This window comes from Podarcis erhardii, assembly GCF_964252035.2.
Source record: "Podarcis erhardii genome assembly, chromosome: 9".
In the NCBI taxonomy this organism is placed as follows: domain Eukaryota; kingdom Metazoa; phylum Chordata; class Lepidosauria; order Squamata; family Lacertidae; genus Podarcis; species Podarcis erhardii.
This window is the reverse complement of record NC_138512.1, coordinates 21,329,683-21,458,278: the sequence shown is the minus strand read 5'-3', so window position 1 is coordinate 21,458,278 and position 128,596 is coordinate 21,329,683. Positions and strand designations below refer to the sequence as shown.

The 128,596-nt window shown below is 43.2% G+C and overlaps 3 protein-coding genes and 1 long non-coding RNA gene across 9 annotated transcripts; 1 reads left to right on the top strand and 3 right to left on the bottom strand.

The window, feature by feature from the left end:
- Window positions 1-29,463: 29,463 nt before the first annotated feature.
- YIPF7 (Yip1 domain family member 7) lies at window positions 29,464-55,057 on the bottom strand. Of its 2 annotated transcripts, none has more exons than XM_081876006.1 (6): window positions 54,958-55,057; window positions 52,911-53,027; window positions 50,797-50,963; window positions 44,792-44,937; window positions 37,292-37,473; window positions 29,464-32,384 (listed from the first exon to the last, which is right to left on the bottom strand). In XM_081876006.1, exons 2-6 carry the CDS (start codon window positions 53,024-53,026, stop codon window positions 32,222-32,224), a joined length of 774 nt encoding a protein of 257 aa, XP_081732132.1. In that variant the 5' UTR covers window position 53,027; window positions 54,958-55,057; the 3' UTR covers window positions 29,464-32,221. The 2 variants fall into 2 exon arrangements, with proteins under 2 accessions (XP_081732132.1, XP_081732131.1); XM_081876005.1 differs by having other exon boundaries at window positions 54,912-55,048.
- Window positions 55,058-66,476: 11,419 nt separating this feature from the next.
- Window positions 66,477-89,991, top strand: GUF1 (GTP binding elongation factor GUF1). 5 transcript variants are annotated; one of them, XR_014160042.1, is made up of 18 exons: window positions 66,477-66,541; window positions 70,062-70,477; window positions 72,421-72,532; window positions 74,443-74,591; window positions 75,877-75,957; window positions 77,268-77,345; window positions 79,150-79,233; window positions 79,567-79,631; window positions 80,994-81,197; window positions 82,230-82,369; window positions 82,998-83,121; window positions 83,298-83,430; window positions 83,504-83,647; window positions 85,996-86,129; window positions 87,125-87,226; window positions 88,184-88,303; window positions 89,329-89,418; window positions 89,828-89,880. XR_014160042.1 is itself a non-coding variant. In XM_081875774.1 (18 exons), the coding sequence occupies exons 2-18, from the start codon at window positions 70,253-70,255 to the stop codon at window positions 89,963-89,965; spliced, it is 2,070 nt and encodes a 689-aa protein (XP_081731900.1). In that variant the 5' UTR covers window positions 66,477-66,541; window positions 70,062-70,252; the 3' UTR covers window positions 89,966-89,991. The 5 variants fall into 5 exon arrangements, 4 of the variants coding, with proteins under 4 accessions (XP_081731900.1, XP_081731903.1, XP_081731902.1 ...); XM_081875774.1 differs by having other exon boundaries at window positions 89,382-89,418; window positions 89,828-89,991; XM_081875776.1 differs by having other exon boundaries at window positions 66,498-66,545; window positions 70,073-70,477; window positions 89,382-89,418; window positions 89,828-89,991.
- Window positions 89,992-90,599: 608 nt separating this feature from the next.
- On the bottom strand, window positions 90,600-97,838 carry GNPDA2 (glucosamine-6-phosphate deaminase 2). Its single transcript, XM_081875998.1, has 6 exons — window positions 97,596-97,838; window positions 94,424-94,525; window positions 94,096-94,278; window positions 93,422-93,606; window positions 91,929-92,103; window positions 90,600-91,489 (listed from the first exon to the last, which is right to left on the bottom strand). The coding sequence occupies exons 1-6, from the start codon at window positions 97,717-97,719 to the stop codon at window positions 91,428-91,430; spliced, it is 831 nt and encodes a 276-aa protein (XP_081732124.1). The 5' UTR covers window positions 97,720-97,838; the 3' UTR covers window positions 90,600-91,427.
- Window positions 97,839-116,871: 19,033 nt separating this feature from the next.
- Window positions 116,872-119,473, bottom strand: LOC309349785. Its single transcript, XR_014160188.1, has 3 exons — window positions 119,156-119,473; window positions 118,623-119,052; window positions 116,872-116,943 (listed from the first exon to the last, which is right to left on the bottom strand). It is a non-coding gene; the product is annotated as an uncharacterized lncRNA (long non-coding RNA).
- Between the last annotated feature and the right edge of the window lie 9,123 nt (window positions 119,474-128,596).

Here is a 128,596-nt window from a genome sequence, read left to right as displayed (position 1 = left end):
CATCTTAAGTTGGAAGGAATCGTTGGCATCCGTCTTTCTCAAGAGACTATGGAGTGTGGCTCTGGAGGTGCAGTCAAACCGCTGCACATTAAAGCGTCACACCAAATATAACTGGTTTATAGAAAGGACTTTATGATCTGAAAATAGAGGCGATATATGTACTTTTGTAACCCATGAAAATTGTTAGTAAAAGCAATTAATTAGCAGCACCAAAGTGACCTCCACTGGAATGCAAGCCTGGTCAGCGTGTATGGACGTCATGGGCTGGGAACTGGCATTTAAAGCACATGTCTTCCCCAGGGCCGGATTTAGGTTTGATGAAGCCCTAAGTTACTGAAGATAATGGGGCCCTTTATATGTCCAGCTGTCCTTTGTCAACAACAAATTGTCACTGGTTTTTGTGTTGAATATATGCTATATGGTAATTTATGGACCGGGGACGTGAGTGGCGCTGTGGGTTAAACCACAGAGCCTAGGACTTGCCGATCAGAAGGTTTGTGGTTCGAACCCCTGCGACGGGGTGAGCTCCCGTTGCTCGGTCCCTGCTCCTGCCAACCTAGCAGTTCGAAAGCACGTCAAAGTGCAAGTAGATAAATAGGTACCTCTCTGGCGGGAAGGTAGACAGCGTTTCCGTGCGCTGCTCTGGTTCACCAAGAGGCCAAGAAAGTAGGGCCCTAAGCTATAGCTTGTTTAGCTTTTACTGGTCTTGCCCCAAGGAATCATGAGAACTGATTTCCAAAGGATTTTTTTAAAAAAAAAAGTAGTGGGAAACCATTCATAGGTGAGGATAAAATATGCGAGAAACGCTTCTAATCACCCAACAATGCTCTCTCGCTCTGTGTTCTGAATGACTTCTTTGATTCTTGCCAACCTTTCAAAGTTTGGCATGTTTAGTGGGGGGAAATGTATTTTTAGAACCCACATCAATCAATGAGCGGCTCAGCGTTTTTCCTGCACTATGAGATCACTTCATTTTTAGAAAGCTAACTCGTTCCATGATAAATAAGGCTGTTTACCTATGTATTGGCATAGTAGGACTCCCCCCCCCCCCACCAAGGATCCTCAAATCTTTATGGAGTGGCATCTCTATAAATAGATACATAAAAATAATGGAAATGTAAAAGAGCTTGTGAAGGAGACATTAAAAGGAAATGCAATCTTAAAAGTGAAAACGTGCCGTATAATTGATTCATATGGGGTTTATAAACATTAATATCCAAGATTCCAAGCTCTGTAACAGAACACTGTTAAAATGCTACATAAAAAAATGAAAAGAAGTTGCAGCTGATTTGTAATGAAAAGAAAAGTAGTATGGTTATACTTAAAACATGCTAGAAGATTACATAAATTTGGCTATTAAATGATAAAGGGTCTGTGCAAGATCAGATTACATCCAGAAAGAGATTGTAGATGAGTTTACTCATTAGATACTGGGAGTGGCTGTATATACTGTAGAATAAGAAATCCCATTTGTTTGGATTGAGTGGACTAGACTAGTCGTGATATCAACCACATCATTTCATTTACTGGAATTATTATTATCAACGTTATCAACACTTTAGAGTGTGCAAAGCGAAGCAAATAACACATACACATTACCTCAGCAATGATGCTTTGGAAGCGGAAAATAATGTTATGAGTGAGGTGGATGTGAAATAGCGTTCTGAATGAAGTCAGAATAGCACAAGACCAAGTCGTGTTGGCGAAAGCTATAAGTCACAGTCCTAATGAAATAAGACAAGTGGCAAAAGGTCAGTTGACAATATGTCTCAAGGAAAAGCGGGATAAATTTAGTAAACTAAAAAAAGCAGGGCGGGGGCGAAGGGTTGGACAAATTAGATGAATAATTAAAATGCTAATGGTATAGTGGGGGGGGGATATTTAGAGAATCCTAGCTCAGTGAAAGGATCAGATCAACTGTTTGATGGATAAAGCAATCAGGCAATGTACCATCTTGGTCATACATGCCCCTAAGGGCGATAACTTCTCTTGTTGGGTTGGGCACAGTTGGATAACCTCTCTGTGGCTCCTGTTGCTAGTGGCACCTAAGGTTCTTTGCTGCCTCCTATGCAGTCCTTTTCCTGGATAACCACATCCCTCAGTGAGGAGAAGAGCCATCCTCCTTTCCTGAACCATGAATGATATTTAACTAAGTTTTACTCAGAACAGACCCATTGAAATACAAGGCTAGGCACTGAACAATTCTAAGTTAGGTCCATTAATTTCAATAGGTCTACTCTGAATAAGACTTCATTAAATCCCACCCAGTCTCTCTGCCCATTCTTTAGTCCTTGTGAGCCAACTATGGAAAATCAACAATGAATTTCCCTAACAAAGCCTAACAAATAATAACAACAACAACAATTTATTATTTATATCCCACCCATCTGGCTGGGCCTCCCCAGCCACTCTGGGCAGCTTCCAATAGGATATTAAAAACACAATAAAAGATCAAACATTAAAAACTTCCCTAAACAGGGCTGCCTTCAGATGTCTTCTAAAAGTCAGATAGTTGTTGATTTCCTTGACTTCTGGTGAGAGGGTGTTCCACAGGGTGGATGCCACTGCCCAGAAGGCCCTCTGCTTGGTTCCCTGTAACCTCACATCTTGCAGTGAGGGAACTGCAAGAAGGCCCTCGGAGCTGGACCTCAGTGTCCAGGCTGAACGATGTGGGTAGAGACGCTCCTTCATGTATACTGGACTGAGGCTGTTTAGGGCTTTAAAGGTCAGCACCAACACTTTGAATTGTGCTTGGAAACATAGTAGGAGCCAATGTAGGTCCAGTGTTACAGTGGTGCCCCACAAGACGAATGCCTCACAAGACGAAAAACTTGCTAGACGAAAGAGTTTTCCGTTTTTTGAGTCGTTCCGCAAGACAAATTTCCCTATGGGCTTGCTTCGCAAGACGAAACGTCTTACGAGTTCTTGCAAGTTTTTTTCCTTTTTTATAAAGCCGCTAAGCCGCTAGTAGCCGCTAAGCCGCTAATAGCCGCTAAGCCGCTAATAGCCGTGCTTCGCAAGACGAAAAAACTGCTAGACGAAGAGACTCGCGGAACGGATTAATTTTGTCGTGCGAGGCACCACTGTATATGGCCTTGGCGTCCACTCCCAGTCACCAGTTATTAAGAACACCAGTGCTCTGATCAGGTATCCCTCAGGAACCTACACTGATAGAGGACTCATTCACAGAAATCTTAAAGTCAGTGATGGGAAGGATTCAAGGAGGTCATCCAGAGCAACCAACTTCAAACTCACAACACTCTATAGATTGATATTTGGTGAAAATGCACTGTGGTAGCACATTTTCAAGCTTTTAACGCCTGACGGTCAATCAGGATTTCTCTGGATGTGTTGAAACCACAACTATCTGACTTTTAGAAGACATCTGAAAGCAGCCCTGTTTGGGGAAGTTTTTAATGTTTGATGTTTTATCGTGTTTTTAATATTCTGTTGGGAGCCACCCAGGGTGCTGGGGAAACCCAGCCAGATGAGCTGGGTATAAATAATAAAATTATTATTATTACGTGTGGGATCCACCCAACCAACCATGCATATTCAGGGGCATCCATAGCATTGCACAGCTCTGCAATGTCACAAACAGTCCACTGCTGAATATGGTGGCATTTGAGCACCAGGTTTGACTATATCTTGGACCTTAATCACGTTGAGTGAGCATCAGCTTCCTTGCTCTTTGCTAAGGAAGACAGTGGAGAAAGTGATAATTGCTGATTCGGTAATGGGCCGGATTTGAAAGGGACTTCGTGGCATGAGGGCATTTTGTATCCCGCTTTCTTCAAAGGGAGCAGCTGAACTGTGAAATGAGTGCATAAATGAGAAAGGCATATGAAAAGGTCGGAGGTGTCACAGCAGTAAATGGGAGCATTTCTTCACCTGGTGATGGATGTGCTAGTATTAACTGGCAAGAATGAAGCTGGCTCCGTGTGGCTGCACACAGATATGGCACGGAGCTGCATTTCGGCTTAGGTTTCATCCTAATCTGAGCAAGAGTAATTGTCGAGCGAGCGACAAACCCCCTACAAACAAAACATGCATGGAGGGCAGAATGCAGAGATTACTTCGGTCTAAGGTTTCAGACGGGAGAAATAAATTAAGATGGAAGAGCCACAATTAAAAGGCAACCTGATGCAGCCACCCCAGTCAAATGGGACCATCAAATGGGAGGATGGATATCATGGAGGGTGAAATCCAGTTGAAGATGATAAGCCGGTAAATGGCTGTAAATAAAGGATGCCCCAAACGACATGTTACACTGTCCTGATCTTGCTGTTCCCTCAATGGATTTACAATGCTAGCTATTGGCCTTGACAAAACTTTGGGCTACATGCAAATACGCTGACGAGCTGCAGAATGAGAGACCATCTTGACCGATAAAAGCCACTGCCAAGGACTGGGATCAGCAGCAGAGGGGGGCAGATGGGAGGGAGGGCCCCACAATTTCCCAGCCTGTTATTTACCCACTCCAAATTGCTGCACATGCATGCACCCATAATATTTTAAATCTGACTGCATATTGCATTTTGAACTCTGTGATTGTGGGGGGCGGGGATGCAAAGTAAGGAAAGTGTTGTGGCCTCTTCCCACAATTCCTGCATTTCAAATTTCATGCTCTGGCAACAGTTTTTCCATTCAAAAGACCCTACCAGCTCCACCATCACATACATTTGCATGTACCATACAGGGGCGTAGGAAGGGGGGGGGCGGTCCGCCCCAGGTTCCATCATGGAGGGGAGTGACAAATTATCAAGGGACAATTACTGCCCTACTAGAGCAGTTCATAAAAAAACTTTTTTGGGGGGAAATGCCTGCTCCAAAGGTCTTATCTTCCTACACTAGGGATTATATAGCTATACATGAAATTTCATGCATATCAGTTAATATCTTGACCCTCCTCCACGAAAATAGCTGTTTACTTGGTCGTTTTCCTATGTCGTGAAGGCTGAAATTTCAATTCAGTGGAGCATTTACTGTTCCCAACCCTAACCCTGCAGAAAGCCATCTAATTAGACTTTAATTTGATTTTGACATGTTTTAGGAGGAAATTTAATTATTGTTTTATTTTATACCAGTGTTATGCATTTGATGTTAGGCACCCTGAGCCTGACTTCGGCTGGGGAGGATGGGATATAAATAAAAGTTTTATTATTATTATTACTTATTATTATTCCTCTGTAAGAAAATAACATAAAACCAATTTTGCAGGCAAAAAAAATTTAAATCAATGTGGGAGGGGGGTGACAAGAAATTTTCCGCACTGGGTACCACCTGACCTTCCCATGCCTCTGATACCATATCACTGTTGTTGTTTAGTCGTGTCCGACTCTTCGTGACCCCATGGACCAGAGCACGCCAGGCACTCCTGTCTTCCACTGCCTCCCTCCCGCAGTTTGGTCAAACTCATGCTGGTAGCTTCAAGAACACTATCCAACCATCTTGTCCTCCGTCGTCTCCTTCTCCTTGTGCCCTCCATCTTTCCCAACATCAGGGTCTTTTCTAGGGGGTCTTCTCTTCTCATGAGGTGGCCAAAGTATTGGAGTCTCAGCTTCATGATCTGTCCTTCCAGTGAGCACTCAGGGCTGATTTCCTTCAGAATGGGTAGGTTTGATCTTCTTGCAGTCCATGGGACTCTCAAGAGTCTCCTCCAGCACCATAATTCAAAAGCATCAATTCTTCGGCGATCAGCCTTCTTTATGGTCCAGCTCTCTTCCATACATCACTACTGGGAAAACCATAGTTTTAACTATACAGACCTTAACTATACTGGTACCATATAGTTTGGACCTAAGATGAGCTCCTTATTCCTTCCACCCCATAGAGCAAACAGTACTGAGAACACTTAAAGCCATGCATGACCTACATGGCATGTTCCTTGGACCTCAGTGTGGGTGTTTTTTAATCTTAATGACAATCATTACAATAGAGGCTTCAAACACGTTTGTGTGAATAAAGATTTGTGCCTCTCCATGTTAGTTTTCATTTTAGCTCAGAAACATGAGACGTAAACAGATTACCATGAAGAGAGAAAGACAAAGATAGGATAAGCTTGTGTTTCACTGCTTCCAGTGACCTGCATCAGAATTCTTGTATAGCCAAGGCCACATAGGACTTTAAATGGGCTCTTGAGCAGAAAATGTATCTGAACCCATATATAAAAGGTGCTGCAGAAGCACAAAAGATGAAGATATTGAGAGGAAGAGGGAAAGAGAAAACAGCCTTTCAGAGTCTCCTGATTACTTGCTGCCACGTATTGACTGAAATACAAAAGGAATACTCAGAAATGAAAGTGGAATGCATTCACAAGAGAGAAACAAATGAAAATCTCACCTGCAAAACATCCCAGCTTTGTAGAAATCAACTCAGCTGGAAGAGTTTGAAATAATCAGTCCCACATATCTGCCTTGACAAAACAGGGATTGTTGACTGATCTCGCGAGTGAAATGCATTCCCCCGTGAAAAGTGGGAACAAGGTGTAGGGTTTAAGCTACTCTTAAGACCACAAATACTACAATATTATTGTGAAAGGTACAAAACCACATGACTTAGTCATAAGTCTAGAGTACAAACTACTATTAATGTCAAGATTTCGTCAGAGTTCAACATTTCTGCATCACTCACAAGTACATTAGAAAAGCAAGTCCAACACTTAAAAGGAGTCAGATGCAGTTAAAGTGTGCTTCAGACTGCAGCCCTTACAACCTGTGTTTCCTCAGAAATAAGTCAAATTGACTTCAGTGGAACCTATTCACTTATTTCCTCCCACTTTGTATGCTATGAACGATAAAAGCCTTAAAAAACAACAACCCAAAAACCAACAAACCCCATAAAAACAATCAACAAAAGCTCAAAAAACAAAACAAAAACAACCCAGAATAAAACCAACCACAGTACAAAACTAAATAAATAAAGCCAATAAAAGCTCTGAAAATATTTAGTCTTAAAACTTCAGGGGGAAGGTTCTTCACCTGATGCTGAAAATATCACAATATAAACTTCCAAGTAGGTGTCTGTGGTATTGCACATTTACCCCCCCCCCAATAGAACTCCAGAATTACTCAGGTCCAGCTGTGAACCTGAGTTTCTCGCAGGGAGTGCTACCCCATCTGAGAAAGGTTGAACCTTTGTTGAAACCAATGGGGCTCAAAGTTACCAAATGATGCACATTAGTAATGGTTTGCTCCTCTGTATTTGTTTTCTTTTATAGAGTGTAACATATTCCCCTCATAGTTCAGTGAACACCCCGCTGTTGACTATCATCTGTGTTTCTGAAATAATGGCATTGTTTCTATGGTCTGTTGCAAATATGTTCTCACACGGAAGTGATTTGTCGAAGATGGGCTTCATTTGAATTCAAATGAGCAAGTTATGATTCACTTTTAAGAGATCCTTTGGTAGCACTGAATAGTCTGATTAGAGATGTATCATTATGCTATATTATGGCATCCGTGGTCTTTTATGATCCAGAGTTCAGACAGCCACCAGCATTCGTCTTTTGTGACGTCTGGAAGCCAATTTTGGTGCCAACCTTGGTCATCATGCAAAGCTTCGGAAGTCAAGGCATCATTTTCATTTGTTATAAACAACCCAGCTGGGAGTGCAGCTGCTTAATAAGGGGAAAACGATCAAGCTTCCTTCTACCTGGAAGGCTCTCATTATTCAGCCACCTAGATAGTCTCTCAAAAGAGCAAATAAACAAGCTTGAGCTGAACAAAGAAATAGCCCTGAACCCTGGAAGCTATGGCATCTGAAACAGCTTCCAACGGGGGATACTTTATACACTGATATCAACCCAAAGATCTGCTAAATGAAACTGAAGTAATGAGTTTCCAGGGATATGTAATCTGAGAGTCCTAATTGGCCCACTTTGCCTGAGCTCTTCAGCCAGAGCTGCCTTAAAAAGCCATCCTTTCGCATGAATGTCATGGCATCTGCACAAAACAAAAGAGGGGCCATCTTCATACAATTACCCAGAACTTGCTACATTGAGCGCAGACCCAGGAGAACAGGTAACAAAGGACACTCTGGCTACACAGTAAAATCCTACCCTTAGCAAGTTTAAATGAGGTGATAAATTAATGAAGCACTTTTAAAATAGAAGGAAAATGGGCTTTTCAATATATTCACCTATATAGTTATGGCAACTGGCAATTGGCTGTGAAAACTTTGTTATAATTTGAACTTGCCTAAGATTAAGGTGAGTTGATGTTACAGTAAAAGTGTTCTTGTCCATAGCAAATATAATTATCATTATTATTATTAATTAAATTTATATACCATCCTGCATCACAAGATCTCAGGACAGTCCACAGAATAAAATGCAAGATAAAAACACAAGTAAATAATTAAAACAATAACAGACACATTTAAAAAGCTCTAGAATATTAATCAGCCAAAGGCCTGGTTGAAATGGATTTCATAATATATTTTTCATAATATATTTTTAAGCCCCAGGCAAACCTCCCTAGGGAGAGCATTCCACAAATGAGGAGCCACTACACTACAGAAAAAGCCTGTCCTTGTTTGCTGACCTTTGCATTCCTTCCGCTCCCCCCAAAAAACTACTGGTAAATAGGAAAGTTTGTTTTCTTTTGTTTGACACAACTGCTTGATCCACGAATTCACAGTCTGAAAAACCAGTCACTTCACACATTAGGTTAAACATAAATTTTATTAGAAGGCAATGTGTCATGTTTGCAGCAATCTTCATTCTCACCATTAAAAGGTTGCATTAGTCATCCCAGTCTGCACATCTCTCTGTTTGCACACATCCTTTTCAAGTCCAAGGAGTTTGGAGAAATGTGCGGAGGGCAGCATACGGACCTTTTGTCCATGACAAAGGCAGATTTAGGTCCATATGCATTTCACATGTACAACCATGCCAGGACCCTCAAGGTAGCTATATGGGTCAAAAGGTAAAGGACCCCTGGATGGTTAAGTCCAGTCAAAGTTGACTATGGAGTTGTGACACTCATCTTGCTTCAGGCAGAGGCAGGCGGCGTTCATCAACAGACAGCTTCCTGGGTCATGTGGCCAGCATGACTAAACCGCTTCTGGCACAACAGAATACTGTGAAGGAAACCAGAGCACGCAGAAACTCCATTTACCTTCCCAGCACAGCAGTACCTATTTATCTACTTGCACTGGTGTACTTTCAAACTGCTAGGTTGGCAGGAGCTGGGACAGAGCAACAAGAGCTCACCCCGTTGCGGGGATTCGAACTGCCAACCTTCCGATCAGCAAGCCCAAGAGACACAGTGGTTTAGACCACAGTGCCACCCGCTATATATAAGGCACCTGTTGTTAGGAAATAGGATCAAGCAAGCACTTTCAAGAGTCAGCCAGAAGTTCAGAATTGCAGATAAGACATCAGGACCATGGATAGCACACTGAGAAGCTGCATGAAGGGTTGAGGATTGCAATCAGGCTGCCTTTTAAACTCCCAGTCAGGAGTTACTGAGATCTAGAATACTGCTGTTGACATTTCATGGACAGTTCAGACTCTGGAACCACATACTTGGGTGACCCAACCTGGTGGCCTCCTTAGACATCTCCTTCAAGAGCAGTTTCCCAAGACCATACAGTGGTACCTTGGGTTACAGACGCTTCAGGTTACAGACGCTTCAGGTTACAGACTCCACTAACCCAGAAATAGTACCTCGGGTTAAGAACTTTGCTTCAGGATGAGAACAGAAATTGCGTGGTGGTGGCGTGGCAGCAGCGGGAGGCCCCATTAGCTAATGTGGTACCTCAGGTTAAGAACTATTTCAGGTTAAGAACGGACCTCCAGAACGAATTAAGTTCTTAACCCAAGGTACCACTGTATTGTGAACCCCATGAGTCACCCTATTTTTATATTATTATTTTATGCATGCCCTTTTCTGTCTAGCCATTTATTTTCATTATTTTCTTTGTAACTGTGAAAAGGGTTTCTTTTTAACAAAAGAAGTTCAATGCATGGAGCAACAATTTTAAAACTACAAAATGGCAGAGGGTGATATTCGGCCTGGTCTCTACTCTGTAATTTGCTTAGCACAGTAGTGGCCAAAACTAGCTAACAGAGGTGTGTTGCAGATTGAGTGGATCTTCACCACTCTCCCATGGCCTGCTATTTCATTGCTTCCAAGATTTAAGTGCTGCGCATCTGAATGCTAAAGAGAGAACCGGTGCTGTATATAATATAGAGTAATAGGGAACTGCACAAGAACAGTTGCCAGAAAGTCTTGAAGCTGACAGCTTCTCAGTAAAAAACAACAACGAAAAACCTTCATGTAACATTTGCAATCAATGATTCAATAACTCGCATAATATTTTCTGAAAGGAAACATGTTGCCTGCCAGCATTTTGCCCGAGGTTGAAAGGATTTCTTCCAGTCTTTTCAGTTCGGGAAAGCAAAATGATTGACCTAATTCATAGTGATTGGAAAACTGGGAAAAGACCGAAGGAGATCAAAAGAGCTATGTTCAGAGGCACAGCTGCGACTCTGTTGATACAATATAGTTGCAGGGTAGGTTGTTTCATAACCGTGCTAGAAATGTTAATACTGGGAAACAATGTTTGTCATAGAAGTAGGAAGGCGTGGTGATTCTGCTTAGTGTGTGAACTCAGTAAGAATTGAGCTTATTAAGTTTAAACTTAATATTGCAACACCTGGGAGCTCATGGCCAGGACATTGTGACCAGGACTTCTAAACAGGGGTGTTTGTGAGGGCGACAGCGAGGGAGCTGCTGCAGTGACCAGCAACACCTGTGCCATGCTTGACTTCCTGCCCGAAATTGCGTGAAGCTGCACCTATAGCTTCATATTTGACTTTGGCCGATATTTACTCTAGAGCAGGCATCCCCAAACTTGGCCCTCCAGATGCTTGGGGACTACAACTCCCATTATCCCTAGCTAACAGGACCAGTGGTCAGGGATGATGGGAATTATATTGGCAAAACCTATTTGGTGTTTTGCAACTTTCCGACTAGTTGCAGGACCTTAGCCAGACCTAGCAGAGTCAACGCAGAATCCACGGAAGCAATTGGCGACTTAGCTGCAGACAGGATAGACGAAGCAGGAACCAGGAACTTGTAGTTAGGTGTTTATTATATACAGTGGACTATTTACAGGAACAGAACATGGATCTTTAGCTTGCTCTCTCATACACGACTCACAACTCCTACACTGACACACTGAACCAACTGTTAGTAGGCCATTAATTATCACTCCCTTGAGAGAGCTTGACCAATCATGGAGCTGTCTCCATGCCTCTGTATCACCAGGCAGGCTTACTCCTTCACATGACCTTTTGGCTGTCTGCCAAACCTTAATTGACTCTGTGTGAGTAGCTGCACGTACACAGTTTCCCAACAAATTGTAGTCCCAAAACATCTGGAGGGCCGGAGATGCCTGTTCTAGAGCTCCTCCAGCCTGTTCTCTGAAGGCCAGGCTAGATGGGACATCATTGGCATGAATGGAACTCATGTTTATGTTTCTCTTAGGTCAATAGAAGCCACAGCACGTGAACAACAGCAAGATGCTTCCAGTAGAGGCTTTCATCCAACAGCAGAAAGTTTACTAAAATGAAGCCACCCTCCTGACATTGGCATCACTGCAACTTACCTGGATAAGGCTTGTGCATCCACACAACCCCAATCTCAGCACCGCCTTGTTCCCCAACCCCCCAAGTCCCATCTAGGTGAGCTGCAGCAATGCTGGTGTCAGGAAAGTAGTTCTGTGGCTCTTCCCTACCACAGTGTTGCTTCCTTGCCAGTGCTAATAGCAACTTGGGGAGGGGTGGTTTTCATCAGGACCATGGAAGGAGTAGCAGGATCATGGGTCCCCCTTGGCTGCTACTTACCTCATGAAAAATGCACAGGAGTTCATTGCATCCGTACAATTAACATCGCATCCAGTTTTGTTGAGAGAATGAGCTATTTGCCCAAGGCTATTGAGGCTGCAGTCCAATACTGTAGGGTTGAGGAGGGGTCCATTTTCAACCGAAGGGTTGCATTCTCTCTTGGTCAGCCTTCTGAGAGATGCATGCCAGAGGTGGATGGGGCCAGAGGCAAAAGTAGGTGGAGCCAGATATGTCTACACTCCCTACCTCTCCATCCTTCATCCAGGCATGCAAGAGGCATTGTCTTGGGTCCATAGATGTCAACTTTTCCCTTTTCTTGCGAGGAATCCTATTCGGAATAAGGGAATTAAAAAAAAAGGAAACGTTGACAGCTATGCTTGGGTAACGAACACATTCCAGCCACATTCCATGCAACAGAGCCCAAGGAGAACATGTGGGAGAGCGAGTAGCCTGGGGAGAAACCCAAGGGCCACATAGAGAGGTATGGAGGGCCTGAAGTTTCCATGCCTTACTTGGGAATAAGCAAAACAAAATAAAAAAATTCCTTCCAGTAGCACCTTAAAGACCAACTAAGTTAGTTCTAGGTATGAGCTTTCGTATGACAGACCAACACGGCTACCTATCTGTAATTGGGAATAATCTGTAATTGTAATTACAGATTGGGAATTAATCTGTAATTACAGATTGGGAATAATTGGGAATAATCTGTAATTGGGAATAAGCCTAATTGAAATAATGGGACTTCTGAGGGGACATGTGTAGGATTGTGTTTTTACTGAGATGTATGGCTGAGGGAGGATTTCAGTCCAGTTCAAGCAGTTCTGTTAAGGAACATCTTCATTGCAGAGGATTTGAAGGTGTGTTCTGACTTCCCTGGGGATGATGGCCAGGTCTACTGAAACTCAGCTTTGCTTTATTATGTGAACTGAGAAAGAACTCAACACTCACCTGTCACTACACATAACAAGGAAAGATTGATTGCTAACTGTAGGTTTGGTTGTCTTCAAGGGAAACCTATATGTCATCACTAATTTATCTATTTACTTTAAAAATGTATGCCCTGCCATTCAGGATCTGGGCCCCAAAGATGGCAGATCACTAATATTCCCACTGAAGAATCACCAGTGAACTTCCATAGAAAAAGTAGGGTTCCTTGGGGGACAAATACTCCAGCTCTATTTTACAAACTGAGGGCACCCAAATACCGATTATTAAAGACCTCTGCAATACAAGATACTGTTTCAAGGACATTATAAAGTGGGAAACAAAGTTATGTTTCCCTTTTCCCGACATTTAAAAACAAAGCATTTCTGTTTATTGTAGGAATAACTCACAATTGTCAGTGCGGTAAGCTAAAAGCATATACCCTGACTTCGGAAGCATGATACTAGATATTAAGAGCACTGTTGTGGGTGGTACATATAATTTTATGAATTTATAGAAAAAGCTTTGTGGGGGTTTTCCTTAGCTGTATCTGTTTTGATTGAATATAACCCTGTTGTGACATAAATTGATGCCCTGCATGATTAATCTGCTTAACTGACCCCCTTTGCCTGTATGAACTGTGATTAAAAAACACAAAAATACATATTGTTAAAAGTCACATAAGGCTGAGAATGTAGCAAAAGTGGGGGGGAGACTAAACACAAAACATACTTAAGTTCAAGCTAAATTTTGCATGCAACAAATTTTGCAGTTTATTTAAATACACAATTTCCTTTCTTGGAGTTTATCCAGCTTAAGATAGTGTCTTCCCATGCTAGCATGTCACGTGTTTGCCTATAATTACTGCAATCATTTTTTTTGCAAAACAACTGTCTAGCCCATTTAAAATGAAAAAAGCTAACATCAATCTAATTATCCCCTGTGAGCCTACTTTCCATCAATTTCCATTACAAAGGTAAGTGAATTGGCCATTATTTTCCACTTCTAGCTGCAGCTTCCAAAAGATCCCCACACACCCTGTGTGGCAGATTTCTTTAAAACCCATAGCTTTCATTTCAGAGTGTGCATCAGGACTATTGACGACTAATAAGAATTGCATCTCAGATGTACTTCTGCACACACTTTCAGTTTTTGTATCAGTTAATTTGCTTTCGCCTCAGTCATGGACATTTGGAGGTGGAAAAGAGCCAGGGGTTTGTTTTGCTCCTCATACATCTTATGAACTCCGTAGAGGCATCTGATTGGCTGCTGTTGGAAACCAGATACTATTTGGTGGATGCTGGGTCTGATCTAGCAAAGCAATTATTATGATGCACAGGCCTTACAGCAGCGACTCCCAACAAATGGGTCAGGAAGCCTGTGCAATTGGACCGCGTGGGCTTTAGAAGAAAACCAAAAATAAGAAGAACTTTTAATCCTCGATGGGCCTGATAAATACCTCTTACAGCTTTTTTGTTTTGTTGGCATATTATAATGCTTGCTAGGAGAACCCAGTTCCCTCACAGAACTACAATTCCCAGAGTTACCTAGGAAGAAGGATTGTTAAAGCACTCTGGGAACCGTAGCTTCATGACAGGAATAGCACTCTCCTAGTAAAAGCTATGGTTTTCCCAGTAGTGATGTATGGAAGTGAGAGGTGGACCATAAAGAAGGCTGATTGCCAAAGAATTGATGCTTTTGAATTATGGTGCTGGAGGACACTCTTGAGAGTCCCATGGACTACAAGAAGATCAAACCTACCCATTCTTAAGGAAACCAGCCCTGAGTGCTCACTGGAAGGACAGATCCTGAAGCTGAGGCTCCAATACTTTGGCCACCTCATGAGAAGTGAAGACTCCCTGGAAAAGACCCTGATGTTGAGAAAGATGGAGGGCACAAGGAGAAGGGGATGACAGAGGACGGGATGGTTGGACAGTGTTCTCGAAGCTACGAACATGAGTTTGACCAAACTGCGGGAGGCAGTGGAAGACAGGAGTGCCTGGCGTGCTCTGGTCCAGGGGGTCACGAAGAGTTGGACACGACTAAACGACAACAACAACAAATCACAGCACCCTATAAACTGCACAACAAACTGCACTCTTGTGTAATCATTCATTTTTAGAATATATATATATATATTTGTAGCTTATGAAGCAATATCCTCCAATCTGATGGTTGGTGTTCTTATAGTCCCTTAAGCAAAACCATGAATAACTTTGTGAGTACAATAAATATTTCAACAAATTCCACATTAAATTATTTTAAGTTAAGCTGGGTTTCTTTTGCATGGATAGCTCAAGTTGAGTGAACTTAGAGGTGAAGGCTGCCAAAGACATATGGTCCAAAATTCCTGTGACAATTAATCTATGGGCCACCGTACCAAGTAAATTTGGACATGTCTGTCATGGTACCCAAAAAGCTGGGAACCACTGCTTTACAGTATAGTGGATTCTGACTTAATTCTTTCTCTCTGGGAGAGCAGCAGCAAATGAATCATTTGGCAATGGCACAGAAGATGCATTATATTACAGTCACTATAAGGTACCACTAAATATAATCACTGTGGTGAAGCGATCCCTGTTTTGTCTGTAATGTCTGCTCCAGCACAGGGATTATGTTCTAATGTTCCCTGCATTGCCTTTTTGCATTCTTCCCCTGAGAGAAACAAAAGAAAATGTGTTCCACCTTGATTTCAGCGGGATAGTCGCTTAATTTGTGCTCTTCAGGGTTACATCTGCTAAGAAAAAAAAGATAAGACTGGCATCCCGACCCGATAGAACGGTGGCTCAATAATCCATCACACTTTTGATGAATTGGGTTGGCTGGGTGGAAGGAGCCTTTAATGGCTGCACACACAGGAAATCACCAGGGAAAGCTTTTAGTTACCAGTAAATACAGTTTTGGGAAAGCTTCACCTGCTGAACTTCATGTTTGTTGTTTAGTCATTTAGTCGTGTCTGACTCTCCGTGACCCCATGGACCAGAGCACGCCAGGCACTCCTGTCTTCCACTGCCTCCCACAGTTTGGTCAAACTCATGCTGGTAGCTTTGAGAACACTGTCCAACCATCTCGTCCTCTGTCATCCCCTTCTCTTTGTGCCCTCCATCTTTCCCAACATCAGGGTCTTTTCCAGGGAGTCTTCTCTTCTCATGAGGTGGCCAAAGTATTGGAGCCTCAGCTTCAGGATATGTCCTTCCAGTGAGCACTTAGGGCTGGTTTCCTTAAGAATGGGTAGGTTTGATCTTCTTGCAGTCCATGGGACTCTCAGGAGTCTCCTCCAGCACCGTAATTCAAAAGTATCAATTCTTCAGCGATCAGCCTTCTTTATGGTCCAGCTCTCACTTCCATATATAACTACTGGGAAAAACATTGCTTTAACTATACGGACCTTTGTTGGCAAGGTGATGTCTCTGCTTTTTAAGATGCTGTCTAGGTTTGTCATTGCTTTTCTCCCAAGAAGCAGGCGTCTTTAAATTTCATGTTCAGTTGTTGAAGACATGGAAGATTTGCAAGACTGACTCAAGTCACCTACACAGCAGGCTGGTTAACTCTCCTGTGCCAAGCCATTTTCATGTTCATGAATGAAACCCAGATCTGTGAGAGCCAAGCCATCTGCGTTCTCATAGTGCTTTAACCTCCCCATGCCATATCTGCCTCCCTCTGAGTAAAACACCCGTGCACAAAAACGACTGTTTATGTAGCCGAAACGACAACAAAATGCTACAGGATTCAGCTAACTGTGAATGAACTCGTATCATCAGGGGCATTTTAGATGAAGCACGCACGTTGAAATATTAAAGGAGCAGCTGCACAAAGAGAAGCAACTGTATGTAATCAACAACACACATAGCAGATGTGTTTTCTGCAGAAATCTGTAGCTACAGGTCCGGAGATGGAACTGAAAGTGGAATTCCAACTATAGGTTCCGTGTAGGTTGTAGGAGATGCATGTCTTTCCTGTCCTCTGACTGTATACACATTACTATAGCATTCGTAATCTATAAAACATTAATAACAGGGGTTTTGTGTTGTTGTTTTAGAAGGAACTCGGGGGAACTGAGTTCCCTTACCTTTTTAAAACTGAAATAATCATTATTTTTTGTCCGGGGGGGGGGGGTGTTAGAACACCTAATGTCTGAGCCAACATCCAGTGATATCTGTAATTAATAAAGTTGTGGTCATTTCTAATTCAGATCATTGTCTGTTTGAGTTCATTAATCATATCTTACATTTAGCCACAGCCCAGGTGTTGTTGTTGTTGCAGCACTGCAACTGGGCCTGCAATAAACAAACAAGCAAGCAAACTTTGTGGTGAGTTCCCCCACATTTCCCCCCAGAAAAAAAGGACTGATTAACAACATTAACAAAATAGCAACCCAAAACAAACTAACTAAGTCCTGTTGAATTCATACACAGTCTCTTCACCCCTATAACTCATAACCTTCCACTCTGTTCAGTTCGTTAAAAGACACCTACACACAATGCCCATGGCCACAACTCCATTCTGAAGGCTCCTGGGGCTGGAGGGTGGGGCAAGACAGGTGGAAAGCACCTGTGGTGGTCCCGTGGGTTACCCGAGAGGTGAGGTCCAAGTCTAGTCTGAGGTCAAAGGTGCAACGTGGAGGCAGTCCGTAGTAGCTGAAGCTGGGTGCAGGGCAGGGAGCCAGGTGAAGTCAGGAACAGGCTTGCAAGCAGGGAGCCAGGGCGGGTCAGGAGCTCAGGCAGGAAAGCAGAACAGGGTTCAGGCAGGTACTAGCAACCAACAACGTTGCTCCTGCAACTTGGGACTGGAGCTGGCCGGCTTTTATCTGCCCCGAGGCATAGGGCAGCCCCGATCCTCTGGTGACTTGCCTCTCCTGGCCTGGAGGCGAGCACTCCTCCTGCAGAAACTTAGTTCCCTCCGCTTCTCTGCCCTAAGCCTCTGCAGCTCAGGAGAGGCTGGAGGGTTACCGGACCCAGAGGCAACCTCAGCTTCCTCTGACGGGGCTGAGAGTGGAGCACCTGCAGGCAATGGGTCCTCCCTCACCTCAGGAGCCAGAGCAGACTCAGCTGATGCCTGCACCTGAGGACCCTTCAGGCTCATGCCCCAGCCCCAGCTCAGCTGGTTCTGGAGGCAGGGAATCCTGTGCAGGCTGGGAACTCTCAGGTTCAGCATCCGAGTCCAAATCCCAGGCCATCACAGCACCATTGCACAAAGCCTCTTTCCCCTCACCTTGGAATGGGTTCTTGAACTCAGATACTTCTTGCTTGCCTACATATAGGATGGAGAGGAATCCATAAGTGTGAAGAAACAAGCCTGTAGCCCCCAAAAGGTTGCCCAGAAGAGAACCTCAGGTTGGAAAAAGGTTCCCCCACCTCTGATGTATAACAATATGACCAATGTCCATTCCAGAGAGTGGATCCCACTTCTTTTTATCAAAGATGGGGGGTGGAGTGGGGTGGGGATGTCCTGCAATCAGTGCCATTCCCTCATTACAAAATATACATCCCCCACCCCAACAAATAAATGTAGCTTTGCAAATCGACCCTTATCTGTGCAACTGAAGAAAAAGAGGATATAGGAAGTTATTTCATAGGGTGTGAATTGCAGAACCTATTGTGTGTCTTTGAAGAGGGCTGATAGTTCTGTCGTGTTCCTAGGCTATTTGACTAGACGCATGTGTCAGGAAAAAAGGAGGTTGGAAATGGTTAAACATCTATCTTCAGAAATTTATTTTGGCTTGATGCTTTCAGTCTGCAAATACAGCTGCAGCAAGAGCTATGCATCTTGTATACACAATCACACACATAAAATTTGCGTATTGTATACTGAATTCTACTCCTCAAGCCATAAGCTCTTGCTTTCCCCTATAAATTGCTGATAAAAATTGCTTGCACTGTACTGAGCAATCAGATTTGAAGACAGACTGATTGTTCTTACAAAACTGACCTCGTTTTCCAGATGCAAAGAATTAGGATTTTTAAAAAATATTTGTAAAAAACGAGCAACCCAGAAACAACCTTCTATGAAATAGAAACAAGCAATTTGCTTTGTATTTTTCTGCCAATCATTGATGTTATGAAGGCCGAAATTAAGGCCTCCAGGTGGAATCTAAAAGAAAACGTTGCAATATTTTAACCAGATGGAGGTTGTGAAAAACACATCTGATGTTGTCTGTAGCCTGGTTTATCAGCTGCATCAATGGATCCTGGAATAATCTATATAGGAAAAACATCATGGGCATATCCACACTACAGACTTAAACTAGTTTAACAGTCATTCTCTCATCCTAGGGAGGCTTGGGAATTGTTGTTTGGGGTTGGTGGGTAGAAAACTAAGGGGGGGGGTACCCATCAACACCCTAACTACAATCTGCAGAAATCATTGGGAGAAGTCATTCTTTGGGGATGTTCAGAAAGAGGAATGCTTTGCATGTACAGTGGTACCTCGGGTTAAGTACTTAATTTGTTCCGGAGGTCCGTTCTTAACCTGAAACTGTTCTTAACCTGAAGCACCACTTTAGCTAATGGGGCCTCCTGCTGCCGCCGTGCTGCCAGAGCACAATTTCTGTTCTCATCCTGAAGCAAAGCACTATTTCTGGGTTAGTGCAGTCTGTAACCTGAAGCGTATGTAACTTGAAGCGTATGTAACCTGAGGTACCACTGTATAAAAATTCAATCATCAACCTCTCTAGTTAAAGGATCTCAGGTAACAGGTGCTGAGAAAGCCATGGACTGACTTCCCAGTGAGCCTGTGGCTGTCAGGGTAGACAATACCAGGCGATGTGTCTCAGTATAAGACAATTTCATATGTTCATGTGGTAGAAGTGACATAGGCTAGGAGTGTAGGAGATATTGGTACAGGGAAATTGAACCTGCATCAATGTTGGAAATTCAGATCACATATTCAGATCACAAGGCCTGGTGGCCGCCGTCATTTAGCTTCGTGCACAATTGGCTTCAAATCAGCTCAGCTCAGCTCAGCTGCATTTAGTCTACCCTCTCCAGATGCAGCCGAATAAGGCATGAGGAATCAACAGTCTTTATGGCAAGGGGTTGACACTTCTGATGGAGTCAAAGCAGCCATCTCCTTTAAGCTGACATAGCACAGCATAGCTTGCGTCAATCACAGCACAATCTAACTCTCATAGCCCCACCGTGGTTACTCACCTACACAAAAGGCTGTGTTTTGTAATGTGACATGGGCAGCAATTCAAGGGGGGCAGCTGGAGGAAGGACCTCACTGAAGACCTCCAAGAGGAGTTGCAGCCTCACAGCAGATGACTTTGACCTTCCTCTGGATGGCTCTGGAAGTGAGAAACCACCCAGGTTCACTGAGAATCAGCATCTGAAGTGGTAATGGGGTCACAGCCCCAAGGACAGAATGAGCAAGTTGATAGTCAGGTAGGGTCAAAGGCAAGGAGGTATGGTCAAGATTATGAGATGGCAGCTGGTTTGAAGATGGGTTGGAGGCAAGCAGGATATTCTTTTCAGACACTTGGGGTCCTGAACGTTGAAGGAAGAGTAGCAAAAACACAGCTAAGAAGTTTGTATTTATGGCTGACACCCTTCTTTGGAAATTAAACCAATGTCCAGACTTTAACATTCAAAAACTTTACTTGCAGAAACTTACAGATGAATTAAAACATAACATTTACAGTCACATGCCTGTCCAAGCATGGACTTACAGTCTCTCCTAACTTCCAAACAACAGTATCTTCCTCTCTTTCCAGAGCTCAGCACTCAACTTTCTGTATCTCAGGCCATGCCTTGCAGCTCTTATGAGAGATTTCCATTTTACTGTCTTCTTCCGTTTTGCTCTCTTTCTTTCAAGCAGAGAAGCACTTGAACACTCAATTCAACTTAGCAGGGTTCACAGTGGATTCTGAAACACAGTCATCTTGCTTCACACAAAATGGAGTCTCTCCTTCACCAGACACCTCCCACATGATCAACGTTAGCCAGTGACATTCAATTACCAACCAATCAAATTCAATTACCAACCAATCAAATTCAAACACATGGTAATGCATCCAAGCATTTACAATTTCAGTAAATTAAATTACTGTACTTAACACTGAATCAGCAACTACCAGGAAGAAGAATGGCTAGCACAACTTAAGGCTGGCAGGGTCGTATCACTAGAAGACTCCTTGTGTAGAATAAAGGTAATAGTCTAGGGTCAAGTGGTGCTGTATTGGCTCCTGGCTCACCTGGTGGTTGTGCCTCCGGTAGCCTAATTTGACCTGCAACTTGTCAGTATTGCAGGAGATAAGAGAACTGAAGGATACTGAAATATACTCGAGAGTCGAGAGTGGATTTCATGCTCTTTATTCAGCTCATAGTGGTGAGGAGGAATGGAAGTTCCCCCAGAATGTTTGCTTTATATACATTATTACACAATGGGCCCCACGTGATTGGCTAATTCTGGGATTCTCCTGTAGGCCAATCAGGTTGCGGATTCACTTCCACCTGGAGCTGGATTGGGTGGCTCCTGTGGACCAATCAGACTGCTGCATTCTGGATCCTATTGTTCTAGGACCAGTCAGACTGCTGCATTTTGGATCCTATTCAACTCAGTACATAACAGATGTCAACCAGTAGTCCCTCTTATCTTATATCATTTCAGCCTTGCATAAGACTCTGAGGGGAAATGAATGGGATTGTGGGGTGTTACCAAAATGATATGGGAGGAGGCAGCAGCAGGGCTGGGATGGTCCTAAGGCCCAGGGAGAGGGTTTGGTTCATCCTGGTTGCCATTTGGCTATGCTTCTGAGAGGTAACTGGCAATGGATCCCCTGCTATCAAGGCCGCTGTGTGGCACTTGCGCCATGTAAATAAACAAATATAGACACCACTTCCTTGTCAAGGGACGGCAAAACCTGATCCATGCTCAGAATAGCACCAAGGAGCAGGGCAAATGAGGAATAAGCAAAGCGCTGACTATGTGTATTAAAGGGAATCTAAGCAGAGCTTGTAGATGAATGCTCGTATCTAATTCTTGCTGATCATGCATAGTGGGAGCGATAACATTCTACTCTGAAAAATGGTCTATAGCGAACCACAAGGAAGAGATTCATCAGGAAACTTTACCAAGCAAAGGCACTAATACACCGTGTGCCATTCATAGCAATACCCTTTGATTAGAGAGTGGCATGGGGAAAGCGTTTGGTAATAATTTGAGACTTTCCAATGATTCCAGGGTCAACGCTGATAGGGCTGCAATGCATCAGGGCTTTGTAGCTACAGAAGGGATTATGAGAAAGATTCTTGGATGGTCCCAGGAATACAAGGCCACTGACACACACATGCTGCCATGATTTGCAGGATCTCAAAAACAGAGGAGCCATATTATATTTTTTGCATTTCCTTGGGGGTCAGATGTTGGTGGCCATATGCCAGTTTTGGTTGGGGTCCTTTGGTTCAGAACCAAATGGGATCAGTTGCCCCCTGTGTCTCTCTTCCTGCCACCTTCTTTTTTCTTACTTTCAGTCATGGTGTCATGTTCTCTGGCCTCAGTACCCTCCAGCTTAGATGAAGAAAGACATGCCTGGGGAGTGACCAGTGACCCTGATCCACATCTGAAAGATGTGACTTTACCTGATTCGTCAAACTCAGAGGTGTACCCGCCTCTGACCCTACATGGCATTCCTCACTGTCCCTACACAGGAAGGAGCTGACAGCTGCAGAACCAAGCAATGATCTTTAGAGCAGGCATCTCCGGCACTCCAGATGTTTCGGGACTACAATTCCCATCACCCCTGACCACTGGTCCTGTTAGCTAGGGATGATGGGAGTTGTAGTCCCAAAACATCTGGAGGGCTGAGTTTGCCTATGCCTGCTTTAACACCTGGGAGCAGACGACTACAGAACTATGGCAAGAGAAACTGATGGACTATGTAGAATTGACAAAGTTGACACATAAACTACGGGACAAGGATAACTGTGATTTTAAAGATGAAATGAAACCTTTTACAAAGTATTCAAAGATGAAACAAAGTGAACTGGACTCCTTGGCAGGCTTTGAATAAACACTCACAAACTTTTTTTAATAATAACCAGTCAGATAAATTAAGGAGTTATACAATTTTGTAACATGCAGTGATTAGCATTTATTGAAAAACCAGAGATTGGAACTGAGGGGAGTCGGGGGGAGGGGAGAGTGAGTTGTTTTATGGGGGGAATGGGGGGAATTAAGGATGATATGTTTTAAGATAATATGTTTTGTTTAAATTCCTAACAAAAAATATTTTTTAAAAAACAAAACACTTGGGAACAGAGAGTTTCAGCCAACCCCTTTCATGGTGATCTGTCCAGGGTCCTGACAGATTAGCCTTGTTATTATCTACATAGTACTGTATACCTTCACTCTGCTGCTATGAGCGCGACATCCCTTTCTCCCATTCTCACTCCCTCTCTAGGGCTTTTAACGCAAAGGGGCAGGACTTCATTAATTTCAATGGCTCTACTCTGAGTAGGGCTTGGTTGGCTTCCTCCCCTACAATATAAAACAGTGACCCTATTGATGGGTGAAAGGATAACAAAAGGAACAGTGGAAAGGGTAAGAATTCATACAGGTGAATGAAATGGATACAATACATAGCTGCTGTTTTAACCTCCCATTGTCAGGTACACAGTTAACCCTAATCTCTCTCCCCATCCCCACCCCGGTAACAGCTATTTAACATTGTGTTAAGTTTTGCTTTAAGGTTCACTTGGAATTGTGCCACTGATTCCAGCACCCTTCCACCCTAACGTGCAGTAAAAATATATTAGGCACTAATGCTGCAATGGACATTGCTCTTTAATGTGCCATCGGTCCTCTTGCTCCGCTGCTGCTTTGCTGACTTGCACTTTTGAAAGACAACCGCTTGCCTGATCGATAATCTTCTTGGGAAGGGGAAAATGCAGGATGGTTCTCATAAATTGATTTCTAACCCTGCATCTTCAGCAAGAAAAAAACAAACTGTCACTAAGGAAAGGAGGGAAATGTTCTCACCTGGCCAGGTTGCAAGTGGCTGGCCTGATCTTGGAAATGAGAGAAGTGTTTCTGTGTCCTGACCAAAAAGACTAGATAAAAACATTTGATAATGATTCATAAATCTTCCTTCCCTATATAAAAAAATGATACTTCAATTTGGACTGATGTTCCTTGCATTAACATTCACTCATATTCCTGGGTGCTTGACAGAGGGGGGACCACAACAACAACAACAACAACAACAACAACAACTTATTATTTAAACCCTGCCCATCTGTCTGGGTTTCCACATCCACTCTGGGCAGCTTCCAACAAAAGATTAAAATACGATAATCAAAGCATCAAAATATAAAGACCAAAAAATACCATATTTTAAGACGCACCTAGTTTTAGAGGAGAAGAACAAGGGAAAAAAAATATTCTCTCCCTCTCTGCACAGCGCCTCTCCAGCAAAGTGGGAGGAGAAATGGAAGGGGCTCAGTTTCTCCTCCCGCTTCGCTGAAGGGGCGCTGCGCAGCTCTCCCTCTCTGCGCAGCACCTCTCCAGTGAAGCGAAGTCAGGACAGCAAGAGGGATCGCTGCGCAGCGAAAGCAACGATCCCTCTTGCTGTTCTGGCTTCTGGGATAGTTGTGCAGCCTGCATTCACTCCATAAGACGCACACACATCTCCCCTTACTTTTTAGGAGGGAAAAAGTGTGTCTTATAGAGCGAAAAATACAGTAATAAACATAGCCACAAAACCAGGGATAGGACTATAGCTGAGTGATGGGAATATCTGCTTGGATGCAGCAGGGCCCAGGGTCAATGCTAAGAAATTCCAGTTTGTGCTGGGAAGGCCCTCTGAAACCCTGGTCAGTGTCGACAATACTGAGATAGCAGCAAGGCCATTTCCTAGGTTCCATAACATAAAAGCTGTACAAAACAGGAAGTAGGATTAAAACTGTATCTAAAAAGCTCGGTGGACGGAGGCAGTACTTGTTGCTAAAAGAACAGAAAGGTAGGTGCCTGGCAAATGTCTCTGGAGAGAGTCTGCCACATCTGGGGCACCACCCCCAAAAAGGTCCTCTCTCTGCTCACCTTCTTGGTAGTGGCGCCCACCCTGTGGAATGCCCTCCCAACAGATGCCAAGGAGATGAGTAAATATATAACGTTTAGAAGACATCTGAGGGCAACCTTGTATAGGGAAGCTTTTTAATGTTTTATTATGAAATCCAGCCAGATGGGTGGGGTAGAAATAATACATGATGATGATGTTTATATATATATTGGAAGCTGCCCAGAGTGGCTGGGGCAACCCAGTTAGATGGGCAGGGTACAAATAATAAAAATGTTATTATTATTAGGAAATGGTGTATTCACTTCTCCCTCTTTGGGCTCTTCTGATTTCTGTGTACCAGTAAACACATGGTCTAACTTTTGCAGCATATGTAATTGGCAAATATGCCATGGCTGTAATTCTCTTCCCTTCTGCAAACTGCTGGAATTTCTTGCATATTATTCAGGGCCTCTTTTGTATGTGTGCCAAAACCATATCAGTTGAGGCCTTCAAGGAACTGCAACCGTGGATATGGAAAGCATTTTAATTTCCCTCCCTTAGCTATTTTAAGCAAGCAGGTCCCCATCATCACACCTCTGGCCTCTGATTTCCATAACAAGGAGATCCTAACTAACTGTTACTAATATCAAGGATGGGTCTGCATACATTTCCTTGCCTTTCAAATCCACTGGAAAGGGCGCAAAACATTGGAGAGCAGCTATCTCCTGCGGAATACAGAATAGATCTGCAAATTCCCTTTTGTGTATTATACATACACATCTGGAAGCTGCCCTCCCGAATAACACAGAATAAGTAGAAAGGCTCAGAGGATGCTGGGAAAGATCCAAGGGGGGAGGGACTAATCTGAACCAGAGTGTAGAAGAAGAGGAGGAGGAGGAGGAGGAGTTGGAGGAGTTTGGATTTGATATCCCACTTTATCATTACCCAAAGGAGTCTCAAAGCGGCTAACATTCTCCTTTCCCTTCCTCCCCCACAACAAACACTCTGTGATGTGAGTGGGGTGAGAGACTTCAGAGAAGTGTGACTAGCCCAAGGTCACCCAGTAGGTGCATGTGGCAGAGCGGGGAAACGAACCCAGTTCACCAGATTACGAGACTAGCGCTCTTAACCACTACACCACACTGGCTCTCAGAGGGTAACAGTCAGCAGGATATGGCAGCAAGAAGCAAGGCATGGATTTCAGTGTGAATCCATCCTATAATGCAGAAGAAGAAGAAGAAGAAGAAGAAGAAGAAGAAGAAGAAGAAGAAGAAGAAGAAGCAGCTTTAGAAGGTTACCTGGCAGGTATATTTATGTTTATGGAAGCTGAACGATTGCTATTGCTCAATGACTGCCGCCCTCGCCGCTGTGTTAAGGTGAAGAAAGGCACTTGGGTAAGCAAGTAACAGTGGATACTATTTTTGTTTAGGAGAAGAGGTTGCCGATTGAGCCTGTCCGCAGCTTCCGTTGAAACATCTGGAGCGCTTGGCTTCCTGCCCTGGTACATTATTGCCATCTGGGTCTTTTTAGATACTGCGGACTCCATTCACTAATTGTGAAGCTGCTGATAAATCGACTGGCCCTCATAAGAAGATTTTATTGAAAACTGCAGTTGCCAGTACATTTCAGATGCTGGCTTTTTTCAGGAGGCATTCTCCTCCTCTTCTATCCCATCCATTGTGATCCTTCACTCAAAACATCAAGCCTTGGCATGGGTGAGTCATCTCCAAACTTGCACAGATGCAGGTGGGATTTGATCCAGGAACCTACTAGTTCACAGTCACTATGCAGCACAAACTCATGTCTGGGTTCAGCAGAAGGCTCCGTAAATCTCCACAACAAAGAGCTTCCATAATTTGCGCTACAAACATTAATCTATGGAAGCTTCCTCTGTTTTGAATAGTTCTGATGTAGACATAAAATACTCTGAAAGAGCAAGTGCTTCCAGTCCGTAAATTAATTTGTTACATTGAGGGGGAAAAGTGAATATTTAAAATCTCGCAGAAGCCCCACAACGAATGGTTTGGCTTTAATCTTTAATTAAAGAATGCAGGGGAGTTAAACGGGCATGAAACAATTTTGTTACTCACTGTATGGGGAATGGATGTTGATGCTGGCTAATTTTGGGCCATGCTTCATGCAAAGTAATGTGAAGTGATGTGCTGTAATTTGTGATGCAACGGCCTGCAAATCTGCATGCCAGGAAATTGACTGGGCTGTTATTTCCCTGTGGATTCAAACATGATCACCACTACAGAGAGAGATGGAGAGAGTTTGCAGAAACAGCTCTCTTTTTTCCCCCCTAGCGCTGTCAGGTGATTAAAAGGCTGTGTTAATTGATCAGTTGATTGATTTTTAAATTTGTAACACAAAATAACCCCAAGAGAATCCTCCCACTACCCCCTTCCTTATGTTTTCTGTTTCTGGTGGTCATCTAGTCCTCTTCTTCTGACAGCCTGGTTCTGTGGACCTGCTTTGTTCAGGGTGTGCCTGCACGTCTTCAAAGAAATCTAGTTTTGAAGTCTGTGCAGCAGTCATGGCACCACCAAGTGAAGTGCTGTAGAAATGCAGATCTGTAAAGGTTTATAAATCCCTAATTAATATTTTCTGATGTGGCCACAGTGCCTCTGGCAAGCGCTTGGTAGACAAGACAAGTAACAGGAAAATACTTGGAAAAACTTCACCTGCAACATCCAAAGGCATCCACCAAAGGCATCTCCACTTTCCCCCAGGAACAGATAGGTAGCCGTGTTGGTCTGCCATAGTCAAAACAAAACAAATTCCTTCCAGTAGCACCTTAAAGACCAACTAAGTCAGTTCTTGGTATGAGCTTTCGTGTGCATGCACACTTGTGTATCTGAAGAAGTGTGCATGCACTTTGTGTATCTGAAGAAGTGTGCATGTACCTGTGTATCTGAAGAAGTGTGCATGCACACGAAAGCTCATACCAAGAACTGACTTAGTTGGTCTTTAAGGTGCTACTGGAAGGAATTTGTTTTCCCCCAGGAAGATGCAGGTAGTCTGGCTGGTCCCTCCTACTCAGCTAGATCTTTTCATTACTTCTCCTTCTTCCTGCTATGGGCAGCCCAACCCAAACCATGCCAATCCAGGACTATCTCCGGTGCTATTTTTCTAGAAAACTCACCATGAACTTCTCCCTTGTTCTCTGATAGTGGCAATGGCGCCCACCTGAGAGGTGCCAGGGCTGAGCTCTGGTGAGCTCAGGCTGAAAAAAAGCCCTGACTATCTCCATCCCATTTGGATGAAGCCCATATTTCCTCAAATCAGCCAATTTGGCTGAATCCAGTGCACAGCCCAGCCCATATAAACCAGATACTATTGTCCTTTCTTAGGTGATGTAGGACAAAGACAGAAAACTCTGGTTTTATAATGTTAAAATCACCCTTCTAAATTCTTCCCTCTCAGTATACTGGCTCCCCGTTTTTCTGTTTTGTATTCTTCAAGTGATTGGTTTGCTGCAGATGTATTGTTTGTTGACGATTCCTTCCCCATAGACTGGCTGAGTGAGCTTTGTACATTACATGCTCAGATTCAATTCTGGCTTCCAGGAGACATATTTAGGAATTACCTTGGCTCTGCAAAGGGTTGTTTCTGCTGTGACAGCAGGTGGTAGTTTAGTGGCAATTTTGGAATCAAACATTGCTGTACATTATGTACAGTACAATGGAGCTTACAGAACCATTTGTCTTGAAAAAGAGAAACAGCAACCCAATGGGCTGAAATTCAGTTAGCTCATGTGGCGCTCTAATAACATGTTCCTGTTGTCCTGTCCCATAATGTAATCCTTCAGCATCATAATAATTCCATTTAAAAAACAAACACATTTCTCATGTTTGAATAAACTCTTTGTACAAGGTGCCAAGACAAACTTGTGTTTGGATAATTTGAAACTGAAGGCTTGGAGAAAAAGATTCAGTTTCTAATCAGTATGTGAAATTCAGCGGCTATGTGGAATTGCAGTTGCTCATGTCCAGCCCTGCTTAGCTTTGCCTTTTTCCTTTCCATGTTTTCTTCTTCTTCTTCTGAAGACATTTGCTTTTCCATTCTTGACGCCAGCGTCAAACTTAGATGGCAAAAGGAGATTGCAAACTCCATGTTATGCCCATGTAATTTGGCTTAGCAGAAGATGGGATGGGGTGGCAGCAATTAACTGACCTCCCAGCTGTTGCTGCCTTCTGGGAGGAGAGCTTGCGGGGAGGTCAGTGCTATGCAAACAAACCAGTGGAGCCAAAATGTCCTCTAGTCCTGGCCCGGGACATCTTATTACACTATCCAGACATGAATTACTACCTCCATCTACTGCCCTCACCCCTGCCATGGTCCCATCTAAATTTGGCCTCATTCTGCTGCACAGCAGCCAGGCCTCAGTCCTGGGTGCACACAAGAAAATTGCATTGGAAACCCCAAGATATGTGGACAGGTCCCTAGAACTGCAGGATTCATACATGTGCCTTTCCCATCGCCTATAAAACACATTTTATTTTATTTTTCCTGGGGGTTTTTTAAAGCAAAGTTTTCCAGTGCCTTAAAAAAAAAGGCGTTTCAGCAAAAATGCTTTTAAAAGCAAACATTTACAGCTTAATGCTTTCCCTGTGTAATTATTAACATCCCCTTCCTGGTTTTATTTCATTTTCATCCATTAAACAAATAAAATGTAAATCATATAATCTAATTTCGGTAATGGGATTTAATGCATGCTAGGTAGGGGGAGAGCAGAAAACATTTAGATGTGAATACAGAAGTAGATAGCTCCAAAAATTAATGCATAATTTTCCTGTATGCAGAATCTTTTTCATTGCCCATTCCCTCTTCGCTCTCTCATACACTGTCTTATTCACGTACACACACTTACCCCGTGTACTGATTTACAGAAAATGCTCACAGGGTATACTATTCACATACTACTCTCAAACCCAGACAATATTCACAACACAAGCTGTGTACACCTTACTAGCTTAAAATGCAGCTAGGTTGTCCTTTTTTCTCAATTCAACTCGAAGCTGGTTTTGGGGTGAAATGCATTAAAATATAGTACACTCATACCTTGGCGGTCAAACGCCTTGCGAGTCGAACATTTTGGCTCCCGAACGCTGCAAACCTGGAAGTGAGTGTTCTGGTTTGCAAATGTTCTTTGGAACCCGAACGTCCAACGCAGGTTCCACAGGTTCCAATCGGAAGCCGTGCCTTGGTTTCTGAATGTTTGGGAAGTTGAACGGACTTCCAGAATGGATTCCATTTGACTTCTGAGGTACGACTGTAATTCTTAAGAAATGACAGGCTAGATATAGACTGTGGCTAACATCACAGATATGGATGAAAAGATATGGATTGTGGCTAATGCCAGCTGTGGGAACGCACTGGATGGCTGAGTAAAATAGGAATATGTGCACAGCCAGGCATGGTATAGTAGCTGATGTAAGTGTTACTCTTATTGCAACATCCCTTTCCATTAACTTCATAGACCAATATGTCCCTAGACACTGTCTGCTGGCAGTTCCCTCTCCCCACTTAATTCTGAGCATTTGGAATGGTCACAAACATTCCGTAACACTCAAGCAGTTCAGCCAATGGCTTGAGAGGGCTCATGTTCATCATAATATTAGCCAATCACTACAGAGGTTTCAAAGAATACAGTCTTTGCTTAACCATTTTTTAATTTAAAAAATGATTACATAATGAAGAGGGCTTAACGTGACACAATTCTTTCTCTCCACCCCTCACCCCAAACTCTATACATTCTGTTCCTCAGATCGATATTATGATCATGAAGAGCTGAATGAGCGAGATAGCCAGTGAGTGAATGCTCAACTCAATTCTGAATTGGCCTGGTAATTAGTAAGTTTTTTTGGGGGGGGGGGACTGTTGTCTGCTTTCTGAGAATTCTCTCCCACTGGGAAATGATGGTGTGGTGACAGTGCTATGTGTAAGTGGATGATCACATAGTCTCCTGGAAAATGTAATTCCCAGCGTCAGCCATGGCTGAAAACCAGCTAGAAATTCAAAACCCTCCCCACCTCAAAACAAACAAATCCAGGAGCAGGTTCTAGATCTAGAAGTGGGAGTGGGAATATATAAAAAGGTTTGCAAGAAACAAATGAAGATAATTGGCCCGAACAGAGCAATTATTCACCCAGTAAAAGAGAGAAGGGTTAAGTGTTCGGGCACATACTTCATTGCAACCAACAGACATTTCACTGGGAGTTAAGAGGTTAACGTAAAAGACCTTGATGTACGTTTTCCTTCAAAGCAACCTTGTCAGAATAACGTATTATATTCTGAGCCAAGGGCAAACTTCTGGAGAAAACAAGGCTGAATTCACAATACAGCAGAGGGGCCAGTTTGTGAGGGTGATTGGGGGCGGGCATTGTTGCATGCGTGACATCAGAACGCTGGGAGGAGCTGGGGGCGGAGCCAAATGCAGCGGCCATGCTGTTTCAATGGCCGGCAGCGCTGCCACTGGGGGGAGACTGCTTTGATGCTCCTTCCCCTCTGTGGGAAGGAAACAATCAAATTGTTTCTCAATTTGACCCTTTTACATGGTTTTGTATGTATTGTGGTATTTTATGCATTGTGACTTGCAGTTGTTTTTATTTATCATAGTTTAGTCATTATTTATTGTAACTGTCAAGAGTGAATTTCTGCTTAATTATTATTTGCTGATGTTTTGAGACTTAAATTTCATTGTTTCCTATTATATTCTGTTAGGGTTTTTTTGAAAATTACTTTATTTGATATAAGTTGTTCCATTTTAAAGTTTCGTTTTTATTATGACTTTTTGTATTGGATCAGATTATGATAAGGTGTGTGTTCTTTGCTGTATATTTTGTTGTCATAAACCACCTTGTATATAGAAATATAGAAGGGTGGTACAGTGGTACCTCTGGTTACATACTTAATTCGTTCCGGAGGTCTGTTCTTAACCTGAAACTGTTCTTAACCTGAAGTATTACTTTAGCAAATGGGGCTTCCTGCTGCTGCCACGCCGCTGCCACGCAATTTCTGTTCTCATCCTGAAGCAAAGTTCTTAACCCGAGGTACTATTTCTGGGTTAGTGGAGTCTGTAACCTGAAGCATATGTAACCTGAAACGTATGTAAACCGAGGTTCCACTGTATACAAATTAAAAGTAAAATGAAAATGAAATGATGGAAGAAAAGGAGCTGGCCACTAGAGCCATACCGCACTCAGCTTCACGGTTTGCCTTTGTACTTTTTAGACATTGGGGGGCTGGCCCTCACCCCCAAAATATTGGGGGGCCAAAAAGGCTCAGTCCCCAGGAGCTGGTGCCCCTCAATACAGCAAGCTTTCCAGGCTGAATTCGAGCCCTAAACCATGAGCCTCTAAATCATTCAAAAAGATCTGTAGATGGTTCTGATTTTGCAGTCCAACGTAGAGATAAGATAGCACAGTCTGCCTGGACACCAAAGCTCAGAAGATAGCCATGAGTGCAAAGAGACCATAGAGCAAAGCACAGGGGTAGGCAACCAGAAACTGCTGGCCTTCCATCGACAAGGCGGAAGTGAATATTTTGGAGGCTGAGAGGCTGCACCATCCAATAATAAGGAGAGCTAGCAGAGTTCCGAGAAACCCCCTGCAAGAACATAAAAAAACAAAATCCTACTGGTTAATAAGAGCAGAATAAAAACACTTCAAGAGCCTTCCTAATCAGGGATGCATTGATAGCCAAGGGCCAGTGGCAAAGACAATATAACATCAAGCCAAACAAACAGAAGATGAGGGGAGCAGGCAGGAGGGCATTTTTCATTTCGGATGAAAAACAGCTTCATAATTTGCAGCTTTAAAAGACTAAGCAGTAAGTAGTAAATTAGTCAGCTGCTATCTCGTTCGTTAGGACGGTAAGACAAACAACTGCAGCATTTTCATCCCGCAGCGAACCAGAAGCTGGCAGCAGATAAAGAGAAATGTGTGCATGATGTAATATTTGCCCTGTGCAATCTAGGGCAACGGGCACATCTGCCCTGCAAACTGATGCCGGCTTTGTATCAATTTGACTGACTTGTGGAGGGAGCTGGAAGTGGCAGCTTAGCGAAGGGTCTGTGAATTCGCTCGTGCCACTGCTGCCCCCCACCCTCCGCAGAGAAACAGTTGGCGCTTTTCACCCGGACAGAGGGAATGATGAATGAAGTGGCCGAATCCTGTCATAATGATATGCCTACTATGTTAGCTTGTTACAGGAACAAGCTATTTGTTTGTTCTTATATTTACAGTGGTACCTCAGGTTACATACACTTCAGGTTACATATGCTTCAAGTTAAAGACTTCGCTAACCCAGAAATAGTGCTTCAGGTTAAGAACTTTGCTTCAGAATAAGAACAGAAATCGGGCTCCAGCGGCGCGGCAGCAGCAGGAGGCCGCATTAGCTAAAGTGGTGCTTCAGGTTAAGAACAGTTTCAGGTTAAGTACGGACCTCCGAAATGAATTAAGTACTTAACCTGAGGTACCACTGTACGTCGTATCCCCTTTTCCTCAGTGCAGCTTACAGCAATTTCATCAGTATCTAATTGGCAGCTTGAGAAAACAAAGGAAGGGAAAACGAAAATGATAAAGAATTCATTTCCAGTCACTAACCATTTTTTTTGGTCCTCCATTACTGTTCTTCTCTGTCTCCAAAATATAGCTCTCTTGAGATACACAACCTGTTTGGCTTCCCTTGGTCTCTCTCTTCCCTACCAGTCGCCCCTCACCCCTGTCCCTGCCCTTACCGCCCATCCCGGAAAACAAATCACACTTTTAAGGAAAAGTCTATTCGGGCCCTTAAATATTTTGCAGTGAGGGACACAGGTGATGTGTCAGCTGACAGAGAAGCCACCATAGATAGGAATGGTGCCAATGCCAGTTTCTCTTCATTGCTTTTTCTTCCCCTCTTGCTCACAGGAGAGTTGAGCCTAAAGATGCAAGGTGCTATTTCATTGCCTATCTTACTTTATATATCTATACCTATATATCTATGAGGGACGCGGGTGGCGCTGTGGGTTAAACCACAGAGCCTAGGACTTGCCGATCAGAAGGTCGGCGGTTCGAATCCCCACAACGGGGTGAGCTCCAGTTGCTCGGTCCCTGCTCCTGCCAACCTAGCAGTTCGAAAGCACGTCAAAGTGCAAGTAGATAAATAGGTACCGCTCCGGCAGGAAGGTAAATGGCGTTTCCGTGCGCTGCTCTGGTTCACCAGAAGTGGCTTAGTCATGCTGGCCACATGACCCAGAAGCTGTACGCTGGGTCCCTCGGCCAAAAAAGCGAGATGAGCACTGCAACCCCAGAGTCGGTCATGACTGGACCTAATGGTCAGGGGTCCCTTTACCTTTATATATCTATGTACATCAGAGGGGCGGAACTTCTGTTCTGTGAGCCCAATTAGAACCACCAGATCTCCCAGTTTGTCCTGTGAGACCATTTCAACTAAGCCACGCCCACCTGCTCTACACCCAAACTCTTGATTCTTAATCTGCACAGGCAAAAATGGGTCATCTGACATTGTGACATCAGGTGATTGACAGGAGAGTGGTCCCACCCACTTGTCAAACTTGGTCCATTCAGGCTGGGGGAGAAAAGCTAGCGGGCTAGATCCAGTTTCCTAATTCTGATGTTCATGGAACATGACATACAAGGAGGGGGGGAGCCATAGGGATTTTATAGTTTAAATTGTGATGGGTTCACTGGACATTTTATCTGGCCATTTTCTAAAATGGCAACAGGTCTCTTATGAAGTCTGGCAATTCTCCAGAGTAAGCCCATTTTGCTGTTGGTGTTTTTAAAAATACACACGCAGTGCTTTATACATAACAATGATTACATATACAGATAGGTAGCCGTGTTGGTCTGCCATAGTCAAGACAAAATAAAAAAATTCCTTCCAGTAGCACCTTAAAGACCAACTAAGTTAGTTCTAGGTATGAGCTTTCGTGTGCATGCACACTTCTTCAGATACACTGAAGTGTGCATGCACACGAAAGCTCATACCTAGAACTAACTTAGTTGGTCTTTAAGGTGCTACTGGAAGGAATTTTTTTTATTTTGTAATGATTACATAGTTAACCAATTAACCCTGCCTATTGCTGTAGAGACTGCTAGGGTTGCCATGTTTTGAAGAGCAAAAAAGAGAACACATTTGTCGGCTTCTCCTTTTAACTATGAATCGCTATGATGACTCTACCCATGAAAAAGAGGACGTGTCCTGGAAAAAGAGGACATATGGCAACCCAATGACAAGACAGAATTAATGGTGAAACCACTGTTTGCCACAATAAGGGAAGAAGAATGCTTTAGTATATGGATTGTTGCCAGGACAGACTTTAGCTGCTCAGTGGAGTAAGGCGGAAACTCAGTACGATAAAGAAGCAACAACAACCAAGTCCAGCAGCAGCAAAATGTATTTAGATGCAACTGCTGCTTTGTAAAATGAATCAACAGGATTTTTTTCTGTTCCATTTCCTGGCTGCAGTTGATCCAGAGCTGCTTTTGCAGCTCCCACTGTTCCATCATTGATTAGGGTTGGAGGAAAGCAGGTGGTTACTAGCAAAACATTCCCCATAATACTATCCTAACCTGGGCCAGCGCCCTGAACAGGTGATACAAGCCAGATATAATTACCTGGCTCATCTGTTGGTTGTGTAAGCAAAATTAAACTTTCCTTTAACAGAGGCAGTGTACCACATTGTGTGCTGGGAAGAGGCAACAGAGGGTACTAGGGCTGGGCGATATATCAATATATTGTCCAAAACCGGTTTGAAATCCATATTGTTATATTGGTTTCATAATTTTTGATCTGGCATATACAGTGGCACCTTGGTTCTCAAACTTAATCCGTTCCGGGCGTCCCTTTGACTCCCGAAACCATTCGAAAACTGAGGCATGGCTTCTGACTGGCTGCAGAAGCTTCATGCACTCAATTGGAAGCTGCGTTGGACATTCAGCTGCCAAAAAATGTCCACAAACCGGAACACTCCTGCATTTGCAGTGTTCGGGAGCCGATTTGTTCGGGAGCCAAGATGTTTTACAACCAAGGCACCAGTGTATCACAAAGCCTGTTGTGTGTGTGTGTGTGTGTGTGTGTGTGTGTTGTGCAAAAATCACAATGCAGGAAAAACTGTGAAGCCAGCCAATGCCTCTACATAGCTCCATCCTTATTTCAGACACCATGATATATCCTTATATTGCGATATTTAGCTGGTGATATATCATGATGTAGAAAATCAATGCAGTAGTACCTCGGGTTAAGAACTTAATTCGTTCTGGAGGTCCGTTCTTAACCTGAAACTGTTCTTAACCTGAGGTACCACTTTAGCCAATGGGGCCTCCCGCTGCTGCCGTGCCACCGCCGCACAATTTCTGTTCTCATCCTGAAGCAAAGTTCTTAACCCGAGGTACAATTTCTGTCAGCATCACCCTTGAGCCAGTGTACCAACTGGACTCATGCACTACAACCCCGACTGGGCTAGGCGAGCTGGGTAGCACTGCCAGCGACCACCTTTCTCACAGGGACAGGTCACCGTGCTGTGGACTCACAGCTTAGAGCTGAGAGCACCGGATTCACTTGCACAATAATACAGTCGTTGCGCAGCAGAGTCTTGCAGAGTCTTGCAGAGTATAAACCACTCGGAGAGCAGCTCTGTAGAATATCTTCCTTTTATTCTATAGCTACAACTATGATACAAAACTATATACAGAGCTAAAATATCTAAGCATAAATCAATGCTACACTGAGAGTCTGCAGCTGCTCTTAGCAACCTTATCTCTAGACACGATCTCTAACACTCTCTCTCTCTCCGATACACTCACTGACTGACTCACTGATTCACTCACTGACTAATTAAGTAGAAAGCAGAACATTGCTCCTCCTCTCTGTAGAATCAGCAGGCTCCTCAGGAGATTCTTGGATATGGGAGGGGTGAAATCTCCTCAATTTCTGGGTTAGCGGAGTCTGTAACCTGAAGCTTCTGTAACCTGAAGCGTCTGTAACCCGAGGTAGAAGAAGAAGAAGAGTTTGGATTTGATGTCCTGCTTTCTCACTACCCTAAGGAGTCTCAAAGCAGCTAACAATCTCCTTTCCCCTCCTCCCCCACAACAAACATTCTGTGAGGTGAGTGGGGCTGAGAGGCTTCAGAGAAGTGTGACTAGCCCAAGGTCACCCAGCAGCTGCATGTGGAGGAGCGGGGAAGTGAACCCAGTTCACCAGATTACAAGACCACCGCTCTTAACCACTACACCGCACTGGCTCTCTGTATTGCCAGGCCCTAGAGGGTACCTGTCACTACCATGATCTGAGTATCTAGAATAAATTTGGCTGTCCGCAATTGGAAAAAAGCATGTTAGCCTAAACAGATCCAGCAAAGCAACTCCCATAACTCTCTGTTTCCCCCATTGCTTCTCCTATCCTTTCTTGTTATTTCCTGGTGTCCTCTGTCTCAATGAAGCTCACATTACCCCTTCCTTATCATTCAAAGCAACCTGCCAGCATTTGAGATGAAACTTCCTACTTACTGTAAGGAGAAAAAGACTGCATAGGTTGATAGGATCACCATGGGCAGCAGGCAGTAGCCTAGCACACTCGCCACACAGCCATAGGAAACACTTGTGAGGCTCATCAGGCTGAGCAAAGCATGAATTGCTGTGCAACCAATAGCACTCATGCCGTAAACGTAGCCAAAGTGGACTTTTCCGGCCTGTAGAAATGAAGAAAGAGAGGAGGGGATCACCATACAAATGGTAGATCAGCCGGAAAAGAAGTGGAGGGCCTTCCTTTCTGCCAAGCCATGGAGGCAATGGGGGTAGAATTTGCTGTTATGTGATTGAATCCCGCCTTAAAAAAGGGACAGATGAGATGCATCCTTAAGGATGCAGAGATGCATTGATTATGAGGGAAATGTGCTGGAAAATGTGGGGCAACGTTTCATTTGACACAACATCATTAAGAATAATAATCATTGTTATTATTATTAGCTAAGCTTCCCAGCGGGTGGCGCTGTGGGTTAAACCACAGAGCCTAGGACTTGCCGATCAGAAGGTCGGCGGTTCAAATCCCCGCGACGGGGTGAGCTCCCATTGCTCAGTCCCTGCTCCTGCCAACCTAGCAGTTCAAGAGCACCTCAAAGTGCAAGTAGATAAATAGGTACCACTCTGGTGGGAAGGTAAACAGCATTTTCGTGTGCTGCTCTGGTTCGCCAGAAGCGGCTTAGTCATGCTGGCCACATGACCTGGAAGCTGTACGCTGGCTCCCTCGGCCGATAAAGCAAGATGAGCGCCGCAACCCCAGAGTCGGTCACGACTGGAGCTAATGGTCAGGGGTCCCTTTACCTTTAAGCTTCCCACAAATAAATCAGAATGAGTGCTCAATAAATAGCAGATGTAATCTAAACTCCCTGCATTTTTGTGTGCAAACAGATCAGGAGAAGGGGGCAGATGGGGGAATCAGCGAGGGGGCTCCATGACTCCTCGCCGGAGACCAAAGGGGAGAGCACGGGTCCTCCGCTGCCCACACCCTCCCTGCGCAGAAGACTTCCACGCAGAGAGAGTAGGAGGAGACTAGGCATCAAAGAACTTCTTTGCTGGAAGAAGTTCAAGAAACACCCACTGACGGATTCTGCCAGCGATTGAGACAGCGTGGCTGTCCGGACAGAAAGGGTTCACCCAGGTAACCCAGCCAGGTGTGGCAACGACTTATGCACGAGCAACCTCTAGAACCATTACAGATACCTTTTATGAATCTCCAAGCCGATGGCACCAATAGTACAATTGTGATTTCTTCCCTTAATATTGCAGCCAAAAAGCAGTTGCTGCTGCATTAACCTATCAGTGACCGTTGACCTTTTCGTGGCACTTTTCTTCTTCCTTTGCTTCACCCAGTTATCATCCCCCCCCTCCTTTTAGGGTGCAATCCTACACATCCTTAAAAAATAAAGGTAAAGGGACCCCTGACCATTAGGTCCAGATGTGACCGACTCTGGGGTTGCGGCGCTCATCTCGCTTTATTGGCCAAGCGAGCCAGCGTACAGCTTCCAGGTCATGTGGCCAGCATGACTAAGCCACTTCTGGCGAACCAGAGCAGCACACAGAACCGCCGTTTACCTTCCCGCCGGAGCGGTACCTATTTATCTACTTGCACTTTGAGGTGCTTTCGAACTGCTAGGTTGGCAAGAGCAGGGACCGAGCAACGGGAGCTCACCCCGTCACAGGGATTCGAACCGCCAACCTTCTGATCGGCAAGTCCCAGGCTCTGTGGTTTAATCCACAGCGCCACCCGCCTTACCTGGGATTAATTCCCATAGAACTCAATGGGACTGACACATGAGGAGACCCACATGGGACAGCGTGTTAATAGCTATCGACTCTGTAACAAGGACTGTCGTGGCAATTTGAGAAGACACTTTTATCTCTGAAAGAGAATTAACGGGCCACTGGCTTTTCCAACACTCATATTTCCAGCACTCCCCCGACTGCTGCTGACATACTATGGGTATATAATGCCATTAGTGTAACAGATTACTATCAACAACCTCGATTGTCATTAAAGGTTTTCAATAGGTTTAGCATTTTCAATTTGGGCAGGGAGGTTTGATCTGCAATATTTCCTGCAGATGCCGCGCATAAACACAATGCCAGCAATAATCAGCTAATATTTTAACTTGTTTGTTCCAGAGCGTTTGATTAATTGACACAGCCATACTTAGCAGCTTAATCTAAGATTAACAAATTGCTTGCGCCAGAGGCAGAAGACAGCAAGATAGCAGCTAAATGAAAACTCTCTTTGATATACTGCTTGGCGGAGGAGGGAGGTATTGGTGCAATAAGAAAGGGAAGGGGGTAGTTGGGGAGGACAGGAGGGAAATGAAGCTGGAACAGATCAAGTCAAATTATCTTCCCGTTTCCCATGTCCCACACGCGTTTCTATCTCCTTGACTTTCATTAGAGGCTTGTTTGTGGGGTGGGGGAATTAACTGCTTTGGAACTTAATAGTTCTGATGAGGTTTATGTAAACAGAACACACATTATTTTCTCAGATCTAACCTTTTATGACTTAGCCCACAGATGGCAACTTTGGCCCAGAAATACTTGCCATCCCCCAAACTGCCTGAAATACAGACCAAGAAGGAATATGTTCAAGGCTCTCTGAGAGAGATTTTGCCAGAAATTGACACAGAAACCAGCAACCTGGAAATCTGAATGTCATTCAGTCCCACCGCACCAACTGCTCAAGGCTGCTCATTGTCTTTTAGGTCTCTGTTTCAGGTGGTAGAACAAGTGTGGGGAACCTTTGGTCTGCCAGAAGTTGCTGAACTACAACTCCCATCAACCCCTGCAGGTATGGCCAATGGCCAGGGACGATGGAAGTTGTAGCTCCCAATATACAGTAGCTCCCAATGCATTTTGCCATTGATGATTGATCACTGCTCCACAGCGCCTTCTGGTGTCACATTTTTATAACACATTTTTAACGTTATAATGGACCAGTCCAGCTGAGTCCCTGCAGGGGTAGATACAACCTAAGCCGCAGCCTTTCTCAACCTGTGGGTCCCCAGATGTTGTTGAACTACAACTCCCATCACCCCTAGCTAGCAAGGCCAGAGCTCAGGGATGATGGGAGTTGTAGTCCAACAACATCTGGGGACCCACAGGTTGAGAACTGCTAAGGCCATTCTTAAGGAAATCAGCCCTGAGTGCTCACTGGAAGGACAGATCGTGAAGCTGAGACTCCAATACTTTGGCCACCTCATGAGAAGTGAAGACTCCCTGGAAAAGACCCTGAAGTTGGGAAAGATGGAGGGCACAAGGAGAAGGGGACGAGATGGTTGGACAGTGTTCTCGAAGCTACCAGCATGAGTTTGACCAAACTGCGGGAGGCAGTGGAAGACAGGACGGCCTGGCATGCTCTGGTCCATGGGGTCACGAAGTGTCGGGCACGACTAAAGGACTAAACAAGGCCATTCTTAATGGTGTGACGGTACAAGGCTCTTTGTCTTTGTCCCTTTATCTGTGTTCACCAGTATTCACAATTCTGGAACAAAGGAAGCTGTTTGATCTAGCTTAGTATTGTCTACATTGATTGGTAGTGGCTCTCCACAGTTTCACAAAGAGGGATCTCCCAGACCTACCCAGATATTTGGGACCTTCTGCATTGAAAGCAAGTGCTCTACTATTGAGCTATAGCCCTTTCCCCTACGGTACATGTGACTGTCCTCCTTAGGGTGGTTTGTTTCTTCTTGTACTGCTACTAATTCCCTTCTTGCTGGCTTTGCAATATATACCATAGACGATAGCTTCTTCAGCAGCAGTAGCAGCAGTATTCCTGGGAGGAGTGGCAATGCTGTAGATGGCAGGTTTTCTTCGAGCTGATTTACCCCAGTCTTTTTGCATATGATAAACCTAGACAGCATCTGAAAAAGCAAAGACATCACCTTGCCAACAAAGGTCCGTATAGTTAAAGCTATGGTTTTCCCAGTAGTGATGTACGGAAGTGAGAGCTGGACCATAAAGAAGGCTGATCGCTGAAGAATTCATGCTTTTGAATTCTGGTGCTGGAGGAGACTCTTGAGAGTCCCATGGACTGCAAGAAGATCAAACCTCTCCATTCTGACAGAAATCAGCCCTGAGTGCTCACTGGAAGGACAGATCGTGAAGCTGAGGCTCCAATATTTTGGCCACCTCATGAAAAGAGAAGACTCCCTGGAAAAGACCCTGATGTTGGGAAAGATGGAGGGCACAAGGAGAAGGGGGCGACAGAGGACGAGATGGTTGGACAGTGTTCTCGAAGCTACCAGCATGAGTTTGACCAAACTGTGGGAGGCAGTGGAAGACAGGAGTGCCTGGCGTGCTGTGGTCCATGGGGTCATGAAGAGTTGGACACGACTAAACGACTAAACAACAACAACACCAGTAATTCCTAGCCAGCCTATGCCAATTTATATAACCAAACCACCACATGAATGCCAGCACCATACAACGGTAGGTGTCATGGAAGGCTTAAAGGACATACCAGTCAGAAAGGTAGCCAACTATGCTTTTGTTTTGTAAACGGAGGACAGGAAACTCCACACAGCTACATCTAAGTCCAGTGCCACCTAGTGACTAGACTGCATAATGACACTACCCTCCCGGTAAATTTCTGAATGTTCTCAGCCACATGTAAAAAAAAAAAAAAGGTAAATGTGGACTCATTTCTAGGAGTGCCATAATCATTCATGCAACCAGTTCTCTACATGGGGCGCTCAGGTGGAATTTGGCAAGGCTGACCAAAACAGACAAAAGAAAACTGCAGCGGAAATGGGCCTTCTGGCTGCGAGAAGCAAAGTTACAGGGAACCAGGCAGAGGGCCTTCTTGGTAGTGGCGCCCGCCCTGTGGAATGCCCTCTCATAAGATGTCAAGGAAATAAACAACTATCTGACTTTTAGAAGACATCTGAAAGCAGCCCTGTTTAGGGAAGTTTTAAATGACTGATATTTTAATGTATTTTTAATATTTTGTTGGAAGCTGCCTAGAGTGGCTAGGGAAACCCAGCCAGATGGGCGGGGTATAAATAAATTATTATTATTATTATTGTTATTATTATTATTATTATTATTATTATTATTATTATTGCATCTAAATGAAAACAGGCCCTCACCCGTGTGCTATAAACTCAACCTGCTGGTAAGGTGTGCCAATTGGTGGGGTGAAAAATGCCACATTGTAGTTCTGTTCCTTCAACAAGGTTACAACCATCATGTCACATGGGTTTGTGAAATGACTCCAGTTTGTGCATGGCAAGGATACAGAGTTCAAAAGTGCACTTTCAGTACCAAAAAGACTTGAAGGTCCTACAGGTGTATCAACTTTCTTTGGTTTATTTTCTATATGGTGGATGCAACAAGTAATAGCCATTACTTGGAGACGATGCATACATTTTTCAATGGGTGCAACCACTATGTCTTCGACTCCAGGGGTAGCAAATGCCCTACCTTCCAGAGATGGTTTGGCTACAGCTCCCATCATCCCTGACCACTGGTCCACACTGTCTGGGGCCAAAAAGAGTTGGAGGTCCAATGACAACTGGAAAGAACTAAGTTGGCTCCTCTCATTCTACTCCATCCCTTCGCCGGGAGCTTTGCTTAATGAGGAGGAAAAAATGCAGCCTGGTCTCTGGGCTTTAACAACAGCTTGATCTCCAGAACTCAGCACATCGAAGGTTTTCATCACATGGGAATGAACATTATAACCTGCTAATTGGTGCTGATCCAGCAGCTGTTTAAAAGAGTTGCCAACTTTTTGTTTCAAATGTTCTGGCACCTTAGCAGGGTCAGGCCCCAAGTGAATCAGAAAGCAGAAGTCATCAGATGCTGGTAAGCCAGAGGCAGAATCATGGACAAAAGTCTTCCTCTTTGGCAGGCGCAGAGAGTCAACATGCGCCAATGAGTTCTAAAACAAGACAGGCCAGGCTACATTTCTGCCTCCTTTTCTCTCCCATCTTAAGCCCCCGTGGAGGGCAGCTATGGCAGAATCACACACATATAGAGTGGTACCTTGGGTTATGTACTTAATTCGTTCCAGAGGTCCGTTCTTAACCTGAAACTGTTCTTAACCTGAAGCACCACTTTAGCTAATGGGGCTCCCCCTTGCCACCACACCGCTGGAGCACAATTTTTGTTCTCATCCTGAAGCAAAGTTCTTAACCCGAGGTACTATTTCTGGGTTAGCGGAGTCTGTAACCTGAAGCGTATGTAACCCGAGGTACCACTGTACACAGCAGTCTCACATGCAGCCTTGTGTGAAATTGGCTGAACCTAATGATCTGGCATCCTAACATGCAAAAAAAGGAAAGGTAAACCCCTGGACGGTTAAGTCCAGTCAAAGGCGACTATGGGGTTGCGGCGCTCACTTCGCTTTCAGGCCGAGGGAGCAGGCGTTTGTCCACACACAGTTTTCCAGGTCATGTTGCCAGCATGACTAAACCGCTTCTGGCGCAACGGGACACCATGACGGAAACCAGATTGCACAGAAACACTGTTTACCTTCCTGCCAAAGTGGTACCTTTTTATCTACTTGCACTGGCATGTTTTCGAACTGCTAGGCTGGCAGGAGCTGGGACAGAGCAATAAGAACTCACCCCATCACGTGGATTCAAATCGCCAACCTTCTGATTGGCAAGCCCAAGAGGCTCAGTGGTTTAGACCACAGCACCACCCGCATGCACTTTTGGGGTACATACTGTTTAGGGAAGTTTTCAAAGTTTGATGTTTTATCGTGTTTTCATTATTTTGCTGGGAGCCGCCCAGAGTGGCTGGGGAAACCCAGCCAGATGGGCAGGTTACTATTATTGTTATTAATCACATAATTAGCACAACATGTAGTGTTCTAAGCAAAAGCGCTGCTGACAACTTTTAAAGGAAAATGTCTCAATAAGGTCGTTTCAGGTAACTACTTAATTTTTATTTTTTTAAAAATGGGTTGGGTTGTTGTTTTTCTCCTGTTGGTACCTAATTCATATATTGACAGCCCTATTTGCTGATGCTCTTAGCCACTTTCCTCTCCCAGTTGCAAGAAGCCCTTTTTGAACAGGTCAGGAAGCACAGCAGCTGCATCACGTCTGAGTGGCTCGGAAGATTTCAAGTTCAATGTGTTGCGCTTTATATAATGGAAGGTGCCTGGGGAGGGCACAACCACACAAGGCAGCTGAGAAAGCTTTCAGTTCATCAATTAAGTTGGTTAGATAGCTGTAGGTGGTGCGTTCAGGTGTGCTTTCCCACTATCCCAGCGATAGGAAGCCTGTGGCTCTCCTGATACTGTGCGCTTGACCTCCTATCATCCCTGACCATTGATCAGAAGCAGCTCACTCAAGCAGGGTGCAGCCACAAGGCTAGCTTCCTAGCAGATGAGTCGCTGTTGCTTTTGACATTCCTTAGCACGCGGGGCTTTTAATCGGGCTCCTTCTCCCTACAAAGCCCAAAGTCGTTTGCCTTTCAACTGAGGATATTGCTATGAGAACAGCGGCAGTTTGCACTATACCGTACCAGTAGCAGCATCGCTCCAAGCGCCAGGCAGAAAACCATAGGCCCTGTCAGGTCCGTCTCATTCATGATGCTGCCATCTGCTGGCTTCATTGGGTTGAGGACGGTTAATGTTTTTTGCCAGATGTGATCGAAGTTGATCCCCAGCTCTGCAACAGAGGAGGGGGGAAGAAGTTTCAAAATGGTTAATCATCCTAAATGAAAAACCTCAGTGCAATAGCTCGCTTTAGAATAACAAAACAGTCGGTTGGCTGTAGGCAAATTATTCTAATGATGCATGCGTTGTAGCCAAGACTTAATTTGGAAGTATTGATTACTCAGTTAGGCAAAGGAAAACTATGTGAACCAGATCACTGACAGGAATAGCCCTGTTGAATCAGGCCAATGACCCATGTAGTTCAGCATTTTGTTCCTGCAGCAGCCAACAGAGACTTCTGGAAAGTTCACAAGCAGGACCTGGGTGCAACAGCCTTCACTGCATGCTCTGTTTCTCTTGCACCCGATACAATACATGGATGAAATCGGACATCTTTCAATGCGAATGTTGATGGATATGCTCTTTATATCCATGCTAGGTAAAGGTAAAGGGACCCCTGACCATTAGGTGCAGTCGTGCCCGACTCTGGGGTTGCAGCGCTCATCTCACTCTACTGGCCGAGGGAGCCAGTGTACAACCTCCGGGTCACATGGCCAGCATGAACCAGAGCAGCGCACGGAAATGCCGCTTACCTTCCCGCTGGAGCGGTACCTATTTATCTACTTGCACTTTGATGTGCTTTCGAACTGCTAGGTTGGCAAGAGCAGGGACCAAGCAATGGGAGCTCACCCCGTCGTGGGGATTCGAACCGCCAACCTTCTGATCAGCAAGTCCTAGGCTCAGTGGTTTAACCCACAGCGCCACCTGGATCCCATATCCATGCTACTTTTATTTATTTGATTAATGAGCTGCCCGTGCAATCCCATTGTACAAGAAGATATTGCATTGTTTTCATAAGGCAATCATTAATTTTGGCAGACAAGAAAGTGGCTGTAGAGGACACTTCGCTTCGGAGTAGGTGGCTTTCAGGATTCAGTAACATAAGCTTTGTCAGAGTCATTGCAAACGGAATCCCTTATCCAGACCTTGTTCAGAGCAGAAATGAATTTGCTCTCCGCCATAATAATGAGTTCCATAGCTTTACCGCAGAACAGTCTTGAAACAGTTACAAATGTACAGTACAAAATACAAAATAACACATTGCTCGTAAATAAGCAAGGAATGCGGTCTGATCTTCTTTTCAGTCATTAATACAGTTCAATAACTTTCCTCTCCCTCTAATGAGATCCTATGGAACCATCTTGCTTGTTCACTATCTCTGATACTACTGCTGGCTCCCGCAATTGACCAAGACGCTGAGTTCTCAGGTTTTATCTTTTTGCTGTGAGAGATCTCTGCTTGGGTTTCTGGGATGAGCCATCAATTAGCCTTAAACACTCTCCTTGCCGCATTTGCTAAAGACAAACACTTCATGCCTAATGCAAACCTCTCTGCATAGTATTTTAAATACAACACAGTCAAACGTAGCATTGTATGAATATTAAGCTTATACTATTAAAAGGCCTGTTCTACTAGTGATCCAACAAGCCGAATGCAGCCTGTCAGCTGCAAACCTCTCAGCATTTTTTTGCGGGGGGGGGGGGAGGCTTGGATGAAGTCTAAGCTGAATCAGGCAAATTTGGAGAGATTCTGGGCTCTTTCGAGTTGAAAAAGGTATTCTGCAAGGCGTCCTATGCCAAATCGGGCTGCTCTCAAAGCCACAGGGCTGCCTTAAAGCATCAGAAACCCCAGAAAGCACAAAAAGGTTGAAACACTCTAGCTCTGTCTAAGCATTCTGTCTTTGTGTTAAGCAAAATGTGGGGGTTTTTTGGGGTGGGGGTGATGGTGAGAGAAGCAGGCAGATCCAGTCATCCTTCACAGTAGGCTTAGATTCAGTGGCTGGCTAGATTGGGCAGTGAACAAGGGTTCCTGGGCTCTGAAAGGCCCCCACCAGACCCTCACAAAACGTCATCGCCCTCCATCTTCTTGTCCAACACCTGGCCTCTGAGAAAGAGGCAAGTGGGTCCTTTTTTGCAGTCATTTTGGTGAGATGGCCAGGAAAATGCCTGTGCGTTTGTAACACAGAGACATGTTTTCTGTGGCACCTAGGAAAGCCATATTTAACAACAACAACAACAACCTGAAGTTACAAATGTATTTCTAATTGCTATCCAACTCCAGTGGTGGATCAGAAATTCTCCTAGCCAGCTTGCTTGGAAAAATGTGTAGCAACAGGGGCGGCAGAAGTGTGTGAAATTACCCAGGCTCCCAGCAAAAATAGCATTTTGCTTCTGATATTTTCACAGTCAAGGTGGTTCCCAGTCAGTGGTTCCCAAATCGTGGTCTGTGGGATCACCCATGGTCAGCGAGCTTCATTCTGATGGCCTGTAGCATGTGCACACTAAATATTCACAGTGACTTTCAACTGTCCTTTATTGCTTATTTTATTTTTTTATATTTTAACATTGTATTTTATTGCTTTACAATTTGAATCCGGCGGGCTGCAAATTGTAATACAATAAAATACAATTTAAGAAATAAAAGAAAGCGATAAAAATGCAATTAAAAATCGTAAAGCATCTAGCACAGCACACGGCAATTTCTACAACAGGCAGAGGAATTGTTCAGTAGAGTGTCGGCAATTGTCCAACGGTCTGTGGAGGGGGTGGAGTTTGGGTGCCAAAGGTACGGTGGGGGGGAGAGGGGCATGGTCCAGTGAGAACTGAGGAACCCGCAAACTCATGAACCATCTATGAACAAGCCACTGTCTCTCTTCCTAATAAGATTGCAAGGATAGAATTTGGAGATCGTTTAAGCCACTTGCGTTCCTCCCTGGAAGTTCTTCTTAGGCAGCTTCCCAGGCTTGGGTCCCTGGGTGTGGACTACAACTCCTATGCTCCTAGGCCAATGGCCATATTGGCTGGGGGTGATGGGACTTTCTGTCAGGTTTCGGAGAATCTGATCCCTCCCATGGTGGCACCCAATAAGCAGAGAAACAATAAAAGTTCTTACCAAGCAATTTATTCAATAATTCACAGAGAGCAACGAAGGAAGGCAGTCTCCCTAAGATAATGGCGTTGCTCCAAGTAAAGTCCCAGCCCCTCTGTCTCTCCTATTCTATATCACCCCTGTGTTGGCTAATCTGAGCTTTCTTCCTCTGAGCTCTCTGTTCTAATACCCTCAATGCACGCCTGGTCCTGGGTGAGGGGGTGGTCAGGAATGCTTTCCAGAGACACTGAGTCTGTCAGATGTCTCTCCCCTGATGCTTCTTCTTCTTCCTGCTGTTCCTCTCCTGATATTTCCCAGCTTCTCCCCTCTGCAGCCTCTGAACCGTGCCCTTCTGCAAACCACTGTTCTAAATCTATACTGTCCTCCTGTTCTTGGGAAGGTTCAAAGGAACAGGGAGCAGTCCCCACAATTCCTCCTCAGTCCAGCCTCTGACATCTGTCAGGAGTGCCAACTTGGCCCCGTGACTGTGGGTGCCAGGGGCTGTGGGCGCCATGCGGCTTGGTGTGCTCTGGCACCCAGGGACCCAGGGAGTTAGCATCTACTGAACTTGTAGTCAAATGGCATCTGGGGACTCTTGTGTTGCGGGAGACTGCTCAAAGGAGTAGGTTTCAAATGTGATAAGATTAGGGATGGGTAATCTGTGTCTCTCCAGATGCTGTCACACTTCAACTCCCATCAGCCCCGGCCGGCATAGCCAGAAAGCTGGAATGATGGGAGTTGTAGTTCAGTAACACAGAGAGAGCCATAGGTTCCCCACCCCTGAGACAGGTAGATAGACTTGGGGGTCACTTTTGTCCTCTTAGGGATCAAATGGAGATAAAAACTGTGCATTATTTAAACGTATAGGAAAAGGCTAGACTCTAACAGGGGAGTCCTATGGAGTGCAAATACACAATCAGAGCACATTCAAAACACATCCCGCTCTCTCCCCCCCAAAAGAATACTGAGAACTGCAGTTTAAGGGTGCTGGGAATTATAGCTCGGGGGGGGGGGATTACAGTTCCCGGTACATCGGAATGAGATGCAAATATTCCACTAGGTATTTCATGTACAGATTTTTTAACCTTTCTCATTATTTAAATCTAACACAGTTGATGTTGTTATGGTAATCTATAGTATGTTATAGTTATAGGAAATTTATCAAGTTTTGCCTTGGAATATGCTGCCTTTATTTTTTTTTTAAAAAGCCGGCAAATTTATTACTAGATATGTAAACAAGATTATAACAAGTGTTTATTAATTATAGGTACCTTAACATGATATCTGATTATGCAATATAAATATAGAGGGAAAGGCAATGCTATGAAATCTGAATACGAAATTTATTGTGATGCTGTCATCTAGAGGCAGTAAAGTACATGATGTATGTGCCATAAAAATGAGTTATCACCTTTATTTTCCATGCAAATTGTAGTGCTGCCCTTTCAAATATAAACATGTGTCTGTGTTACAAATGCAAGACAACAAATTAAACAAAGCTCTCCCCCCCCCAAGCTTCTGATTTGATAGCCTAAGATTGAATATTGCTTTTAAACATACTTTTTACCTAGGATTTTGACTGTGCTGTGATCAGTTAAATTACTATTCTGGGCGCAGAGCAATTGAAAACGTGTGTGTGTGTGAGAGAGTGGTAAGTTAACACATACCAAACTTCAATAAACTTTTCTCTTGCTTACATTTATTCATTTATGAGAAAGGGAGTTTTAATTGCAATTTATAGTTTGATATTTCGGACATTATGAAATGTCTATTAAGAACATGTGATCTGCTGCTTAATTTTAACAATGAAGGAAGTTGCCAAAATGGAGTCAAGGAATGGAGTAAAATCTGGCTTCTGGCCTACAAATGGTGTAGGCCCAATTGCCTTCCAAATCCGGCCCGCAGATGGTCTGAGAATCTGTTAAGTTGTGGGTGAACATATCAGACGACACAGCCCTTGTTTATTCACAGGCCAGAAACAGCTCTTCAAACAGCTCTTGTTTATTCACAGGCCAGAACAGAACTGAACTGAAGGGTTCAGTCAGCCTGCTTATATAAAGCTCCAGTACAACGTAACTGTAACAATTTTCTAAAACTATCCAGTCACTGAACATCACTTTCGATCCCTTATTTGCATAACTATCTACAGTATCCCCCTGCTGGCCCAGGGTGAGAACTTCAGTACATAACAGAATCAGCATGTTTTTACATTAGAATGTGTGCTTTTGTTTAAAATGCATCTCTGGGTTATTTGTGGGGCACAGGAATTCGTTCATTCCTGCCCCCCCCCCAAAAAATTATAGTCTGGCCCTCCACAAGGTCTGAGGGACAGTGGACCAGCCCCCTGCTGAAAAAGTTTGCTGACCCCTGGTGCAGAGGGTCAGAGCAGGCCAAAAACATTTTCGACTGCTGGAGGTGAAAGACAAGATTCTCCCTTGCCATCAATCCACAAGCACAAATCAAAGGAACTGCCATTTGAACTGTGCTTTAACATTGCTAACAGGATAGCATCTTCCATCACATCTGAGGGCAGCCAAATAGGTTAAGGGATGCAGGGCAAGTCAAGTGGCAGGTCACACAACACTGCCATCTAACACTACCTGGGCACAACTCCCAGCCCTTGAGCATCTGCTGCCTGAGGCCACGCTTTGCCCAATGACAGGGCCGGCTCTAGGAAGGATCACTGTGCGTTTTGTGTGGAGAAATGTCAGCTTCTCTTGTTGGGAAGCCAGAAAAAGGGTAATATTCCAGGCAGGTCGTTTCCCCAGCCTCAGACGAGTCCTACCCCTCATTTAGACAAGTTCTTGTTAGTAATATTATAAGGAAGGAAAATAAATCACTTCCTTGACACCGCAGAAATTTGTGATGAGTATTAAGGGATTCTGCTCCACGTATAAGCCGCCAGAATATGGGGAAAGTGTAATTAAGCGTTTTAATTCCGTACCTTCTAGCAAAGGCGGTTCTTCATCAAAGCTGTCAGGGTAATTGTTGTTAGGCAGGAACTCTGAGGTAAACGCCGGTTGAAAAATCTGGCCTGTGTACTGCTGAGAAGACGAAGCCCTTTCTGGAGAAGCAAATGCATCTGGCGGTGGCGAGGCAACTGCCCAACCTCTACAAGGAAGACAACATGGGGAACGGGAGTCAAAAGCACTGCTACTGGAGTGAAAGGGCATCTTCCTCAAAATAGTGAAGTATGAATTGGGTCTAACCAGGGGTCGGCAAGGCTTCCCGGGCATGGGCCGGATCACTCCCACGGAGATCCTCTGTGGGTTGGGCCGGAGCACCAGAAATCGCATCTGCGCATGCCCAGATGCCGAAAATCACGCCTGCGCAGAAGCTATTTTCAGCATCTAGGCATGTGCAGAAGCGATTAATTTATTTATACCCCACCCATCTGGCTGGGTTTCCCAGCCACTCTGGGTGGCTTCCAGCAAAATATTAAAATACAATAATTCATCAAATATTAAAAGCTTCCCTAAAGAGAGCTGCCTTCAGATGTCTTCTAAAAGTCAGAAGATTATGGGATAATGCACACAGTGACTTGCAATCTCGATCACACGCAGTCTGTATTCTGCTGGCAGTAGGAGTACAATATGGGCATGTCTTTAAGTTAACATCTTACATTAAAACCTGACAGTACCAAACTATTGAAGGCTTTTCACCAAAGCCAGACTAAACATCTTTCCTTCTGCTGTGTTGGATGGCAGGTTGAGAGGAGTTCCCTACCAGGACAGACTTTGCTTGTGTGCTGAAGACAGCGATTCCATAAAACATATTTTGTTGCACTGTGCAAAATATGAGCAAGCCAGGGCTGAACTGATATTACCCTTGCTGGTACCTTTCCCGGGAAAAACAGAGGCTCACTGTGTCAGGTTCCTATTGGAAGACCGAACAAATGCTAGAACATTATCAGTGGCAAAGTTTTTATCTGTGGTTGCAAGAACCAATGATCCCTATATTCTGAACAAAATGCTTGTTTAACCTGGAGGTAGGCTGTATGAATTGTGTATTGCTTTGTAACAATTTGTTGGTCTCTGGACCGTAATAAAGATTGATGATGATAGTTGTTTATTTCCTCAATATCTGATGGGAGGGCGTTCCACAGGGCGGGCGCCACTACTGAGAAGGCCCTCTGCCTGATTCCCTGTAACTTCACTTCTCGCAGTGAGGGAACCACCAGAAGGCCCTCAGTAAAACCTGTGTGCGCTTCCCTCCTCACTGTGCCCTGCCAGTTCCTCCTGCTCCTCATCATGGCTGCCAGGTACCCAGTGCTCTGGTCTGCTGGGCGCTCTCGGACTCTTGCTCCTCCACTGCTGTGGCTGTGCCATGTGCTGCAGCCACGGTCCCTTGCCGTGACCCACACTGTGGCCCAGCACCAGCAGAGTGTCGAGGACCCTGGCTGCAGCAGTGGAGGAGCAAGAGGAGGCAGCAAGCACCCAGCAGCGGGGATTCTCTGTGAGCCTGCTGCCCTGAGACAACCACCTCACCACGGCTCATAGGCGAGCCAGCCCATGAAAAAGATGAGCTTTCTGTAGCATTTGGAAATTGGAGAATGTGTCTTGTTGGCCTCAGAATGCATGAAATGGGAGGCAGCATGTTTCCAAAAAGAAAGAAAGAAAGAAAGAAAGAGAGAGAGAGAGAGAGAGAGAGAGAGAGAGAGAGAGAGAGAGAGAGAAAGAGAGAAGGAAGGAAGGAAGGAAGGAAGGAAGGAAGGAAGGAAGGAAGGAAGGAAGGAAGGAAGGAAAGTAAAAAATTGCTACAACTGTGTTCAAGAAACATGGGGATTAATATGGAAAAACTATTGGGGGGATCTTGTTCTAAATCTGTGTTATTACTTCTTCTTTTTTTAGGTAAAGGGACTGTAAAGTACCCTAAGCATACATTTCAATGTTTTGTGTTTTATTATAAGTGCAGCCAACTGATACGCCTCATAAAATTCTCAAGGCTGGAACATGTTTTTAACAAAAGGGGAAAAAACAATTAAATTGTGTTATTAATTGTAATTGAAATGCGATGTTAAAATTAAATCAGTAAATTTGTTCTATTTCAAGCACTTACTGTTTGCCTCCATACTCATTTCCAGGGGGTTCAGGTCCGCTATAACCTTGCTCTTGGTTTTCAGCGATGTAATCTGACTGGTAAAAATCTATATCAAATTGCTCAAAGTTTGACATACTGAAGAGAAGGAAAACAGGTTACTTTAGCAACAATGTAATCTGAAATTCGGCAAATGTTTGATATGTGTGCCTTTTGGAACAGAAGCTGGAAATCCAGGTTTACTGATATACTGGGCGTTTTCTCTGGAATTAAAAGCATTTCTTTCGTTAATTTTACAGTGAATCCAAATGATGCTGCCGCTAAACTATTGCATTCTATAGCAAGTCTATAAAATCATGGGCACAGCAGAGAGGTATTTTTCTCTGTAGGAATGCTAGTGAAACTGGCATTCAATTTACTATATGTAGACTCCGTAAAGTATATATTGACTTTTTCATAGTTAACTTAGCACTACAATTTATGGCGATGGCCCCTGGCCCTAGCTGCTAGCTTAGAGCTTCCCCCCACTCTTTAAAAAAATATTAAACAAGTTAATGGAAAATAGAATTTACCTATTTTGCAGGTAGGAGAAAGAAGCCAACAATAAAGACTTGTCATCAGTGCCATCTGGCTAGAATCAAGCCCTTCCCTTGTGAAAGGAGACTATTGAGGTCCACCAGATAAGATATACAATCATACCTTGGTTTTCGAATCCCTTGGTACTCATATGTTTTGGCTCCCGAATGCCGCAAACCCAGAAGTGGGTGTTCTGGTTTGCGCACTTTTTTTGGAAGCCGAACGTCCGACGCAGCTTCTGATTGGCTGCAGGAAGGTGCTGCAGCCAATCAGAAGCCACGCCTTGGTTTTCGGAAGTCGAATGGACTTCAGGAAAGGATTACGTTCAAGAACCAAGGTACGACTGTAAGGTTGTCAAGGAGAGGGGAGGTGGAAGGACTTATAGAGTCCGCTTGTTTTCCGTTTAGCTGTGGCTCTCTAGTCAGAAGTGCCACTGAGTGAATTAGGGCTTACCCTCCAGGAAGTGGGTACGGGATTGCATCTTAACGAAACCAAACAAAAAATAAGAACTGCCATCCTGAATAGGGGCAAATGTCCATGTCATCCTGTTTTCTTGCTGATATGGTACCAGCAGGTTTAGGGTGTGTGTGTGTTTGTGTGTGCAATGGGGCAATAGGGAGGTGGGGAAGAGTTGTGAGTGATCTGTTCAACTGGAGGGCTAGAGAATGTCCAACTAGGCCTCTAAATCAGGCGTAGGGAACATGTAGTTCCTCCAGATGTTGTTGGACTCCAAATCCCATCAGCCATAGCCAGGAGCCATAGCCATCAGCCAATTGCAATGGATGATGGGAATTGTAGTCCAGCGACTTCTCATCCTCACTCTATCAACGAATAAAGCCAAAGAAAATGTAAACCCATGCAGGAACAACTTTCTAAGAAAAACTTTAACATGTGATCAGTATTTCATTGGGAGTTCTTGGAACCCCCCCCCCCAAAAGAAAACACCACAGAACGCATTTTGTATTTACAAGTGCTGATTGATATCCTATAATCAAATCAATCTGCTTGAGCCTGATGGCTTCATTTATCAAAAATACTTAGCACACAACAATTATGCCATATAGCAACTCTCTTTCCTGCTAGTTAACAAATCATTCATGTTTCCAAATTTAGAAGAAAATCTGATTTATTTTTAATAAGTCTAGTAAATTAGGGGTTTTTTATTAGAAATGTGACATTTTCTATAAATTATGTGCACATAAAATTATGGAAGTACATAATAATTCTTAAAGCAACCCTGGAATATATTTTCTAATTTAATTGTCGCTACAGTTTTAATGCTTTAAAATGCCTTTAATATTTCTCAGACGTACCCCTCCCCCCCAAAAAACCCCCACCCCAAACAAAAGCCAAGCTGTTGCTATCAATTACTTGAGTGTGTCTAAAAGGTGCACAGCTGGGACTTAGAACTACTCCTTCTAAACATTTAAAACTGAAGGCCCATACCTCTTCCTACCGTCGATGAAAATTCCCTACCATAGATTCAGCTTACATGCAGAGAGACGAGCCAAGCCTTCTGGTGTCTTCAGCAGGGTGATCTTGAGCTATTTATAAAGTCCTAAATTTGGCTTTCCAACAGATGCATGACAGAAAGACTTTCAGTGCCATGGACATTATTTCCAACATGATTTGTCTGGTAACAGTGCTAATAAATTTACCAGAAAGTAGACAAGGCTCTTTACTTAAAACAGTATCTTTGGTCTTTGAACAGCAATTTTAAAAACCCGCCTTGCCTAGCGGGTCCCAGAGAAGGACATTGCACAAAAAAGGGTTCTTTGGTGTTGCGGCTTGTCCTTCGCAGGGGACGGGACACTTTTTCTAAACTTCTGCCTTCTGCTCAAGTGGCTGACAACACAATCCTATAGATGTCCACCCAGAGAATTTCCTAGCAGATGACCACAGTGCCTGGAGACAGACAGTCAGGTTCTGCATCCATAGCAGTGGCCAGAGGAGGAATGGCTGCTGGGAGGGAGCGATCAAAGGCATTAAGGCACAGGTGCAGATGTGAGTGGTTTGGCGGCGAGCGTTGCTCAGTTGGCGGCTGGGCGTCGGGGCAATCCTTTGTCTTGGATGGAGGGGAGGTTGTAGTCTCCACCTGCCCCTCCAAACGCTGGGGTATCCCGTTAAAGGGATCCGGGGGGAGTGGCCATGTCCGCGTGGCCAGGCAGGTCCCAGGGCCAAAGGCACTCCCCCAAGAAGCAGTCCCTGCGGGGGTCACTCTATTTGATGTATGTCTTAGGAATCTCTGCCTGGATTGACCACACATATTTGGATTGCCCCACGCCTAAGCCAAACCTCTTTCATCTGTATTCAATCAAGTTGTGGCCTGTATTGACCCCAAACCAGTCTTATTGCTCTCTTTATTTATATGGGTTGGGGTATGGGGACATGGGTGGCGCTGTGGTCTAAACCATTAGGTCCAGTCGCGGATGACTCTGGCGCTGAGGCGCTCATCTAACTTTATTGACCGAGAGAGCCGGCATACAGCTTCCGGGTCACGTGGCCAGCATGACTAAGCCGCTTCTAGTGAACCAGAGGAGTGCACGGAAACACCGTTTACCTTCCCGCCAGAGTGGTACCTATTTATCTACTTGCACTTTGACGTGCTTTTGAACTGCTAGGTTGGCGGGAGCAGGGACTGAGCAACGGGAGCTCACCCTGCCATGGGGATTTGAACCGCTGACCTTCTGATCGGCAAGTCCTAGGCTCTGTGGTTTAACCCACAGCGCCACCCGCGTCCCATAATAAATGGTAGGATTTTGATTAAATGGGATATGGATGAAAGTACAAGCTTCAGAACTGTGCCAGATAAGGAATCCCTGGGCTGCCTTATGCAAAGCAGCCTGGCTGGCTTAGCAAAGAGCAAATCTGTTAACATGACAAAAGGGGTTGATCGGGCCATTGGAGAGGAATCCTTTGGCCTGGGGAGATATATGTTGCCAAGATGTGTGCTTGAAGTGACAGGAAAAGAGAGTTTTAGTTCTGGGAAGCAGGAAGGAGAAGGAAAGACTAGGATCCATCTTGGGCTGGCTGGCTGAAGGCTGGCTGAGAGAGCTGCACTGCTGTGGGGCACAAGCCCCTCTTGAAATGATCATGCAGTCAGATCTGGACTCCCTCCACGCAGACTGAAGGTGTAAAAAGGTGAACAAACCATATTTTGTAAACCTATGACAGTCTCTGCCGTGTCTCTAGTCTCCAAAGGAACACAGACCTGATGTGAGTGCCTGGAACCCTATGGGATGTTGCTACCGCTCGCCAGAGGGTTGGGGTGGCACCCAACCTTTGTAAGAGTATATTGGGTGAGGATCTGTCAGAGCGAAAGGCCTGTAGCTCAGATGTAGAGAGCTCGCTTTGCGGGCAGGAAGTTCAGGTTGAATCCCTGGCATTTCCGGGTAGGACTGCAAATGTCCCCTGCCTAATACAGTGGTACCTTGGTTCTCAAACGCCTTGGTTCTCAAATGCCTTGGTTCCCCAAAACCAAAAACCCGGAAGTAAGTGCTCTGGTTTTTGAACGTTTTTCGGAAGCCGAATGTCTGATGCGGCTGTTGACTATTGTTTCTGGGGCGCCTGCACCAATTAGAAGCTGTGCTTTGGTTTTTGAACATTTTGGAAGTCAAACGGACTTCTGGAACGGATTAAGTTTGGCACTTTTGTTTTAGCTATTTATTTTGCGTTTTTGAGGCTTTTTCGGTTAGTTTGTTTTTGTGACTGTGTGGAACTCGGTTCAGCTACTGATTGATTGATTGATTGATTGTATGGCTGCGGAAATGGATAAAAGCCCCCAATCCAGACCATGACTATCATATGTGCAGGTAAGAAAAAATAATAATTTAAATTTTTATCATCTACAATACTGTCTTACTTATTTTATAGTACAGTACATTGATTATTGCTTTCATTTTAAGGATCAATGGTCATTAGATAGTAAAATTCATGTTAAATTGCTGTTTTAGGGGTTGTTTTTAAAAGTCTGGAACGGATTAATCCGTTTTGCGTTACTTTCTATGAGAAAGTGTGCCTTGGTTTTGGAACACTTTGGTTTTGGAACGGACTTCCAGAACGGATTAAGTTTGAGAACCAAGGTACCATTGTACCTTGCAGAAATGATACTAGTCAGTGTGGATCATGCTGGATGGATGGACAACTTCGTATATTCTGCAGCACAGCTGGGGAATTGTGCTTTTTCCTCAAATCGTGCAGGTGCTCAAACTCTAGATTCAAGTCAGGGTGTGTGTGTGTGAGTGTGACTAATCTTAAGGCAATTTAATCCTTTGTGCTTTCATCCAAACTACTGATTTATCTCTGTGCCATTTTGCAACACATCGTATGCAAACTGTCTCGAAGATTCAGAACCTTCTTGAAAAATTAATGCCATCATGCGAGAAGGAAAACACACTTTCAAATGTCACATTACCATGTGGGAGAGGAAATGTGAGGGGAGATTCATTAGCAGTAAAACTCTCCTCATCAATAATATTTAGGTTTTTTCTTTTTTCTAAAAAAAATCGCTTTCAATGTGAAACGTCTTTAAGATGATGCTACCTGTCATATCAAATAAATTGCCTCGGCTTTTCTTGTGATTTAGCCTGGTGTACCAAATTGTCAGGTGGAATATCATTGTGCGAGACAATGGTGAGGAGACTCCAGCCTAGTTTGGCCCACGCGGCTGCTTCCCAAAAAACATGTGCACCTGCCTTGCACCTGATGTCATAAGGGACATCAGGTGTAGGGCAGGTACAGATGGAGCTACAAAAGGAAAACTGGCAACTGAAAGCAAGCTGCCAATTGTTAGGACTGACAGGGAGCCCCTGTGAAATGGCTCACAAACATCAATAGACCATTGCGGGGGATGCATTCTTAATTGCCTGGCGGAGCAGAAAAGTTTCCAGTAGGAGTTAACGCCCGTCACACAAATTTTAAAGTGTGTTTTGCATCACTAAACATTATGGGAATAGTTGACATCGAGTGATTGAGGCATATAATTGTCAGCATCGCCCTTGAGCCAGTGTACCAACTGGACTCATGCACTACAGCCCCGACTGGGCTAGGCGAGCTGGGTAGCACTGCCAGAGACCTCCTTTCCCACAGGAACAGGTCACAGTGCTGTGGACTCACAGCTTGGAGCTGAGAGCACCGGATTCACTGTCTCAATTATACAGTCGTTGCGCAGCAGCGTTTTGCAGAGTCTTGCAGAGTATAAACCACTCGGAGAGCAGCTCTGTAGAATATCTTCCTTTTATTCTATTGCTACAGCTATAATACAAAACTATATACAGAGCTACAAATTCTAAGCATAAATCAATGCTATACTCTGAGTGCCTGCAGCTGCTCTTAGCAGCAATCTTATCTATAAACACGATCTCTTGCACTCTCTCTCCGACACACTGACTGACTCTCTCTCTCACACACACAGAGACTGACTCACTCACTTGACTAATTAAGTAGAGAGCAGTACATTGCTCCTCCTCTCTGTAGAGTCAGCAGAGACCTCAGGAGATTCTCAGGAGATTCTTGGGTATGGGAGGGGTGAAATCTCCTCATCAATGACATCATCCGTGCAATACTCTTCTTTAATTCAGCAAATGAATCAGAACCTATGGGGAAGGGGGCCATTTTGCAAGTTTGTTGTGGTGCCTAAATTTCATTTTCAAACTTCATTTGGAAGAAACTGAATTTCACTGTTGAGTCCGAGCCAGCTACTTAAAGAAGGAAATGTTGAGCCATTTCTTTCGGTGACCTGTTCATTAGCTTACACGCTGACACAAGGACTTGTGATGCCATCCTGAGATTCTGCAAACAAGGTCCTACGCCAACTTGATTGACGGAAACCTTTTGATTCTGCCCTTGGGAGCCTATTCCTGCAGATGATTATGTTCAGGCACTATTCTGCCTTCAGCCTTAATCACACCTGCTTGACCAGATGCTGAGGAGAGGCTTGAAGCACATTCATAGGCGACAGAACGTGCTTGCTAATAACATTTTGAGCTTTCTCTTGAAGGGTAGAATTATATTCATATTGTGCACATTACAATGCCCTTTCATTTTATCATATACTCAGTCAGGTGGCTGGTTGGGCTAGGGAATGTTTTGTGGGAAATGAACACCAATGACTTAATTTCAAATGCTTTTTTGACTGGTGCCCATTCAATCTGAGTAGGAAGAAAAAACATTTCAGCCTTTCTGTGTCTCTGTGTGTGTGTCTGTGTGTAAATTATAACAGCATATTAGTTAGCAGAGACACTGGCTCCTATGTGGTCCACCTTCAGTTCTATGCAGTGCTTTTCCCCCTAAACAAATGCTTAGGGGTACTCTCATTTTCCTACTCAGATTGAAATACTGCCCCTCAATCAGGCCAAACTTAGATTCACAAAATGTTTAGGGGTATGCGTACCTGTGTATGTCCCCAGAAAAGAAGCACTGGTTCTATGAATACAGTGGTACCTTGGGTTAAGTATTTAATTCGTTCCGGAGGTCCTTTCTTAACCTGAAACTGTTCTTAACCTGAGATACCACTTTAGCTAATGGGGCCTCCCGCTGCCGCTGCGCCACCAGAGCACAATTTCTGTTCTCATCCTGAAGCAAAATTCTTAACCCGAGGTAGTATTTCTGGGTTAGCAGAGTCTAACCTGAAGTGTCTGTAACCTGAAGCCTCTGTAACCTGAGGTACCACTGTACTTGTTCCATGTCATCTGGTTTTACCTTGTGCACAGTTGACAAAATGCAGAGCAGAGTTTTCCCTCACCTCATTTGTGTTGAGTCCAAGTAAGTACAGAGTGGGATGTATTAACTGTTAGGTAGCAGACAAAGTAGTGTCCCAGTAGTGATGTATGGAAGTGAGAGCTGGACCATAAAGAAGGCTGATCGCCGAAGAATTGATGCTTTTGAATTATAGTGTTGGAGGAGACTCTTGAGAGTCCCATGGACTGCAAGAAGATCAAACCTCTCCATTCTTAAGGAAATCAGCCCTGAGTGCTCACTGGAAGGACAGATCCTGAAGCTGAGGCTCCAATACTTTGGCCACCTCATGAGAAGAGAAGACTCCCTGGAAAAGACCCTGATGTTGGGAAAGATGGAGGGCACAAGGAGAAGGGGACGACAGAGGACGAGATGGTTGGACAGTGTTCTCAAAGCTACCCGCATGAGTTTGACCAAACTGCGGGAGACAGTGGAATACAGGAGTGCCTGGTGTGCTCTGGTCCATGGGGTCACGAAGAGTCGGACACAACTAAACGACTAAACAACAACAACAAAGCAGATACATATGTTTTATCACAACGTCATCAAAATGATGAACAGCCCCAAATTTCAGCCAGGTCGTATTCTGTACACAGTTGATCCTCATATTCTTTACAAGGCTTTGCTATCGCAGAGCCACCTTCTCCACAATGTTTTCTGGAATGGTGTTAGCCCTACATATTGTGGACTCTGCATTAGTACCAAAGTGAGCATCTTTCTCTCCCCTCTCTGTGAAGGCTAACAGCAGCCCGGAGAGTGGAAGTGGGTGGGTTATTTTGTCAGGACTTTGGTGGAGAAGAAAAGGGTTAAACCCTCCACATACACTGTGGTCTGGATGAAAATCGCCCCCTCCCCACTTTCACTATTAATTAAGAAAAATAATCAGTGATTTGCCTCTATGTGAGCAAGGTTACTTGGCACCAATTCTCTGCTACTAATGAACTTAGGGAAAAGAATTATTTTCTGCCCCACATCACTAGGGTTAAGCACTGTGCCCCTGTTGTTTTTATTCTGCTTCCATATACAGATAGGATGTGTCATGTGTGTAATATAGAGTTATAGCAATGCAAAAAGGTGATTATTGACAACCTCTCCATATTACTTTATCATACGTTTAGAGTCTGGCTCCAGGAGAATGGTGCATAATGCAATTATGCCTCATTCAAGGTTCCTCATCACTGGCATATAATGGATGTTTTGAAAACTGTAGGCAGACTATATTGTTTCTTTGAAATCTCTGGACATTCTCCTGTGTAGACATTTTTATAGGGCCAGGTGTTAGTAGAAGCAGGTGCAATAGCACAGAGCTAGTGATTTGTATAATGTTTGCTATAATATTGAATCACATTCTTCAGCTTTATATTTTGCTATGCCAGGCAAGATATTATTCCTCGCCTTGCATTTCTACATTCAAAGCACCTTGTCATTTACCTCATGCTCAGGTACATAAAGTCTCTGGCATATACGCATGAATTAATAAATCATCACTTGAACTACCTTTTGGTTCTTCAGGGAATTTTATCTAACAAAATAGCGTTAGCTGTGGGAATCTTGATTTGAAATCAGGATTTGAGTAAGAGTGATGGGCAAATCATGCTTAGCAGCCTAGTCTACCTCTCTGTAGTGCAGGATAAAGTAAGTTAAAATATGTGTCACATCCTCAGCAATTTGGAGAAAAGGCAGGATCTAAATATCACAATGGACAAACCATCGTTCTGTTAAAAACAACAGCCCGCTTACAGTTATTTACAGCTGTGACTCCAAGCACAATTTAAGTCTTGTGCTGGCTAAGCTAAAAATTGTTTACCTATGCATTGTTTTAATGACCCGGTTCATTTCTCAATCATGCCCTTGGCCATTCTGTCAGAAGCATTAGCAGGCCATTACTGTGCACACCAAGGCCACAAGTTTATATTGGGAACCATAAAACCAACCGGCACGAGCGTAAATTCAATTTCTGCTCTATAGTCTTTTCTTCATTTACAACAGTCACACGACACAGGTCTGCGACTCTCAGGCAGCAAAATAAAACAGACCCTTCACGTTCCCCGATTTTCCAGGAACAGTCCCAGATTTACAGATTTACATCCCGGTTTCTGATTTGATCCAGAAATGTCTTGCTTTTCCATAGGATACGCCTACTTTGGAGAAATGTTAGAGGGTATGGAGTTATATGACCCACGAGCCAAGGAGATAAGGAACTATACAACCTATAGAAGACATCTGAAAGCAGCCCTGTATACGGATTTTTTTAAAAAAATGTTTTATGTTGTTTTTATTTTTATTTTTTTAATAATATTTATTAAGAGTTTAAAGATTACAAAAAGAAAGAAAAAGAATTAAACATGACAATATAATAAAATACAAAAACAAAAACAAAAACACTACATGAAACATTGAATTAACAAAACAAAACAAAAACAATTAAAAACACTTCCAATATTTTCAATCTTAACTTTCATTCACTTGTTTCATTGACTTCCTCATGCCTCCCTTTTTGTATTCCACTTCAGTTAACTGTTTCAGCAATTCCTTTCCATCTTCCTCTGTTTTCTGTCCTGTAATTAATCTTAACATATTCTAACCTTATTTTTTCCCTTTAATACATTAACAATCTATCTGTACCTAGTTCCTTATAACATTTCTGCCAAAGCCATGTAACTTCATTCCACCATTTTTCTATAGTTCATTAATTTTACAATATTTCTGTAAATAATCTTTAAATTTTTTCCAATCTTCTTCCACCAACTCTTCTCCCTGGTCTCGGATTCTGCCAGTCATTTCCGCCAATTCCATATAGTCCATCAACTTCATCTGCCATTCTTCCCAGGTGGGTAAATCTTGTGTCTTCCAATACTTCACGGTGAGTATTCTTGCTGCTGTTGTTGCATACATAAAGAAAGTTCTGTCCTTCTTTGGCACCAATTGGCCGACCATGCCCAGGAGAAAGGCCTCTGGTTTCTTCAGAAAGGTATATTTAAATACCTTTTTCAATTCATTATAAATCATCTCCCAGAATGTCTTAATCCTTGGGCATGTCCACCAAAGGTGAAAGAATGTACCTTCAGTCTCATTACATTTCCAACATTTATTTCCGGGCAAATGGTAAATTTTTGCAAGCTTGACTGGTGTCATGTACCACCTGTAAATCATTTTCATTAAATTCTCTCTTAGGGCATTACATGACGTAAATTTCATACCTGTGGTCCATAACTGTTCCCAGTCAGCCATCATTATGTTATGTCCAACATCTTGTGCCCATTTAATCATAGCAGATTTCACTGTTTCATGTTTTATGTTGTTTTTATATGTGCTGGAAGCTACCCAGAGTGGCTGGGGCAACACAGAGTACAAATAATAAAACTGTTGTTGTTATTGAATAGGGCGTCCCTATTTTCATCAGAGAAATGTTGGAGGGCATGAATAAAATGCCAGAATAGACTATATCACTTCAGGATGCATGGGGTTTTTTTTGGGGGGGGGGTTGCTACCCTAGGGTTGCCATATTTCAAAAAGTGAAAATGCAGACAGAAAAGTTGTTGAGGGCAAAATAATGGGATTCTTGTGGGAAATTGGCAAAAATGAGACTGCCAGCATCCCAGACATTTAGCTGAATTCCGCCCAGACTCTGCTTTCAACTGCAGTATTCTGGATATGTCTGGGAAATTCTGGACGTATGGCAACCGTATCAACCATATCATTACATGCCCCTGAAGAACCCCTAACACATAGTCAGCAGTTGTTCATAAGGGGTGGCTGGCTAGAGGTAATGTCATCATTGTAGCAATAGTTGAGCTACTAGCTACTAGGAGGCAGCCATGCTTCTGAATCTCGGTTGTTGGCGTCTAGTTGGCCCCTGTGAGAACAGGATGCCGAACTACAGTGGTGTGATCCATCTGAAGGCTCCTCTTATGTTCTTATGCTAGGCTTATCAGGATATTGGGGCAAGGCGAGGCAATGAGGATACAGCAGGGGTAGGCAACCTAAAGCCCAATCACCTTCTCAATCTGGCCCACGGACAGTCTGGGAATCAGCGTGTTTTTACAGGAGTAGAATGTGTGCTTTTATTTAAAATGCATCTCTGGCTTATTTGTGGGGCATAGGAATTTGTTCATATTTTTTTTTCTTTTCAAAATATAGTCCGGCCCCCCACAAGGTCTGAGGGACGGTGGACCGGCCCACAGCAGAAAAATGTTGCTGACCCCTGGGATACAGCAATGGAGGATCTGGATGGCTCAGTTGGCTAGCGCTGATTTACACCATGGTTGCAGGTTCAGTCCCCTTATGGGACAGGTGCATATTCCTGCATTGCAGAGGGTTGGACTAGATGATCCTCAGGGTCCCCTTCCAACTGTACAATTCTATGGTCTTCCCGCCCTATCTGCATCCAGAGGATGGGGAGGGGAGCCACTACACTTCCTCCACAACCCATTTCATGCTGACATTGGTTCTAGCCAGTGGCGTAGCGTGGGGGGTGCAGGGGGGGGGCCCGGCTGCACCGGGCGCAACATGTGGGGGTTAGGGTTAGGGGGCGCAAATCCACGGGTTAGGGGGTGCAAATCCACGGGTTAGGGGCACAAATTACTTGCCTTGCCCCGGGTGCTGACAACCCACGCTACGCCACTGGTTCTAGCCAAGAGAGTTCCTTGATGAGCTAGGGCTTTTGAGTTTTGTTTATTTATTTATTTCAACAGATTTATATGCAGCTTGATTGTAAGGGGGGGGGGGGAAGCCTCAAGGTGGCTTGTTAACAAAACAAAACAAAAAAGAGAAAACAATAAATTTATCACTAAAAACATAGAACCATAATTAAAAACATAGAGACCTTTGAGGGTTTTGGGTTGCCTTTTTTAAAATAATAATAATAATAATCAAGCAGTGTATCGATTTTATGAAATAATAAATAAAATTAAAAGCAGAATAGAATGCACCAAAACAAATTAAAGCTTCAGTGACAATTAAAGCAAATGTTTTATTAATCTGTTCAAATATGGGATTCTTTACTTAGCACTCCCCACTCTTAACATTTCTGCATTAGACTCTACGGTTTTTCGCGTGGATTAAAAATAAAATAAAATCGTGCATCACTTGCAGTTTTGAAGGACAGGTCACACTCCCCGCCCCCCGCCCCCCGCCAAATAAGGTAATACCCAACACATGGCCCCGCGCATGCGCCCCTCTTTTTAAAACGAACTGCCGCAAGAGCCTCTCCTCTCCGCAGGACTATCCCTGCCCGTGAGCTTGGCCAATCAGAGGTTTCCCAGTGCCTACAACGCACGCGCAGTACGTCCCTCTCCCTCGGAGCAGCGTGTTTTAGTGCGCAGAGCGGTCGGTTCCTTCCTTTTCTCCCCTCCCCTCCCCGCGTATAAGCCTGTAGACTTTTAAAGGTATAGACTGCCAGTTTCATAGCCTGGAAGCGCACTTCCGGGTTAGTTTTGATACCCTTCCTCTTCGCCTCTCTCCATCTCTCTCTCTCTTTCTCTCTCTTGCCTGCAGGGATTAAAAGTGACAACTCCATGTGCGGCCTTCGCTTCTATAAGCCCTTTGTCAACAACGAAATGTCGCTGTTTTTTGTGTTGAATACATGCTATATGGTAATTTATGGACCTATTAGGTATATAAAGTATTTGCACATATTTGCACATAACAAAGTATGTACTTTATCCAAATAATTGTTGAACTGAAATACAATTAAGAAGGATATCAATAGTGAAATAATTATTAAGTTCCAACTTAAAATGATTTTTTTTTTCATAACAAACTTAATAATGCAAACACGTTGGCATTTGGCAATAACAAAAGTTCCTTTAGAAACACAATTTACAAAGACTCATAATCTAGTCTCTAGAAACTTGCTATAGCATAAAATAATAATAGCAAACCAGTGATAATTTAGGGAGCAGGCTAGCAGGCGGGGCCCATGACTTACATCACAGGAGCCTACACAACACACAACACTATTGCTGAATGTAGGTATTATTTTATTTGTTTTCTATTTTGTATTTTTGAAATGTACATCCAGGTTTGTTTTTTCTTTAATTTTTTTGGGGGGGTTCCCAAGAGAGTGGGGCCCTAAGCTATAGCTTGTTTAGTTTATACATAAATCCGGCACTGGTCTTATTCCAGACTGTGTTAAGTGGACAAACAGCTGTCTCAAAACAGCAAAACTCTAAACCGTGCGCTATATGGATGTACGACTCTCTATTTCTATCTCTATTCGCCCCGAAAATCCCATAGAGATAAGAAATAAAGAGTTATTCTTTCCACCTCTCACTTCCGGTACACATCGATTAGTTCCGTGTCACGGGTCTCGGAAGTCTGTGATGTCCGAGTTAGTAATGGTGGGTGATCCCTTTTTTCTTTTTCCTTCCTCACCTCGTTGCCTTCATAAGAGGATCTTACCCGGGGTGCTAAATGAGGCGGCGGCAAGGGGTTAATCTGGGGTCTGTGATAAGTGGTGCAAGGTTTTTATTTTATTTCTAATCCACGCGAAAGACCGTGGAGTAAAGTTGGGGCTAGTGCAGAAGTGTTAAGAGTGGGCAGTGCTAAGTGAAGAAACCCATATTTGCATAGATTAATAAAACATTGGCTTGAATTGCCACTGAAGTTTTCATTTGTTTTGGTGCATTCTGTCTTGCTTTTATCCGCCTACTTCCATGTCAAGTGCAGATGAGATTGTAAACATCGAAAGGGTGGCGAGAAGAACCACGTGCAGCCATGAAACTGCCAGCACATTTCGCAAAGCTAAGCAGGATCCGGTATGGTTTCACATCGGTTGGATGGGGAACCAACACATGTTGTGATTCCTGCATATTGCAATGGGCGTTGGGCTAGAGGACCCTGGGGGGGGGGCTCCCTCCCAAATTTAAAAAGGTAAAGGGACCCCAACCATCAGGTCCAGTCGTGGCCGACTCTGGGGTTGCGGCGCTCATCTTGCTTTATTGGCCGAGGGAGCCGGCATACAGCTTCTGGGTCATGTGGCCAGCATGACTTAAGCCGCTTCTGGCGAACCAGAGCAGCGCACGGAAACGCCGTTTACCTTCCTGCCGGAGCGGTACCTACTTATCTACTTGCACTTTGACCTGCTTTCGAACTGCTAGGTGGGCAGGAGCTTCCAAATTTACGATTCCATTATTTCTATAAAAGCTCCTCTGACTGCCCTTGTCCCTGCAGAAGGCCCGCTCGCAACTCTTTGCAAAGGCTGTGCGTGACTTTTCATCCACTTACAGTGGTACCTCAGGTTAAGAACCTAATTCGTTCTTAACCTGAAACTGTTCTTTAACCTGAGGTACCACTTTAGCTAATGAGGCCTCCCGTTGCAGCCGCCATGCGATTTCTGTTCTCATCCTGAAGCAAAATTCTTAATCCAGGGTACTATTTCTGGGTTAGCAGAGTCTGTAACCTGAAGCATCTGTAACCTGAAGTACCACTGTATTATATACACTGCCTCTCCCCTTGGTGTGTGTGTGTTTATCTCATCCTCCCCTTTGTGTCCTTACAGCAACCCTGTAAGGTGTGTGAGAAGAAGAGACGTAGTGACCTACCAGCCCAAACTCACCCAGAGAGCTTCGTGATTTGAACCCGGATCTTTCATAAGATTTATTCACAGCACTTGATTGTAAAAAAAAAGACTAAAAAGGCTTCAAAGCGGTTTACAAAAAAATGAAGCAGTAAAATCAAGAAAAAATTACAACCCTACTTTAAAACACACAAAAAGATAAAATACTAAAATAAGACTAAAATTACACACCTACTTTCTAAGCATCTTGGTAAGCTTGCCTAAACAAATGGTTTAGGCAGGCGCCTGCTTGATCTCAATAGAGAAGGAAGTTCCAGAGTGAAGGTGCTGCCATACTTAAGGGTTGAGTTCTAACAAATGCAGAATGGGTATTATGTGGCACCTGTAACAGTGTTAATTCAGCTGACTGAAGTGTAGTGTAAGGCGATCTCATAGGTAAATTGTTCCCAAGCAGCTAAGGGCTGAATAGACTAATAGTAACACCTTAAACTTGGCTTAGTAGCAAATAGGCAACCAGTGCAGATCTCTGAGTGCAGGTGTTAAATACTGACAAGCCTCCCCTGTCAGCAATTGTGCAGCAGCAATCTGCACTAATTGCAGCTTCCAGATCAAGCCCCACATACAGCTAATCCAGTCTTGAAGTAACCTACCCAACCTTAGCCCCCCACACTGTCCCATTATGACTGACCAGATTTGGTGCTTAGAGAGTTCTGATATAACTTGTCTGTGGCCTTTTGTAATGAAAGAAGGCAAGTCGGAGACATGTCTCTGAATTTGCGTAGCTTTGCTTCTTTGGAAATTTTACGTGTTGCAGATTTCCTACAAGGATGATGTGTACAAGCTGTTTCATATGTTTACTACAGCTGCCTAAACCCTGTGTGTTGTTTTCATAAATGTGATATATGTGAGCAGTGTAACATAGTGGGAACATGGAAAAAATCATCATCCAATCAGGCTTGGACGTTGCAAATGTATATTTTATTATCATAGAAGTTGCTGATGCAATCTTCTGTGTGCTCCCACTTTGCTGCTGCCTTGCCCGTGTTGATGCAAACAAAACCATAAACATTATGTCTACACCAGCTGTGAAACAATTCTATGCATTATGCAGAATGTGGTATAAATGTACTACTTCAGACTGCAGAGAGAGAAAAAGAGAGTTCCATTTTAAATGCCTGCCCCTAAACTAGCATATGCAGGAAAACACACACAGAGACTTCCTGTTTTATGTGGAGACGCTTTAAAAAATATTGTCCACCACTAGAATTCTACTGCTTAGCTCTACCGCTATAATTTCCCGTTTCCAATATTAAAATGCTTATGCACCCAAAAGGACACCACCTACATACAAGAGGGAGATAACAGCAGGTTTAGATTTGCAGAAATTCATATTTTAAAACCTTAATGGGGAAGATTCCCCTCAAAAGCCCAGTGAAGGTTGAGTGTGTTCATTGTCTATAGATGATGACAGATTGCTGAGAAATAAAAGAGTCAATGGGATGTGAGCAGTAATGGAGTATTGTGTTGGAGGTCATAGCTGACTGCCTGGAACAATGTTTTGTTTCAGGTCCCTTGTGTTCTGCATAATGTGTAGATTGATTCCTACACAGAAGTCTATTAAATAGTTAATAGGCCATGCATTTAGACTTGTGGAACAAATTCCTGATCAGTGGACTATGAAACTCAAGTCGCATAAAATTATGTTTAGTCCAGCCACGGGAGAGTATTCTGAAATAATGCTCATTTCTGCTGTTGTAAACAGGCAGCCTGCATCTCTTGACTCTGCCAGAATTTAAAATAATGTGCATTTAAAAATAATGGCCATGGAGCACGAGGGTCAGGATGATAGAAGGCATGAGGAAAATAACAAAAGCTTAGCAATTTTTTCTAGTCTAGCATTCTGTTTGCAGCAGTGCCTAACCAAAGCGTAGGAAGGGTTACAAATATCAAAGCAACTGCCCTCTCTTCTTTATCCCATCATTTGGTAGTTGAAGGAATATTGGCTGTGACTTGGGAGTTTCTACCTAGCTACCCTGGCAATTAACTGTTGATCGGCTTATCCTTCAGGGACACATCTAATACTCTGGCTGGTGGGCAGAAGTGAAAGAAAGAGCACTGATGAGTTTGAGTTGCAATAAACCTAACTGTTAGGACAAAAATTAAGTCCTTTGCAATGAAGGATGTAAGTTGATACAGGCAAGGTCTGTCACTTCAAGACTGCTTCGTAAATTGGTTCTCTCAAATATTAGTGGTTTGGTTGCAGCTGGGAAAAGAGCACACTTTGAGAACAAGTTCAGTGTAATGATTAAAAAACTAAGTTCAACCTTTCTCTCTCTTCACAGGTGTAGCCCAGTGTCTTGGTGCAGAATGGGAATAAACAATGTAAACCTTGGATCTTTCTGCCCTGTACAGAGAACACATGCACAGCTTCATAAAACCAAGTTTCTCCAACTTTTGGAAATGTATTTTTGTTAAGGATTCCTTTGACTGATTATAGGAGCAAGAAAACTATGCTCAGCCAGTGGCTGCGTTTATGCCCTGTTCTGAGCACTTTGCTTATCACACCACACTCTGGACGGTGACTGCTTTTAGTTCTCCTAAAAGCATGTCTGCGCTTATGAAAAGGGCATTATGGCTTGCTGTCAGCCTCAAGAGGTCATATCACGCTGGCATTTTTTCGTCTCTTTCTCTGGGTTTGGAAAAGTCTCCCGGGCATCGCGTCACATTCCTCAGGCGATATTCCTCCGAGACTGGCAAGGTGACAGTTGTCTTGTTTACTTATAAAATACTTGTTATTAGGTTGAGTTCAGCACGATTAAGTTCACCTTGTAAATATTGTAGCTGGGAAGTAAGTGGGTGGTCAAAAAATTCCATAGCAAGTTGCAATCCAAGTCTTTTGATTGGGTTCTGAAGTAGATGACAACAGGTAGCTAATTCCTGCTGCTACTACTACTAAATATTATTATTATTATTATTATTATTATTATTATTATTATTATTATTATTATTTTGTTATTTATACCCTGCCCATCTGGCTGGGTTTCCCCAGCCACTCTGGGCGGCTTCCAACAGAATATTAAAATACAATGGTCTATTAAACATTAAAAGCTTCCCTAAACAGGGCTGCCTTCAGAAGTCTTCTAAAAGTCTGGTAGTTGCTTTTCTCTTTGACATCTGGTGGGAGGGCATTCCACAGGGCGGGTGCCACTACCGAGAAGGCCCTCTGCCTGGTTCCCTGTAACTTGGCTTCTCGTAATGAGGGAACCGCCAGAAGGCCCTCAGAGCTAGACCTCATGTCCGGGCTGAACGATGGGGGTGGAGACGCTCCTTCAGATATACTGGACTGAGGCCATTTAGGGCTTTAAAGGTCAGCACCAACACTTTGAATTGTGCTCGGAAACGTACCTTGCAAACATAATTATGCTCCTTGGCCACCTGATGTTTTCCTCCCCTCTTACCACCTTTTTTTTGTTAAATGAGTATCAGGGAGGTCAAAGGTTTATCAAAAATCCCAGTCTTAAAAACATATCATTGGAAGTAAGTCTCATTCATTTCAGTGAAGCATATCTCCCAAGTAGGTACGTTTTGAGTTTATTTATTTATTTATGTTTTGAGTTGGTCTATTTATTTAGTAGGGACGTGGGTGGCGCTGTGGGTTAAACCACAGAGTCAAGGGCTTGCCAATCAGAAGGTCAGCGGTTCGAATCCCTGCAACGGGGTGAGCTCCCGTTGCTCGGTCCCTGCTCCTGCCAACCTAGCAGTTCGAAAGCACGTCAAAGTGCAAGTAGATAAATAGGTACCACTCCGGCAGGAAGGTAAATGGCGTTTCCGTGCACTGCTCTGGTTCACCAGAAGCAGCTTAGTCATGCTGGCCACATGACCTGGAAGCTGCATGCCGGCTCCCTTGGCCAATAAAGCGAGATGAGTACCGCAACCCCAGAGTCGTCTGCGACTGGACCTAACGGTCAAGGGTCCCTTTACCTTTAGTTATTTAGTAAATTTGTATGCAACATATGAGTTCACAACAGTAGAATGGTTCACAGCATGTAGTTGCCACCTGAAACATCTTGGTTAAGAGTAACTATCAATTGACTGCGTAGCTACTGTATGTGTATGCGGTGACAAATAGTAACTCTTAACTGAGATTTTACAAGCTGCAACTTAAAACACATTGTGTGTGTGTAACATATTTCAGTGTTCCCTAGGCTAGTGTTCTCCAGGTGTTTTAACTTGGCTACTGTCGAGTTGCCTAATGTGAGTAGCACAACTTTGGAAAGAACAGCACAGTTTAAGTTACTCTTGTTGAGCTATAAAGCCCTAAGTTTCATCTTGGGACCAACCATAGGGGCAGTCTTTTCTGTTACGTTGCCCAGTTTGTGAAATCACCCCCATCCCTTGCAATAAGACAGCCACTGATTTTATTACTATTATTTAAATTTAACAACCTTTCTGTTTGCCCATGCATTTGTTGCTTATTGATGCAGATGGAAATCAAAAGCTGTAAGGGTACCAAAGGGATTTTCCATCAGAATCACAAACTTTCATTGGCCTGGACCTCCTCCCAGTTTTGTATCTTGGAGCAAAAAATGCAAAATGGTATTTTTTAGATTTTTAACGAGAATATAAATACATTGGCAAATACACTGGTCCACCACCCCAGACTATTCATGATTTGTGACCCTTTTCCTTTATGTGCTTTAGGATACAGTGGACATGTCATTGTTTCCTGTTGAAAACATTAGAAATTTCAGCATAATAGCTCATGTGGACCATGGGAAAAGTACTCTAGCAGATAGGCTGCTGGAGATAACAGGTGAGATAATTTTACATTATGCTTTATTTCTTTGGGTACTGCCTGTGGGATGTAATCCATTGGAACAGTCAAATACAACATTCCTTATTTCCCCAGAGTGGGCACAACAGGTAACTTCCTGTTCCACTGGTCTGGAGTGTCTTCCCCCTGCATGTGATCTGGGAGATGGGCATGGCCATGGTTTCCTCCATAAAAGAGCCGAGTCACGCAGCCATTTCCTTTCTCTTGATCTCTCTCTTGCTTGCTGCCATGCTGCTCTCCTGCAGCCATTTTGTTCTCTTAATGTAATTTTGCTGTCTGCTGGCTCCCAGCTAGCAGCACATGAGTTCAGTCTCCATGTGAGATGTACTCACAGATTGTTATGTAACTACTAAGTCAAGCCTGCCTTTCAGGGATCAAATCGTGAACTGAAACGTGAGTAAACTTCTTGTTACTTTTAAGGAAAGACTCTTGTGTCTTTATTCTGTTAAGAGGGATAAAAGGGGACACCAGGAATAATGGGCAAGCCAGATTGGATTACTAAACTAAAGAGATTCAAATGAATCTGCAAACTAGCTTCCTGCTATATTGAAGGGAATCTGTTTTGAAGGAAGGATAATATTTATTCAATATATCCTTTCCTGCTATCCTTGACATTCCCACACTTCATTTAAAATAAATACCTAGGCAGAACATGTAAAACAGAGACATAAGACAAAATAGAATAATAAAAGCCATATGGATAAAACGTCATAATCAGTTATGATAGTGAGGTCCTATTAATAGTCAGGAAAAGCTTGGGTGAAGCAGTCTGATTTCTCTTGCTTTTGGAAGCAAGCAACATTTAGCAGCTTCCTGATCTACACAAGGAGAAAGCCCTTCTTTCCACTGTGAGGTGGTGACCTGTAGGAATGGCTACCAGGACCTGCTTCACAGATTGTGGTAATAGTCTTCATCTTTGTTATATATGCACAGCAATTACGATTCCAATACCAGTTTCATTTTCTATGCTGACCATTGTTTATAGATTCAGTAGAATACTTCTAATGTTTACCGTTTCCATACGTAAAATAGAACGCTTTATGGTAATAGCTGGTAAATTTTAAGTTTTCTTTCACTACCTGAGTGTGCATTTTTGTCACAGAAGTGGGACGCTAAAGTTTCCATTCTATTTTATTGTATTTAATTTGGGGGACATCTGTTCTGTGAAACGGCAGTCAGTTTGCATTAAAAAAACGTGTTAACCTTACTACCAAAAGAGGTTTACACATTTCTCCTTCCAGCTAAACTTTCTCAGATTTTCAAAGCCACAGAGGCAACATATGATATGCACACATATGACTTGTGTAACATGCCTTGTTTGCCGAATCTGCCTTTGTCCATTGAAAGTGTGCAGCTCTTATTTTCCATAGGGATCTTCAATACAGACTAACATCTGTACAGATGACAATGTAGCCAGCTCCCTTCCTACCATTTTCACGCGTAGCACCTATTTTAGGTCTCTGATTATAGAGAAGTCCTGATAAGTCAGGGCTACATGTACTTTGGAGTTTAAGACAGGACTGGGAAAGGCACGGACACAGGTATTGAGACTTCACTTCAACATTTGGGCATTTGGGCTGTGCCACTAGAACTCTGAAACTCAGGGTGTCAAAATTAACAATATATTGCATCAATTTTGAGAGCAGCCCTTTCACCAGTCAGTTGCTCGAATATGTTTTAGATGAGTTTCCCTGAGTATTGTCTGCTTGCTCCGCTAAACTTTGGAACCCTAGCTTTCTTGATAGGAATAGACTGAGAAAGATAACACATAAAAATTGATCATGGTTTTTTAAAAAATAGCCATAGGTCTATGAGAATTAAATATGGCTATGCAAAAATGGACACTTACCACAATGTACATTAATTATGGAGTATTTTTGACCCTCTAGGAACCATTGCCAAAACTGACCATAACAAACAGGTGCTGGATAAATTGCAAGTGGAACAAGAAAGAGGAATCACCGTTAAAGCCCAGACTGCCTCTCTGATTTATAATCACAAAGGAATAAATTACCTCTTAAATCTCATTGATACACCTGTAAGTTAATCATCAACGTTGCTGAAATAATACAAAATTGAACTATTGTTGTCGTTTTTGAAAGAGAAAATATTGAATGCTTCTAGATTATTGTTTTTTTGCATTATTGTTACTTCTTGTTGCTGGTTTTTTATTTTGGCTTTATTCTGCTGGTGGTTTTATTTTGTTTAGCTTTTAAGTGTATGCTTTATTTGTTTACTTCAAGACTTGTCTGCTTTGCTCAGAGGGGAGACCCATTGAAATGAATGAACCGAAGTTAGTCATGCCCATACATTTCAGTGGGTCTGTTCTGCGAAGAGTGAACAGTTGGAAAAACCCCCTCTGATTTTCACTTTTTACAGCAAACTGCCCAGATAATTGGGTGGCGTGTAAATATTGTACAATAAATATATAAATAACCGTGGACTGGAGCAAATCCATGGCTGTGATCTAGTAACACCAAATTGGTTGTGTAGCTCAGTCCATGTAGGGATACCATGTTCTGGTATATTAGCGGTGAAGAATCCTAATGTCTGCTTTAGGGGTTGGATAAAGCTCCGCTGTTATCAGGCAGGAACGAAGCAGAGCTGCAATTAATCACTGGACACACTGCAGTTGTTAGACTAATGCAACTAATTTATTAAATAGGAGAAGCTGAGTTAATGAGGGGGTTTAGAAAGATTGAAGCAAATGAATTGGATGAGTCATCCAGAAATCAGTACAGGGAGGAATTTGTTGACTCTCACGGTGTCTTCAAAAGAAAGTACAAATACAAGGTGTCACAGGCCTAAGACCCTATGCAGGTGCATCCCAGATAACTCGGACTACAATTCCCATCCACCCTAGCTATCTTGGCCCAATGGTCATGTCAGGGATGATGGGAGTTGTAGTCATCATGGAGAACACCAGGTTGTAGGTACTTAGTCCCTCCTATACTTAGTTCCCTCCTCCCCACAAAATAAAAGTTCTGTCATTTCTTCAAGAACTACAGTTAACTAATTACAGGTCAAGAAGCTTTCATAACTAGTTTCCTAAAGAGGGTAGGTTGCCGTTTTGATGTTACGAGCCGTTCCTCCCAGATAAGTGAGTCTCTGGCATAGGTGAGTTGTCCGTGGACCCCTAATTAGGAACCACTGGTTTTGACAGTATTAACAAAATAGCAGAAACTAGATTCGATGCTTTCTGGTAAGTTGTCAGACAGTGGGTTCCACCATGACTTCATGGTGTTCTTTTGATGGTCTTTTTAACCGGACCTTGAGATGCCAAGTTCTTGAAATGTTTGCATCGCTTGTTTCCCCCCCTACAGGGCCATGTAGATTTTAGCTATGAAGTCTCACGGTCGTTGTCTGCTTGTCAAGGCGTCTTGCTTGTAGTGGATGCAAATGAGGTAGGGTTTGTAACTGACAACAGTAACTTCGGCCTCGTCTTTGTTCTTCGTGGAGTAATGAAGAGTTTGCCTCTCCCAAATGGTTTGAGGGAAGATTCGTCTATCGTTGTAGATAACTTTTAAGAAATATGGAAAAGACCAGATAGATTTCCACCACAGGCAGTTCCTGATGAGCCAGTTATGGGATTGTTGGCTCTGAGAGTTGGATCCTGTGTGTCGTCCGATATTATGAGTCTCTAGGTCCTACGAGCACTAAGGATCTTAGCCTACAATCCTAAACACACTTACAATCCAATCCAATAGACGTCTCCTCAGGGACAGGCCCCATTGAGTGCTGTGGGACTTAATAATAATAATAATAATAATAATTTATTATTTATACCCTGCCCATCTGGCTGGGTTTCCCCAGCTACTCTGGGCGGCTTCCGACAGAATATTAAAATACAATGGTCTATTAAACATTAAAAGCTTCCCTAAACAGGGCTGCCTTCAGATATCTTCTAAAAGTCTGGTAGTTGTTTTTCTCTTTGACATCTGGTGGGAGGGTGTTCCACAGGGCGGGTGCCACAACCAAGAAGGCCCTCTGCCTGGTTCCTTGTAACTTGGCTTCTCGCAGTGAGGGAACTGCCAGAAGGCCCTCGGCACTGGACCTCAGTGTCCGGGCAGAACGATGGGGGTGGAGACGCTCCTTCAGGTATACTGGGCCGAGGCCGTTTAGGGCTTTAAAGGTCAGCACCAACAGTTTGAATTGTTCTCGGTAACGGGAGCCAGTGTAGGTTTTTCAAGACTTACTCCCAAATAAGTGAGTACTGGATTGCAGCCCACGAAAGACCAAGCTCTACTAGACATAATGAGTCTTCTGAATGAACACTTCGAGTTTCTGCAGATATTACCTTCGCTTGATAACTGGGGTGGTAGATTAGGTGACCTGTTATGCTGCAATAGCTCAGCCCATAGAGCTTGAGGCTCTTAATCTTAGGGTTATGAGTTTGAACCCCATGTTGGGCGAAATATTCCTGCATTGCAGGGGGTTGGACTAGATGCCCCTGGTGGTTCCTTCCAGCACTACAATTCTGTGATTCTAACATCTACTGCTACATAAACAATTTTCCATGACCGGTTGATTTCATGGGCAGGGGTCTCTCCTAACCTACCTGAAGATTGAAACCTGGGACCTTTTATGTGTAAAATATCCGCTCTGCCTCTGCACTATGGCCATGTCTTTTTCCCCCCATTGGGACAATTTGGGGTGGGGTGGAGAGACTACATTCACAAACTTTCAAATGTTTAATAATGATGTTTTTTTCTAGGGTATTCAAGCTCAAACGGTTGCGAATTTTTATCTTGCATTTGAAGCACAGCTGTCAATAATTCCTGTTATAAATAAGGTAACACTTGCCACACACAGTATTAAAAATTCTTAGACAACTTTCGACTGTAGAATAGCAACTTGCACTCAGCACCTCTGAATGCAGTTATGACAGAGGTCAGCCTCGGAAGGCCAAGAGGCCATTCTGGTTGTGTATCATCTCTATAGTTGTCTCTTCCCTGATTTACATCATTCCGTCAACATATACTTAACTTTTAAGGTCCTTTATGAGCTTCCTATTTCTTTCCCATGGTTTGTTCATTTGTTTTATTTTTCAGAAATCTCTGTACCTGCCGGAGTTAAGGAATAATAATCATATCACGGCAGTGGACAGCATGAAATCCACAATGAAATTACATTAGTGAAACAAGTACATCACAAATCTGTAGGTCGGATTGATGCATCCACATAAACACCAATCCAGCAGGGAAAGCCTGGGTGAACAAATGAGTTATAACCAGGTGCCCAAATGCCAATATTGAAATTGCCAGCCTAGTGTTCTTTCAGGACACATGCCAAGGGTAGGAGCTGACACACAAGAGGCCCTCCCATCAGATGTCAAGGAAATAAACAGCTTTCTGACTTTGAGAAGACATCTGAAGTCAGCCTTGTTTAGGGAAGTTTTTAATGTTTGATCTTTTATCGTGTTTTTAGTGTTCTGTTGGGAGCCGCCCAGAGTGGCTGGGGAAACCCAGCCAGATGGGTGGGGTATAATAAATAATAATAATAATAATTTATTAGTTATACCCTGCTCATCTGACTGGATTTCCCCAGCCATTCCAGACAGCTTCCAACAAAATATTAAAATACAGTAGTCCGTCAAACATTCCCTAAACAGGGCTGTCTTCAGATGTCTTCTAAAAGTCTTGTAGTTGTTCTCTTTGACATCTGGTGGGAGGGTGTTCCACAGGGCGGGTGCCACTACCAAGAAGGCCCTCTGCCTGGTTCCCTGTAACGTGGCTTCTTGCAGTGAGGGAACCGCCAGAAGGCCCTCGGCGCTGGACTTCAGTGTCCGGGTTGAACTATGGGGGTGGAGATGCTCCTTCAGGTATACAGGACCGAGGCCGTTTAGGGCTTTAAAAGTCAGCACCAACACTTTGAATTGTGCTTGGAAACGTATTATTATTATTATTATTATTATTAGCATATAGCACTACTAATTGGTCCCTGTTATTCTTTATATTGTGCTCAATTTAATCTTCTGGGTAGGCCTGCTACTTCCTCAGTGCTGCCTTATGCTTGAGCTCAGAAGTTGCAATTCTGTGTATTGACTTGGGAGTAAGCCCTGCTGAAAACAGTGGCACTTATTTCCGAGTAAAAATGCACACGGTTATGCTTCACATCTGTCTCCTGATGTCGAAAGAAAAACAGCATTTTGAACCTGCTTATTCTCCCCTGCGTTTTCTTTTACAAATACTTCAGCTGGTTATTGGTTCTGGATGTACATTTTCTGTGGTTTCCCCCTTTATGCATCCCCTCCCTTGCCCTTCCCTTTGCGTTAGGCAGAGGGTTTGTCTTTTTAAAAATGGTTTGTCCCGTGCCTGGTAATTTTATGTGCTTTATAAATAAAATACGGTGACAGCGAACCCAAGGTTTCCAATATTGAATAAACTGCTCTCATCAAACTCCATCTTCTTGACTGCAGGTCCCAGGTCTTGTTCTTAAGTCACAAAAACTTCCCAGGTTGCTAGAAAAGATAAGGAAAGTGCAAGTGTAAATGCAGTGCACATTTTTAAAGCTTCTCTCATTTTTGCTCTAACAGAATTTACTTCTGACTTCTGTTACATTGGGTGCATTGTTCCGACAATAACTTTGTTTTGCAGATTGATCTAAAGAATGCAGACCCTGAGCGGGTGGAAAATCAAATTGAAACGGTGTTTGATATCCCCAAAGACGACTGTATTAGGGTAAGACACCTTTTCTGGTGTATAAATATGTGGGTGGTAGCTGTTGATAAAACTCTCCTACTTGGAAACCTTACCAGGTTATTTTTATTAAATGATTATATTCTCACAGTGCACAGTGTTTACTTAGAATTAAGCTCCATTGAGATAAATGAAACTCAGCACTTCCCACAGAATTAAGTGCCTTGCTTCCTTCTCCTGTAATCAATTTGCTTACTATTCAGCGTAAAGCATTTTCAAATATAACTGCATGAAGCATAATGTATTGAGGTGACAACAGCTTACTATTTAGTGTGCGCTGACTTACACTCTCTTTCACTTTTTAATTTGCTTTAGATTTCTGCTAAGCTGGGAACAAATGTCGAAAGAATACTTCAGGAAGTTATTGAACGAATCCCTCCGTAAGTTTATTTTTCTGGCATCTTATATACAGTGGTGTCTCTACTTGCATTCATCTCCGGTTACGTATCCATCGGGATACGTATGCGACAAACCTGGAAGTATTTTTCCAGGTTTCGCTGCATGTGCAGAAGCGGTTCCTCCGGTTGTGTAAACCTTGGGATACGACCGGAGCTCTAGAACGGATCCCGTCTGTAGGACTAAGAAATGGACTGTCTTGCAGTTACGCTGAGCCATCTGCTTTAGCCAGTTACATGTTTGCATCTCTTTAATAATCTCCTTAATTTAGTGAGTTAACATCTCTCTCTCGCTCTCAAATTTTCAGTTTTACAATTTAAAATCCTCATTTTACATCCTTAAGATATCAATAACTTCCCTTCTTCTCTTTCCATGGTTCATTTTCCATATCATAAATCCCTGCATATTTTACAAAAACTGTACCATTCAGTATTCCATTATTGCATCCATCAAAACTTATTTACACTGTTGAGTTTATGTTAATGCTGCCCACGTTTTCAAGTGTACACAATCTCCCCCCATATATTCAACAAACATTTTCCAGTCTTCTCTAAACGTATGTTCTTTTTGTTCTCTTATTCTATATGTTAAGTCTGCAAGTTGTGCGTATTCTGTCAACCTAAGTTGCCATTCTTCTTTGTTGGGACCTCACTCGCTCTCCATTTTGGGGCTAACAAAACACGGGCCACAGTAGTGACATACATAAAGGTAAAAGGTAAAGGGACCCCTGACCATTAGGTCCAGTCGTGACCGACTCTGGGGTTGCGGTGCTCATCTCGCTTTACTGGCCGAGGGAGCTGGCGTCCAGCTTCCGGGTCATGTGGCCAGCATGACTAAGCCGCTTCTGGTGAACCACAGCAGCGCACGGAAACGGCGTTTACCTTCCCACCAGAGCGGTACCTATTTATCTACTTGCACTTTGACATGCTTTCGAACTGCTAGGTTGGCAGGAGCAGGGACCGAACAACGGGAGCTCACCCTGTCGCGGGGATTCGAACCGCTGATCTTTTGATTGGCAAGTCCTAGGCTCTGTGGTTTAACCCACAGTGCCACCCGCGTCCCTTAAAGTGGCATACATAAATAACGCTTTTGGAAACCTGGGAATTTCAGTCTGAATTGAATTCTTGATTGAATTCAGATCAGTAGATTTCTCTGATAAATATAACGTGATGATAAAGCAGAAACAAAGGCATTTCAATTTTCTGCGTGCAGTGTATGTTGCTATTTGCTACAGTAACTGGAACTATATTTATGCGAGCACTTGGAAAACAGACATTTGGTACTGAAAAATAACTCTCAGTATGTATTACACAGTAACCGTGATATATATGTCTTTCTTATAACAGGCCCAGCGCCAGCACACAGGATCCATTGAAGGCTTTGGTGTTCGACTCCACCTTTGATCATTACAGGGGTGTGATTGCCAATATTGCACTGTTGGGTGGGGAGGTTCGCAAAGGCCAAAGGATAGCATCAGCTCATACGAAAAAGGTTTATGAAGTTAATGAAGTGGGAATTCTGAAACCCGACGAGCAGCCAACGCACAAATTGTAAGTTGCAAGCGTTTGAAATAAATCAGAAACTCTTATTTGTTTGGCCTTTCTCAATATCCGTATCAGGGTTTCCCAAACTTGGGTCTCCAGCTGTTTTGGGGACTGCAATTCCCAACATCCCTGACCGCCGGTCCTACCAGCTAGGGATGATGGGAGTTGTAATCCAAAAACAGCTGGAGACCCAGGTTTGGGAAACCCTGATCTGGATTCCTACTGACAGCAGCAGTAAGACTGATTTCCCATCAGCTTTGCACTTTCCTTTGGCAAAACGCAGAGTGGAAGCATCTTCTTGCTTAGCTCAGCGTGGGGAAGTGGCTAATGGCATATAAAAAGGTAAAGGACCCCTGGATGGTTAAGTCCAGTCAAAGGCGACTATGGGGTTGCAGCGCTCATCTCGCTTTCAGGCTGAGGGAGCCGGCATTTGTCCATAGACAGCCTTCTGGGTCTTGTGGCCAGCATGACTAAACCACTTCTGGTGGAATGGAACACTGTGACGGAAGCCAGAGCGCACGGAAACGCCATTTACCTTCCCGCCACAGCGGTACCTATGTATCTACTTGCACTGGCATGCTTTCAAACTGCTGGGGTGGCAGGAGCTGGGACAGAGCAACGGGAGCTCACCCCATCGTGGGGATTCGAACCACCAACCTTCTGATCAGCAAGCCCAAGAGTCTCAGTGGTTTAGACCACAACGCCACTTGTGTCCCATGATGGCATATAGGAGCTGTTTCATGGTGCCTCTGCCCCAGGACAAAGCACTGTTGACTGACTAATGTATTTTTAAACTTTGTTGGAAGCAAACCCAGCCAGATGAGCGGGGTGCAAATAAATTATTATTATTGTTATTATTGTTGTTGTTGTAAAGTTTTGTAAAGTTGGCAGCACACAAATATGGGGAAGAGGATTTGACATAATTGTAGGCATTTGATAATGTGCAATTAAATCCCTAAACACCTTCTTCTTGCCAAGAAAAAAGGCTTGAAATATCTAATGTGATAAATATTTCCGCATGATGCTGGTTTCATTTAGATATGCCGGCCAAGTTGGCTATCTCATTGCTGGAATGAAAGATGTCAAAGAGGCCCAAATAGGAGACACAATCCATTTGCATAACCAACCAGTGGAGCCATTGCCCGGGTTTAAGTCGGCAAAACCCATGGTCTTTGCAGGTGAGGCACACACATTCAATGACAGGAAGTACTTTCATGTTTACTTATACCGGTAGAGTGCTTAGGTGCATTTAGGAATTGTTGTTAACTGTAACAGGAATGCCACGGATTCCTGTGTAAATTGTACCCCTGTTACAGCACCAACACTTTTTTGTGCTCAGAAACATACTGGGAGCCAATGTAGTTCTTTTATGACTGCTGTTATATGGTCCTGGCAGCCGCTCCGAGTCACCAGCCTAGCTGCTGTATTCTGGATTCGTTGCAGTTTCCGAATCACCTTCAAAGGTAGCCCCACGTAGAGTGCAGAGTCAGTTTACTCTAATGGAAAACTTCCAGGAGGAGAATATTTTTGAGACTTCCTTATGTTCATGCAATTGACCTTTCTCTTCCCCTCCTCCCAGAATAGAAGGATAAGTTATTCAAGCTGCCTACTGCTCAGTCAACCACTGAATTCAGCCCTTATGTGAAACAAGACTGAAGACTGATAATTTAAGAATCTGGTATATTATTTGTGGGCTGGCACCTGTTTCTTACAGAGAAGCGTCTTAAGTGGTTCTAGAGAAAATGCTGGATGAAATATATGAGGATCAACTGCCTTTACCAGCCAAGTTCTGTGTTGTATTGACAGGAATGTACCCAGTAGACCAGTCGGAATATAACAACCTGAAAAGTGCTGTAGAAAAACTGACTCTTAATGACTCCAGTGTTTCTGTTCATCGTGATAGCAGCCTTGCCTTGGGAGCCGGATGGAGGTGAGACTTGGTCTATTCAATCGTCAGCGCCACAAAGCACAAACATTTTCTCTTGATTTCTTTTGGCCAGGAAGTTTAACATGCTTAGTTGGTGCTTTTTTGGGTGGGGAACACATTTTTTAGCACTTTGTGATTGACAGGGAAGATTGAGTACCGTGTAAACGTTGCATTTACAGGTTGGGCTTTCTTGGCCTTTTGCATATGGAAGTTTTTAATCAGCGTTTGGAACAAGAGTACAACGCATCTGTCATTTTGACAGCACCCACCGTACCCTATAAAGCCGTTCTTTCCTCAGCAAAATTGATAAAGGTAATGGTATGGTTTTGATTTGGCTTTTTGAAATCGGGGAGGGGCAATGCTGACTTTTTTTTACCTTTTGTAGGAACATGGAAAAGAGGTGATCACTATAATAAATCCTGACAAGTTTCCAGACAAGTCAGTAGTGGCGGAATACTTGGAGCCTAGAGTTTTGGGCACTATCATAGCACCTGATGAATATATTGGAAAAATAATAAGTCTATGCCAGGTTAGTTAATTTTTTTTTTAAGCTTGAGTCTCCTTTCCACCTTCAGGGTTGAGATGAAATGAGGCAGTTTTAATTTTAACGAGCCAAGAATTAATTTTAACGGGCCGGTCATGTTCTTAGAGAGCCACTTGTCTGCTGAAGAACCTCACCTATTGCAGAGGATTCTGGGGGATATTCTTTGTTAACATTGGAGCCTCGGTCAAGTATCTTGAGCCTCCTTTTCCCCTGTGTGAACTGAGCGTTTGCCCTGGAACATGCTCAACCCGCAATGAAGAGAACATCCATGGTAGCAGGCAGGTTTTTCAGAAAACACAGGTTCCTCACAAGAGAGTTTGGAAAGCCAGGAACATGTTTGATTTGGGCAAACATGTTCACATGGATTAACTTGCCATGTGAAGTTGTTCAGAGCTGTTAGCCTGTTTTATCCCAGTAATCCTTATTACAACCCTGTGAGGCACTAGGCAGCTTCATTACAAATTGGAAACCGAGCTGAAATAACAGTGGCTGGCCTAAGGCTATATATTCAGTTTGTGACAGAGATGAAGTTTCCACTGACAACTTCCCGGCTCTCATCGCTCAGACTCTAAGCCACTGAAGTACTCTGTCTCTTCAAATAAAATCCATATATATGTATAAATTGGTTGAGAGGAAGTTATACGTACCAAAGTTATTCATTTAACTGGTTAACTAATTAAATGAACAAATGTGGATTTAAAATATGGAATTGGTTGATAAATATGTTTAGGCTTATGCAGCAACAGGATATATATATATATATATGTATATGTGTGTGTGTGCGCGCGCGCGCGCGCGCGCGTGTGTGTGTGTATATATATATATATATATATGAAAATCCTTATGGCTGAGTGTTATAGCATGGAGACACCCAGTTTGTTGTCTTGTCCAATGACTTCTCTCAAACAAAACATCCTTTACAAATGCTTGTTTGATCACCAAGAAAGAAGATGCCACCGCTACCTTAGGCTTCTTGATGCAGTGCTGAACTTCCTAGATTAAGTGCAGTTTCTTCTGCGGTTCATAAAAGGTAAAGGGACCCCTGACCATTAGGTCCAGTCATGACCGACTGTGGGGTTGCGGCACTCATCTCGCTTTATTGGCCGAGGGAGCTGGTGTTTGTCCGCAGACAGCTTCCAGGTCATGTGGCCAGCATGACTAAGCCGCTCCTGGCGAACCAGAGCAGTGCACAGAAACACCGTTTACGTTCCCACCGCACCGCTTTACTGGCTGAGGGAGCTGGCATTTGTCCGCAGACAGTTTTTCTGGGTCATGTGGCCGGCATGACTAAGCAGCTTCTGACGAAACCAGAGCAGCGCATGGAAACGCTGTTTACCTTCCTGCCGGAGCGATACCTATTTATCTACTTGCACTTTGACGTGCTTTCAAACTGCTAGGTTGGCAGGAGCAGGGACCGAGCAACAGGAGCTCACCCTGTCGCAGGGATTCGAACCCCTGACCTTCTGATCGGCAAGTCCTAGGCTTTGTGGTTTAACCCACAGCGCCACCCACGTCCCTTCTAAGGTTAATACTTAGACCTATATTAGTACTATAATCTATTTCTAGTCTTATCCTCAGTGGATAGGATGTTTCATTTCCCTTTCTTTGTACTAAGAGCCTTCAAAATATTTGATGATAGTCAGCCAGTTCTGCAGATTATCGAGGCTCAGCACAGCAAAAAAAGATGGGACTTTGTCCTAACTTCCCATCTTAAATTACAATTTATTTCACTCCACACAACTTGGTCTCCTGAAGCCATTTCTCACCCAGCAGACAGGAGATCAAACAAAATAGCTTTCCATTACAGTGGTACCTTGGTTTATGAACTTAATTTGTTCCAGAAGTCTGTTCTTAAACCAAAGTGTTCTTAGACCAAGGCGTGCTTTCCCATCGCAACAGGGGACTCAATTTACAAATGGAAACACTCAACAGGAAGTGAAACATGTTCTGATTCCAAGGCAAAGTTCACAAACCAAAACACCTACTTTTGGGTTTGCAGCGTTCTCAATCCAAGTTGTTCATAAACTAAGCCGTTCTTAAACCAAGGTACCACTGTATTTTCATGACACTGTTGGTACCTTAGCAACAAGAAAAGTGAGTAGTCGGGAGAAAGACCCACAGAAGAATGTGCAAACAAGATGAGAAAATAAATATCTATTCCATAAAGAAACACTGGAGCTTTTATTGCTTAGTTATGTTAATTTGCTAGGTCCCAGTAATATTGGTCCTTCAGTTTAAAATTCACCCATCATGTTTTAGAATGGAATATTTACTGAAGATTTATAGCATAAGAAATTCTAGTTGACTGTCAAAACTACTGTGTTGCTTGCCAGACTCGAAGGGCTATTCAGAAGGACCTGATATACATTGATGACCACAGAGTCATGATGAAATATTTCTTTCCACTGAATGAAATTGTCGTTGACTTCTATGATGCTCTGAAATCCCTCTCATCTGGATATGCCAGGTACAGTAATGTATTTTTTTAAAAATAAAATAAAGTGGGACATTCATTATTTGTTGAGTTTTCAGAATTCCAGTTGTACCCAGTCCCCACTGAATTTCAAGGTTTTGCAGAAGAGGTGGAGTCTCTCCAAAGTGCATGAAATAATAATAATAATAATAATAATAATAATAATAATAATAATTTTATCCCACTCATCTGACTGGGTTGCCCCAGCCACTTGAGGAATACAATGGTTTTGCCTCTGTTGTGGGGCAGAATGGGCAAGTTTATGCATCTTGCAGCACCATTCTATACATGTCTCAAGTTTCCCTGTGACATGTTTGAGGACAAATAGGTGGGGAAGGCTGTCTTTAAGGCCTTGTGGGACATAAGCAGGTTATTTCCTTTCTCCACTATTTTAAGTCCTCTAGCAAACGCTAGTAAACACCGGAAGAATATTTTGAAAGGCGAAAAACCCTCCCGAGAAGATTATTTCAAGTAGTCAAACCTCGGTTTCCGAACGCCTCCGTTTCCGAACGTTTCAGCTCCCAAACACTGAAATCCCAGAAGTAAATAATCCGGTTTTCAATCATTTTTCAGAAGCCAAACGTCTGGTGCGGCTTCCGCTTGAGTGCAGGAAGCTCCTGCAGCCAGTCAGAAGCTACACCTCGGTTGTCGATTGTTTCGGAAGTCAAACGGTCTTCTGGAACGGATTACATTCCACAACCAAGGTTTGACTGTATAGAAATGGAAGAGCAAAGACTTATTGGATCAGTGTCTATATAGCTGGGTGAATTTAATATACTAAACTGGGAATAGATCTATATCTATGTGTGATTAAGAATAGGTCATGTATTGTTATTTGCAATGGGGACTTTATTTTCTTTTTTACTGAGGGACAACAAACCTGTATCTTTATTTGAAGAATTAATGCAAGTATTATATTAAAAACACTGTCTTTAAAAAGCGGAACCCATTTTGAGTGATGAATTTAATGTTTTTCCTCCCCTCTTCAGTTTTGACTATGAAGATGCAGGATACCAGCCTGCAGATCTTATCAAAATGGATGTTCTTTTAAATGGGAACCCTGTAGAAGAGCTCATAACTATTGTTCATAAGTAAGTAAACTAAAAATGCAGCCCTAGACTGCAGAGGGTATCTTTAAGAGATGGTGTGGGTGTGTCCGTGGTGGAAGACTTGCCAGTCCCTAAACTCTGCTGGATTTACACTCACTAGGGCAGAAAGTGGGACGCAGGTGGCGCTGTGGTCTAAACCACTGAGCCTCTTGGGCTTGCCGATCAGAAGGTTGGCGGTTCAAATCCCCGCGATGGGGTGAGCTCCCATTGCTCGGTCCCAGCTCCTGCCAACCTAGCAATTTGAAAGCATGCCAAAAAGTGCAAGTAGATAAATAGGTACCACTCCGGCGGGAAGGTAAACTGTGTTTCTGTGTGCTGCTCTGGTTTCGCCAGAAGCAGCTTAGTCATGCCGGCCACATGACCCAGAAAAACTGTCTGCGGACAAATGTCGGCTCCCTCGGCCAGTAAAGCGAGATGAGCGCCGCAACCCCAGAGTCATTCATGACTGGACTTAACTGTCAGTGGTCCTTTACCTTTTAGGGCAGAAAGCAGGTTTACTTTTTTCCTTGTAGCAAGTTCTTTTTCTAAAATCCCACTGATTACATTGGGAGGGGCTCACTTATCAGGTCCATGTTGGAAGTAATGGGAAAGCTTGTGGATCTGAGCCAACCCTCAACCCCACTGACAGCAGAGAAATAACAGAAAATGCCACTGGAAGACTCACAGTCTTCTGACCCCTTTCAGGTACCATAGGATTGTGCCTGAAGTGCAATTTCCTGCTTTTGGTTACATTCTCAAAACTACTTGTTTGGATTTTCAGTTTCATTGTACAGGTTAGTGCTGTTCCAGCACAACACGAGTTCTTCATTTCAGCGATTCCATTTCATTGTGGAACATTAATCCTTCTCCCCTTTATATAGTTAAATGGGAAAACCTAATTGTAAACCTTGTTTTAGACTCTGACATCCCGGTCTTTTCCTCTCTTTTTTTTTTTTTTAGGGACAAAGCATACACTGTTGGGAAAGCTCTGTGTGAACGTTTAAAAGATGTTATCCCAAGACAGCTATTTGAGATAGCTATTCAGGCAGCTGTTGGGAAAAAAGTCATTGCGAGAGAAACGTGAGTTGTTTCATGTTTTGCTTTGTTCTAAAAAAGTCATTTGTTAGATAAGTGCTAGTACTGCAAACCGAATAAAAGTCCCTCCCCTCCCCCTTTTATCACTTGTAACTATTAAAGTTGTTTCTAATATTTACTTGAGAAGATGACATTCCAGTCCAGGCATAGGCAAACTCGGCCTTCCAGATGTTTTGAGACTGCAATTCCCATCATCCCTGACCACTGGTCCTGTTAGCTAGGGGTGATGGGAGTTGTAGTCCCAAAACATCTGGAGGGCTGAGTTTGCCTATGCCTGTTCTAGTCTCTTAAAAGGTTACAACTAGAGGTGAAATCAGTGTGGTCTTTCATTTAGGCTACCCACTTCAAGAGCATTTCAGATTAGTCTCCATTCGTTCTAGTGGATGCCAGCTTTATTTCAGAGAAAGCATCTAGACAAAGGCTCTGTGAAAATCTCAACATACAAGGATACTGGAATGAGGGCTGTTCACAAAGGCCCCCTGGATCCAGGCTGTTTCATAACTTTAAAGATCAGCACTTTGCCTTTAGCCTGGAGACTAACCAAAATTCTGACTTTCTTAAAGAGGTATATCTTGCGCCTTAGGTAGCTGGTATTAGTCTGCAATTGCAATCTAGATCACCAGAAGTTTCTGAACTGTCCGAAAGGGTAGTCCCACATAGAATGCAGAATACGGGGCATAGTTGAGGCAGTAACCAAATAACTTCCCATTCCGAATTAAAGGAATGGTCTCACAAAAGGAAATATAATTATATTTCTCTGTCATCCCGCTTTGTAATTAGGAAGCGCATAGTAGACTGAGTATTAGAATTCTCTCCAGTTTTCCTTCTCGTAGCCATGGAGTAAGGCTGACACCCAGTGGTTAAAATGAACTAGAAAATAAGATTTCATTCAAATTGTGTACTTGTAGCTGATCAGTGCAAACGGGCATTTGCTATTTGAAGTCACATGCCGATTACTGAGTTGCCTTTTGTGATATAGCGCTAGGTGACATCATGTAACATTTCTGCAGGGCATCTTGTGAAAATGCACTTTGGTTTAAGCACTGAAACTTATTTCTTCCAGAGTGAAAGCTTATAGAAAAAACGTCCTGGCAAAATGTGTAAGTGTCATTCTTTTCTTTGGTAATGTCTAGTGATTGTAGAATAATGCCCCCACCCCCTGGTTTTTTGCTTCTTCTATTGTAGGTACTGGTGCTAAGCTATATACTCCTGTTTTTCTGTTATGTTTTAGGTTCGTGTTGATACATGCACATTCAGTAAAAACGACAAGTTTGCTTTTGGTGGCAGTTCCACAGTGTGTGAAGTTAAGAGATCTGGTTATTATAAGAGTTATGCCACTTATTTCACCCAAAGCTCAGGGTAGCAGTTTTACATTTATCTGTCTTTTTAGTTGCCTTGGGTATTTGAAAAAACAGTAGAAACATTTTGACCAGAGTATGCCAGCCAGTATTATAGATTTTCATATTATAAAACACAGAGAAAATAACCTGTTTGTTTCCCTTTAAACAGTACGGAGGAGATATTACACGGAAAATGAAGCTATTAAAGCAGCAAGCCGAAGGAAAGAAGAAGTTGAGGAAAATCGGAAACGTGGAAGTGCCAAAGGATGCCTTCATAAGTGTTCTAAAGAGACAGACTGACAAGTAGTTGGAAGTCCACAATTACGCATTTTTTTAAAGTAAATGTTTGACAAGACTAGTGTTTACAATGTGGATGCCCTGTCTGGAATCCGATTCAATACTCTGAAATGTCATGAATGTAAATGTACACTTTTGACAAGTGTTCTGATTTCAAGAGCGTTTATAAATGACGAGTGGCTAGAAAGCCTGCAACTCTAAAACATAAAGCATTCTGGCTGGTAATCAATCTTTTTATGATGGCGTTATGATCCTGCAACTTATCAGCCGCCGTAACGTCGCACGCCACCTTTTATTCCACGTGCATTCCTGACATGCTCTGGTTGTAGAATTGGACGGGACCCCAAGGGTCATCTCGTCCAACCCCCATTGCAATGCAGCAATCCTGCCCACAGCCATCTTTGGGTGGCCTCGAACCTTCAACCTTCTGGTTAACAGCCAGACACACTGATCCATTGCACCACAGAGGTCCTTGGTGAAGCGCATTATGTACAGTAGAGGCAGCGACCATTTTGCGCAGGGATTCCATTCCTGGCCCCTGTGCGCATTAGCAGAGCGTGCATAAGCCTGTTCCTCCCTCTCCCAGGTTCAAAAGGACCTGTGTGTGCATCAGTGGTTGTGCATCAATTGAATTTTAGACAGTATAATAGCTATGTTAGGCTTTACTTAAGCTAGAATTACAAGAGTGTGGCATTCTTATGGAAAGTTAACAACAAGGAGGTAATACTTCGAGATGTGTATAATTCAGTTTTCTTCCGCCTTGCAGGAAGGGCAGCTAACCCTCAAAAAATCTAGCTTCATTTAATGAAACTGAGTGTTATAGCAGAAAGACAAAGACACCCCATGACTGTCCAAGTTCATATTCATGGTGCCAAATAATTTCCTTGCTGTTTTTGCTCCAAAAGGCCAATACTGGCTACACCTCCAGAATTCAACAAAACATGACCAGCAGTTTAGGGATTGAAAAGTATTTTACCTTATTTCTGTGCCCCATGCGGATTCCCAGGTGTAGATTTTAAGGCACGCAGCTGCTGAGGTTTAGGTCTGACAGTTATGTGCAAGTCTCTCAAAGTAAAGTGCTCAATTACCAGTTTGTAGGTTAAAATTACACAGCCCGTGACAAAAAGAACTTTTATATATACTTGAATTTACACAGAGCTCTCCTCCTGCAAACAGCTTGTCTAGAGCTACCTTTAAAGTCTGGACTACTCTTCCATTGGCTTCCAGTAGCATACAGGTAGCGTGTAACAGGCAAAAAAGATCTGGACAAGAAAGCAGAGAACAGTGCTTGTAACAGTGCTAAGAGGAATGTATGTTTGCACATTTGGACCTTTCGAACAAAGACAAAACCCCACAGTACTTTAGATTCTCCATTTTAGCCAGTATTCCAGCATATTGCATAGCAGTACATTCATCTGCTACCTAAAACCACTGCCAGGGTCAGCCAGATGAGTCCAACTTTGATTTCTCCCTCAGTTTTGCTCTTTCATACTGTAAAGTGGGTCCACGAGTTTGTTGTGCACATGCATTAAACCTTGAGAAAAGAGAATCGACGTTAGCAACACTTCAGCGTAGATAAACTTGTTCTGTCTTTTCTTATCCTCTGTATCAACAGGCTGTGGAATCCAGCTCCTATTTATTGCTAGTCACCAGGGCCAATTGTCAGGGAAGGGAATAATAGCAGTAAATACAATACCAAGGAAATTCTGCAGTACTAATAGGCAAATTTGCACTTCAAGGTTCAAGAATCATGAAATTGTAAAGCTGGAAAGGTGAGCTCAAACTACCAACCTGGCTAACAGCCAGACGCACTAGCCCTCTTAACACCCCATCAAGGAATAAATTGCTCTGTGTGTGTGTGTGTGTGTGTGTGTGTGTGTGTGTGTAAAAAAAAGTAAACCATTATTCCTTAAAATAACTTGGGAACAGGGGAGACTACTCTGGCAGAAGCCTGGTGTACAAATGCAGCTCACCTTTAAAATACTTGACTGTTTTAACTCTTAGTTCTAAGGTGGCGTCTTCATCACATACAAAGATAGTGTGAGGATGTTGCTGAAAAGCAGAAACTGTCCACATGTGATTGACCCCCTCCTCAATTGCCTTGTACAAGGCAAAAGCTTTGTGCGCGCCAGTGATTAGAATCATCACCTGGAAGAAAAAAGCACCATCATTATGCCAAGGAAGATCTGCAGACCGTTGTTGTTACGGCAGATAACAACATTAACTTCGTTGGACTGGTCATGTGCGGATGCCTGATGATCGTCTTCCAAAGCAACTACTCTAATTAAAAATGGAAAGCGTAATGCTGGTGGTCAACAAAAGAGGTTTAAAGACTGTCTCAAGGCAAATCTAAAAAAAAAGTAGTATAAGCACCAACAATTGGGAAACACTGGCCTGTGAGTGCTCCAATTGGACAACAGCCTTTATCAAAGGTGTCATGGGCTTTGAAGACACTCGAACTCAGGATGCAAGGGAGAAACGTGCTAAGAGGAAGGCACGCTTGGAAAATCCACACCGTGATCAACTCCTGCCCGGGAACCACTGTGGAAGGATGTGTGGGTACAGAATTGGCCTCCACAGTCACTTACAGACTCATTGTTAAAATCTGTGTTTATGGAAGACAATCTTACTCGGCTACGAGTGATCGCCAAAGAAGAAGAAGATAGAAGATGGCAGATATTAAGCACACATTTCCTACTGACACTGTTTTATGTTTCTATAAGATGACACTGCCAAAGCCGACCTTGTATGGGCAGTAGAGCAGTGTTTCCCAACCTTGGGCCTCCAGCTGTTTTTGGACTGCAACTCCCATCATCCCTAGCTAGCAAGACCAGTGGTCAGGGATGATGGGAATTGTAGTTCAAAAACAGCTGGAGGCCCAAGGTTGGGAAACACTGCAGTAGAGGACATAAACTTGACGGGATTGAGATGGAGAAGTGTGTCCCCGTTCAAATAAAGTAGTTCACCTAAAGGATGCACTGTAATTGGAGAGAGAAAAATGTTTTGTCCTCTACAATCGCAGTGTTTCTCAAACTTGGGTCTCCAGCTGTTGTTGGACTACAACTCCCATCATCCCTAGCTAGCGGGACAAGTGTGAAATAGCAGCATCTATTTTACTTAGATTACATGCATTATCGGCTCAAGAGGAAGCCAAATCTAGAGAGTTTTATTCAGTTCAATCAGGATGTTAATTGACAGTAAGAAGGATACTAACAGATTGGGAATAAAATTACACCTCTAGCACCTTGTCCAACTTGGGAGGAAAATATTGTTTACCAACATTATCAGTTACACCTCACAAAATAAATAAACATGCATTACTGGCACAGAATGTTTGTAGCAATGATTCATTTTGCAATTCCATTGTTTTGCAATGAATTGGACTTGCTATGCTTCACAGATACACTTCTTGTCTAAAAGCAACACACTACAAAAATATCCAGAAAAGAAAGAAAAATAATCTTACTTCTCTAGCATCCATCACGGTTCCCACGCCAACTGTTAACGCCATAGTAGGAACTTTAGCCAAATCTCCATCAAAGTATTTTGCATTTGCCAGAATGGTGTCCATTGCTAGCGTCTTCAATCTCGTTCTTGATACCAAACTTGAGCCTGGTTCATTGAAAGCTATGTGACCATCTGGACCAATGCCTTGAAAGGGCACACAGAAGGAATACAATGTAGATTGGAATGTCTGGTACTATTAAATAACTTTATGCAGCAGTAGATTGGAGGCATTCATTCTAAGCTATAGTTGATAGTTTGCTTTTGAGAGCATCAGAACAACACTAAGCACATCTTTATCTTGGTAGTTTAGTTCATAAGATGCGTTCCAAACTGCAAGTTGAACAACTCTGCAGCACAGAACTGAGCGCATATGTAACATAAACAGATGGTGTTTATTAAGCTTACAGGCTACTCCCACTATGTTTAATAAATCATCCCAACTATTTTTGTTCTACCCAGATACTTTTATTAGGTTGCAATCCCCCCCCCCACTTGCCTGAGAGTAAATCTTACTGAACTCAATGGGATTATTCAGAGTAGACCTGCACACAAAATTATGCATTACTGATTTGAGCGCTCACTGAAAAACTCCTTTTTTTGCCACCACTGTTGAATAATATATATATATTTTACCTCCAACAAATAAATCTATTCCGCCAGCTTCCTCTATCTTTTTTTCAAACGCGTCACACTCTGCCTTTAGATCGGCAGCATTTCCATCGAGAATATGAGCGTTATTTGGATCTATATCAATATGCTTGAAAAAATTGTTCCACATGTAAGAATGGTAGCTTTCTGGGTGACTTCTGGGAAGCCCTGGAACAAAAGATTCAACACAAGTGCTAATTTACATTAGTTATCCAATTACTGGACTGCAAACAATTTTTCTAGGTTTACATGGCATACATGTAAACCACCCAGTCCCACCCTATTTTGCAAAAAACATTGAAGACAAACCTACCCACATATTCATCCATATTGAACGTCTTCACATACTTGAAAGAAAGGTCTCCTCTTTTGTGATATTCTATCAGTTTTTTGTAACATCCCAGAGGCGTACTTCCTGCAAGAAGCAAGTTCTCATTATTTAATGCACTCTGGAAAAAAAAAATACCTTCACTGTAGTCACAAATTGCAAAATAATCACAAATCCAGTTGATCTCTAAATATAGGTTTGAAGAGCCAGTGTGGTGTAGTGGTTAAGAGCGGTGGACTCGTAATCTGTGGAACCGGGTTCGCATCTCTCCGCTCCTCCACATGCATCTGCTGGGTGACCTTGGGCCAGTCACACTTCTTTGAAGTCTCTCAGCCCCACTCACCTCACAGAGTGTTTGTTGTGGGGGAGGAAGGGAAAGGAGAATGTTAGCTGCTTTGAGACTCCTTTGGGTAGTGATAAAGCGGGATATCAAATCCAAACTCCAAGTATACGTGTGGCAAAACCTCAATTTATACCTTCCCATATTTCACAAATGGAAATAGGACATGTGTTTACTTTATTCTTACACTATGTGTCTTTCTCTCTTAACATCCACCTTTTATTACTAGTAAGGTAAAAAAGGTAAAAGACCCCTGGACGGTTAAGTTCAGTCAAAGGCGACTATAGGGTTGTGGCGCTCATCTTGCTTTCAGGCCAAGGGAGCCAGTGTTTTTCCATAGACAGCTTTCCAGGTCATGTGGCCAGCATGACTAAACCACTTCTGGAACACCATGACGGAAACCAGAGCGCACAGAAATGCCGTTTACCTTCCCGCCACAGCAGTACCTTTTTATCTACTTGCACTGGCGTGCTTTTGAACTGCTAGGTTGGCAGGAGCTGGGACAGAGCAATGGGAGCTCACCCCGTTGCAGGTATTCGAACCGTCAACCTACAGCAGTAACCCAGAGAAGCAGGAAGATAAATACTTGTTGCAGCAACTTGCTGGCCACAGGACTGGACAAGTTGCCAAGCTAGGTGTAGGACTGTCATGCAATAGCGGAAGAAGTGTGCATGCACATGAAAGCTCATACCAATAACAAACTTAGTTGGTCTCTAAGGTGCTATTGGAAGGATTTTTGTTTGTTTGTTTTGAAATACAGTGTGTGAGTAACTGGACCTCAATGCTTTTTGAAATACATCTGATTTTTTTAAAAAATGGTATCACACATACCTACACAAAAGCAAAAGAGAAAGAGTGATTTAAGGATCGTCCTTGATAAAACAGGAGCAGTTGGCAGATACTATCCCAAATCAATGATTGCTTTAAAAGTAATCACGGCTACTTTTACAATAACAGCTGTCTATTGGTTATTATAGAGATACACTACCTCCAAGATCAGAGGCCACATGACTCGGGTTTCTGAAAGACATCTCTGGTTGGTAAGCAGGCTGCCAGACTAGACATGCCCCTGATCTGACGCAGAAGGGCTTTTATTAGGTTTTTATTCTATGCAGTTCGAAAGTAGATAAATAGGTACTGCTCCGGCGGGAAGGTAAACGTCGTTTCCGTGCGCTGCTCTGGTTCACCAGAAGTGGCTTAGTCATGCTGGACACATGACCCGGAAGTTGCACGCCGGCTCCCTCAGCCAATAAAGCGAGATGAGCGCTGCAACTCCAGAGTCGTCCGCGACTGGACCTAATGGTCAGGGGTCCCTTCACCTTTATTCTATGCACATTTTTAAAGAAGCTAGTCAGTACACATACAGGATTGCAGACCACCTGCTCCCCACAAAAAACACCTAGGCACAGGTGATTCTCAAAGCTGACTTGCTCTGGAGACTCCACAGAGATAGAACTTGCTCCTCTGCATGTAAGGCATCCAGAAAAGAAACCTTTCTCTAGAAGCCCAGAGTCAGCAGTCGCTTGAAGGTGCTCCTACCATTCTTACTCCCGCCTTCAAAAGCCAGGGACCCATTGTCACTACACGAAGTTCAAGGCTTCTAGCCATCTTTTTCGGCAGTCACTAGCTCCCCCCTCACCCTTCTTTCCATAACAGACTCGCTCTGGAGAGCAGGAAGAGAAAGAAATCAACGTATGAAGTAACCCTTACACAGAAGCAAGCCCCACTAAACTGTGCGGTAGCTGGTTCCGAGTAAACCTGGTTAGGACCTTGTTGAAACTTTTAAAATGTGCTACTTTCTTGCCGCATGAATGTGTAAAGAAACTCCAGAAGCCATTTCCATTAGGCTACTCTGGGAGCAGGCATTTTTCAGTACATGTGTTTATGTGAACCTGCCATTTTCCTTTGGAAAAATGCATCTAGATCCTGGGGAGGGGGGTGGTTTGGAGAAGTTGGAAAAGAAAAACATCCTATGTTCTTTCCTTTACAGCCCCTCCTGAGACTATTGGGCTTTCTGGGATATGTGTGTATCTGTGAACCCACTTTAACTGCGTTAAACAAATAGGGGAAGTGAATGTCACATGGTTGAGAATAGATAGCAGGATGAGGGAGGAACTCACAAGCCTGGCCGGAAGGAAATTATCCCACAACAATACACAGGCAGTTGAAGGATGAACAGAGGCTTCCTGCACAGCGCAGGGTCATGTTCGGTGCCCACTTGCAGAGTTGGAAGGCATCCCAAAGGTCATCTAGCCCAAAGCATAGCTGTCAACTTTTCCCTTTTTTAAAGGGACATTTCTCTTAAGAAAAGGGAAAAGTTGACAGCTATGAGCCCAACCCCTGCAAGAGGAAACCATAGCATCCATGACAGATGACCATCCAACCTCTGCTTAAAAACCTCCAAGGAGAGTCCACCACTTCTGGAGGCATCACGTTCCGCTGTCCAACACTTGCTGCCAGAAAATTATTCCTGTCGTTTAGCTGGAATCTGCTTTTCTTAAAACTTTAATCGCTTGTAGAGTATTGGTTTTCATTCTCTGACACTGTGCTAGGAGCGCTGGATTTAGGGCAGCTCCCCTGCACAGGGCGCTGAGCCAAGGAGCCACAAAATAAAATAGTAATAATAATATCTATATTTATACAGGTGGCAACTCAAAGTTGGGTGTGTGCGTCCAATTTTGTCCTCCTCGCTCAGGGCACCCTGTTATATCTCTGGTGACATCTGGGAGAGCCCCTGATGTGTGAGAGAGGCAAAAAACACACAAAAACCCCTAGCAATTTTTAATCAATAAATGCCAAGCAATTGCCTTCATTTACCTGTTGGCAAGCCCAGAGTGAAATACCTGCTCGGGCTCGGTTTGTACTGGATGATGCGGTTGCAGATATACTTCGCAGCCCACTCGCTGGCCAGGTCGTAGTTGTCAAGGATCACCAGCCTCATTCTCCCTCCTCCTTCCTGGAAGATGCAGCGGAGAAGCAGCGGCGGCCAAGGCGAGCAAAACAAAACAGGAGCAGCGACTCACTACCCGGCCTATGGAAGAGGGCGAACTTCCGGCGCCCGGCGCGAGCCCCGCCCCTTTCGGCCGCCGTCGCTGCTGCTTCGGCAAGTTCCGCGGTTCTGGGAAAGGGGCGCGGCCCTCTTCCCGAGGGGCTCGGAGAAGGCAGCGCGCGTGCGCAAGTTCGGCTATAAATACCTGCCGGCAGAAGCTGGTCGTGTTACTCGCGTTTGGGGCGCGGAGTTTGAGCTTCGGCTTGTTTAGAGGGGGAAGGGGCAGGGAGAGGAGCGTTTCAAACGCTGCTTTGAAAGGGGGGAGGCTTTTTAGACGAGCTTTCAAACAGTGCAGGGAGAAAAGAAAACTGCAACCTGAGGCAGTGCTGGGGGGGGGGGGAATTAAACCTTCCTTCCCCCCCCCCATTGTTTGTTAAACGAGGGAAGAATACTCTGCCAATAATACAGATAAAATTGGGTTGCTTTACATGTATTTGCAAGGGTAGGTGGGGAACTAGCTTGGAGAGTGGGCTATATTATGCCAACCCTGCAAAGTTACCTAATCCTTAGTTTGCTTGGTGGATGTGGGGGTGTTAGGTTAGTCCAGTAGTATTTTGGCATAGTTTATAGGGAGAAGGGCAGACTTTGAACTTAAACTACTGAAAGGCATAGCTACTTTGGCTTCAACACTGATGCAATCATAAAATGCTGGAAATATGCTGTAGACTTGTTCTCTGCAGCTAGTTATGTATTTAGTTTTATTGCCTTGTGTGTGCGCACACACACAGCGCCCTTGTTGCAAAACATTCTGTGAATGCTTGGGGGTTTTCCTAATGATGCAAGCAGCTAGCAATATAGACTCAAAAATAAATAGGATACTCAAACTTGAGCTGAAGGAAACAGCATTTTAAAGTTCAAGGGGCTGCATGACAGGATCTTGAAAAGAATCTAGGTTGCTTTAGGGAAAGGGGTGAAAATGCAGTACCTAATTATTTTTTTGCTGGTAGGCCAATAAATGAAGATCTTTCAATGTTAATTGAATTTATTTGCATGCTGCTTTCCTACAGTGAGCCGTGTGCATAGCAACTGAAAGCAAACAGTCAAAGCAAAGTACAGTTAAAAGAAAAGGTTTTTTGGGGGTATTGTTTGCCTTTCTCTGCTGTCACTGGGAAAATAATTTGATAAGACAAACTTATTTGTAAACTACTAGATTAATCACCATGACTTAAAATTGGGCATCCATTATAGTGGCATAAAATAAGAATTTTTAGGACAGACGGACAAATAGCAATGCAATAACTAAATCCTCGACTTACTACTAGTACTTGGTACTACATTAACAAATTAGAGGGGACAGAATATATCCTGTTAAACTCAATCTTACGTAGGCAAGATTTTGATGGAGTTCTATAATCATAGTATCTTGGATCAAGATTTATATGGGCTCCTGCCTGTGTGACAAGCTTTGCTATTTACATTTACTGAGTTGAAGGCTGAAATCAGATTTATGAAAGCTGAAATATTCTTGGAGAGTCTTTGTGTAGTTTTAATTAAATTGCAAAGGACATAGTTAATAGTGTTAATAGTTTTATGGAATCCAAATTGTGCCTCTGATACTGTTGGCTGAAAAAGATATCTAGAGTAACCATTGCTATTTTTCTAGAAAGAGGCGCCGGAATTCACAAATTCCTCCCTTGTTATCCTATAATGGCAATGGCACCCACCTGAGAGGTGCCAGAAGTGTGTTCCTGTGAGTTGTAGCTGAAAAATATTTTTATTTGAGGGATCTTGCAAATACCTTTTAGGGGCATTAGGGTAAGGGACCTCATTGTGTCCTTCATCCTGGGAGCGGTAGAATTTAAAGAATCTGTTGCCAAGTCTTGCGATGTTTCTTTTCAAAAACTGGGTCTGGGGACCAAATACAAGGAAGATTTTCATGTGGAATTATTGTCAGCAATTGAATGAATCCCCCCTCTTTTCCCAAGTCAATGTCCACATGACCAATTAAACTCCTGGGCTGTAAATGAGATTTGGCTATACACGCCAAGCACAGAAATCTGTAATTTGGCTTGGCCTGGGTATTTGTCAGCTTTGTTCCATTGCAAATGGTTCAACTGATGAATGAATAAACTTTATTACGGTCACAGACCAGTATAAAAAAAACACATATAAATAAAATAGCAGTTAGGATTTTTTTTTTTTAAACTGATAAATGTTGGAGCAAATAAGGACAAAGAAACAAGCATAGGATAAAACATCTGAATAAAATACAAGATTAAACACGGATAATAGATGGATAAAAACTGATATTTAAACCAGATAAGAACTAAAAACAAAGAAAAACAAGCAGTTAAAACAACTGTAAGAGCGTAAGAACTAAAAGACTTGCAGTTAAAACAACTATAAGAGGCTGCAGAGTAGAAGCCTCTGAAATAGAGGACACAAAATAACAATAATAAACTTTATTTATATCCCGCCCTCCCCAGCCGAAGCTGGGCTCAGGGCGGCTAACAACAATCAAAATAATCCAACGATTCTAAAAACATTTCATTATAAAAATTAATTAAAATCAAATTTATGGCAACCAATAAGCAAAATTCTGTGCAGATTGCCAGAGGAGGGGGGTCAGGCTGCGCCCTGACCAAAGGCCTGGTGGAACAGCTGTTTTGCAAGCGATGCGGAAAGAGGTCAAGTCCCACAGGGCCCTGGTCTCTTGTGACAGAGCGTTCCACCAGATTGGAGCCGCGGCCGAAAAGGCCCTGGCTCTAGTTGAGGCCAGCCTAACCTCTCTGTGGCCTGGGATCTTCAAGATGTTTTTATTTGCAGACCGTAAGTTCCTCTGGGACATACCAGGAGAGGCGGTCCCGTAGGTACGAGGGTCCTAGGCCGTATAGGGCTTTAAAGGTTAAAAGCAGCACCTTAAACCTGATCCTGTACTCAACCGGGAGCCAGTGCAGCTGGTATAGTACCAGGTGAATGTGATCTCGCAGCGAAGACCCCATAAGGAGTCTTGCCGCGGCATTCTGCACCCGCTGGAGTTTCTGGGTCAGTCTCAAGGGTAGCCCCAGGTAGAGTGAGTTACAATAATCCAGTCTGGAGGTGACCGTCGTGTGGATCACAGTGGCTAGGTCAGGGCGAGAGAGATAAGGAGCCAACTGCTTAGCTTGGTGGAGATGAAAAAATGCTGCCTTTGTTGTAGCTGTAATCTGCGCCTCCATAGAGAGGGAGGTATCGAAGATTAAAACAATGTACAACGATAAATTTAGAAACGATGTGCAACAATAAACTATCCCAGGGAGTTGACTCAAGAGTCACCCATGGAACCAAGTTTGGGGATTTTCATGCCGGACTATTTGAGTTGGACGATGGTTTGCGCCTACAGATTTGTACACAGAATCTGGCGGCCATCCAGGTTTTCTTCTGATCTTTGCCTAACAGCAAAAGGTCAATTTTTTGCTTTTGCGGGAGGTCGGCGAGCCTCACCAGTAGGGGATCAATGAACTTACTACGTGCCTCTAAGTAAAAGGGACATTTAAAGAGCAAGTGTTCTGGCCTCCCTATCTCTCCCAATGGACAGGTGCAAAGTCTCTGAGCGTACGGGACCCTTCTAAAGGCTCCATCCAGGACCGGCGAGGGAAGAGCCATGCTTCTGGCGAGTGTAAAGGCCCTTCTTGCATTTCTAGATACGAGAAAGAAGAGATATGCTGCCGGTGCGGCTATATATCACAAGATTTCTCCAATTTTATAGTCGGGGCACCTTGCGCAGTCCAGTTGTGTCTCGGTATCTAATATTCTTTGCCTGGCCATGGCTTTTGCCTGGCCCAACCCCACTTAGAAGGGCTTGAGGGGCAAAACCCAGTTTCCAGAGGGTGTTCAGAACTGCAGTCTGCCAGCCTGACTGGAATTGGTCACAGGATCAGTGGGGCTATCCCTCGGGGGGGGGGGGAGAGCAGATTCAATGTCAGCCATTTGCAAATGCTAGCCTCCACTCTCACCATCCCCATTTCCAATCTCACCCATGCGTTTGAGACACATCTGGGGACTTGGAGGAGAGCTCTAAGAAGTCTAGATTGAACTCTCTCAAGGGGTGAGAAAGCAGAGGAAGGAACCATCCAGGAGTTGTGCCAAAGTTTTGGCCTTGTATAATTTTAGAGCTGCGGAATTTAAGAATACAATTTGTGTTTTTTTCTGCTGAACTCCCGATGGAGTTTATGTGTAGTTTGTTGGTTCCTGAGGCCTGTACCACCATTCCTAGAAACTTGTAGTTTGTGACTTGTTCTAATTTATGGCCTTGGAGTTCCCAGCTTCTAAGCTTTGGTTTTTCCCCAAAAGCGAGTATCTTGGTCTTTTGATAGCTGATTTTGAGACATTCAGATTCACAGTATGCTGCGAGCTTTCTTAGTGCTCTTTTGAGTCCAATGGGGGTTCTAGATAGGATTACCGCATCATCGGCATAAAGCAGAACCGAAATATGCCGATTTGCAAGCTTCGGTGGGTGGAGTTCTGAGTCATTGAGTGCAGATAATAAGTTATTTAGATAGAAATTAAATAGTAGAGGGGCCAATGGCACCTTACCTGACTCCTTTGAAGGTTTTACTAGGGCCTGTTAGGTGTCTTAGGCAGCTTTGTGCAACTGAGCTTGGGTGACCGCCAGTATAGGATTATCCTGCCCCTTCTCCCAAACAGACACACCCTGTGGTCACACCTTTGAGATTTATGCATCTGTCGTCTTAGGTTCACTTGAGAGTGCTGAACAGACTGAATATCCTCTTTCCAGGTGCCAACTTGACCCAAACTCCTATATATATTTAAAACATCCCACCTACTCAAAAAGGCCATAGAGAATTAAAAGACAAAGGTTAAAAAGTAATGTTTTTGCTTCTGCAGCCCAGATTTTGTAGTTGCCGTGGACCTCAGAAAAGTGCAGCCACCAGATGCCTCATTATTGGTGAATTAATGCTCTTGTATGTACATTGCGGTCATGCAAACATAATTTAAAAATTTTTGCTCCCTCTCCTGGCTTAAAATTTCATTGATAGGATTAAGTTTTAGGTTCAGGTATTGGGTGTACCTGTTGGCATCCAGTGTTCAGATGCCTTGTTTAAATGTACAAACAATATTTAAAATTGTGTGACACATATATACTAGCCACCAGATGGCAGAAAAGGCTTGTGAATGGCTGAGCAACTTGTAGAAAAAGAACACCAAGTGTGCAAAAAGCCAAATGTAGGAATTTATTATGATTGGCTTAAGGTAACCAGTCTTTTTGTTCTCCCTGCCTTTGCTGCTGTTGAAAAAGCTCTGAAGAAATGAACCTATGCTGCCAATTCTCAGTAGACCAGTATAAAGTAAGCAGCACATAAGTGGCACACAAAACACTAAAAACCCATTCTAGGTTCTAAATCTTAATAATCCAAAAATTGAGAGAGCTATGTACAAGATCTACTACAGAAGTCACAAACAGAAAACTCATTCAAATTGCGTCCAAAATGAAGATAGTCTTTAAATGTTCCTTTAGCCAGGCTCCTGTAGATATCAACGAGAATAAGTTTGATCAAACGAAGCGTTGGTGATGTTAAGCACAAGAGTTAAGAGAGGGTGGCGGCATTTGTCACCTGTTTCGCCCATGAAGAGTCTCTGGCTTCTTTAGTAAATTCTCACGGTTTTGATATTTATAAACATTCAAGTCCATATGTTACATTTCTTAGATTAAGCTACAATATTGAATTTCTTCAGGAAATTCTCCCTCAAGATTTTGGTGTATTTACATACATTCAACTTGATATGCCAAGTTCTTTCTTGACTTAAGCATTTATTTGTTTACTGAGTCATGGCTGTTGAAAAAGTGGTACAGCGGTTACTTCTATACATGGCCGGCACAGCCATTAGGCAGAGTGATGCAGTCTGCTCAGGCGATGACCCTCCAATGGCCGTGTTAAGATATTTGTTTTTTTTTTTTTTAATAAATATTTATTAAAGTTTTTAAATATAAATGCACAAATAATAAACAGTCTTACTTCTATCACAGACATAATTTCATCACTTCTTTGGACTTCCTCACGTCTCCCGCTCCCATTTACATCGTTAAAAGTTTTTTCCAAACAAATTATCAACTTGTTTACAATCTCATGTCCACTCATTCAAATATAATCTAGCACTTCTTCCAAAAAATTTTATATTTTCTTTAGTCTCACTTATCATCAAATTTCAAATCTAATTTAGTGGTGGCCAGTTTTTTATAATCTAGCATCCTTCTTAGCATTCAACCAAATTACAATGTTTTTGTAGATACTTCTTGAATTTCTCCCAGTCTTCCTCCATCTTCTCTTCTCCCAGGTTACGGATTCTGCCTGTCATCTCGGCCAGTTGCATATAGTCCATCAGTTGCATCTGCCACTCTTCCAGTGTGGGTAGATCTTGAGTTTTCCAGTTTTTTGCGATGAGTATCCTTGCTGCCGTTGTTGCATACGTGTTAAGATATTTGATCTGCACCAATGGCCAGGGCTGGGCAGCAAATCAGGACACTAGCCACCATGGGCATACCGATAAGAATATGGCATATATTGCAGGCGCTGGTGCAGTTTGATAAGTCCTTTTGCCTTAAAAGCCACCCATTCTCTGTAGAGGAAATGGGTGGCGTGTATATGTGTGTGTATATATATGTAATTGACCACAGCAAGCAATCTCAGTACAACTTTCTGTTGGCTACTTGCAGACTAGTTGCACTGCAGAAGGCATGCTGGGGAGACCACACATTACGAGGAACGCAAAAGAACTTTAGCTAGGTTTTAATAATAAAAAGTTTTACATTAATTGTAATATATCAGTAAGCATGACCCATCCACCAGGGTACTGAGAGAGCTAGGTGCTGCTCTTTATATACTGTACCCAACAGCTTAATCACCACAACCTAACAGCATCTGCTATATTGCTTCACATCTATAAAACTAGGTCACGTTATTTGCTCTGGCCCTTAAAGAAATACAAATCTTGTGGAACAATAATGAGCCTTCCAATTTAAAGAGACGATTCAACACCTTTAGATATTTCATCACTGCCTTGCGTACAAACTCAAGGAGGGACAATGTGTTCGTGAAATCCTTCCAAATTCACCATCCAGTTAAAAGATGACACACAATCCGTTTACCAGGCTTTGATTTACCTTTTCTAGGATTTAAATACCAAACAGGGCAGCATGCCAAAAAGTCAAGTTGCAGGCCCTGGGGGTAGTCTTCAGGGTAGGCAAGTTAGACTTAAGAATATAGGCAACCATCCAACCCAATCATGTGTTCATACTTAAAAATAATGCCTCTGCTATGGGAGCTCAATCTCACACTGAAATGGATAGAAAATTCATGGTATTCTTGGTTGGACATGAAGTGCAGTCACAATCGGGAGGTTCAGAAACGCAGTCCAAAGTCAGTTTTTGTAAAAGTTGTTTTTTTTTTTAAACTTTTAAAGCAAAACTACCTCATCTGGTTGCCTAACACAAAAGACATAAATAATTTTATGAGCAGGAGAGCAAGATGCCAACTGGGGTCTGAACAGGCACTGATCATCCATGATGAACTTCCACCATCAGTCTTACCAGCCCTAACCCAGATTTAAAAGTGTTAACTATGGGTGTTCACCCTTAACCCCTACCCCAAAGGAATCAGTCTGTTCTCATTACGGGCCTTGTATTAACAATATTGACCTTGAGACCTTAATGAGAAACACTTGTGTTTGAGCTTATTATTCCAGAATTGTTAACAGCTTTCCACACAAACCCACAAGCTAGCCTTAAAGTGGGAGGACTGTTAATCAACAGAGCCACCATACCAGACAACCACTATACTGGCTTTTCTAAGGGCATTTATTACCTCAGGGATGACAGTGCTGTCATCTGGACCACCACCTCACCGATGTGGCGACACAGGGCATAGCCCCAAAATGGCTGTGCTCCTTTATCTCTGCTTGGGGACAGAGGGTGACACTAGGGAGGGAGATGTCATACTCTGAACACTGAGAGTACTACTTCTACTGATGGGGAATGCAAATTAGCCAGAATTTCCTTCCTTAAGTTGTTTGCTTGAAATGCAGAACATGACTTGCTATAGTTTTGTGATAATCCTTATTGATAAGTTTGTTTAAACTATAGTGACCTATGATTTGCAACACCACACTGTTCATCGGCTCTTCATTTGTCTTCATTCAAAAGCAAAAGCTTTCATTCATCCCCTCAGGGGATCATGAAGCCTGCAACACTGAATAAAAGCAAACAGCGTTCAGAGCAAACAATTCATAAGTTGCTAATAAACTGTAAGCAGTTCTAAAGATACTTCCCGAATACTAATGAACAGCATATTCTTTTTGCAGTTTAATAATGTGGGTTGACTTGTGAATACTTAACCGTGAAGAGTTCAAAGCAATACAAAAATAGGTGTTCCCCCCTCGCAGCTTTATTCCTGCTTGTTCCCCTGTGTTAAGATCAGCTGTTAAAAGGACTGGGCATTTAGAGTTGGCTGTTGCTCAGGTGTTTAATTTTGCCGTGAACTGTAGGCGCACAGCATAGCTTTTTATTCTGTGTTCACTTCAATCTGTATACAAACCCCCCACCCAATCAGCTCCATCTGCCATTTCTGGCTGCCTCCTAATATTTCTGCTAATAAATGCATTCATCTCTTCTGACACCAGAACACCCTTGGTCCACTTCAGTCCTCAAGTTCTAGCAGAATTTGTTGTCGTTTAGTCGTGTCCGGCTCTTTGTGACCCCCTGGACCAGAGCACGCCAGGCACTCCTGTCTTCCGCTGCTTCCCGCAGTTTGGTCAAACTCATGCTGGTAGCTTCAGGAATGTAAGGCATACCCTATGATGTGGTGACAGCAGCCCTCAGATAACCTAGCCAACCGTGAGCAGAAAGGGCAACTTGGGGCTACCACCTGACAGGCAAAGTTCAAGTGGTCTAACAAGGACTGAATTTGCCTGAGTGTTACTTTTTTTGAGCATGAGCAGTTGAGAAACAGCCACTTTAAGAGCTGTCAGCTTGGCCTCAGGCAAATGCGATGTCTGGGCGACTGTGTTGAGCTCAATACCCAGATAAGTCATAGTTGTGACAAGACCTTCGGTTTCTTCCGCTGCCAGGGGAACTCCTAACTCCACAGAAAGAGAGGCAAGAGCATTAAGCAGAGTTGAGCATGAATTATTATTTGGGGGTCCAGCTAATAAAAAAGGATCAAGATAATGGGTCACCCCAGACAAACCAGTTTTAAAATGCAGGGCCCAATCCAAGAAGGTGCTAAAAGTTTAAAAGGCAGCGCGAGCGACTGAGCAACTCATTGGCACTGCTTTATCCACGTAATAGGAGCCCTCGCACTTAAAATATAACCAACGGAAGTCATCAGGATGTATTTGTAGGAGGCGAAATGCGGATTCAATGTTGCATTTTGCTAATAGTGCCCTCTTTCCAAAAGACCGAATAAGTTCGATGGCATGATCAAATGAGGCGTATTTTACTGAGCAGAGATCGCCTGGGATGACATCATTTACTGAGCCCCCTTTGGGATAAGTTGTGAATCATACGAAATTCCCCAGGCACTTTTTTGGGCACAATCCCCAGGGGAGATATGTGTAAATTTGGAATAGGTGGACTAGCGAAGGGACCAGCCACCCGCCCTGCCAATATTTCTTTTCCTATTTTCCTTTTTGCTACATCAGGCCTTTTGCTTAATGATTTTTGATTCTATGGATCCCCGGAATTGGGGGCGAACACCACTGGGATTCTAAAACCCTTGGAGAAAACCTCCTTAGATTGCTGATTATTTTTTTTTTATTGAGGTGCAAGTCAAGAAGGGCTTTTAGCGCATTAAGATTTGATGGATGAGAATGGCAGTGAAAGATTTATGTCTACTCGCACCCCCTGGAGCGGGGGGTTGCCCACCCTTTCTACTCTGCTGGTGTGACCCCCTGCCTCCCCAAAAGGGCTGTTTGCCTCTGTAACAAGACACTACAGGGTGATTACCCAGGCAGCTGTCAGACTCATGCGAGTACTTACAACTTTGCCTTTGGCATAATCCCTTGTTAAACTCCCAACATATCTTGCGGCGTGTATCCTTTTTTGTCTGATTTTAGGAATTTACCCTAGTCCAGAGGTTTCTTTTCGATATGAGGGCCCACGTATGAAAGCCAAATAAACTGGTCCACTCAATCCCAGCGTGCAGTCAGCAACAGTGCAGCGTTTCTCCGGAAAGTCTTACCGTAATGAATGGCCGCTGCCTCACCAGCCATGGCATAGGCCGTCTTCATGAGTGATTGATAAACAATTAAATGCATTGCTCTCTTCGGATAAGCAGCAGCTACTACGCAGGAAAAAACTTGGAAGCTGTTTAGCCAATTTTCAAAAGTTTCCTCAACCGTGGGTGACTTGTATTTCCTCCCCCCCAATTTCTTTTATTGATTTTCCAGAATTTTTAAACAAACATAAATCTTAACTGTACTTAATCCAATCTTAGTAACATTGTAAAGTGACTTCCTCTAATCCCCCTGGCTGAGTTTCAGTGTATATCATTGTAAAAGTTTTCCAAAACCAAATTTCTCATAAAATTAACTTAATCACTTAACATCATTCTTTGTTTTCATTTTAGATTTAAACATTTTATTCTCTAAAATCACCTATTTAAATCCTAAGCCTATCTGGTATTTGCAAGTTTTATCCAATTAAGTTACCTTAGCATATTTAACTAAATAGTCTTTGAATTTCATCCATTCCTTCTGGTACTCCTCCTCCTGGTTGCGGACTCTTCCAGTCAGGTCAGCTAGCTCCATCATCTTCATCTGCAATTTCTCCACTGTTGGGACTTGTGTTTTCCAATTCTTAGCTAAGAAAATTCTAGCTGCAGTTGTGGCATACAAAAACACTCTAACATCTTTCTTGGGCAATTCCAGACCTATTATTCCAAGTAGAAAGGCTTCTGGTTTCTTAGTAAATATAATTATTATTTATTATTATTTTATTATTTTTACCCCGCCCATCTGGCTGAGTTTCCCCAGCCACTCTGGGCGGCTCCCAATCGAGTGTTAAAAACAATACCGCATTAAATATTAAAAACTTCCCTAAACAGGGCTGCCTTAAGATGGTCTTTTAAAGATAAGATAGCTCCTTATTTCCTTCACATCTTTTTTTCCCCGTCATTTTTTTGGGAAAAGTTTTTATTGTTAAAATAATTCAGCATTAATATACACATATTGCAAATATACAAACATACAAACATAAATTTCATACAATCCTTAAAAATGTTCCAACATACCTACACTCAATCCCACAGATAATTCCTTTTCCCATCACCATCCACCACCTCTCACCCCACCTTTGTGTTAAGACTTCCAATCTACTCAATTGCAATTTCTTTCCACTTCTATTACTTTCTTTCACACACCTTTAACCTAATTTCATGCTTTTTCTTACGCATTGTTATTCATCTTATTTAGTATTCCAGTATTTAAAACGGAACTTGCTTATTCTAATAGGAGTTCTGATTTTTCAATATGGTTTTGCAAGTATCCTTTAAACACCTTCCAATCCCTGTCTATTTTCTCTTTTTAGATCCTTCCAATTTCTCCCATTGTTTTGGATATATTGTAGTACTGCAATAATTTGGCAAGCCACTCTATTCTTGTCGGTATAATACCACTTTTCCAATTTTTCGCAATCAATAGCCTAGCAGCTACTGTTGCCTATAAATATGCTGTCTTGTCTTTTTCCTTTAGATTTCCTGGTACTATTCCCAATAGAAAACCTTCTGGTGTTTTCCTAAACATTTTTTTTTTTCATTTCGTTATATATTTCTCAAATTTGTTTGATGTTTAAATAATTCCACCATATATGTATCATAGTACCTTTTCCAGTGTTGCATTGCCAGCAGACATTGCTACAATTTTTATTCATTTTTGCTATTTCAGGTATTAAATACCATCTATGTTGTATTTTGAGGTAATTTTCTTTCAATATATAACACAGTGAATTTCATATCTTTCCACAATTTTCCCCATTTTTCAAACATTTTTTCCAATACAGTGGTGCCTTGCAAGACGAAATTAATTAATTCCGTGAGTCTCTTCGTCTAGCGGTTTTTACGTCTTGCGAAGCACCGCTATTAGCGGCTTTTCATCTTGCGAAGCAAGCCCATAGGGAAATTCATCTTGCGAAGCACCTCAAAAACGGAAAACTCTTTCGTCTAGTGAGTTTTTTATCTTGTGAGGCATTTGTCTTGCGGGGCACCACTGTATCTTGCACCCATTTAATCATGGATGCTTTAACCAATTCATCCTTTGTTTCCCACTCTAAGATCAGATTATACAAGTATTTATCGAATTTTGATATTTATTTTTCAAAGCCTAACTTTATCTTTCGCTAATCTATACTTAATTTGAATATATTGGAACCATCCTTTAATTCCAATTCTCCATTTTCTTCCTTTAATACAATTTTATAAGTAGCCCAATTTTCATTCATATTTAATTTTTTCACTGACAATTTCTGCCGGCGATGCCCACCAAGGAGTTTTCGGTTCTAGGAGTCTTTTATATTGCTCCCATATTTTATATATAGACTTTCTGACTATATGCCCTAGGAAGCCTTTATGTACTTTGACTTTTCAATCTATTAGATAGGCATGCCAACCAAATCTCATCTCTACTCCAACCAAATCCAGTACATCCGAGTCATCTAATTTGATCCATTCTTTTAGCCAAGTCAGACCCACTGCATCATGATATAACTCCATGTCAGGGAGGTCAAATCCTCCTCTCCTTCTTGTCTATCATTACTTTGTGTTTTATTCTTGGTTTTTCCCCTGACCACACAAATTTGGCCAAATCTCTCTTCCAGTTATTAAAAAAATTATCTCCTAGTATTTCCTTCACATCTGAAGGGAGGGTGTTCCACAGGATGGGTGCCACTACCAAGAAGGCCCTCAGTGAGGTTACCTGTAACCTCACTTCTCGCAATGAGGGAATCACCAGAAGGCCCTCAGCGCTGGATCTCAGTGTCCAGGCTGAACGATAGGGGTGGAAATGCTCCTTTAGGTATATAGGACCGAGGCCGTTTAGGGCTTTAAAGGTCAGCACCAACACTTTGAATTGTGCTCGAAAATGTACTGGGAGCCAATGCAGATCTCTCAGGACGGGTGTTATGTGGTCCCGGTGGCCACTCCCAGGCACCAGTCTAGCTGCCGTATTCTGGATTAATTGCAGTTTCAGGGTCACCTTCAAAGGTAGCCCCATGTAGAGCGCATTGCAGTAGTCCAAGCAGGAGATAACTAGAGCATGCACCACTCTGGCGAGACAGTCTGCGGGCAGGTAGGGTCTCAGCCTGCATATCAAATGGAGCTGATAGATAGCCGCCCTGGACACAGAATTAACCTGCGCCTCCATGGACAGCTGTGAGTCCAAAATGACTCCCAGGCTGCGCACCTGGTCCTTCAGGGGCACAGTCACCCCATTCAGGACCAGGGAATCCATCACACCCACCCGCCCTGTCCCCCCAAAACAGTACTTCTGTCTTGTCAGGATTCAACCTCAATCTGTTAGCCGCCATCCATCCTCCAACCGCCTTGAGGCACTCACACAGGACCTGGGTGTCATCTGCATACGGATGGACACCCAGCCGAAACCCCCTGATGATCTCTCCCAGTGGCTTCATATAGATATTAAAAAGCATGGGGGAGAGGATGGAACCCTGAGGCACCCCACAAGTGAGAGCCCAGGGGTCTGAACACCCACCCCCAACACCACTTTCTGTACACGGCACAGGAGAAAGGAGCGGAGCCACCATATAGCAGTGCTCCCAGCCCCTCTAGACGGTCCAGAAGGATGTTAATGGTCGATGGTGTCAAAGGCCGCTGAGAGATCCAGCAGAGTTAGGAAACAGCTCTCACCATCTGTAGTAATGCTCTCGCCACTCGCCCCTCCCTCACCTGTCCTACCATCTAGCTGGAGCCAACTGGTTTTCCGCAGTTCCTGAACTTTGCTGTTCTGTTTCCCAATCTTCCTCTGGTCGCAGGTCGCACAGCAGGACTTGAAGTTAGAACTGGAGGCTTTTCACTTAATTGGGGGCAAGCGGCTTTTACATTGCCAGGCTTTTTACAATAGAAACACAGTCCTGAACTAGGAGAAATTGTAGAACACTCCCCTCCCACTACAGAAGAGTCTTTTGCAGGCATGGGAGTGGCCTTACTTTGGTCTCTGGCGGGAGGAGCAGACCTCACAGCAGGAGCTGATTCCGTCGGTCTATTCCCGCCCGTCTGTCCCCTATTCGCCAAATGGGACTGGTTCAGCTTAAAGGATTCTGCGAGTTCTGTCGCCTGGTCCAAAGAGCTCGCAATCTCAGGAGGCAATTGGTGCATAAACTGTTATTTTAACACCAGTTGCTTAAGTCCTTCTAAAGTATGGACGCCTTCAGCTGAAAGCCACAAGTCAAAGTTCTGGGGCATTTTCGCGGAAGACACAGAAATACTGTCTGAGGGGTTGGACTTATCCCCCTTCCGAAGGCCCATCTATAATTTTCGGCATGAAGCCCATGCCTTTGCATAATCAATTTTTTAAAACGCTCATAGTCATTGCTTGGGACAAAGGGAGATGGCCCATCAGCTCAGCTAACTCCACACAAATTAAGGAACGCAAAATCGGCATGTACATTTTCAAGGGCACCCCCATATCCTGGCAAGTCATTTCATTTTTCTTTTAATGCTTTTTATTGACTTTTTCCAAGAAAACAAAATAAAACAATCTTTACAATCATTCTTAGTGTCATCTTATTTACTTTGCGTAGAATCACACCTCGACTTCCTTCCCAGTTGCGGTTTTCTTAATATACATCTTGTGGTTCGAGGACCCAATCCCTGCTTTGTGAAATGAAGACACATGGAATATAAGGTTAATGGCCAAGAAAAGGCCACAACTTTATTGATCACAGCAAGTGAAAGGTATTGGCTTAGAAGCATTGGACCACAACAGATAGACTCCACCCTCTCGGAGAGGGGGTGAGCCCGAAAGGGGGTTTATTCACCAGAAGGTGGAGCCTGTTGATGCTAATACAACTATAAGCTCTCCCCTGATGTCACCGAGGGTCGTGCCACGGCCCCCTGCCACAGAGGCATTGGACAGGATCCACAACCTCCGGATTCCTTTAACGGAATACCCAAAATTGAAGGGGTAGGCGACGGCCAAACCTAGCCCTTCCACACACCATGAACACATTCCAATGCCTAACAGCCACCTGAGCCCAAGAGGCTCGCCACCAATACCCTCACAGCTGTAACCAATCCCTAATGATGATGCTACCTAACCAAATATCGTTCCCCCGATAGATACCATCATGAGAAATAACTAGGCCATTCATAAAGCGCACTTTTTGGGCTATCGCACGATTTAAGAGTTTTTTGGATTTTTCAATGGCCATAATGTTCTGTGCACCGCGCCAAACTATTCTCTTTAGGAGCGAGGACCAGAACACAGTTGTTCCAGGACATAAAGCAGCAAGCTCGTCCAAGTCTTTTTTTATGCTCCACAACAAGTCCACACTCCTGCTGACGGGGTCATTCTCCCCCAATTGAAGGATCAGGATTTCGGGGGGGGGGGGCAAATGCGGCAACTTTTCCTTTCAGCAATGGAATGAGTTCCTCCCAACGCATGGCTCGCCTTGAAAACCAGAAAACTCTCACCCCAGATGGCAGCCAGAGATTAGGGGTGAGGTAGCAGCTTGCTGACCGGACATGGGCCCAATGAACAATACTGTGGCTGCAGATCCAAACACTTTTTCTGAAGACGGTTTGCGTCTCCAAGGTTCCGCAGGTGCTCCGGAAAGGGTTCGGGCAACAGTTGAGCTCCAGGTGCTAACAGTCGGAAGCAAGGCTTCTGGAAATGAGACAAGGCATCCGCTATATCGTTATTAACCCCTGGTATAAATTTAGCTGAAAAAATGTTATACTCAAGGCACCAGAGGACGAACGACCGTAGCAGGGATGACACCCTCTCAGAACAAGATGACTGCTTAGTCAGTATGTTAACCACTGCCTGGTTATCAGTTCTGAAGCACACCTGGCGATCCCGTCGTGCTTCCAGATGATCTTCATTTCCAGCGTAACCTCCTCCTTCCTCTCGCCGGCCTCTGCAGCAGCAGTCTTCTTGGGCCCCATGGCAGCACAGCTCCTACCTTCGCAAACCCACCGCCCCCCAAAAAATCAGTGCTTCACATCCAAAAAATTCAAAAGCACCAAACCTCCTTGAAAACACACAAGCTTCCAGATTCTTGCAAACCCCTTCTTAACTATTCCCCCAGCCACCCACCACACAGAAATCCAAACCCAGAAATCTTTTTTTTTTAAACAACAGCAGAGTGCCCCAATCGTCACAAGAAAATCATAAAAATGCAGGGAAAAAACCACAAGCTTCCAGATTCTTGCAAACCCCTCCCCAACACCAAGTCCTTGAATTCAAAACACCCCAACCCAAAATCCAACCCCCCCAAAAGTTTTAAAAGTTTAACTTGCCAAATGGCTGCAAAAGAAGTTTTGGAAAAGCTTCAAAAATCACCAAAGTCTTCAAAAACCTCAAACATGGCTACCACACCGCGTGCTATGAGTTGCTCCTCGAAGTCAAGTCGCAACTGCACCTCTTCAAGCAATGCACCCTGGGTATTAATGGTTTTAAGAAAAGGGAAACAAACTTGCAAGACGTTTTCGTCTTGCGAAGTAAGCACATAGGGAAATTCTTCTTGCGAAGCAACTCAAAAACCGAAACTCTTTCGTCTTGTGAGTTTTTTGTCTTACGAGGCATTCATACCACTGTACAAGGTACCACTGTATCAGACTTCCCCATGAGAAGAGAGTCATCAAGATAATGTGTCACCCCGGTAGAATTAGTTCTGAAACGCAAGGCCCAATCCAAAAAGGTACTGAATGTTTCGAAAGCCTGAACAGCCCATTGGCATAGCCCTATCAACATAATACTTTCCTTGGAATTTGAATCCTAGCAACCATAAGTCTTCTGGGTGAACCAGCAAAAGACGAAAGGCTGATTCTATATCGCACTTCGCTAGGAGTGCCCCATAACCAAAACCCCTAATAAGTTTTACCGCCTGGCCGAAGGTGGCATATTTAACTGAACATAGTTCCGGTCGAATGGCATCATTTACAGAGCCACCTTTTGGATAAGAGAGATTGTGGATTAGCCTGAATTCTCCAGGGGTCTTTTTGGGAACGATGCCTAAGGGTGAGATGTGCAAGTTCTGGATAGGAGGGCTATTAAATGGGCCTGCTACTCTCCCTGCGCCTACTTCCTTAGCTATTTTCCTCTTGCAACCTCTAGGCTCTCCCTAACAGACTTCTGATTAGGGGAATCCTTTGCTATTAAGGCACCTGCTACTGGAATTCGAAATCCGCTGGAAAATCCCTCCCAAAGATAGGCAGCTGTGTTTTTGTCAGGGTTAAAGGTTGTGAAGGGGAGCAAGCTTGATCGGGGAAAAGGCTAGCTCCAGAACTACCTTACCTTCTGTTTCTAGCCATGGGGGCTCCCCTGGAACTGGAGTGGTGGAACCCCCGGCCTCCACGAAAGGGCTGCTTTCCTCCCTTAAAACAAGCTGCAGCTGGGTGGGCCCTGGCGCATCTCTCGCATTCACGAGGGTATTTGCAAGAGTGCCGTTGGCATGACCCCTTTGTTAAATTCCCAATATACCTTACGCTTAAGGTCCTTCCTTAGGTCAGCCCTGGCCAAACGATAAGAATCAACCTGCTTCTTCTCGACATACGGACCCACAGCTACCGACCAGATGCCATTTTCAATTTGGTCCCAGCACACTAACGGAATCCTAGAAGCCTTCCTGCATAACTTATCATAGCTAATGGCAGCGGTCTCCCCGAAAAGGGCGTAAACCGTACGGATGTGCGACACGTAAGCCACTAAGTGAACCACTCGTTTGGGATAGGCTGCCAATACTGTCCCCTTATAAGCCTGAAAACCATCCAGCCAGTTGTCAAAAGTCCTAGGGACTGGGGCGTACTTGCTTTTCTGTTTCCCATAAGAAGGCCTCTTTTCACCCCTCCCCAACTCCTCTGCGGGAGGAACCAATTTAAACATGTTTACAAACTCCCCATTTAAAAATTTTGTCTGCAATTTTGGGGAGAGATTTTGTATTCCCTTGATTATAATCCAGTTAGATTGTTCAGACCAAAAGTAGATAACTAAATATTATTCAATGTCTGTTCAATTAATGACCACTGTAGTACCAGCTATGACTTACAGTGTTAAGACCAATTTATATTTTATCAATAAGAAAATTATGTGTTTATGGTTATTCTTGTGTATAATTTGGTAATTGTGTTTTCTCTTTCTTGCTGTATGAATAAAAAACAAAACAAACATCAATAAAAAACAAAACAAACATAAGGCTTGTACTCCATATGTAGAAGTTAATTTGAAAATGAACAAAAAATAGATAGCTATCTATTTTTTAAATTATTTTTCCATTTTATTTATGTATAATGGATGTATCTACATGTTTGCAATAAAGAAATAATAGGAATGGGAGACCACATGACCTAGCTCAGGCTTCCTCAACGTCGGCCCTCCAGATGATTTGAGACTACAATTCCCATTATCCCTGACCACTGGTCCTGCTAGCTAGGGATCATGGGAGTTGTAGGCCAAAAACATCTGGAGGGTCCATGACTGATAACTTCCGTTTCAAAACTGACAACCTGAAGGGAGGGGCCGATTCCCGAGTACAGCATAAAAGCCCCACCCACTAGAGGCCAGATATTTTATTAAGCAAATTAGGCTTCATTGTTTTCCCTACAATGCCTAAATGAAATCTAACATACACCTGGAATCAATACTGTTGTGGCCAATTTTTATAATCCCAGAACTTTGTCTTTTCTAGTTTGTTACTTTGGCTCAGGCCTTGCTCCGGAGTGGGGGTTCACTGCGAGTTGGTCCACAATGCAACACAGAAAAGGTGCAAACAAACAGGCACACAACTTTTCTAATTATAAATTTAACATGAAAAAGCAGATCAAAACGAATTTCCAATGGGGAAAAATAACAGGCTGCAGTATCTCCTACAGTAGGGGTGTCAAACTCAAATTCATCGGGGGCCGCATCAGCAGTTTGGTCACCCTCAAAGGGCCGGTTGTATCTGTAGGACTATGTGTCCACTCTTTATTATAATAAATTATTGTCACTGCATTCAATTATTACTGTTTTTTGTAATAATGTAAGTAATAACTAGCTCTGAAAGCAGAAACATAGAATAATGGCAAGTAGATATTCAAATATACAATTATTGTACAATTTATTAAAAAATGATTTTTGGTAACAAGACAGTATTTTTTTTTTAACATACAAATATTGCCAAACACTGTTTATTACACATATGGCAAACACAAGGCATTAACTTTTTTTTAACTTTTCTGACTAGATGGCTGATATCGTTTTCCTGAGGTCAGTCCATCGATGTCTGGCGTTAGGTCTTGTGCTGTAGCAATCCGCAAAACAGCATGGAGGTTATCATCAGTGATGCATGATCTGAGCTTGGTCTTGTTCAGATTCATGACTGAAAACATCTGTTCACATAGATAGGTGCTCCCAAACACGGACAGAACACATGCAACTTGAAGTCAGAGCTGTGGCATCAAAGCAGGGGGGAGGAGACGCTAAAAGTCGTCGACTGTCGCATCCTGGAACTTCGCTTTCAGGCTGCTGTTGCACTGAAGTTCTATTAATTCCATTTGAAGGTGATGTGGTGCACTTTCAGCATCGATGTTGAAGGGATTGGCAAAGCTGGTAAAGGTTAAGTTTGTTCTTTAAAGTCAGAAAAGCGTCGATTGAATTCATCAATCAGCCGATTCACTTTGGTACCCAATCGAGCACATGAAAAAGTACCTGGGAATGAGGTTGAGATGCTCTGGCAGATAGGAAAGTGGGCAAGACTTGTCTTTTTCAAGCTGTGACTTCCATAGGCGCAATTTCTCCTGGAAAGCTGTTATTGCTTCATACATTGAGATTATGACTTGTTTGCGGCCCTACAACCTCAGATTCAGTTGGGCGAGATGCTCTGTTATGTCACACAACATGGCAAAATTGCACAGCTAGTTTGGATCTGAAAGTTCTGACAAGGGCTTCCCTTTGCTTTGCATAAAAAGAGTAATTTCTTCCAAAAGCTCAAAAAATCTTGAGAAAGGTCTCCTACTCAGCCACCTTACTTCTGTATGGTATGGCACATCTGTATGTTCCATGCCCACCTCCTTCAAAAATTGTTGGAACCGACGATGATTCAGACCCCGTGCATGCAGAAAATTCACTGTTTTCGTGACTGTGGACATTATGTTATCCAGTTGCAGAACCTTGCCACACAGAGCTTCTTGATGGATAATGCAGTGATAAGTTATCAGCGGCGTGTGGCAATTACTTTTTTTCATTTTCTCTTTTAACAGTCCAACCAAGCCATTTCTGTCTCCGCACATTGCTGGAGCGCCATAAGTAGTAAGTCCCACCAACTTTTCCCAAGGTAATTTCATTTTATTTACAGATTCCTCCACTGCATTGAAGATGTCCCTCCCAGTTGTTGTCCCATACATGGCGACCACATCCAAGAGCTCCTCAACGACAGACAAGTCTTCCTTCACACCTCTTACAAAAATAGCTAGATGAGCTGTATCAGTATTGTCAGTGCTTTCATCAACAGCTAATGAAAATGCCAGATAACTGCATGCCTCTTCAGCCAACTTTGTTTTAAGATTACAGGCTAGGTCCCTGACTCGGTCTGTGATGGTGTTTCTTGACAAGCTGACATTGTTAAAAGCCTGTCTCTGCTCAGGGCACACCCGTTCACATACCTTCAGCATACACTGCTTTACAAATGCACCTTCTGAAAAGCACTTCGAAGCTCACACACTTTCTTCAGCCACAAGATAGCTGGCTTTCACTGCTGCATCATTTTTTTCTGTCATTTTTGCAAAAATATTCCGTTGAGAATGCAGGCTACCTTTTAATGCTTGGACCTTTTGTTGCTTTTCCTGGTGGCTAAGGTTAGCAAATTTGGCTCCATGTTTGGTCTCAAAAGTGCTGGGATAAATTGTATTCCTTCATCACTGCCACTGCCTCATAGCAAATAAGACATACCGGCTTGTCTCCATTAATCACAAGCATGTATTCACTTTCCCATTTCTCCTGAAATTGTCTTCCCTCTGCATCAACTTTTCTTTTCTAGGACATTTTTGGGTTATTTGATTGTAGTTTATGGTCCCTATACCACTGTAAAGTGACACAGAAGTGGTCAGTATATCCAGAGTTTACCGCTCAGACTTTTAAGCAGAATAATAAGCAGACCCCCCCCCCATACATCATATGTACTTACAGTACAGGAGAGAAGGGTTCAGGCAGCCAATTGATCCGTCACATCACAGGATGGCATGCGCTCAATATAAAAACAAGTGGAGGTTTCCTGAATGCATGTAAAGTGCAGATTTCCTGTGTAGAACGGCCGGCGCCGCTAGAGGGCAAACGTTCTCTGGCTTGTAGGCTGTCACGCATGCGCTGAAGAGGCGGCTTTCTTGTGTAAAAAAAAAGCGAGAATAAAAGGTGAAGGCTGGCGGCCGGCGGCGGCTACACGGGCCACATGACGAGGTCTGGTGGGCCGGATTCGGCCCGCGGGCCTTGTGTTTGACACCCGTGCTCTATGCGGTATCATTTTAAACATAGCCAGGTCTTTCTTGTTAAGCCCTTGTCCCCTAAGTAATTATTTAGACGTTCCCATTCTTCTTTCACCGATTTTTTAGGTTTATCTCTTATTGCATCTGTCAGCTATTTAGTGGGTGTATTTTTATCTTTCCAGTGTTTTGCCACTATAACCCTTGCTGCTGACGTTGCATACATAAATAGCCTAGTTTTGTTTTTGGGAATATTATCTGAAACCATTCCTAGTAAAAATTCTTCTGGTTTCTTGCTAAATGTAGTTATCAATCTCTTTATCTCTTCATAAATCATATTCTAAAATCTTTGATTACCATACAAATAGAAAAACCAAATAACACATATCATAACATATTCTCTTAACTTCTTTGGACTCCCTCACATCTCCCGCTCCTGCATTCCTAATTTATAAATATAACCAGCAATTTATCCCCTTATTTCCATTCTTATTCTCTATTTTTCCAATGTTATATCTCTAATTTTAGATAACGTTTATTCAAACCTAAAAAATTTAAATTTATCCTAATAATTATCCAAAATTTGTCTTTTCTTAAATTAACTTATCTTCATATTTCACTTAATCTAGCTTAATGGTGCCAAGTTATTTATAATCTAGCATCCTTCTTAACATTCATACAATTTACAATGTTTCTGTAGGTAGGTCTTGAATTTCTTCCAGTCTTCTTCTACCGTCTCCTCTCCCAGGTCTCGGACTCTGCCAGTCATCTCGGCCAGTTCCATGTAGTCTATATTCTAAAATCTTTGTATCTCTAGACAGGACCACCACATATGGTAGTATGTTCCTATCTGTTCCTTACATCGCCAGCACTTGTTATTGTTTGATTTATTTATTTTTGCAAGTTTTACAGGGGTCAGGTACCATCTATAGCACATTTTCATAAGATTTTCCCTTATAAGGAAGCAAGCCGTGAATTTTATATTTTTAGTCCATAATTCATTCCAAATAATGGGTTTGGTCGTATGTTGCAGGTCCCTCTCCCATTTTACTGTAATTTATTTGATATCTTCCTCCTTTCTTTGCCAATTCAAAAGTTGTTTGTACATTTTGGAAAGTGTCTTTTGATTATTATATAAAATATCCTCCAGATAGGATATTTTTTTGCCACATCCTTTGGTTCTTTTATCCTTTTCAAGGGCGGCTTTTAGTTGATAGTACTCCACCCACGTTATTCCCTTCTGTTTCAATTCGCTTAGGTCCTTTATTTTCGGATCACTACTTGTTTCCTCTACTAAATCCTTATATGTTAACCAATCGCTGTTCATATTTATCCTGTGAACCGACATAGATTCCATTGGTGACAGCCACCATGGTGTTTTGGTTACTACTGATTTTTTACTCCTCTCCCATACCTCATATAATGCCCTTCTCACAATATAAAAATTCTTTGTGGGATTTAACCTTGTCATAGCCTATGTAGCCATGCTACTCGTACACAATATCCCATTCCTCCAGATCTAGGACTTCTGTGTTTTTAATTAATATCCAGTCCTTAATCCATGTGCAGCTCGCTGCCTCAAAGTACAGTTTAAGGTCAGGGACCGCGAAGCCTCCTTTTTCCTTCAACTCTGTTAGTAGCTTAAATTTTATGCGTGGTTTTTTCCCTTGCCAAATAAACTTGGCAAGGTCTTTCTGCCATTCCTTAAAACACTTTATGCCTCTAATTATAGGTATTGTTTGGAACATAAAAATCATCTTTGGCAATACCATCATTTTAACTGTGGATATTCTTCCCCACAGGAACAAATTCAATTTCCCCCAAGTCTCTAATTCTTTTTTTATTTCCTTCCACTTATCATAATTGTCCTTATATAAGTTTATATTCTTATTGGTGATCCAAACCCCCAAATAATTTACCTTATTGGCTACCTTTAAACCTGTTGTCTTTTCCAGTTCCTCTTGTTCCGACATGTAAATTTTTCATTAATAATTTGGATTTTCCTTTATTCAGTTTGAACCCAGAGACGTTCCCAAATTCTTCCAGTTGTGCAAGCGTTTTTTGGATACTTTCCACTGGGTTTTCAGTGGTTACGATTACATCATCTGCAAAGGCTTTAATTTTATAGTATCGAGTTCCTAGGTTAATTCCCCTTATGTTTTTATCCTTTCTTATTGCTATTAAAAGTTTCCTAGCCTCTTTAAATAGTTAACAAATCTCACACCAAATTTAAGAAACGGTCTAGATGTTTCCCCCTTTGTCTTCTAGTTTTCCAAAATCCTCAGTCAGTCTCAGTTCTCAAAAGGTCTGTCTCAAAGGAAGGAGAGCTATTTTAAACCTTATCACTGCACTTCAAGGCCACCGAGGTTGGTTTGCATGAATTACAGAGAGCCTTTATATCTTCTACTATCTGTCCCCCCCCCCACCTCTTCCCATCAGACATTTGTATTAATACAAATAGATATGTTTACAAACTTAAACTCTAACTTATAAATTTAAAGACAGTGGAAAGTGTATAAAATCAAAAATTGAAAGAAGAAACCACCTATTTTTCCCAGTAGGATTCAAATTAACAGAGGAGATGGGTCACCATCTCCTTCGGTTCCACAGGAATCTGCAAAACAACTCAGATCTCCATTTAAATGTACCAGGTTTTAAAATAGCAGTTAACGTCTCCAATAATGACAAATGGAACAGATCTACTTCAGTGTCAAGTCTGTCCCTGGTTTTAGTCCAGTTTTATTTGCCACAGTTAAGATCCACTTTATTGCTCTTAAATTCCAATCATAAGTATCCAAATACTATTGTAAATATTGCTTTTTATTCACTCTGAGCTTGCTGCGGTTAGGTTAATCAGATACCAGCCTTACTTGTAAATCCAGGATATAGTAATAAATACAGAGTCTCGCATCACCTCTAAAGTTCCAAGAGTAGAAATGAAGAAATAAAAATGAGAAAAATAGTCCTAATAGGTTCCAAGTTCCAAACTCCTGAAGACACTCTTAAGTTTAGGTTCAATATCAATGTATTAATCCAAGATCTCCAACTCACATCTCCCAAGTTTGTAAGCTTTTAATACTGGATCTCAAGTTCATGTTCCAAATAATAATAAAAAGAGAAATGAGGAAAAAAATCCCCAGTGGGTTTGGATTCCAAGTTCCAAGCTCGTGAAGACAGTCCAAGTTCAGGGTTAATTAATCCAAAATCTCAAGATCACTTCTCAAGTTCATGTCTTAATAAGATTTATTAAAGAACGGATTCAGTCTGCTTTTGTTCCAAACTTTTCATTAACAATGCTTTGAATCCAAAAGTAGAACAAAAGCTTTTCACTTGTAAAGTTTTCCCATGTAGGGTAAATTATCCAGAAATGGGGGTGAACTTCCTATTTAACCTCCCGTCTAGAGCCTAATTAATAAATTTGAATTTAAATTTAAATTCAAATTCTTTACCTTCTGAGTCTGCATTGAAAGCTTTTTGGAAAGATAGTCCACTGTTGGCAGGAATTTGAAGCTTTGCTCTGCAGAGTTGCGTTGGAGCCTAGCGCGCTGGCTCACTCACAGCCACCACCCCCACTCTGCACCTTTGGTACAGAGGCAGGTGCAGCAGCCAGAAAGCCATTTCTGTGGGTTGCAGGACCTCTAGACACCTCAGAGCACCCCCCCCCCGAGGCTTTTTGGGGGGTGAGCCTCGCCTCCACACCCCTTCCCTCTGCAGAGCTCAAGTCCGTTGGAGTGATCAGGCTTGCCCTCTGTTCGCCATTACACAGCTATCCGGAAGTGAGAGAGGCAGGAGTTGATCAAACAGGAAAAGCTTTATTAAACAAAGGAAGTTTATGACAAAAAGTGGGTTGGGAAACGAGTTCTTTCAGATAGAATTCAACTTATAGCTAATAGGTACTCTTCTTCTTAAACTTCAGTTACTAAACATCGGTTGGTACACTTCAGGTAGATAAATATTCAGGTTTCCAGAAGAGATGGTAAAATGTTCAAATCTGTTACGTTGTGGGTGAACATATCAGACGACACAGCAATTCTTCAAACCGCTCTTGTTTATTCACAGGCCAGAACAGAACTGAACTGAAGGGTTCAGCCAGCCTGCTTATATAGAGCAGTGTTTCCCAACCTTGGGCCTCCAAATGTTTTTGGCCTACAACTCCCATCATCTCTAGCTAGCAAGACCAGTGGTCAGGGATGATGGGAATTGTAGTTCAAAAACAGCTGGAGGCCCAAGGTTGGGAAACACTGATATAGAGCTCCACTAGAGCGCAACAGTAACCATTTTCTGTAACTATCCAGTCACTGAATGTCACTTTCAATCCCTTATTTGCATATGTGGACCTGAGTGAAAACTATCTATAGTATCCCCCTGTTGGCCCAGGGTGAGAACTTCAGTACATAACAAAATCGGTGTCTGTAACTGGGAGGATTTAACATCCACTGACTGGGAACGTGTATAGTGCTGGGCCTTAGTTGTACTATTATGTGGCCCAATCTCCGCTGTATATGGGGTGCACAGTGGTGCATCAATGCTTCTGGGTAGCTGGTTAGCAGGGTGTGGTTGTGTTCCCCCCAATTCCAGTGGTGGTGGGTGCTGCTGGGCAGGGGAAGGTGCACATAGGTGACCACCTTCAGGGGCAGAGGCTTCAGTGTTGGGTCGCCATTCTTTGTTCCTGCCCTCTCACTACCACAAGCTACAGGTAGCATATCAGTTAAGCCTTCTGGAAAAACAAAAAGGGTATAGGCTGGCCTCTTTGGGGAGGATATCTTATAAATGGAGAGTTGTCATTGAAAGGGGCAGGATTAACAGTGACCAAAGACAAATTTGGAGAAAGTTGAAATTCCTGCAGTCTACATACTTAAAAAATTGTCTTGTAGAATTACTAACACGGATTTTTCTACATATATGTAACATTTTTTCTACATATATGTAACATTTTTCTACATATATGTAACTTTTTTCTACATATATGTAACGTTTGTAGGTACATGCATTATAATTCCCCCCCGCCCGCAACAACCATGGTTTAGGGTGCTAAATTATAATAGGATAATTTGAAAATAAGCTTTGGCAACTATGGATGAAAGCAATTGCCTTCTTGGCTACAGTGAATTGTTAATTTAGATTTATAGGGTTGCCTATAAAATTCCTGACACCCTTTGAGCTTTTCTTGCTTTTTAGAAACCCACCGATGCCATTTTTACAACCGAAAACCAGGACATGTCAGGAATTTTTCTGATGTATGGCACGCCTAGATTTGCACCCATGCTATTGGGATGAGGTCCAACACAAACGCTGGCATTTTTCTTTATGCATTTGAACAGTAGTTCTGAAATAAGCCAGCTCCAGATTGCAAACAGAAGGAAACTACTCAAAGGCTTTTTTCTTTTCTTTTTTAAGGGAAATTCCCTGGGAAAGCAGGCAGGCTTTCTGCACAGATGGATATACAGGTCACAAAATGTTCTCTCAAATTCCCGAAAGAGAGATTTTCTGTGCTCAGTGACTCCCACAGTTTGAACTCATTTCTCAACATAACACCTACATTTGCACTCATCTTTTCTTCCATGTGATTTTCATTTCTTACAGTCGTGCCAGATTATTATTATTATTATTTTATGTCTCACAAGTGAGGCTTGAGAGTATCTCAACTGAAGAGGATTTTTTTAAAAACCCACCCACAACCCACTAACTATTCTGGGTACAAAAAGAAATAACTTGCTGGATTGTAACCATGGTGACCCACAGTAAGTTGAAGTGTCTTGACTTTAGTGTCTGTGATTCAACCCAGAAAAAGTTGTGGATAGATTAAATGCAAGGAGGGGAGCAGCGCTTTTCGCTTGTTTACTTCACCCGAGACAGCAATAGACATCTGCAGGTATTACATGGCCTTCAGTTTAAATGCAATGTAAAATTCCCATTTCTGGTCCAATCTAGATAGGGAAAACTTAACATCTCTTTCCCTCATCTTACCTCACAGAAGTACATACTACTAATTTGTTGTTTAGTCGTGTCCAACTCTTTGTGGCCCCATGGACCACAGCATGCCAGGCACTTCTGTCTTCCACCGCCTCCCGCAGTTTGGTCAAACTCATGCTGGTAGCTTTGAGAACACTGTCCGACCATCTCGTCCTCTGTCGTCCCCTTTTCCTTGTGCCCTCCATCTTTCCCAACATCAGGGTCTTTTCCAGGGAGTCGAGTCTTCTCAAGAGGTAGCCAAAGTATTGGAGCCTCAGCTTCACGATCTGTCCTTCCAGTGAGCACTCAGGGCTGATTTCCGTCAGAATTAAGAATGGATCGGTTTGATCTTCTTGCAGACCATGGGACTCTCAAGAGTCTCCTCCAGCACCTTAATTCAAAAGCATCAATTCTTTGGTGATCAGCCTTCTTTATGGTCCAGCTCTCACTTCCATACATCACTACTGGGAAAACCATAGCTTTAACTATATGGACCTTTGTCGGCAAGGTGATGTCTGCTCCCCCCCTTTCTTTTAGCATTTAGTAATACTAATTACTAATGTTTAATTGGGTCCTGTGAGAATCTGTTCTTCATGTTACTGCTCAGATTTAATTGCCCATCCTTCACCATAAGGGCTAGCTACAACAATTAAAAAATACAGTATTAAAATAACAGCTTACAGCCAGGAGAATATATTTGTTCTATAGAGGATGTGCCTAAATACTGTTTCAAAGGTCAAGTACCACCCCCACTCTCTGCAAGACTCCGGGGGGGGGGGTGTCCCAAGGACTTGGGTAGAGTCTGCGCTCCTTTGGAGAATTGAAACACAGAAGAGGCTGTTGTAGCTTTAAGAAATATGGTTTACTCACCTATGTACACATTTCAGTCTGCATGGAGGGAGTCCACTTCTTACAGCATGATCATTTCAAGAGGGGCTTGTCCCCCACAGCAATGAGCCAAGAAGTCCCAAGGCATCTCTCCCAGCCAGCTTTCCCAAGATGGATCCCAGAACCAGCACCATCTCACACTGAGCATGCACACAGTGTGCAGCTGTGTTTAGTGCTCCAAAAACAAACCCCTGTATTGCAACAAGAACCAATCACGGGAATATAGACACAACACGTAGGCATAACTGTTAAAGGATATATAATAGAATCATGATCTCATTCCAAAGGTAGAAATAAATCTATTGCGTGTCGAGGTCCCCAAGCCACCCCTCAAAATAATTCGCAACTCACACATAATTTTTGCTTAAGGTTTTTGGCATAATTTTGGCCACAACTTTATTAAAATACATAATCTGTGAGTGGTTGCTTAGGCATTGGTTAAGACTATCTGTCCCCCCGCCTAGGACAGAACTGACTTTCCAAACTCCCTCGGAAGCTAGTGAAGGGAAAACAATATTGGGGAGCAGTTGAGCTGGGTCCCAGGTCCTCACCGCTTACCCAACCTGCTCCCCAGGGCTTGCCGGCCCTGGTCCCATTTCAGGGATTGGACGAAATCGTGGCAAGCCCCTGGATTCCTTTAACGGAATTCGCTTCCACACCACCATTGGAGGGGCAGGCCCAGCCTATCCTTAGCCCTCCTCCACCAGTTTTTATAACCAATGCCTAACTGCCACACAAGCCCTTTATGCTCGCCACCAAACCACTCACAATCCCAACCAATTTCTCAATTTTGTAGCCACCACATCCAGCCAAACCTCATTCCCCAGCTCGGAGAGGTGCACTCCATCTGCCTCAGCCTTGAAATTAATGTCAGGGTGCGAAATCACCAAACCACCCAGTTCCACCACCTTCCCACTTGCTGTAGAGTTAATGCGCTTCCTGGCCCTCTCAGCGGTCTCCGGGTGGGAAATGCCATGCCAAGTGTGCCTCTGCAGCAGTTGAGACCAAATTATTCTCACTTATAAAGTAATAAGGCTGCCAATTCCTCCAAGTCCCTTTGAATCAATCAAATGTTTATTCAGCTTTACGCCCATCATAAAACACAACACAACAAAACAAATCAAATAAAACAGTGGACTCGTACAAGCCACAAGTAGTATAACACAGTTCACAACTCACAACGACAAATATTAGCCAATTCATAAGAAAAGTTTAAGATTAAAATTAAAAAATTTTTGCACTACACTAAAATCAATATCTGATGTCGTTATAGAAAATTCTTACAACTATCAATAATCAGCTAACATTCCATTCCGTCTCTTGTACGAGAGAACGGCTGTTAGGAATTTAGCAACCTGTAGAGTAATATAAGGATCCACATCTTGAAGAACCCAGGCAAGCTGTAGGTCTACTGGTTTGTCAGCCATGGGCTGGATTATGGAGTTTAGTATGCTAGCACGGGCTGAACTGTACAGAGGGCAGATAAACATAACATGATGTAGAGATTCAGATGTTTTCATTTCACAAGCACACATTGAAGGGACTTGGCCCTTAGTGAATCTATGGCTCAGCACATTTGTTGGAAAGACATTAAACCTAGCTCTAATGAAGGCATATCGGTGAGACGCGGCCATAAGCGATGTTAAGTAGGACAGAGTGCGGTAGATAGGGGTTATGCCGAAATTTAACGGCGAGCAGACTCCACCAGCAGCTACGAAATTTTGGTATAGCTCCGCATCATCCAGCCTTCGATTTATACACCTTTTTGCCACATTTAAATCCAGTTTAAGCAATTCAGTGGGCGAGATCTCATAAGACAGCAATTTGGCATGGATTTTTCCTGACCACAAATTTGTGAAGTCATCTCGCCACATGCATTGAATGAGATAGTGGTTCGGGAGTTTATGCCATAGGGATATCTAATAAATCAAAACTCTCCTCCATATAACTAACTCCACTGACGGGATCTTCATTTCTAAGCGAATAGCCGCATTACTTACGCATGTTGGTAATTTTAAAAGTCGGCGTAAGAATTGGCTTTGAAGTGACTCTAATGGTGAGAGGTTTGCAAAGGCAGCCCATAAAGGTGCAGCATAGGCCATTGTGGCCATCACTTTGATGCTATACACTTTCAGGGCCACAGGGATGAATAAGGCCCCCTCAGAGTAGAAAAAACGAAGGAGGGAGTGTGATAGGGCTTTTGTCTTGTTTTGAAGATATTCAACATGCGCTTTCCACCCTAAGTTATATTGAAAATAAATTCCTAAATATTTAAATGTGTGTACTTGTTCGATTTTCATGCCCTCCAG

Coding starts and splice junctions, on each gene's coding strand:
- YIPF7 (XM_081876006.1), bottom strand. CDS start 53,026: ATGTCAAACTTTGAGCAATTTGATATAGATTTTTACCAGTCAGATTAC. Junction 50,964..52,910: donor AATGAGTATGGAGGCAAACA/GTAAGTGCTTGA, acceptor TCTTCCTTGTAG/AGGTTGGGCAGTTGCCTCGC. Junction 37,474..44,791: donor TTGGAGCGATGCTGCTACTG/GTACGGTATAGT, acceptor TCATTTCTACAG/GCCGGAAAAGTCCACTTTGG.
- GUF1 (XM_081875774.1), top strand. CDS start 70,253: ATGCCCTGTTCTGAGCACTTTGCTTATCACACCACACTCTGGACGGTG. Junction 79,632..80,993: donor GTTATTGAACGAATCCCTCC/GTAAGTTTATTT, acceptor TTCTTATAACAG/GCCCAGCGCCAGCACACAGG. Junction 83,431..83,503: donor CCTCAGCAAAATTGATAAAG/GTAATGGTATGG, acceptor TACCTTTTGTAG/GAACATGGAAAAGAGGTGAT.
- GNPDA2 (XM_081875998.1), bottom strand. CDS start 97,719: ATGAGGCTGGTGATCCTTGACAACTACGACCTGGCCAGCGAGTGGGCT. Junction 94,526..97,595: donor CACTCTGGGCTTGCCAACAG/GTAAATGAAGGC, acceptor TGCTTCTTGCAG/GAAGTACGCCTCTGGGATGT. Junction 92,104..93,421: donor CCGTGATGGATGCTAGAGAA/GTAAGATTATTT, acceptor TTTTTCTTCCAG/GTGATGATTCTAATCACTGG.